We start from the raw sequence: 102,678 nt of genomic DNA, 5'->3' as shown, positions 1-102,678 counted from the left end.
AGCAATGCCAGGCCTTCATGCATTTACAGGCAGCGACTTCACCTCAGCATTTTACAGAAAGGGTAAAGTAAAGGCACTCGAGGTTATTCAGAAAGACACTACAGGGACACTGATCCAGTTCTTCAGCAAACTATCTTCCATAGAGGAACCAAATCAGTGTAAAGCAGAACAGTTCATTTGTTCCCTCTATGGGATGAAGGGAAATGTGAATGACGTCAATGAGGCCAGATACGCTAAGCTGATCCAGATGACTGATAATCTTAATCAGGTAAATACCAACTCATATTTCGTCTGAATTACTAGGATAAAAACAACAACTTTTGTGTAGTTTCTGAGTGGGCATTGACAATTAATGCCCCCCTCCCCTTCTCCCTCTCCCTCTCCCCCCCTCTCTCTCTCTCTCTCTCTCTCACTCCTTTCAGGAAAACCCAATGGTCAATGTAAAGAGGGTTGTGACTGTGCTTTATTACCTCCTTACCGCATGTTTTTGGATCCAGTTATTGTTATTAAATTATAAAGCTTGCTTTCTTCTATCAACCTGCCTACTGCATTTCAATCAGGAGAGACTTGTTTGCAGATATGCAAAAGGTTTAATGTACAAGAGCATGTACTGTACAGTGTCTCCATCGTTATATTAATACATTTAATATATTAATACATTTAATATAGGAGTAGGGAACCATGATGTAACCCCCCGATGGAATCCAGACACCGGTGGTGGCGGAGAAGGTCCGGAAGACCAGACCGAGGAGGCACTGGAGCGACAACCGGAGAACCACTATGACGGGAGGTGCAAGGGGAGGAGGAGGGACGATGACAGCTGATAGCACAGGCAGAGAAGCAGCTTCTAAAACAGTGTTGTGACGCTGTGATTGGCCTATGGAATCCTTGGCTGTTCCTGATTGGTTTATCAGAAGGTGAACGCCTCCAGCGCTGATTCGCTTTAGGAGAGACTGATTATTTGTTAGGTCTTCCTGAAAGAATTTGTGCTGAGCTACATTAGGGTCCTCCTTTTGAATGTGCAAACCGTGACAGGGCTGTACTTGAAATAATGAAAAAAATAAAACAGTGAGCTGGGATTACCTCCACACGGCTCTCACAGACCGTTCCCTAATACGTAAAATACCTGCGTTTTTTATCACGGTCACATGCACTAACATGCATGCACGGCCGGAATGGCTATCAAAACAAATACCGAAGATTCTGCTGAATCTGAAACTGAATACCGAATCCTCCTCCCATCCTCGGTCCATTAACACAGTAAACACATTAATGAAGTAAACAATGTCCACAGCCTCTAAAATAACTAAAAGTAACAACTTAATGTTGAATTCACACGCTCTTTTCACATCGTAGGAAAGCACATCGCTATCGCCAGATAAGTGACAATTTTGGTTAGCAAATCTTCGCTAACCAGTGTATGATGAAGGCATGTTGGGTGGGTGAAATTAGAAAGCTAACGTTAGCTAACGAGCAGCAGAGGGCCGTTCGGTCGCTCCGCTCCCGCTGTAGGGAGACTCATTTACCGAGAGAACGGCTGACAGCCCGGGAGAGGCTCTGTCTGGTTAACAGGCCTACAAGTTTTTGGCTGGTTAACAGGCCTACAAACGTTTTGGCTGCTGTCTGTAGATTCCTTCATGCGCGGCTTGTATTCTTTTGGATGTTTCATGCGCGGGTGTTTTGGCAGTGGCGATGTTGTATGGTGTTTAGGGTCCTTGCCGCCGTGGGACTGGTTTGCATTACGAGTTGGGCTTCTGGCTTGGCTTGGGTCGCCTTCTTTCGGGTGGGAGTGCTGCCTGGCGGCGCTTTTTCTGCTTGTGAGTTCCATTTTCAATTTCTCACAGCCTACTGCATTGAACGCTCCACCTACGTAAACACCTTCCCATAATCAACGGCAGCATCATTACATCGACCAGCGTAGCACGCCTAGTGCAAGCGTTGGGTTCGGTTTGGTGGAAAAAATTCATACGGTTTAGCAGAAACCAAACCCCATCAAAAAGCCCAATATTTGTCTGAATCCGAACCCGAATGCTGTTTGCTGCTATATTAATGTGTTGAATATCGAGAACAGCCCCTTTAACAATTAATGGAATGACAATGTATACTGTGAAGGGTGTCATATGGACATGTGAGATAGTCTTGACAAAGTCTGACCCTATTATTCTTAATCACACCTATGTTCCTACGGGTCATTTTTGGATGCCATCATCAACTTCCCAGGCAACATTAATAATTGCTATAACAGTTACAGCCCTTGTTACGTTTAGGTTTGAACTATTCTGAGAGGAAGTGCTCTGCTCAGGGAACAAAAATAGTTAATGCACAAATCCCCGAGTATATCTGAAAAAGGAAAAGAAAAATGCGAGGAACTATTTTTAAGGGGTGTTGCCTTTGTCAGCCTGTCTTAGCAACATCCTCATTATTTTTATCATCAATGTCTGAAGTGTGACAAATGAAGCTAAACAAGTATTTCAAACTCCTCGAGAGCACTTAATGCACATTAAATCAGCATGACATCAGAGTGGCCTCTGTGGCTGCACATTTAAACTGGGAGAAGCTAAAAAACTACATTTCTATGTCTTGTATGTGTCAGTGCAAGTTACCTTACACAGAGACTCAGGGAAAATCAGACAGAATTATTCATAAGGAGGAGTCTTCAGGCAGCAAGATCGTCTTTTAAAGACTTCAAGTTCCTTGCTTCACAGTGAAGTCAGAGACAAGGTGGTGTACCAGTAGTTTCTGGCACATACAGTGCTATGTCAGTCACCGTCAGACAACTGCGACTTGTAGCCAGCAGGGAAAACATCACATGAGCTCAAAGCAATTCAAACACGCAGACACCCACAGAACAAGTCACAGACAAAGACAGAAAGTCCCACAAACACAAGGCTTTGTCTACAACGCACAATATCCCATGTCCTAAGGGATGTAGACTTGATGTAATTCCTCTGTTGAGGCGGGAGGCCATTTCTTGGCTGCTTGTGGTTGAGGTCGTACATCCTAAGGCAAATTTTTGACATTCTTAACTCGACTGCTCAGTTTGTACTGTTTAAAAGCACAAATCTCACGTGCTGGTCATCTTAAGGTAATCTTTTCCACATCTCTTGCAAATTGCCATACCTTGCCACAACTGTCGCTTGAGCCTCGGGGCTTGAAATAGCACTATGATTGGGGGGGTTATTGCTTCACTGCACTAGATCGTACACAAAGAAAGAAAGAGACTATCCTTCCCCGAAAAACGCCTACATACGTTGTTTGTTCAAGCAGAAATTACGACCTTTATTTACATTTATAGGGAACTGGCCCACAAGAGGCCATAGTAATTATAACAGGAGCAAAGCAGGAAGTAAGGTGACGTAGTATAAGAGTGCCAAATTTTCACACGAAGGTAAGAAGGTAGGTTGGGGTGGGGATGGCGCAGTGGATGTAACACATACTTTTGGCGTGGGAGACCCGGGTTTGAATCCCACTGTGATACATCAACCAATGTGTCCCTGAGCAAGACACTTAACCCCTAGTTGCTCCTGAGGCGTGCGGCCTCAGACATATATATAGCAATTGTAAGTCACTTTGGATAAAAATGACATGTCAGCTAAATGACATTTAATGGGTTCAAACTAACACAGGACTTTCACCCAGCAGACCAGTGTTTGTTATTTATTTATTTAAAATTAAAAGTAAACCGTGAGAACAAACTGAGCTAGGTCACATTCTGCTTCACGTGCATAATCGGAAGTGTAGTGGCGTCTGATTTTAACCCAAACCATTTTTTGTAAACTTCATTAATAAGTGTTGGTTCCTAAACATAACCAAGTAGTTGTTGTGCCTAAACCTAATCAACCTGCCACCGTTATGTTCTCTGGTTTAGATATAAGGTCATATATCCTGCCACCGTTAAGGAATCTGATCTGTGAAATGCTCACGTGGGTTGTATTAGAGGGTAGGAATAAACAGCCTATATCGTAATATGGTTTGGAGAACTTGTTGGAAAGAAAACAAAGTAGGAGAGTTGCAGAGATTACACAAGAGAAAGGTCATGCACCAGACAGTGCGATATGCCTCTTATAGCCCGCTGTGCCCCCAGGGGAACCGAGAAACACAATTTCCCATGAATTGTCTCCGGTTGCTTCAGCATGTGCAGTGGTTGCACCATGCAGAACACGACCTTCAGTACCAAATATTTCTGGCCAGGTCTAGCCGCGTAACATTTAAATGGCATGTACTTCTCTCATTAAGTGAGATGTACTTGTGGTGTGCATCATCCAGGAAGAGGTTTAATCCCCACCTCCACAGCTGCACGACAAGAATAGACAAGGACTAGACAGACGGCCGACTGGCAGGATAAATAGCCCTATAAATCTACTGAGCTGCCTAGTGTGTGTGTGTGTGTGTGTGTGTGTGTGTGTGTGTGTGTGTGTGAATTTGACATTGTTTTGTTAGTGCATCACCCCAGGGATGCGAGTTAGTGGTCATAACGGAGGTGTTTGCTAACTTACTATCTGTCTGCATTCCTGAGCCAGATAAAATAACAAGACAACACAATACAAAACCCAATGCAAACACATTCCATACAACAGACAATAACCGGGGTGGCAGCGATTTTCTTATAGTGGCGTCTCATTTAATTTTCACCCAGCGTGCATTCTCATGTCCACTGGTGCTGACGCATCCATCTTTTTTACTTGCTGTCTCTCTGCTACATCTGATTTGAACTCTATTTTACAACCCTGAGTGGGAACACAATTGCATTATTGTTTTTTAAGGGGAGTAGGATTTCGACCAGATGATGATATTGTAATATAATAGATGGAGGTTCATAATGTTGCTGAATACATTTCAGCTAAAAGGTTTTACACTAAAGCCAAAAAAGCCAACTTTCATTACTGCAGTATATAGCAATCTCACCAAACTTCTACATGTGTTCACTTCTTGTTTCTGATACATCGCTGCTCTAAAAATCCATCTTAATCCTCTGTTATGAAGGTTTCTATGTTTCACTTTTAGTCTGGCTTATTGCGAGAGTCTTATTTACTGTAGTTGTCATTAGTGCTGTCAGTTAAACGCGTTAACGGCGTTAACGCAAACCCATTTTAACGGCGTAAATGTTTTTCAGTTAATCGCGAGATTAACATTCTTTTTGGCTTAGCAAACTTTATAGTTTTTTCACATGCTGTCGCAACAACTAGTAATGTTAGAACAACTACAACACCACACCGGATCTAGCTAGACCGGAAACAAAACAACAGGCACGCCGCACACACCAGAGAGTAGCAGGCTAACGTTACGTTTTGAGTGGATTGCAAGCGCGAGACACTGAAATGGGAGCCAATAAGATTCTGAATGGAAAGTTTACTTTTAAAAAGTTGCCAAATGGTTCCATTGACAAGACCAAAGTGATCTGTGTGTTTTGTCGTTGGGAACTGAGCTATCATCGCAGCACGTCCAGTCTGAAATACCACTTGATGGCCGAGCACACAGCTGATGGCCGAGCACACAGCTGATGACCGAGCGCACAGCTGATGACCGAGCGCACAGCTGATGGCCGAGCGCACAGCTGATGGCCGAGCGCACAGCTGATGACCGAGCGCACAGCTGATGGCCGAGCGCACAGCTGATGGCCGAGCGCACAGCTGATGGCCGAGCGCACAGCTAATGACCGAGCGCACAGCTGATGGCCGAGCGCACAGCTGATGGCCGAGCGCACAGCTGATGACCGAGCGCACAGCTGATGACCGAGCGCACAGCTGATGGCCGAGCGCACAGCTGATGACCGAGCGCACAGCTGATGGCCGAGCACACAGCTGATGCGAATCCTCCACCCCCTCATCAAAGCCAGGCCACAAAAGCACAAAGCGAGCCGATCCACTTTTCCATGTTGATAAGAGCATTCAAATGAGAAAAAATAATGGGACAAAAAGAAACCAAGGGACATTTAGAATAGATAAAAATGTGCAATTAATTGCGATTAATTGCAAGTTAACTATGACATTCATGCGATTAATCGCGATTAAATATTTGAATCGTTTGACAGCACTAGTTGTCACATTTAAATGTACATGACATAGAGATACCATTAAAAGAGTTTGGTTTAGCCACAGTTACATAGCTATCAAGGTACAGTAGGGGGATATTTTGTGAGTCAGGCTAACTGTTTCTCTCTGCTTTGAAAGTGAAATAGCCTTTTCCCCAAAATGTGGAACTTTTCCTTCAAGCATTATTTTAAATTATAGGAGCTCCCTAACCCAGGGACAGCCTCTTCATTGTATGCATAATAAACAAACTCAATCCAATAAGACGAACCAGAGTCTGGATTTAGTTCACAATCGTGCTATTCACACACTGACCATTACGCAAGCAATCATTTATTTAGGAAATACAACGTTTCGGTCCCGAAACATTGTTTTTTCTAAGCTTCTGATCTGCCACTTTGGGTCACATCCTACACACCTGGCCGAAAAAAAGAGGTGTGCAAAAAATCTTTCCTAAGTTGCTATTCAGTAAACTAAAACTAAACACAGCTCATTTCTTTTTCAAAGCTGAACTTTCTAATGATTTCAGGTTTTCAGCTGGACTGCCTCTGGCGTTTAATGTACAACTTATGGAATGGTATTCCCCTCTACTGTAACTGTCCTCCAGCTCTGCTAGCAATGTGGTTATCAATCTCAAGGATGAGATTTTGCTAGGTCACAGTGTGAGGACATTGCTGCCATTCAACCAGCCGGCAGCCAGTGGGCCAGACACACATCCAGCAGGTCAAACAGCCAGTTTATCAGCAAGGGCCTGATTGAGAATGAACAGTTTAATATATTGCATATTAAGTATGCATGCCTTCTGTGAATTTAGACGTGCAAATTTGACATATTTAAAGAGTGGTAGTTTGATGATGCCTTTGCTTGTACATTTATTAATTTAGTTATTGCATCCTAGTCTCCGAACTTTTTTTACAATAACAAATGTACCCTGATTTGTAGCAACACCAAATTGTTATTTGCAGTTGTGGCGCAAAATGTAATGCAAACTATAAATGAACAATACTGAAGCCTTCATAACAGAGAGGAATGAGATGGATTTTTAGAGCAGAGATTTATCCAAAATAATAAAATCAACATGAAATGTTAAAGTGTTTAGTAATATTGTACAGCTTAAAATATGGGATCAAATGTTGTTTATGGCCCCAGACTCTACATAATAGTTAACAGCTGTTGAAAACAATGGAAGCAAAACAAGCATACTCTTGCCCCATGACAATGATATTGCATATATTGTCATAATTTGCTGCTTGGGAACGGATGGACCGAATTGGGGCAACTTGGTAGCTCGCCTGGTTGAGCGTGTGCCCCATGTACAAAGGCTCAGTCCTGGGGTTCGATTCTGAGCTGCAGCCCCTAGCTGCATGCATAGGCGCCGATTTAATTTTTCCTTCTTGGGTGCTCACAGGTGCACACCCTTTATAAAATTGTTGTCAAAATTCTTTTGCATTTCAGAACCTTAAGAAATGGACGGCGGCTGACAGGAACACACACGCTTATTAACTTGATAAGAAAGTAGACCATCTTTCAACTCAGGACAGCGCCACATCTCACAAACATAGATAGGATTGGAGATGAAACGTTTAACTGACACGTAACCGCGATCAGCTTCGTGGGGAATCAAGAATCAATGCTACCAACATAACCAATCACACTATGACAGACGCTCCACTTAGCACCAACTGCATTGTTTAATTTTAAATGAATGTAGCCTACTGGCAGTCTGCTCAGATGCTCAGTATTTTCGGCGCCTATGGCTGCATGTCACCCCCCCTATCTCTCTCCTTTCATTCAAAATAATCTTTAATAAAAGATGGACTGCATTTGTGGCCGACGGAAGCGACGCACGTCATAGCATTGCGCCAGAAAAGGGATCGTAAATTAGCGTGACCACCCAGATGCCATGTGTCCATTACTGGCGATCGGAGCGGGAGTCGATAAATACCTGTCTACTACTACCGCAGAGTCATGTGTCCAGGGAATGAATGCCAATTGTAACCTTTCCCACTGAAGACAAAAGACAAAAGCCAAATGCAAGTGGGTGTTTATTTGGCTTCTGGGAAAGGGATCTTAAGACATATATGTACTTGTGTGGAATAATCACACGTTGCTATTGTCAGAATCTGAATATAATGACAGAAACACAGCAGGTCTTGCTTATTTCTATTGTCACCTTAGGTGCGCATCTTGCTAAAGGCCTAACTCTGGGTTGGACTACATGTAAAACTCACCAGTTGGGTAGAATTGAAATGAGGCTAGCGTCAGACACTCAGCAAGCAAAAAACCTGAACTCCAAATAACACCCACGCTTAGCTGCTTATCAACCTCGTCAGTCTGTTAGAAAGTCGTGCAGGCAGACGGCAGATAGAAAGCAGCCACCTACTCAGCCCACTCAGTCAGTCAGGAGAGCATCAAGACTGAAGCCATTGCCCTGGGCTGAGATGAGACGGAGGCTGGAATACATGAGACTGCTGTCGCTCTGCACAATAATCATTTATTCTGACATGAGAGAAGGCTCAGTGGTTGTTAGACCAATGCAGGGAGGGGGTGAGAAGAGACTGACAACCAACTGGCTCGATAAAATGAGTTGCTGACATCGAAAACAGCAAAGGACATCTCTGAAGCCAGGTTTGGCTCAAAACGGGGTTTTTTTGTTCAATTAAGAGTCAGGAAATAGGAATTTCCAAAACCAGACATTTACTTTCATTTCCAGTCTATAAAAACATTAATGAAAGAGAATAGTTTTTTCATTACGTTGTCATTTGCACTTTTAAATTTCACAATTTAAATCAAGCAAATAGAATCTGAACCGCCAACAGGGACCAATCACTTCAAGTCTCTTGTGCTCACTCTCTGTCTGGCTGACTTACAGCCTCGCCTTTCATGTGTGTCAGTGTGCAGGCATATCTTAACTTTGAGAATGCTATCACAGGAATCCTTGTGGCCCCAGGCAGGATCTGACGGAGAAGCTGAAACGAAGACAGAACAGACTCGCCTCGACAGCGCGATGAATGAGCAGGAGTGATAGAGGCAGATGAAGCGAGCCGAGAAGTGATTCTGCCATAAAAAAAAAAAAGATGAAAATGGTGCCGAAAGGGAGCTAAGATGTAGAGGCCCAAGCTGAAAAGAGTTCTTTTCACTGTCAGCCTGACGGTGAGCACCGTCTGACTACTGCGTGTAAAGACTAGAAGCTATTCTTGTAGAAAGAGGTGAGTGAAGAAAGCAGCAATATTCAATTAGCTACATGTATTATCACGCGTTCCTTTAGGAAGCTTGCTTTAATCCACATTAACAAATGATACTGTGGTCCAAAAATGTACTGTCATGGCAGCAGGCAGTATTGTTCATGCTAATATTTCTCAAAATACAACCATATTCTCTGACACCCATTGCTTCTCATAAACAGGATGTTAGTACTTGGATCTATTTATGCTGAAAGTGCAGTGCGTCTCTGTGTTGTGCTTTTAAGCCTTGTGCCATGCAGCAGTAGATATAATCCCCAATGTAAAATGACTAGAATGAAATTGGATGACACTCCTCAAGGATCTCTTTTGTATTTCCTGTATCCGTGTCTCTGGATAAATTGGATGCCAAATCCAGAGTCGGAGGAAAAATTTAGTTATTTGAAAGGTAACACATTTTTATTGCAAATCACCAACTTTTAAAGAAGACGTTTTTAGAGATAAACTTATTTGATGTCTTGCCGAGAGTTAGGTGACACGCTCAGTATCACTCTTGTGTTTGGGGGTTAAGTACGGAGCCTGAGCCAGGAGGCAATGACATGACGTTAGCATAAAGACTAGAGGCAGGATTAACAGCTAGTCTGGCTCTCTCCAAAACTAAGAAATACACCTACCTCGTCTGAAGCTCACTGACTAACACAGATGTATCTGGTTTGTTTCACACGCAAACAGAAATGTAAGAAAGGAGTGTAAAAACTTATTCAGCATCAGTAATGTAGCCTATGTTATTTTAATAAAGAGGGATTTAAATCAAATCCTTACATTTGATTGGATTATTCAAAAATGGGTGTTACAGCACGGGTTCTACAGGGTCTTAGACTTTTAGATGACACTCAGTATCTCAAAATATTGACTTAGAATCTCAAAATAATGAGCAAATTTGAAATACTGATTTGGTCTCTAAAGATATTGAGTTAGTATCTCCAAATATTGACTTAGTATCTCAAAATAATGAGAAACTTTAAAATATTGACTATCTCAAAATATTGACTTAGAATCTCAAAATAATGAGCAAATTTGAAATACTGATTTAGTATCTAAAAATATTGACTTAGTATCTCAAAATATTGACTTTGTATCTCAAGATATTGAGACATTTTAAAATATTGACTTAGAATCTCAAATATTGACTTGGTACATCAAAATATTGATTTAGTATCTCAAAATATTGACTAATTTTGAGACATTTTAAAATATTGACTTATAATCTCAAAATATTGACTTAGTCTCTCTAAATATAGACTTAGTATCTCAAAATAATGAGACATTATCTCAAAATAATAACTTAAAATCTCAAAATAGTGAGAACCTCATATTGAATTTGTATCTCCAAATATTTCCCACCTGACAGAATGAGCTTCCCTACTTTAAATGTTTTTTTTTTTTTCATTCTTGCGTGTGTACAGGACAAACTCTGTACATTGTGTGAATCCGTGTGCTCCTGGTATTGATCTTATAATAAGTGTCCAAAAGTGTTGTTCTACCCAGCTGCAGCAATGTATCCTGTTGAAGTGTCCTTGATGAAGAGTCCTTGTCCTGAATGTCATCAGTGATCATTAATGCATTATTGGCATTTATCCAGTATGAATAATTTTTTTCCCCTTAAAGCAGAATTAGAGCAACGGCACTTGGGAAACCACCTGGCGTGTAAAAGTTTCTCATTTCCTCACAAACGCACACATGCACTTGTGGGTCTTTCGATTCCATTTTCCATTTGGCATCTGTTTGTTTTCTGCTAGTTAGTAGCCCGTCTCACCACTCCTGCTCCAGCTGCCTGGAAAACATGACGGCATCTCCAGGGCCTGGACCAGGGGCTCCCTTCCTGCTGTGTGGCCCAATAATGCTGCCTCTCTTTTGACTCAGCTCCAAACATCCCTGCCCTGATGGAGGCAGATTTTCTCCAGATTAAGGTTTTGTGTGTCTGTAGGTGTGTGCCTTTCTTTGTTTGTGTGTTTGTGCAACCCTAACAGCTGTTAGGGAATGTTTAAGTAATCTTGTATCCAGATGCTCAGTGTATCTTTATCGAGTGTGTGTTTTCAGCTGAATTACCTGCAATAAACACACATATCACACCCTCACAACAACATGCATGCATGCATGCATTTACAGGCCTAAGCCCTTTTAGAAATGCTATTTGAAAGTAACCATGGAGGAACAAAGACCAATAATGGAACAAAATAAAAATAAACATATTTTAAATAGGTCGGAGCTAAAGGGTACGATCTTATCTCGTGGTCATGTTTTGTAGCGTGGCACTGTAACAAGTTCTACTTTTGAGATCTTTATTGTTTTAGTGTATATGGAGTTTTTGTTTATTAAGATCCCCATTAGCTTTTGCATTGCAACATCTTCCTGGGGTCCACACAGTTTACATGGTGACAATACAGAAATGCACACGCACACTACTCATCACAATACACTAACAGAACACATCGTAATAAAAAAAAAACATCCACATTACTACGTTTCATTTTAACTGGCATTTTAAATTGGATCAGATGTATTCTACCATGATCTAGTCTCGCTTTGCCAGACCATCCTCCACAGCGCTGCGGAGGAGGGTCTGGCTAGTCCTCACAGCATTCTGGGATGGGAGAAAAACCTGCTCTGGTTTATTGGCATTTCTTTTCTTCTCTTTCTTTGATTCATTTGAACTGAAGACAGTGGTCTCTTACACAAACAAAGAGGTCATCTTCATCCATTTCCCTCACTGCAATCACTCACATGTACACACAAACACAAACACACACACACACACACACACACACACACACACACACACACACAAAACACAGCTACAGATACACGCTCCATGTGTCCCTTGTGATGTTTTGCTCATTAACTTTATTACATCCCGTAATGTTATGAGCTTTCTTGCCGGTTGTTATGATAATTGGTTTAACATCAGCGTGAAACCAGACTCTTTGCAGGTTTTATCTGCGTGTACGTTCTTAATGCATGCCCATTAGAGTGTAAACACACACTCACACAGATACAGCTTTTATTGTGCATATGGGGGAACTACATATCATAATAAAATACACGGACACAGCAGGTTTGCATTAAATCTCACCACCTCATCTGGGTTCTCTTTGTAGTCTCAGCTTTTTAGTGCACGTCAGCGCACAGTGCTACACATCAGCCGCTGCAGAGAGTTGATGTAGAATGTGATAAAAGTTTAGAGAGGATAATATAAAGTCCGGAGAACATGATGACCAGGTAAGTCTTCCCATGACTGTTGAGCGATTTCCCTGTGGATTTTGATGCGTGCGATGAATGTAGAGCATTGGAGATCTCATATTTCTAGCCTGCAAATGTTCCTCACAGGGTAAAGGATGTTGAGAATATTTGGTTCATCTAGGATACTGTGATGTAAGGGTGTAATAATTGAAAAGACTTGTGGCAAAGGAAATAGATTTTACCCTTACAGTTTCATCAAACCATAATTTAATCGTACAATTATGTAATTATTGTGAAATGAGTCATTTAAAAAGACTGTGTTGCCAAATTGTAAACTTCTTCATTTTCCTTATATATACTTTACACCATAGCTTCACAGATACGAGAGAGGATTCATCTTGAGAATACTTGTCCTGCTTGTATGTCTCGTCTCTCCTGGGTCCGTGGATGTCAAAGGTTCATAACACAAGGGATTGTGGGAAGTCTGCTTGCCTTTCAGCTTCAGCTGCTGAGGTCAGAACTTTCCCTCAGGAAAAGGGAGGCGGGCTGACTGTGGAAGCGTTGTGGAGCAACGGGACCAATCCGCCACGCAAATCCACACTAACACATAAACACATACAGTATCAGGGTGTTCTCATCAACCATTCGTACAGAAAGATAAGTTGTATGTAATTCACTGTAATGTGTATGTATTCCACTTTCTTTTTTCTTTATGAGGACAGTGCACATTAATCGACATTTCTCTAAATGCGCCAGTGTTAGCCAGCCGGCTAATTTTTAACTGTACTCCCAGTTACCTAGCATACATGTCTCTATGGTAGGAGGAAATGGGAGCACCCGGAGGGAACCCACGAAAATACGGGGAGAACATGCAAACTCCACACAGAGAGGCCCTGCCCAGACCGGGCATCGAACTCTGCAGTGCCAACTTGCTGTGGGGCAACCGTGCCAACCACGGAATTACCGTACCACTTATTACTAGAAATGCACCGAATCCTGATTTCAACACAAAAATTTTACCCAGGAAACAGCTCTTTGTGTTCCACGAACCCCAAACTTTTTTTCTAACCATAGGGGCGTAAACATAACTCTCACGTCTGCTATCATGACCGTCACCTTACGGTGAACGGTACCGGCATCACAGACTCCTTTCTGTGGATAAACTGAACTGTCACGTGACTGGTTGCTGTAGCTGTCTTGGACCAGCTGTAATTAAGCTATCATACAAATTGTTGTGCATAACTTTTTGTACGATATCATACAAACTCGGTCATGAGAATGCGCTGACACTATCTGTAATGCTGGTTGTTTTCAGTTTTTATAGATTTTAACCAAATGTTTACAGATCTTCACGCTACCGCTTCAGAACACAAAGCCCGCAAATTACGGTATTTATTTATTAAAAACATTTTTAGTCAGATTTTGGGTCAGACTTTTGTAGTTTTATTTTTTTAATAATCAAAATAAACCGATTCGAGCCCTAAGGATCTGTTATCATCACCACACAATGTGCTCTATTGACACCCACCTGTGTGTGTGTGTGTGTGTGTGTGTGTGTGTGTGTGTGTGTGTGTGTGTTTCCAAGGTACTCGTGCATGCATCTGCACTCTGCACCTGTACATGTTAATTCATGCATTCTTTGCATGTTTGTGTGTCCAGATGGGATGAAGTGAGTACATCCTGGTGCTGTTTGTGGGTCCATGCTGGAGGCCAGCTGGGCTTCCTTAGCAGCTGAGTGGGCTGGACCTCTCTACACAGGGTCAAGCACACAGGGGTCGGATCTGTGATTTTACACAGGTGCATGCTAAGTCAAAAATCTCAAATAAATTGCAGTAATTACATAAAGCAGTGGCAGTTGGCCTACTCATTTGAAGAATGGCATAGAAATACGACTTTTAGGTAATAATACTGTCTGACTGCCCTAATACAAAGGTTATCCAACTTATTTCCATTAAGATTTAATTTTTTTTATCTGATGATGATGCTGGGTGTAATGCTGCAAAAGTGCTTCTGACCTCTCGGAGGCTTTCTATTTTTGAATAAAATAAATTCCGATTTGTATGCGGCTTTTTCCTGCCAGACATGATCACCGTGATTTGAAGATTTTTTTTACTTTAATCTTTATTTGCTTTTTTGGGCATATAGCCAAACATATTTTGTTCAGTCACAGATATAAAAATAAACAAAAAACAATAACAAACAGTTACAGATGTCCACCATCAAAGTACAAATCCATGTGCAAACATCTACATCAGTTAGGTCATATACTATTTCCACTGCCATAAATCATCCTTCCAATAATTAAATGAAAACATGTTTTCTCACTCATTTTTTCCATAATATTAATGATTTGAAGATGATTTCACGTTGTTATTACTGTTAAGTTTGGAGGTAAAATTCTAGCTGGCCGTATTGTGGGCCTAGCATTGATTTCCAGCGTTGAAAGCCCTTCAAGCTCAATTATATTACAGCTGGAAACAGGTCTGCAAGGTAGATAAGGAAAGTTTATGTCTGGGTTTATATATGGTGGTGGTGGTGGTGGTGGTGGAGGGGGGGGAGTACTACTGCACTATGTCCCTTGATAGGTTAATTAGGCTAGTGCACCTGGTGTCTTTCCCAGAAAGAAGGAGCAGGACTGGGTAAGTAGCATTCACACTGACAGCTGAACAGACAGAGTCGCCGGAAGTTCAAGGCGAAAGAAGTTGCAGGGCTGACAACAAAGTCTGGTTGACACCAAACTGCCTTGCATTATATCTATATTTAAATCTTAAATCTCAGACTATACTGATACTGCACTATTCCTTCCCTCTCTTCAATTGGTATTGTATATTTCTTGTAAATTTGTAAATTCTATTGTATTGTTATACTGTATACTTAACAGTATTTTTTTTTTATTTCTTACTGTCCTTTCTGTTTTTATTCTTTATAAGTGTTGTACTTTGAGAGATTAACTGGAGTCAAATTCCTTGTTTGTTTACGCAAACCTGGCCAATAAAGCTGATTCTGATTCTGATTCGTGCTTTATCACCAGATGAAAAATAAATAAATCCCAACAACTTTGAAGAAACAGTGACATTTTGTACATTTTTCCTTAAGATTTGAGGCGTATTCCAGATGATGAAAACCACAAAGAACTATTGCTTGACATAAACGTCTCTACAGCCGTATGTGACAGCCCTGGCCAGAATGAAAGTGATTGCCTCTGCAACCCAGTTTGGTTCGGTTTGGTTTGATTGGGTTTAGTTTGTCCTGTGTTCATGCCACATGTAGTCTTCCAGGAGGTTAGTGCTAACAGTTTCATAGCACCTGCACTTTATCTTGAGTTGTCCTTGATAAATGACGTGCTTAACCTTCCTATTTTCCTCAGGTCAAATTTGACCAATTTAAAAAAATAAAGTTTCTATATCAGAAATGTGGTTTTCTTTCAACCAAATATGTCAAGAATAATAACGTGGATGGTTCCGTATAACGCTCTTCACTAGTAAAATTCATTATCAGTTCACTACTTTCATTGAATGTGGGTGTTTTATTCAATTTTATAACATTGGAAGAAAAGAATTGATAAAAGAACGTTGAAAAAAGTGACAAAAATGTCAGAAAAAACTAAGAACCAAAACGCCAGAAGCGCAGAAAAAAATCGACAAAGAACTCCGGAAAGTGACAAAATGTCGGAAAAGGTGACAAAAATGTCGGGAAAAGCTTAAAAAATTTGTTTAAAAAAATAAGAAAAAATGACAAAAGCTTCTTATGGCTTCAATTTTAAATTTTGACCCAGAAAAACCAAAAGTTGCATGGCCAACACAAGCGTTAATTAAATTATTGCTGTGCATGCTTCCCTCCTTCACTGACCAAAAGTCTTCGATCCCTCCAGTAACACCATGCTGCCTTGCAGTAGAATGTCCACTTCCTGTGCTGGGGCAGTGTGTTCCAAAGCTAGCACCAAAACACACTGGACCAAGCTCTATATTTTAATGCTCCATATGTTACCTCAACATTACCTCACTGTGAAACAATAAAAGTAAAGGAGGGAAGGGGGGATGTGACCGAGATGAGAAAAGCAAATGGAAACTTTGTTTTTATAGTGAGGAATTTTTACATCCCACACCAGAAAACATTATGAGGCGGGTCAGCTGAACTGTGTTTGAGTGTATGGCAGAGTACTTATACACATATATACCTTCATTTAGGTTCACATTACAAATATTGTGCTCATTTTTGTCATATCTCCTATCTTTGTATGGTCACAGGATTAATTATTTACATCCTAGATGCTTTTTTTTTTCTCTGAAAGCACATTTGCTCTATTGTTGTTTTTCTTTGCTGTATCCCATTATCTGCTGCCTCAGATCACCCCCATTACTTATTAAAGTTTCATCTAATCTAATCCGCTACTCTAAATAAATTATGTTACACCTAAAGAAAAGTACAATAAAAGAACATTGGAGTCTTTTAGATTTCCTTCTGTCTACTAAAAGACATGCAATCTTTTTTACATGTCCCCGAATTGCCTTACAATGCATGCTGTATGACATTACTTTCAGACTTTTTACTTTCCAAAATATTTTCAACATTTTTCATAAATGTGGTGGGTGTTGATTGGGTTCCCAAAGACATCTGGAGGGAGCTCGGTGTAGAGGCGCTGTTCCTTTGCTTTGGAAGGAGCCAGTTGAGGTGGTTTGGTCATTTGATAAGGAAGCCTCCTGGGTGCCTCGCTTTGGGGGTTTTCGAGGCACGTCCAACTGTCATGGGACCCTGGGGTAGACACAGAACCCACTGCTGAGATTATATAGGCTATCTCATCTGGCCTGGCAATGCCTCGGGATCCCCCGGGAGGAGCTGGGGAGAGGGACGTTTGGAATACCTTAGCCTGCTGCCACCACAACCCAGCCCCTGATAAGCAGAAGAATTTTGAATGTGAAAAAAGTGGGACCATGGTCCAGGGATCAGAGATTTAAAGAGTCAAGGTTTTATTCGACTAGGTTAAGCTAAATCCAGCTGGGAAACACAGTGGAGGTAAAGGGAATTTCATTTAAGTGGCTCAAAATATTTGAACAAGACTAAGTAAGAGTAATCTGAGGAGATACATACTGTAGGTACACGTTGAGCTAAATGCTAATGTCACCATGCTAACATGCTCACAATGATAATGCTAACACGCTGATGTTTAGCAGGTAAACTCTTTATCATATTCATCGTAGTTTAGCATATTAGCATGCCAACATATGTTTATTAGTGTTAACAGAAAATTCTGATGTGGTTGACTGGAATCGTGATTTGTTTTGCAGGTATCTAGTTTAAAAACCAAAGTTGGGTTGAATATGGACGACATGACAGCTAGTGGTGGACGGATCGATCCAAATATCGATAATATCGATACCAACATCGGTATCGATCAATACCAGTATTTCATCAAAGAGGCGACCTGGCTGTCTGTGTCTGGGCCGGTCCTGTCCCAGCGCGGATCAGGTACACTTTGCTCCTCTTCCCCCCTCTTGTGATTTGATGTTGTACCGTCACGTGACTCAGCGGCGCCGGGCAAACAAGCACGCGGCCAGGCCCCGGCGGCGGCCAGCAGCTCACACACACACACGAGCAGGACAGAGACGGAGCAGAAGAATGGCAGAGAGGAAGAGGAGCGCTGTGTGGCTACATTTTCAGGCCAAAAATGAAACAACGGGGCAACCTCTAGCTCCCCCAGTAGAGTGTGCGCCCCATGTAGGCTAAGTCCTTGGCAGTGGCCCTGGTTCGAATCCCCCCTCTCTCCCCTTTCCTGTCTTCAAGCTATCCTATCAATTAAAGGCCATAAAAGCCCAAAAAAATCATCTTTAAAAAAAATAAATAAATGAAACAACGGCAAGCTGTATAATTTGTAAAATGGCTGTAAGATGGTAACACAACAAATTTCTACAAGCAAATGAAAACTAAACTTTTAATATCCAAAGGTGCAATTACATAAACACTTAAAGGTCATGGAAATTCATTCAGATTTAGCTAGTTGATAGTTAATCCACCTTAATTATTAAAAAGTATCATTATCGTTATCGTTATCGGTATCGGCGATACTGGCCCTGTATTTACTTGGTATCGGATCGATACCAAATTTTGCAGTATTGCACAAAGTAATGACAGCTCCCCAAAAGTGAAGCCAAAACATGTTGATCGCCCCCTGGTGGCTGACAGTATGACAGTAAGTCATGAACCCCGCCCCTCCATGTTACCAGATACGGGCCAAACAAAAAAAAAACAAGTACACATCAAATAGATTTTTCCCATGCATTTTCCATGCATATTTAAGTTTTCATTGTTCACGAGTTTGGTTCTAATTAGTTATTTGATGCTATTAAAAACAGAGTGTAACGCCATGATTGACAGCTGTGATTGACTCGATTGAGTCAGGCGGGTGAATGGGCGGGACCGTGATACCGCGGCTCCAACCTCAAGTCAAGTTTATTTCATCCATAGAAATGGAAATTACAGTGCTCATTCCCGCCCATAAAAAGATAGAGCATAAATATAATACAAACAGACCATAAATATAGTACAGAAATGATAAAAATGTACGTTTAAAGTGCTTGGTGTGGTATAAAAGAAAGAGCATACTGCTTAGTTGGTGTCACAGGAGGCCTTAGTCTACCACTACGTTCCATAACCCTACCAGTCAAATTACCATGAAGAGGGTGACCAGGGTCCCTCGTTATTTTCTGTGTCATTTTTGCCAGGCGACCATCATATACTTAAATCGCCAATTTATGCGATGAAAGTGTGGCGTATTTGAAAAAATGCGGCCCCCGCATAAATATGCGGACTTTGGCTGAATATGCATTGAAACGGGCTCTGAGGAGTTTACTCCCCGGAGTCCTTGTGTTTTGATTTATATTTTCTTGGAGAACGTTGGCACCAAGATCCTGGTTGCAGCTGTCGCCGTGGTCCTGCTGCACTCCCTGCTGAGCTCCGCGGTGCCCTGCAGTGTCCTGCTGCTTCCTGCTACGTCCATCCTGTAACGAGCGCCCTGATATGACATAAACTACTACGACTGTCATTTGAAGTCACTATTCCATTATCTTTAAAGTCTCTATTATTGACACTGTTCATCACATCCCCAAGAGCCTGGGTCTCTCCGAGGTTTCTTCCTGAGAGTTTTTCCTCGCCACTGTCGCTCTGCTTGCTCTTGGGGGAATTATTAGAATTGTTGGGGCTTTGTAAATTATAGAGTGTGGTCTAGACCTACTCTATCTGTAAAGTGTCTTGAGATTATTATTAACTCTTGTTATGATTTGATACTATAAATAAAATTGAATTGAATTATGCGATTGCATAATCGCGTTTTTCTGGAGGGACTGGATAGTATACAGCACTCAGGATGCCCAACAGGTGTATTACTGTCAAAATATTCTGAAACAGGTGGTACAGCTTCACCACATTTGCAGCTGAGTCATTAGCTGTAGCTGCAAGTGATTAACTGCGTGTGTGTGTGTGTGTGTGCACGCGCGTGCATGTGTGCACATTCACTTTTGTGTGTGTTGTAGGTCTAAAAGTGAGTTTATTTTCTACCCAGAGGAACAAGATGACTGGAAGTAATTATGGTACTCCACAGGGTGTACCTGGTGATAACTGTAGCAGATAGATTTAACAAGCAATGAACGTGGCCAGACCCAGGCCTGACTTACACAGCAGGAAAGCATTAAAAGCATGTAAACACGGCACAAAACAGGCCAACGTACTCGGAGATCGCATATACACACACCAACTGCTCCGTTAAAGTTGTTTGTTTACAAAGTGCACCTAGTTATGTTAATGGTTTACAGCGCATCTAAAAGTAGGTCATTAGGAGACGGAAAGTTTGTACACTGGTTGGTATCCATCCTCCAGTGTGATAACAGAGTCAGACACTTGCTTTCTCAAGCAAGTCAATATTGTGACATGTGACCAGCAACAAAACAGACACTCAATTAATCTAGATGTTAGTAGTTCATTCTAAGAAGTTCCAGTATATTTTGTCAGATACCTCTGTAGCAACCGAAGCACCCGTAATGGTCATTAATGCTGTTCTACTGTTCTGTCTGGGCTTAGCCCGGACCAATTTAAATAAACTGAATGCAATGCAAAACAGCATTTGGCTTGTTAATAGTCAGTGTATGTTCATTTTAGCTGCCCAGTTTGTAAATGTTATTTAGATGGCACCAACATTTGGCATAATCATAACTTGCCTGACAACCCAAAGGCCAGGGTTCTGTTTCCAGATCTGTGTGGTGACTGATGATGTGAACATTAAAAACTTCATTTCTTGCATTCAGGTGAATTTTTATGCACCTATTTCTACCTTTTTCTGAATCAATTTATGCTGGAAATATCTTTATGTAAAGGAAAACATAGGGGGCAATTGAAAACACAAAAACATAATGGAATATATTGCAATAAGGCTCTCAGGCATTCTGTATTGCGTTCTCCTTTGGATCGTCTTTTCTAATTACATCTGAGTCAGCACACATGTAGCCTAGCATCATTTATTCTTCCCTCCTCTTTTGCGTCTTTTGTTGGGGAAGTAACCTCCTTAAATGTGCATATGACAATTATTCACCTCAATGATACATTCATTCATTTTAATGAATTAATAAACCCCTGGACTGTAATATTTCAGATGTGTTTGATCAAGATTTCTGCTCATGTTCAAAACTTTGTGCACATTAAAAATATAACTCATCCCATCTGTGTTCTCTGTGATTTGGAGGAGTCGTGGAGGAGTACTTAAACTTATGTTGTCCTTTTCTTTCACCTTATACTCAAAACTTATAGACCTTTTTCACGGCAGACGTGTTGACATGTCAGAGTAGGAAAAGCACAGGTGTATTCAAAACCATTACTGATGGCTGCATTCCACTTAGGAGAGACCCTGGTATTAAACCATTAATGATGGCTGCATTCCACTTAGGAGAGACCCTGGTATTAAACCATTAATGATGGCTGCATTCCACTTAGGAGAGACCCTGGTATTAAACCATTACTGATGGCTGCATTCCACTTAGGAGAGACCCTGGTATTAAACCATTAATGATGGCTGCATTCCACTTAGGAGAGACCCTGGTATTAAACCATTACTGATGGCTGCATTCCACTTAGGAGAGACCCTGGTATTAAACCATTACTGATGGCTGCATTCCACTTAGGAGACCCTGGTACCCATTACTGGTATTCCAAACCATTAATGATGGCTGCATTCCACTTAGGAGAGGCCCTGGTATTAAACCATTACTGATGGCTGCATTCCACTTAGGAGAGACCCTGGTATTAAACCATTACTGATGGCTGCATTCCACTTAGGAGAGACCCTGGTATTAAACCATTACTGATGGCTGCATTCCACTTAGGAGAGACCCTGGTATTAAACCATTACTGATGGCTGCATTCCACTTAGGAGAGACCCTGGTATTAAACCATTACTGATGGCTGCATTCCACTTAGGAGAGACCCTGGTATTAAACCATTACTGATGGCTGCATTCCACTTAGGAGAGACCCTGGTATTAAACCATTACTGATGGCTGCATTCCACTTAGGAGAGGTCCTGGTATTAAACCATTAATGATGGCTGCATTCCACTTAGGAGAGGCCCTGGTATTAAACCATTAATGATGGCTACATTCCACTTAGGAGAGGTCCTGGTATTAAACCATTAATGATGGCTGCATTCCACTTAGGAGAGGTCCTGGTATTGCGCATGCTGACTCACTGGAATATCTTACAGGGACACTTGATGGAATTGAGCCAATGTTAAGGTTATCAATTTCAGCTGTGCTTTTCCTACTATGACAAGTCAACATGTCTGCTGGGAAAAAGGTCCATTCACTCCCTTATGGAGTTAGATTCCCCTTTACACCTTGTAGCATGTAGGCTAACAACTAGAAACATCAGCAAATTAGATTCATCCTTAAAACATGTAGGCTAAGCACTGTAATGCAAGGTATAGAGCTGAGTAGTTAGTAGCAATTTCTAAGTTGAACCACTTCTCAAACCACTTTAACTTGAATGTAGACTAATAGAACGCTTCTAGGCCTCAGCTTGAAAAGTTGCGCTTTAAACGCAGTCTAATCACCGTAGAGAGAGAGAGAGAGAGAGAGAGAGAGAGAGAGAGAGAGAGAGAGAGAGAGAGAGAGAGAGAGAGAGGCCTTAGCAATAAACAAGCCAATCTTTAATCTCGTTCTTTAAGTCGTTTTGTGCTCTCTTTTTTGTTAGATATATTGAGTTCTCTTTTGACTACAACTAGACTAAAATGACAAGACTTTTAGTCGACTAAAACTTGACTAACAAAAAAAATAATATGTGAATGACTAAATATGACTAAAACTAACAAGGACATTTGGCACAAGACTAAGACTAAATTCAAAATAGGTGACAAAATTAACACTAGCAGATACACAAATTATGTTTCTCTTTTGTTAACATTGTTAGGGCATTTCTGCTGCACTCACGTGGTGTCGAAATAATTGGAAAAATGAGTTCCCAAGAGGGAAAATTCTCGTTGCATTAACATTTTTAGAGAGGGCATGCCTTGGCGGAGGTCTGTGCTCTCTGAGTGCCCTTCTTGTTAATAAATTAAATAATGTATTTGTGACCTATTTGTTTTTTTAAATGTTCATGTCTTCTGTAGGAACAAATGGGCACCACAAACAGAGTAGGGAAGTCGGAAAGTATGGAGAGATGGACTAATGGATAGTTGGTTTTTCATATTTTTATGGGATCTGTTGACAATATGTATATCCTTTAACCCTCGGGTTGTCCTCAGGTCAAATATGACCAGTTTTTAAAGTTTTTTTAAATCAGAAAAATTGATTTCTTTCTACCAAATTGCCCAAAAAATAACATGGATGCATGGATGTACTTGTATGGAACCCATGCAACGTACATGGCAGGCGAAATTAATGATTACTTGAATTTTGGGTGTTTTATTCAATTTCATAGCATTTAAAAAACTTAAATGGTTTTAAAACAGTATCCTGACTAAACTTTGACGTAAGGTTTCACTTAACATCCTCTGATGTTAACTATTAGTTAAAACAAATCATAATTTCCACTTTTTTTAAACTCATAAATTAGGTATAATGCTATTTAAATTAGGTTTATTGACCATAAATTAAAAAAAAAAAAAAAAAAAAGTGACAGAAACATTTAAAAAAGGAAGCATAGAAAAAAGCCCCCAAAATGTCGGGAAAAGTGCACAAAACGACGGGAAGACAACACAAAGGTTAAGTTAGGATTTGTACTCTGGGGACCATTGTCATCTGAACTAACTCGGTACGAATGTGTCAGACACGGTTACCCCTTAAGACATGTCACTAGCAAGTCTGCTTTTCTTTATTTCATCCCAGAGATGAATGCCTTTTCATTCCAAAAGCTTGCAGCCCTCAGAGGCTCCTCCATTTACTGATCACGAGGACTCAGACGAAGACAAAATAACTCATTTGGTGTCAATTACGCCTGCAACAGGATGTGAGAAGGTGTTGCATTTATTTTCGGTCTTTGGTAACAACTTAGTCGGAGTCACAAAAACATCTCATTAAAAGCAGCTGTCTGTTCTGTAATTTTGGTGTTTAGATCAAATCCATCACCAAAAAAAGCCCTGCGGTTCTGTGAACAATGAATTTCCGCTCAGTGTGATGACACCATTGCCCTGTCAGTTTCTTATAGGCTCTACAGGCTGCTCGCTAACTTCCTCTTTGCTCATTTGGCTTCCTGGCAATCAGCCAGAGCCCTCTCTCCCCGCCTCCCATGCTTCATAAGACCGCTGTGCTGCCTGTCCCGTGTGAGACAGGAAGCATGGCCCTATGGACAGTGACCTCACTGCAGGAAGAGAACAACGGGTGTGTGTGGTGTGCTCTATGTGTGTGCAGAATTGCAATTCTCTAATTCTCTCCAGATAGTTCAGACAGCATAGCATGTCACAGTCGGCGCACAAAAAGCTTACAAAAAAGCATATTTTCAGAGCAATTTTTAATGTGTACATGCCCAGCATGGCTTTGTTAACACACTCAACTAGAGGTGAACACACAACAACACAAATGTATAAAATCTTACGTTTTCTACAGAAAAAAAACCCCACTAACAACCAATCAACAAAAAAAAAGAGAATTGGAATGTTATTAACAAAAAAAATATCCTATCAAGTTTGGAGAGACAAAAAAAAGCACAAAATACAATCAAAAAAAGACAATTATCAAAGATAAACAATAACCTCATCTGTTTTTTATTGACTGCTGCTTTTTTTTTTCTTATCCCAGTCAAGGACGATGGTTAAGTTTTTTTTCTTCTGAAAGTCACTGAACCATTACTCAGGTAGTAATGAAGAGAGGCCAAGTGTGAGATGCCAAGTTCCACTACTGACGGTCAGTGTGAGAAAGAACTGAATCCATCCGACTCTACTCTCTACTGGAGCTGCGGTTAGTGGATGAAAGCAGCGGGGGCCGCTCAAGACTTCCAATGCCTGTCTGAAGCACCGTGAGAGCTGATCCGATGCACTCGTCCCCACTCAGGTGCTGAAAGTCATTTGTCAGCTGTCTTTTCTGTCTCGTCCCCCCCGGGGCGTGCAGTCGAGTTAGCCGAGTGGTGCTAAAATGAGTGGTTTCAGAGTGGATGGTGTGGGGGGAGGGGGGGTCAATGCAAGGTGAGATGCACGCTGGGAAAAGAGAGAAGCATCTGGACAACCCACGATCCTTTTGGGTTCCAGCCATAATAAGCCACAAGGTTGACCCAAGTGGAAGTGAAACAGAACACAGTCGTACTGCATGTCACGTTGGACAGATCTTTATTTATTTATTTTTTTTTCCTCCTTTGTCCTGTTCAGTCCGTTATTTATTGATCCGGTTTTCCCCTGCCGAGCTAGACTTTGCACAGGGCTGATGCAATGACTTTTTGAAGCTTGCCGTTATTAAGTGCAGGTATACGCGGTGACCTCAGGAAGCTGAAAAACACAACACAAGTGCACAGAGTGGAGAGCGCAGGCATGGCTAGAAGCGTACGTGCCTTCTGAGTGATTGTGGAGATTTTTTAACCGAGATGTTCATTAAAATAAACAAAAAACAAAAGACAAAAAAAAGAGCAAGGTATAAAGGCAAACAGCGGGGCTGAATAAGGAACGCTTCACATGCAGTGTTTACAGAAACCCATCCTGAGAGAGATGAAACTCAGCGATGCCCTAACCTAACCTCAACTTTGCATCGAGGCAATGAACTCCAAAACAAACGGGGAGGGGGCAATATGACCATAAAATAACTTAGGTACGGTGTTTGGAAGTGAATCCTTCCACATTATTAGATGTTGCTGGATCTAAAAACAGGCTCTGCTGTGTGAGGCTGGACCTTGGCCCGGACTAGTTTCCTAAGGAGGGGGGAGGAGGAAGGTGAGGTTGGGGAAGACAATAACGTGTTTGTGTGTGTGTGTGTGTATTAGGGAGAGGGAAAATAGGCGCAGGAGAAAGAGAGTGTGTTTCTGAGAGAGGGAGAGGGAGAGAGAGAGAAGGCCATTGTTGTTATTATGATCCCCTCGGGCTTAGTGGGCAGGGCTGGGCTGAGTGTGTGTGTGTGTGTGTGGGGGGGGGGGGGTGATAGAGAGAGTGTGGGAGATTTACAGTCAGGAAACCAGCCTTCGCTTATGGAGAGTAGAGCTGATTAACTAAACACCTCGACACACACACACACACACACACACACACACACACACACACACACACACACACATGCATCAATCAGCGTGGACAGCTTTCTTTCCCAGCGTTTTCAATAGTTTTCTCTTGTGCTTGCTGTCCTAAGACAAGGATTCCCTGTCAGTGTCACCCTACAGAGAATCTCTCGAGCTGCCGGATCGCAGAAACTGTTTTTTCAAATAAAGAAAACTCTGGTACACTTCATTTTTTTTCTACTTTTGAGTGGTTATTTTAGCTTTTGAAGTGGGTAACTCCCAGTGGGATTGCTGCGTGGAAGTCACGGTGGAGAAAAGGAGGGGTTGATGAACGAGAACTCCGTACACACAATACTGTGTCGAGTACAATGAGTCGACATTTTCTAAGCCTGTCCAGACACTAGGCTGTCTAAGCACGGATGGGCCTGGAGGACCAATGGAAGAACAGGGGAGAACAGAGGAGGGGTGGAGGGGGGTGCTTTTAACGCTGATTAGCTACGTCCGTCAACCCTCCCCCCACCACCCCCCCCAAACCCTGATGGTGAGGAGGTGAGCGATGGACACAGGACACCGTTTCCTGGCAACAGCTATTGACTGGCCACAGATCAATCTCTAGACTTCTGGTGACGGCTTATTACGTTCTTCCTTTTTCTTCCTTGCAGTTAAGTGTCCTGTTAACTCTACCGCCTGTCTGCGTGGGTGTCTCACCTCAACCTGTCTGCACCTAGCTGGAGGGGAGGTAACGGAACAGCCGTGTTGTGTATCGGTACTGTCTGTCAACGGCGGACGGAAGAAGCTGCCACTGTGAGCGGTGGTGGAAGAAGTATTAAGATCCTTCACTTATCATCATCATCATCAGTTGTAGCCAACTGTAGTTTGTTATATTGTAGTTTAATTTATAATAAGACATTGTATCTTAGAAACTACATGTGTTTTGTAAAGTAACTACAGCTGTCAGGTGAATGTAGTGGAGTAAAAAGTACAATATTTCTCTCTCAAATGGAGCGGAGTAGAAGGAGAAAGTGGCACAAAAAGAAAAGACTCAGGTAAAGTACTTGAGTAAATGTACTTAGTTACATCCCACTTAGCTACATGTAACTGGGTATATTCGCAACTACAAGTGAAGCACTTGCAGCAAGTATTGCTGAAAAAACTCTGTCTTGTAAGCAAAAGTTTCCTCTTTGGCAGGAACTGTTGTTGAGATAGCAGGAGAATTTGGGTAATGAGCTACTGCCAGCGGGATAGAGCCATCAAAGTTCTTTCTCTCTCTCTCTCTCTCTCTTGCTCTGTCTCTCTCTCTATACACCCTCCTTATTCCTGAGATCCAAGCTTAGCAAGTCAGGGGTCAGCCTCCCTCCCCCTTCCCTTGTCTCAGCAACAAGAAATTCAGTCTCTCTTCACCCCCCCGCCACCCCACCCCCTTCCACATCTGTAACATGAGCCGGCTGAGCTATGCCCCCTCTGGTCAGATTGGCAGCTTACTTCCAAATGCTACCTCCGATAAGCCTTCCTTCCATTCATATGTGAAGTTGCACTCTAAAGCCGTCCACTCCTACACACTCTCTCTCTCATCTCCTCATCAGGCTGCTTTTTTAAACTCAGACTTTTTATTTAGAAACTAGCGATGATTAGATCATTTCACATTTTCCACTGCCGCTACACATTTTAAATGTCTTGAAAATGAAGGGCTGCTTATGCCGCAGAAATATGGGTTAATGTCTTTGTTTGTCATTATTGAACATGTATTCACATGGGTCAAGGGAAATTATCTTCTCTTTGTTGAATAGTTTTACTCTTAGTTAAACATTGTTTTTTCGATGTATGTCTCCATGGCAGCCATTAGTTTCCATTCATTTCTGTACAGTATAAAAAACAGTAAACTGAAGCAAACTCTAAAAGAACACTTGCTTTGTAGTTGAGTTGTATGATCCATCCAAGTGAATTATTTTTTGCATTTTAATAATTTGCGTGATTTTCATTCTCTACAAAAATAAATGGAAATCAATGGCTGCCAGGAACAGCAGAAAAAAATACATCAAACATTTTTAAGATATAATGAGTAGTTAAGATGGACATTCTTTCTGTGCCCACACTCCCCTTCGACCCATCTCTGATCTTGCGAGATGAAAGGGGAGTGGAGAGTGTTTTGGGAGTTCAAGGTTTAGTTTAGGGGTTGCGGGGGTTAACAGCATTTGCACACACCTGCTGTTTTTTAATGAAGAGGATTAGAGCCTGCGTGGCCCGAGCCCACCCTGGTGCTTACAGCTACATTATCTTTACAACAGATAGACCGCGGCTCATCTGTGACGTTCCTCAAATTGTCCTTTGAACAAAACACTAGCAGTAAAAAAAGTCCGTTAGAAACGGTACGTTAGCTGCCCCCTGCCGCTGCTGTTACATGTGTGGTGTTACATCCTGTTCCTACGTTTAAGGCCATGGCTTTGCTTTGTTCCTTTCTTGTTTTATGTCACACACACACACACACACACACACACACACACACACACACACACACACACACACACACACAGTGATGTGCAGTGAATGCCCTTTCTCTTGTGTTATTTCACAGTGAGGTGACATTTTTAAATGAACCATTAGTCTGTCTCCTCTCTTGCAGAAAGGAAAGAAAATGTCTTATTGTTGACTGAAGGGAAGCCACATAAATGAAAGTTAAGGGAAGAGATCCCCTTTAAAGTCAGTACCCTCTCAGCCAAAGAGGTTTTTAAATGGTTTCCAAATAAGGAAAAGAGAGAAGGTAGACCGATTGTCCAACTATGTGAGCAGAAGGAAAACAAGGCATCTGTAGTCAGAATTTAAAGGATAATTATTATTTATTACAACTTGGGACAATTTCTATCTATTATTATAACATTGTACTTGTCTTAAAGACTGTAAGCACTAGGAAAAAGCTACCGTGGCTCTTTCCCCCATTAAAGTTTTGTTTCCTTATCCGAATCGAGGGTCTAAGGACAGAGGGTGTAGTTTGCTGTACATATGTGTGCTGTGTGTGAACAGAACTACGGCAAGTGTGGTAGGTCAAAGTAGAACCAGGAAGGTGGTACGTAAACTTGAATGTTTACAACAGACGGTCTGTGGTAATCATTTTACCGTCTGTCTTCATTTTTTGTTCGGTCTCTGTAAATTATAGAGTTTGGCCTAGACCTTCTCTATCTGTAAAGTGAGATAACCCCTGTTATGATTTGACACTATAGCTTAAATTTATTTTAATTTAATTCCCAGATCTCAGAAATTCACTTGATGAGTCCAGTGTTATTGTTACTGTTGAAATTACCATTCAAAATAAGATTGAAGTCGTAATAAACTAGAATTATCCTTTAAAACCAAAGTGGTGCCTGTATGACGACATACTAAATTCTCCTCCAACCTTCAGAGATACACCCCCAGCCCAGTCTCTGTCAGAGGGAGTCAAAGGGAGGATAATATCCAGGCTCAATGCCTCAAAATACCTCTGAATGTAAACTGCCACGAAATATCTGTTGTAACTTAACCCTGTTTCTCTCTCGCTCACCTCCCACCGTGTGACACACTGTACTGCAGAGCAAAGGGAAGAGATGGAGCAAGACGAAGGAGAAGACAACGATGGTGAAAGGGGGAAGGAACGCTACCGAGCCCTGCTTAAAGCGTAGTAGTCTGTCTACAAATGGCTTTCTCGTTTCGAACCCTTTGCATTTCTTTCTTTTGCGGCAACTGTGATAATGTAAGCAGATGTGGAGTCGGCGGCGGCGGCGGCGAGGACAAAGACCCTACTGAGATCAGGGGAAGGAGGAAGGCGGTGCAGAGATGGGAGAGAGAATAGAACGCTCTTCCTGGTTCAGAAATAATAATAACAACAACATAAAGTCACACAAAATGAACCAAAACATGAAGAAAAAAAACAATGTGCAAACTTCTCTCATATAAATAGACTACAGTCAACGCATTGTAGAGCACCATGGGAGACAGGAGGAGATTAGGGTGGTGTGTGTGGGGGTATGTATAAGTAAGACATAATCTATGCTTGCTTCTAGTGTGTGTGTGTGTGTGTGTGTGTGTGTGTGTGTGTCAGTACGATATTGGATCTACTACCACAGTTTGCGGGAGCCACTGAGCACAGAGACTGTAGACAGACGGGTCGCTGGGAAGAGGCTTGGATTAGAGGAGGGTGGTGTCTAAGGTCCAACTTTAGGTTCATATAGTTCAGTGTCCCTTAAGGTCAGGGGTCAGACCCAGTCCTGCAGCGAGCGCTTGCAGTGCACCAGCAGCCGCGGCGCCCCTTTGCTCTGCAGCGTGTTGATGATGGCGTAGATCAGCCCCAGGATGCACAGCAGCAGGACCAGCGGGATGGTCACCATCAGGATGTTCATGGTCCGCTCCTCGCTGTCGTCCACCTTCAGCACCACGTCCACCTCGTTGGTGTCCTCCTCGCGTCCCTCGCGGTCGTCTTCGTCTTTGTCGCCGTCCGACCCTTTGCCCGTGTCTTTGTCCGTCCCGCCGCCGTCCGTCCCCTCGCGGTCTTTGCCCTTGTCGCCGTCGCGTCCGTCTGCGTCCGGGTTGAACGGCGGGCGGTTCACGTCTGGGTATTTGCGTCCGGCGTCTGTGTCCGTGTCTCTGTCTTGGTCCAGGTCCACGCTGCAGCCCATGAAGTCTCTCAGGATGGACTTGGGGTAGCCTGGCTCGCTCTTCATGCGGTGGTTGTCAAACTTCCAGTACTTGGAACCCTTGTAGAAGAAGGTGTAGGCTGGAGAAGGCATGGAGAGCAGAAGGTGTCAGCCAGCGTAACCATTTGACGACATACAATGTGAAGGAATAGTTGGACATTTTCCTAACTCTTGCCAAGAGTTTACTGCCTAAAACGCTGGTATCGGTATCGGGAAGTACTGGAGTTTATGCACCGATTGGATACCACGTAATAAAGCCCTAAAGAAAATCTACGTTAAAGTAGTTTATTTATAATAAAATATACGACACACTGGTATCGGATCGGTACCCAGTATCGTCCGATTCGCAAGTTCAGGTATCGGAATCGGGAAGAAAAAAATGGTATCGGGCCATCTCTACTTTCAATCTCGGTCTCAATCATCTCATCTAACTCTCTGCAAGAAAGCAAATCATTTGTATTTCTCAAAATGTCAGACTGATTCTATAATAGCTTCAAAAATTTACTCAAAAGTGTTTACTTATCCATACTGCTTGGAGATTGCGTGACTCCTCTCTATTTTCAATCCAACCAAGCACAGCAAAGCAAAAAGCATTTCACGTGTAGATGAAATTCTCACACACGCCATCCCCTCTCTCTCCTGATGATTGTATGACCACACCCTGATTCTTTGTTTCAGGCATGTCTCTGTCGGCCCCTAGCCCCTCCTTGCCCTTTTTTACACACACACACACACACACACACACACGCCCACAGTTAGCTCTCCTCTTTTCTCACCTCCATCATCGCTGAGGAAGGCCCCCTTGGGAGAGGAGGGCACTGACGCTCCCCAGACGCTGATTGGTTTCGGGTAGCCCCGGTCAGCCAAGCGTGACTGCTCGTTGAAGCGCCAGTACCTGCAGACAGCGACGGAGAAGATGGTTATTACCGTTTTAACAACTGTCTTAACAAGAAAGGAGCAGACTTCTTACACAGTACAGTACACGGTGGGCCTCTATGCTGTGTGTATATAACAGTACAGTTTCCACAGAACATTCAAATCTGCTGCGAGTGTAAATGCACTAGAAAGTCAGTCAGCCATACTGTGCTTAGCGAGGGCTTATTGGAATCGCAGACCTAAAGCGTAATAATTTTTCTATGAGTATTTTCATAAATATGTTACCCTTGCACACACTTGTTATTTCTGTTCTACAGCAGGGCAATCGTTCACAGAACTTTATAACTTTGTTAACAACAAAATTAAGCTTAAGAGCTTAAAACTCACAGGACAATGCATAACATACAGTATAACTGTATAAGATCTCAATCGTTTGGTCTATCATTAGATGGAAATAAAAACCCCAAAACTCCAGATGATAGACATAAACCCTTCACACTGTATAGATATCATCTTTTGAACTTATTTCCTGCCTATATTTGTTGGCAACAATAACATTAAATGTATACATTATTAAAAATACACATGAACGCTCTTTAAAGCTAAAATCAAACATCAATTATCAAAATCAATCCAATGTGTAACCGCTGTGTGAGGCTGTGTTTAGGCAGGGTGATGATTTGATCTAAAGCAATCATTTTATACGTGCTCGTGCGCGGTAAATGAGCGGTCAGGTGATGCGTTTCGATTAGCGCGAAAATGGATGCTGAGGAGGTGAAACGGAAACTGGCTTCTGGAGGACTTATTTTATTTCTTTGTTCCAACTTCCAAGTGGCCTATAGCCTACGTTAGTCATGAATAAATTATGTAAAAAAGAAAAGTATAGATGACTCATTCTTGACAAAAGGCAAAAGAGCTGTGTGCGTGCGCACAATTGAATAATGTCGGTGTTAGTACTTTTAAGGCCCAATTACAGCTCTACTCACATTTATAATGATAACATGCTGATGTTCTGCAAGTATAATGTCCATCCATCTTATTTTAGCATGTTAGCATGCTAACATAGTACAGCTGACATAATGTATAGCTGAGGTTGATGGGAATATCAGGTCATGAACCAAAGCATTGGACCAAACAATTTGAGAGCATACACAATGCATTTTAAATTTATTTGGTGGAATAATAGTAATTGAGATCGAGCTGGGGCTGTCTAACCTTTCAGAGCTAATCAAACTACTGGTATACTAATACATAATATACTAGCATACTGGGTAAACAACAGGGGTTTCATGTGCTGCTGACAGGTTGCAGGCTACGTTACCTGTCTCCTTGAAAGAAGTAAGTGAAGCCGGATGGCTCCCACCAGATGGCTGTGTCTATTCGGTCGTAGGGAATATCTTGACCATAATCAACCAGCTCCAATGGATAGCCCTGTTCCAGGTTAGCCTCCCTGAAAAGCCAGAATCTGTTACCTGAGAAGAGGAGAGGAGAAGAGTAAATGGACTGTATTTATATAGCACTTTTCTAGTCTTAACGACTACTCAAAGTGCTTTGACATAGTACAGGAACTATTCACTAGTCACACACTGTGGCTGCCATACAAGGTGCCACCTGCTCATCAGATAAACATTCACACACTGCTGGTGCAGCATTGGGAGTAAGTCTGGGTCCAGTGTTTTGCCCAAAGAAACTTTGACATGTGACTGCAGGGCCCGGGATCAAACCACCAACCTTCCGATTGGTAGGAACCGGCTCTATCACCTGAGCCACAGCCGCTGCATGTGTTTAAATCAGTTAATTCCCTATCCACCCCCCACTAATAACCCTAATGGAATCTTGAAAATGTTAGCACACACAGTCATACTGTATAGGTCACGTACACTTGGTTACACACACATCCACATACAGGAGCAGATGTACCCATACACATCCTGCTCGTGTGCACACATTTAATTTTCTGGCACAGAATATATTAATAATTGAAACTAAATGAGGAATAAAAAGAGAACAATGAGAACAATCAGAGAAACCAAATCAGCATTTACACACTTGTAAATTATAGCAATCAAAAACCACAGCAGAAACAAGTACATCATTGATTTAAGAGTGTTGGTTGAGCTTCTAATTATCCATTAGGAGCGGCTTGTCTCACGTCAGGCTGAAGCAGATTTTACTGTGTCAGACAGGGGGACTCCGTTCCTCCAGGCACCATTATATCTCTCCTTTTGGCTTCAATCCGCCTACCTCAAATGAAAGCTCTACACTCAGCATCTGGAGAGAACAAGAGGTTGACGCAATGCTTCCCAGGCTCCCTGCGGTGCTCAGCCCTGATGTAAAATCCCATGACTTATTCCATGACTTTCCATAACTGCGCCAGGGTGCATCAGTGACCTAAGGAATTGAGTCCTTCCTGCTGTGTGACGGTTGCTTTTCTAAAGGGATAAACAGTTTGGTTTCTCTTACAGTTGGGCTTGTGTGGGATAAAAACAGCTGTGAAACCCCCAGGGTAAACCAACAGCTGTGTAAAAGAAGCAAATTAATCATTTTTTGCCTGGTTTACACTTCTACAATTCAGCCAGCTGACCAGCGAGGAATCGGTTATTTTGTCAATGCAGAATATGTACAGTGTGTGCAGATATGTGGCGTCTAAACTCTGGCCTTTTCAGGGCTCGACGGTAACTTATTTACCCCAAGGAGCACGCGTAGAGAATGTCAGGGGCGCAATAAAAATGTATAAAACAATGTATTTTTCTTGAATAAAAGTGATACGAGGAGACATTTACAAGCAAAGTGATTTCATTTATTTGAACCGTAGACTCTGCTGGTTTTGGGTTTGTTAGCTGTGATACTTTGCTCCCAAAGCATCTCCAAGAACAAGAGCACTTTACTTTTATTCCATTCCATCCATCACATTTGCATTTGGACAAGTCTTGGCCCAGTCAAGGCCGCAAGTCCATGAGAATGGGTACAGAAATTAAAATGCGGATTGAGAAAGGGCTGCTGTCTTCACGCTGACAGAAAGTCAAGTTGATCTGATTGGTCCATTTAAAGCTCTGTGTGTTCTCTCCCCCCTTCTCATGTGCTCTCAAGTCTGCCACTCCTTCCTCCCTTCTATCTCCCCTTCTCTTCATTTCTCTAGTTCTCTCTTTGCTAATGGCTTGCAGCCAAGTGTCACAGTGAGAGGCTGGCCGATGACATCATCCTCCTCATCATCAACAGCTGCCCCAAAGCCTGTAGCTCCCAGAGTCGAGCCGCACTAAAGACTCAGCTTTCTTTTTTCATTCAACAAACTTTATCCACCGTTGTAAAAGCCAAGCGGCTCTCGGTGACTCAAAGTATAAATAATGAGCTGTGTTTAAAGAGATTTATACTATATGTACTTTCTCAAGGAGGTGGAGGGTGTATATCTTTAACATAATCTGAAGAAGATGAAAAAAAAAAATATATATATATATATATATATATATATGCATGAAAGCATTAAGTCAGAATGGTTTGAAATTACCCTGTAGCATTATAAATGTATTGTGGTTGTAAAGAACAAACCAGATGGTTGATGGTTTTCTATGCAGGAGAGTATATTAATGTTAAAGGGTATACTTATGCTCCATATGCTCGTGATATGAAACCTGCACAACTAAAAAATAATAATAATTAAATATCTTATCTATAAAGATGAAGAGAGGAGAATATTTTTCCTTAAAGAGCTGACATGCTGCTACATACTGTATGTAAGACAGACTGACGAATACTATATAGTATAAATATAATAATAATAATAGAGTTTTTTATGATAAAAGCTGGATCTTGTGTTCTACCGCTGCTGTTTGCATGGCAGAGGAAACTGACACTGGTGTTGTTCATTGTTGCTTCTTAAGCTTAGCAGCGCTGTGACACAACGTTTGTATTTAGTTACTTTTCTGCATGCAGTATGGCAGCTACTATCCTAATTTCAAAATTGGACATATTCTCAAAGGCTGTTGTTGCTTCTGGAAGTCTGTCATGCTCTAAAAGATACAGATAATAATACCAGAAGAAGATTATTTAGAACAGGCCAAGGCCTGTTTGTACAGCAACAATAACCAGAAACATAGAAACATATTCATATTCCCTAAAGCAGATGGACTGGAGGGGGGCATAAGGCGCGTATGGATGAATTGGTGAATGTGAGTCAGTTGGTTGACCACTTTTATGAAAATAAATGTAGTTTAGATGCAAGAATTTGGTTTATTATTTGTTTTACATCATTAAAGAAATATGATAATTAAAGGTTTCCTGCCGTATTAAACTTGATTAAATACTTAATCCGTGACCTAAATGATAAAAGGTAAACTGTCTTTAGAGTGATGATTTCATTTTCTCCCCCATTAGGCTGTATGGTAAAAGGTAGTAATTCAAATGATGGACTTATGTCCAAGTAACCATGTTTCATTTTGGTGTCACAATTGGTCCATCTAGCCAATGTGGAACCAATATAAACAATAAATATACCCCATATAATATGTGCCCCAAACATAAAACCTTGTGTTGTCTCCCATTCAACGTCGTCCTCCCTAAGGCATGGAAACCTGTGTCGGGCTCGGTTCGGGCTCGGACACAAATTTGTTAATGCCTGTTGGGCTCGGGCCGGGTTTGGTCTCGGCTGTCGGACGCGGGCCGGGCTCGGACAGAAAAATTCGGCCCGATCCGGACTCTAGACCTCCTGGGTCAACACTTTTTCGGATGTTTTTTTCAATGTTTCTGCCGCTTTTTTTGACGTTTAGCGCTTCTTTTCACTACCATGTATAAACACCACAAACACCAAGTTATTACTAGTTTTACACTTATTTTTGGAATTTATGGTCAATAAACCTCATTTATAGGAAATGATACCTAATACTTGAATTATTTAGACTAATATTAAAGAAAAGATAATCACAGAAGGGTATATGTCAGGGGTGGTGGACCTGTGGCTCTTGAGCCACATGCGGCTCTTTGCCTGCTCCTTTGAGGCTCTTACTGTGTGGCTGGGGGCTGTGTTATTGGTAGATTATTTTTTTACTTTTGAAACATTTCAGATAAGTTTAAAAAAAAAAAAAAGCATTTGAATGATGCATTTGCCAATTATTTTAAAATAAAAAATAATGCAGCAGAGTTTTTTTTATGGACAGATTCTGCAACCTGAGGAAAAAAAAGTGGCCACAGATCACCTTCCTCATCATTAACCCTTTTACTGCTGATTGTTTGAAAGCCCCTCTAGTGACAAATGAGTGAAAGAGTGGCCACAACCGAGTACAACCAGACCTAAAAAGGATTGTGGATAACAAAGACTGTCAGGTTTCCCACTGAGTCAATCTAAGTAAGAAAAAAAAAACTATGAAAACTGCTATGTATTATGACTTTCATTAGATCTGGAAGTCACTGTTGTAATATGGACGTGCATGTGTTGTGTGGCTTTTTGTTATGGTGCGTGTTTTTTTGTGGCTCTTTATGCTGAACTGGTTGGCCACCCCTGGTATATGTCAACGTTCAGTTGAGATAGTGTTTCGAAACATTTAAAAAAAAGAATTCAATGAGAGTAGAGATCCGATCATTTGTTGGACTTGCGAAGTGCGTTGCATGGAATCATCTGTGTTATTTTTGGATAATTAAAAATTAGGTAATTAACAAGAAACTCATATTTCTGATATATACATTTTGAAAATGGGTAAAATTTGACCTGAAGACAACACAAGGGTTAAACAACTTCAGGCAATGCAGCGCTTGTTTTCGGCTACAAAACCAACAATTTCTAACTTGGAGAACGTACACACAGCGAGGTGCAGACCAGTGTGAGCAGTGCAAGTGAATCAAAAAACGCACCACCCAACTCTCCTCCAGTATGCCATCCTTCATTCATCTAACATGTGCTCGTGAGTGTTTGCTGCTTACCTTTAAAGAAGACGAACCTGCCGTCGTGTCTCTCATAGGCGGCGTCTATGTCTCCAGGCAGACCCCTCCAGAAGTGACCGATGGGCATGGGGTAGTTATCCAGAACCCTGTTCCTACGCACCCGCCAGAACCAACGGCCCTGAGGGGACAACATTAACAAGTGTGTTTCAGTGTGGAAAACTCAGTAGTTTCTCTTTATTTTAGAAGGAGGCAGTGCAAATTGATAAAAGGCATGATTATACGTGGGTTAAACATTCCAGAATTAGCCAAAAGGCAATTTTTCATCAGTAGTCCCCTGGCCTTGATGCAGGGTTTTTCCTGCATAGAGGAATTTTTGGCACCCCCCAAAACGGTTTTAGTCAGCCATAAAGGAAAATCACCAGCACCAAACTAAAAAAAGAATTGAGAATTAAAATAGCAATTCAAATCCTCTCTTACTGTGTTTAAGATCAGTTTACCATACAACCGTTGAACAAGCAGAACATACACATTTTTGTTTATCAAATTGTCAGAAATCACAGGTATATGCATAGATCTCTGTCAAATAAGGTAACACAGAATTGCCTTTACTGTACGTGGACCCCCCCCAGGCCCATTCTGAGTTCTGAGTCAGGAAAAACCCTGCGATGTTGAAAGAAAGAGACAACATAAGCAGAACAGAACAAGACAGCACAGAAGCAAAAAGATTAGCAACAAAGCAGAAGAGGTTACAAGGTGAAACAACAGAGCACAGAGTACAAAGATTAGACAAGACACAGGAGCTGCTCTCTTTTTGATCCGTCAAATGGTTTGAACTAGATGACCCACTGTGGTCCGGCAGCACTGTAGTAATGCTTGATGGTCATCATGCCAAGCAAAGTGCGGTCTGCCGGATAACTAGACCAGAACGTACAATAAACTAACAATAACGGAAGACTGGCCGGCTAATAATAGTCGGTCTCTGCTCCGGTGGCTTCATCACACTCCCTCATTGCACTCTCTCTCTTGATCGCAGCCTGATACAAGATAAATTCACTGTTAGTGTTTTCATTACCAAGTCAGTGGCACAAATCAAGGGAAATCACTAGTAGCACGTTTGAACCCAAGCACCGCATATCATACCTACTTTACATGCTGTGCACACAAAGCAGCAGACAGATTTACAGCAGAAGCGCTCCGACTCATTCATAAGTGGTGAGTCAGTAGCCCTGCTTGTCCTGGATAATGTAACGGTAAAATGCTCAGTGCTGCTTCTTTCTGGCAAGCACACGTAGGTTTGTCCTTCATGCAGGACACGCTGGCAGACAAGACGGCGCGGCACGGTATGGAATGGAACAGAATGGAGATGGGTTGGCGAGAGCTAAGAGAAACAGAACAGGGCCGAACTGAACACACTGCGTGCTCTTCGATTTGTGTGGTCTGACAGCTCTTTCCCTTGACCAGATTAAGACTGAGTTGACCATATTAGTCCTCGGCAGAACAGACCAGATCTCATTGTGGGAGTTCAATATTGAAAGCAGCTCCATGTGCTCTGCTGGCTGTCTTTATGTTCAGCCCTCTGCTGGGAAGAAATACTGTACTAAAAGTGAATAAAAGAAAATGACAGCCCCTTTCTTTTTTTTTTTGATGGACAGGACTTTGTGGAGAAGAGAGAGTGGTACTGATGTGCTACAGTTTACTCCCACCCACACAGTACATTAAGTAAGTAATTTTGCCTATGCAGAGTCATAGCAGAGAAGAACATTGTCTACTATAAATAACTACAGTTTCTGAACTGTGGAGGCATCACTTTCAAATTTACATGACCACAATTTGAATATGAACACCACAGTTGGAAATGAATCCCAAGTCAAGCGCTACGTGACAATAAGGGCGTTTTCACGCCGTTCTGTCAGGTCCGAATCAGTTGATGAGTTTGTAAACTTGGAGCGTTTTCCCGTTGGTTCGGATTCGTTTCACACGGAGAAAAATACAAGCGAACCAAAATGCGTCATTACAAACCACGCTGTTCACCAAACGTTCACTCTGCTTATTGGTCAGATGTGTCGGGGGCGGGAGCAAGAATGTAAATACAGGAAGAAGGTCCTGTATTCTGGACTAGTGCTCATTTCGTGCATCTCTGACAGCAATCTTTCGGTGAGATAAACATTGCATGCTGCCAGTGTTTCCGCTAGAAAAAAAATTGGTGCCAGCCATGTGACCTGCAAGGGTTCATTTTACCAGTCAAATGGGAAAAGTTCCGGTCAAATATATTCCGCGTTTATTATTGTACTTATTACACAAAAATGTTTGATAGGCAGGCTATATAAAAAAATAATATCATCAAGGGATGTAGATTCATACTATTTTTATTGAAATGTAGGCTACTTGCTACAGGCGGAGAGGGCAAAATAATTAAACCAATGCACATAATTGTGCTGACCTGAATTCAAATAGGTCTATTTTCCATTTTCTAGGCAGAGGAAATAAAACAATACAAACTACAGTACAAACAAACTGTGCAATGGCGGAATCTACACATATCAAATCTCCAGCGGCAGCCACCTTTGTTGTAAACGAATTCCACCCAAGCGCTTTTTAGTGACGTGGTTGATTACGTTACTGTCGATCATCTGTCCATCATCGTATAAAGCCCGACCTGACAATTTGATTGGTCCAAACAGCTCTGGTTCGAGCATAGTTACTCCACAACAGATCAATTCCAGACCAAACTTCCCGACCTCAAATGTTGTGGGCAGGGCTAAGTTCGGCTGGCATCCAGGCTAAATAAGCACCACAGGCTGTTTAGAAGGTCAAGCCTCTGTAACCGGCAGAGAGCTGTCATCATACATGGCACGCAGATTGTGCGTCTGTGGCATTAACGTTAATGAGAGGGGCTGTAGCTGGTGCAGACTCGTCCTCGCTGGCAATATCTTGGCTTAATTCACGGCTGCTGCTACAAAAAAAAAAAACTACAAAATCACTGTAGCCTATTTTAACACAATTCAAATTGTGCAGAGGGAATTATTTCTACCGTTCTCTCTGTGTCCAGAGACTATAAGAATTTTCGGTCAATGACTGGAAATTACCGGTCAATGTAAAACTAAACCTGCTGGTGGCACTAGTTGGGGAAAAGTAACATTCACCACCAACATTATTTGGATTCATCCTCTGGGGACCATTCACGTCTTTTCATATTGTAAGGGCAATCCATCTGAAATCTGTTGAGATATTTTAGTCTGGATCAAAGTTCAGAACCGACTGACTGACAGACCTACATTGCATCTTTAGAGCCACATCGCTTGGTGGCTAAAATTGAAAGCAAACCACAAAGCAAACAAAAGCAGTGAATAAACTAAACATAAACTAAACTAACAAACAAAACTACAATCCATTTGAATTAGCTACGAATGATGGATTTGACTGTTGGCACTTGGTAGGTAGTTGTTCCATTATATTCACAATATTGAACTGATCACTAAAACTCTATGAATTGCCTTTGGTCTGCATTCCCTCTGATCAGGTCATAGTTTAAGAAGCACTGGTGGGCAAGGAAAAAGTTAATTTTGGACACTGATTAATGCCATCCAGACTAGCTTCATGACTGTGGATGAAACCCAAGAGCATCAACATTACTGACTGAGATGAAACCCAAGAGCACAGATATAACTGTTTGACCATGTGCAGCACTTGTCCCGGCAGCCGTACGCCAAGTCTAAAACTACTGGTCAGTGTCAAAAACACTTAAAAGTCTGAGATATGAGATATTCATAGACTGATCTCTGGGTGTCCGAGTGACAGGGCTCTGTTATATTCTACTCTTCGACACTAATAATGCAAATAGAAACACCTGCATCAGTTATTTTATCAGCTCAAAGTACTTTTATATTTCACCCTTGGTCAAAGGGTTTACTGGGATCCGGTTTAAGATGTGGCCAATAGTTTAATACAGTTAGGTAACGTCAGCTGTTTGAAATTCCTAGTGCTCCGGTTCCCTGTTTAATGTCAACATTTCAGATATCATGACAACATTTCTGGAAGTGAAGCTGAGGCTCCGGTACTGTAAAGCCTGGCCGCTCTCTGTCCAGCTCAGTCTAATATCTGCAAACCTCTTCAGTGTTCAATGTTGCCAACACTGGACACCTCCTCTGACCTCTCCAATGACACACATCATTTCTTATCTCTGTAGAGCTGCACTATGTATAGAGCATCACTGTACAAATCCTGGAGGGGAGAGAAAATATCATATGGAGCCCTATTTGGTGCTGAAATTTCAGTTAATTTAACTTTGAGAATGACCACATAAATATCTTGCAAAATCGACACTGACCAGGAACTAGGGCTGCACAATACAGTATATATATATTTCTTTTATCGTCATCGCCATTTCAACTTACGCAATAAATCATAACGAAAGGCTGCGACAAATCGCGAAAGACACAGAGATTTTTTTGAGTTAGTTTACAGAAAATATCAGTAGCAAACTGCACTTTTAAATGTAACTGACATTCTTTTTTTAGTGGTGCAATTTATGTTGTATTTGATGTTCAATTTGTCGTAATTTTGTTTCAGTTTTTTTTTATTCAACAGGCAAATTGTTGTATTTTAGCAGAATACTGTAAGCAGCTGAAAGGCCGAACTGAGTACACTTTAATATGTTCTTTATCACAAGTCATTTTCTTATTGCGATACTTCAACAATAAGGTTGGGTACCGAGACCCAGTGCTAATACGGCACCGGTGCCTTGACGACCGTTATCTACCGGACTGAATAGCAACGAAGATTTCAGTGCCTCATTTCGGTGCCACTTAAATGCCTGCGCTTAACTCTGATGCTCCGAAACGGACGTTAGAGGGAACTGAAACATCGCCGCACGGGACGCTAGTTAACTCTACGCTTGGCAGCAGGTAACGTTAGCCTACCGTTAGCTAGCAGCTGGATTAAACACGGTTAAAATGCTGACAGCTAAACGGTGTAAAAGTGTGTCTGTATTTTACTGCAGAGGATTCTAACACCAGACTGTAGCTGCTGTTGTCTGAAAACACAACACAGATGTTGCATTCACTTGAAACTAGTAGTTTTTGTCGTTTAACAGGAATTTAACTGGTGAAATAAGTTATTGTTATAACATTTTTAATAAATCATTTAATTTTGAACCTGTGGCCTTAGCAATAAACAAGCCGTTCTTTAACTTCTTTAATAATAATTTTTAAAAGTATCGGTTCAGGCACCGTTTAGGCACCGGCACCGTTATAAAAGTATCGTTTTAGCACCAGTATCGGAAAAACTCGAAACAATACCCAACCCTATTCAACAACCTTATTGCATATTTTCCTCATATCAAGCAGCCCTACCAGAAACCATCACTTCCACTTAGCAGATGTATAATAATACATGACCACAGGGCTGAGTTGCATAATATATATATATATATATACAACCCAGCTGACAGCAACTGCAGCCAACAGCGAAATGACCCGTTTCTAAACCATATCTCTTAAAGGTAAAATTCCAGCTAATAGCTCACTGCTCCTTCAGCCCTTATGAATGTTTCGTGTGGGTCCAGAGGCTCTTTAAGACAAACACATGACCACACCCCGCCCTTTTAACAGTGTTCCAGCTAATAAAAAAACACTGGCCTTGTCGGTTTACAACCCACAAGGACCTGATTGAAAACAGACCCCGTCTTGGCTGCGCACACGCCATTTGTTTCCAACTGATTCTACAGAAAGGAATAACTAATTATTGACACAGTTACCTTGTCAGGGCAGATCCACTGCTGGAATGTGACTGAATTTCCAAGCAAGGACATTTCATAAACCACTGTGAAGATAAACATATCTCCTGTAATGTTTTATGGTCAGAATGCAGATCAGGCTAGTTAAAAGAGGCTCCTATTTCCTGATCCTCAATCCATTTACCTTGAAAACAAACATCTCTCCTCGGAGCATAGCCACCGTGTCAAAGTTCCCTTCACAGATATTGGGTCCATAGTGATCTGGTCTTTCAGTGGTCTTGGGGCGGTCAGGGTGCCGAGGTGGGATTTGAGGCGGCCTGGGCTCTGGGCGACGGGGTGTCACGGTGGGCAGGGCCTGGGTGGGGCCACTGTCTGGTTGACCTGCAGGGACAGACCAACATATTTAAACATATTTTATCACATTATACATAATGACCAGATATGGGACTGGCTGAGTGAAGAGAGAATACAACAATAAAGCGTCAAGCTTTAAACTGCCTAATTCAAATTAATGGAAAGAAAATTATATTAGAACTCAATTAAAAATGGGAATAAACTTAATGTGTTGCTAGTATCAAAGTTAAGAGTCAAAACTACTTAAAACCTTAAAGTAATAGGGTAGGAAATACATTTGTTGCTTTCTTGCCAGGAGTTAGCTGAGAAGATTGATACCACTCTCACACATCCAGTACGTCTGTTAATACAGACAGCTACAGCGAGGAGACGGTCAGCTGAACCTAGCATGAAGAGTGGAAACATGGGGAAAAAACAACATACGTGGCTCTATTCAAAGGTTAAAAAAAATCTGCTTACAAGCACCTCTAAAAATCACTATTGAACATGTTTTATCTCTATGAGTCTCCTCTAGTTGCGTGGCAACCTCAGGGTGGTACACACATACAATTTCTAGTTACTGTTCCGGGACAAGAACTAGTCCGGCACATATCCGCCCATAACCATAACGTGTTGTTTTTAAAGGTCCCATGGCATGAAAATTTCACTTTATGAGGTTTTTTAACATTAATATGAGTTCCCCCAGCCTGCCTATGGTCCCCCAGTGGCTAGAAATGGCGATAGGTCTAAACCGAGCCCTGGGTATTCTGCTCTGCCGTTGAGAAAATGAAAGCTCAGATGGGCCGATCTGGAATGTTCTCCTTATGAGGTCATAAGGGGAAAGGTTACCTCCCCTTTCTCTGCTTTGCCCGCCCAGAGAATTTGGCCCACCCATGAGAGAGACATCATGGCTTTCAAACGAGCAAAGTGGCAGTTGGTCAAGGCCACAACCCCACCCTCCACCTTGCCCCCCCCTCTCTCCTCCTCAATAGCTACAGACACAGAAATGGCACATCCTAAGCAAAGCTCATTGTGGGACTGGCTCTAGTGGCTGTAATTCTGCACCAACAATTTCGGGAAAGAGACTTCAGATACAGTATTAGGGGACCATTAAGGCCTATATAAAAGAGACTTCAGATACAATATTAGGGGACCACTAAGGTCTATATAAAAGAGACTTCAGATACAGTATTAGCGGACCATTAAGGCCTATATAAAAACATCCAAAGAGCACCATGTCATGGGCCCTTTAAACTCTAATTTAATTATCGTACGCATTAAACAAATGAGAAATAAAGGTGTTAATTAATGAGCTTTAGAGGTGATGCTGGGTGGGTATTGTTACCTTTGGGCAGAGCCATGCTAGCTGTTTACCCCTGCTTCCAGTCTTTATGCTAAGCTAACTATCTCTCAGCTGTAGCTTCATATTACACTCAAATGAGTGTTATCAATTTTCTCATCTACCTCTCAGCAAAAAAGAGTTTCCCAAGATATCGCTCTATTTCTTTTATGTTTCTGAAACCTTAATTGGAAATGGATTTTCAAATAAATGAAGGCAACCTATTGGGATGGGGTTTTAGAAATAAAAATGAAAGGAAAATTGCCTTTGAAGGACCTTTTTTGTTGTTGGAAAAAATGCATACAGTATAGGTTTCAATATAGTAGAAAGTGCAAACCATCAGTTCATGTCCTCATGACTTAACACACTGCAAGGACTATACACACTTGACACCAGGAGGGGCATCCAACAAAAACATCCTACCATAGATCTGCTGTATGCCCCGCAGGTCGTCGTCAGGCAACTGGAAGTTCTCCGTCTCCATCCATTGGTAAAAGGGAGCCATGATGGCCAGGGGGTTGTTGGAGTGCTCCAAACCAAGGGCGTGGCCCAGCTCGTGGACTGCCACCAGGAAGAGGTCATTACCTGTGTGGAAAGGATCAAGCAAAGACACAAGTTAGGGGAGAAAAATAAATAAAACATTTCACTTTTTCAGACTTAATCTCTAGAAAGGGATAGTTTGAGTGGTAGGGTTAGTAACATTTTTTAAAGTTCTCATATTATGCTCATTTTCAGGTTCATAATTTTTTATTTAGAGGTTTTCATCAGAATAGGTTTACATGGTTTAATTTTCAAAAAACACGATATTTTTGTTGTACTGCACATTGCTGCAGCTCCTCTTTTCACCCTGTGTGTTGAGCTCTCTGTTTTAGCTACAGAGTGAGGTATCTCACTTCTGATCCATCTTTGTTGGGAGTCGCACATGCTCAGTAGCTAGGTAAGGACTACTAGCCAGTCAGAAGCAGAGTATGAGGGCGTGCCCGGACAGTACCTAGGTAAGGACTACTAACCAGTCAGAAGCAGAGTATGAGGGCGTGCTACGCTAGCAGCTAGGCGAGCATTATTTAACGTGTTACAAAGTGACTCACGTTCATCACGGTAGTAAAGGCTGGACTACAATAGAGCTGTTTGGAGCAGTTTGTGAACAGTGTTTTCTGGTGGAGATGGTAAGTCCCTTTGGGGTAGACTTTGGGCTTTTTCACTTTGTAAACCTACAACGTGCACAAAAAAGATATATAACACAATAAAGGAAAGGGAAAAAGCCAAAAAGCATAATATGAGCACTTCAAAACCATATGTATTGGGATTTTTTGGCAACGATTTTTATAATCGATTATTTTCACTAGAATCTACAGTGGGGGAAATAAGTATTTGACCCCTTGCTGATTTTGCAGGTTTGCCCACTTACAAAGAATGCAAAAATCTACAATTTTAATCATATGTACATTCTAACAGTGAAAGACAGAATCTCAAAGAAAATTCCAGAAAATCACATCATATGAATTTATTAAAATTGATAACCATCTGATGAGGAAAAACAAGTATTTGACCCCCTGGACAAACAGCATGTTAATTTTTGTAGAAAAGCCATTATTGGCCAGCACAGATGTCAAACGGTTTTTATAGTTGGTGACAAGGTTTGTGCACATTTTGGCAGGGATGTTGGCCCACCTCCTCCCTGCAGAAAGCCTCCAAATCATTCAGGTTCCAGGTTGTCGCCAGGCAACTCGAATTTTAAGCTCCCTCCAAAGAATTTCAATCGGTTCAGGTCTGGAGACTGGCTAGGCCACTCCAGAACCTTGATGTATCTTCAGCCACTCTTTTGTTGCTTTGGCGGTGTGCTTAGGGTTGTTGTGGTTGCTGACACCCATCCTCGACTGAGGGAAGGAGATGTTGGTCCAGAATTCCACGAAATCCTCCCCTCAATACGATGGAGTTGTCCCGTCCCCTTGGCTGAAAAGCACCCCCAAAGCATGATGTTGCCACCACCATGCTTGACGGTGGGGATGGTGTTCTTTGGGTTGTACTCGGTGTTCTTTGCCCTCCAAACACGATTCTATTTTGGTCTCATCTGACCACATCAACTTCTTCCAGGCCTCTTCTGAGTCATCCAGGTGGTGAATGGCGAACTTCATGCGGGCCTGTACATGTTTCTTCTTGAGCAGGGGGACCTTGCGTGCGCTGCAGGATTTCAATCCAATGACGGCGTAGTGTGTTACCAACCGTTTCTTTTTTGTAACTGTGGTCCCAGCTGCCTTCAGTTGATTCATCAGTTCCCCCCTTGTGGTTTTGGTATGATTGCTCACCGTTCGCATGATCAGGGACACCCCACAAGGCAAGATCTTGTGTGGAGGCCCAGACCGAGGGAGGTTGGCGGTGGTGTGGTGCTTCTTCCATTTCCTGATAACTGCACCGACAGTTGATCTTTTCTCTCCAAGTTGCTTTCCGATTCTCTTGTAGCCCATCCCAGCCTTGTGCAGATCAACAATCTTGTCCCTGATGTCCGTAGAAAGCTCTTTTGGTCTTGCCCATGGTGGTGATGTTGGATGCTGGTTGTTTGGGTGTTGACAGGTGTCTTTTATACAGGTAACGAGGTGAGGCAGGTGTATTTGATGTAGATAATTGGTTAGGTTTGGGGCTGTGTCTTAAAGAAAGACTAACTGGCTTGTAGGAGCCAGAATACTTGCTTTTTGTCCAGGGGGTCAAATACTTGTTTTTCCTCATCAGATGGTTATCAATTTTAATAAATTCATATGATGTGATTTTCTGGAATTTTCTTTGGGATTCTGTCTTTCACTGTTAGAATGTACATATGATTAAAATTGTAGATTTTTGCATTCTTTGTAAGTGGGCAAACCTGCAAAATCAGCAAGGGGTCAAATACTTATTTCCCCCACTGTATATATATATATTTTTTTTTTTTTTTACCAATGATTCACCTAAGTATTTTCTGTTTATACGGTACCGCCGACGGCAATTACATATCTGTTTCCAGCAAAACAGAAGCAGAAAATGCAGAAAATCCATGTTATGTTCTTCTTTACAAATAAAATAAATGTCAGACTGACTGACTGACATGTGATGTGCATTCTTTTAAGTAAACAATTAGTTTTCAGAAATGTCTCATGATATAATGTCTCTAGAAGTGTATTTACCTTTTGTTTTTGTTTAAGAAGAAAAAAAAGAAAATCGCAATACTCAAATATATCGAATGGCAATCCTTCTAGAATCCCAATAAATCGGCACCCATGAAATAATCGAATCAGGACAAAAGCATATAGTGAGCCCTATTGAGTGGTGTTATGAAAAACACACATGGGACTGCATAAGCTGCAGGTCACCAAGAGCAGAAAGTCCTACTAAATCCATGCAGTCAATGTATAAGAATGGCGTTTCATTGTTCTCTCCCAGTTATGATGTCAGTAAACATCTCTGTAGATCTGACAGATAAAATCACACACAGGCATGCTAATGATTGCTGATGTGAATCAACACACATTTCTAACCAATCAAAGGATGCTGGGGTCCACTGCCACCGCAGCCATTACACACTGACAAGTCAGTGACAAACCACTGAACCAACTTCCTGGAAAAAAAAAAAAACCTGGTTCAGAATTTACCAACAAATCGCTGTAAATTCATCTCTGAAGTGAAGCCAGCACAGATTTGGGTACTTCCCCTTCAGTCAATACCTCTTTGTTGCCCGGCCATGCTCTCTGTGAACTTTGAACCTGCTAGCTATTTTGTCTGGTCAGATGGCCCATTCTGATTGGTCAGATTTGTGCTAGTGACATCATGCTGTTGGGGGATTAGGACATGGTGATGTCACTGCTATGCATGGAAGGGAAGGGGAGATGCTCCGGATGCCTGTCCTTGTGCATCTCCTCAGTTACTCTTTGTATAACACACACACACGCACACACACACCCACACACACACACACACACACACACACACACACACACACACACACACACACACACACACACACACACACACACACACACACACACACACACACACATAGTTCATCTCCTCCACCATCTATAATTTCAGAGTCACATGAATGTCCTCATGGCGTACTAAGCTGCGGCTAACACTCAAGGAGAGAACAGCAGAGGGCACAACAGAGTGCTAGAGATAGCAGAGGATGAAAACAAAGAGAGAAAGAGAGAGAGAGAGAGAGAGAGAGGGCACTGAGAGCAGATAAAGAGGCCTTTGTGAGGTAACTGTGACAACCATTCAGTTCGACAGAAAAGCAAGAGTAAACTTCAAAAGCCTTGGCAAAGTTAGAAGTTCAGCCATTGCAACTATTGCTATTTCTGACTACCCTGTACACACACACACGCACGCACGCACACATGCACACACACATACACGCACACACACAAACACACACGTTTTGTCATTCAAGCACTATTTTAACTCTGGAGCTTTGTTCACTTGTTTACCACATCTCACAGCTTATTCATCAGCAGCTAAGGGGACTCCCTGTGAAGGACACGCACGCTGAAAAAGCACCTTAACAACCAAAGTGCACTCTCCAAGTTTGCGCTGCCTTTTCCCAGTGACTTACTCACATCACTCTCATCACACCACAAAGAACCACAAAAGCGTCTGACCTTTTACTGGTACTGGTCCGCGGCGTTTCATCTGAGCAAGGTCTGTTTGAGTGTGCGTGTCAGCAAGTCATTTGGACAAAGCGTAAACGCTGTTTTTTTCAGAGCATCTGTGCCAGAGAGGCTGATTAATCCCATCGTGCATCACTAGGTACACACCAATAGAATTGTTCTTCACTGACAAATCCAACTAAGGTCAAGGAAAGGGAAAGAAAACAAAATGCAATGAATGATGATGGTGGATGTGTGCTTTTACTGTCCACTGCTGTCATATCATTTGTTTACGTTTAACTGATCCCTAAGCTAAAGTCTGTTTCTGTTTGACCACACCCTAAAAGGAGGTCAGAGGTCAGAGCTGATTCTGTTTCATTCTTAAGGACACTTCAGCAGGGCAGATGTTAACTAAGGCTTGAACATGGTAGCCTGGGAAAACCCTGACGAACTTCCGGCAAATTTGAGATTTGCGCTGCAAGCTTCACCGCTTCTACCCCCAGTGAGGCGGGTGGGTCTGTGACCAGCGCCTTTGTTTGGCTGCAGGACCAGATGTCTGCTTGCCTGTGCTGGACTACCTTTTTCTAAATCGAGGCACCAATCACAACCGTTGAGGCGGGCTTTACACGTGATAGCGCAGCGACAGCAAGCAGACGTAGATGTCGCTGTCGCTGCTACGTCACCCGGATTGTTGGTCTGATTGGTTGAAGGTCTATCCAATTGCGCCCAGAGGCATTTGAGCGGCGTCCGTTGGTGACGCCCCCTTTGGAAATAGGCTGTGAATGAAGCTTGCCCAGACCCACTCTCAGTTACAACTGAGGGTGGGTCTGGTGTCGACCAGGCTTTGAACATGGCTCTTCAAGTCTCACTTCTTACTTTATAAAATTCTTCTGTTTCATGTGAGGTTAGGGTCCTACTTTTGTTTCCAAAAGATATGAACAGTGGTAGTTCTAAAGGGAAAGTCCCTATATCATCCTTGTTCTGCATCAGTACTGCAAAGACAACATTTCAACATTTAATTTGAAATGCTATTAGAGCTGCAACTAACGATTGTTTTCATTGTTGATCAATAAATTGGTTTATTTGTCCGATTTGTCAATTAGTCATTTAGTCTGGAAAAATAGTCAAATAAATGCCTGTTATAATTTGTTGGATATTTGATATTGATATTTTTAGATAGTTTGTTTCGTTCAACAACCAGTGTAAAACCTTAAGATATTTAAAATCTTTATATTTGACAAGCTAGAACCATAGAACCTTTGGCATTTTGATTGCTAATCAGAATCAGAATACTTTATTGCCTGCAACTGCCTGAAACATTGAACTGAATTAAGTCATACTGTTGTTGAAAAGATAATCTTGACTGTATTGTACACTATCACCCCATCAGTCAATTGATGGATCAATAGAAGAGTTCTGCCAGCTTAGAAAAAGAAACAATTCAAATTCCACAAAGGGTAGGGGATACATTTCAGCAACAGTGTGATTGGAAGGCAGTAACAAATGCTGGAGTTAAATAAAGACAACATCTGCGAAACGTTCGACTAATTAGATGTGTGTCTAACTAAAGTCAGAAAAGATTGTAATTTGGTCCTCCTTTGCTTATGAGCTGTGTGAGTAGCGTGGTGAAACAAAGGGAGCAGTCTAAAGATCTCCCCCAAGTGGAACCCACTCCCACTTACTGTGGCATTCCACTGTCTCTGTGATCTGTCCTGCTACACATCCTACACACAGTTGATCGCACAGATACGGACATACACACACACACACACACACACACACACACACACACACACACACACACACACACACACACACACACACACAAAGTTTAGCTGTCTGTGTCTGCTGTGTGTATGTAGATAACAGGGCAAGGAAGCCCATTGTTGCAAAGAAAATCCCTCCCTAGTCAGCAGGGTTAATGGGTGCACAGCATGAAGAGGAACTCTAAAGACTTCTTGAAGATTCTTAAAAATGAAGATATTTTCTTAATCCTCACTTTTGCATATGATTAGTTTAGTGCTAGACATTGATGTTAAGAGTTGTAATTGGGTTTAGGGTTCATCTTAAGGAAAGTGTAAAGGTTAAGCATGTAGCACTGATAGGTTTTGGCAATCATTTCAGCAAACGAAAGTTCTCAAAATCACAAAATATCTGTCATGTGCATGGGCCTAGTACAGCTTAATCTGAGCGTGCGCAAATCACATCTGCACTCGACTCACATCGGGTAGTGACAATGACAGATGGACCAGAGCTCATGGATTAGTGTATGCCATTACAAGTTCTTAGCAACATATGAGAACTATAAGGAGGTGCAGTTGGGGCCTGCCAAGTGAGAGATGATGTAGCTAGCTAAGCCATGCCAACTCTAGTTAGGCGTGGAGGAAAGCGATGGGGACAGCTGTTTGCAATCTATTATACCGATCCATTACAACCTACACAACATGAAATGACTATAGTGCTGCAAACTGCTCATCGGCTGAAATGATCAGGGACCTAATAACTCCTCAATCCTCACTTCTACCTAAAAGTGAAGTAATAACTCCCTCTGCTCTCAAGATAAAGCCTTGTAACACAGCAAGCTGTAAAACTCAGACATTTTACACACCAACTCAACTTGTGCGGCCACATCAGACCACCTGAAACCACCTAAAAACCTTTTGGTGTTTCTTGTAGACTAGTGTGTTTGGACCATCATTTATTTCCAGTTGATATTTATTCTTTCTATAATTTTCCCTTTGTAGCATTTTGGTTTTCACTAAGGAAAATGTCCATTTTCCCTAAAATGCTCAATACACTAGACATTCCGAATTATACCGACAGTAACCGCTTACCTTGTACGTTGTGGTTTCCTATGGTCCATGGTTCATCGGAGTCAAAGTGTGTGTCCCCACCCATTCCAGGTCCAGGGAAGTAGGCATGGGCTAGGAAGCCTCCCTCCCCATCAAAAGGAGAGCTGTCTCCATGGAAACCCGAAGCGAAGAAGATCATAATGTCGGGCTCCTTGCGGCGTCCATATTTGATCTCCTGGTAGGGAATTTCGTCAAAAGTCAATGGGGTCACACTCTGCCAGACTTTGAAGGCCCGACGGATGGCTTCAAATGAGTTATACTCTCCAATCTTGGGAGTGTAGTTTTGGATACTGTGGGAACAAAGAGGGGAAGAGGGAAAATAAATCTTACAAAAGCCAGTCCCACATGTTCCATAACATACCCCTTTGTGGATTCACAAGCAACCAAAGGAATGACTGAATCCTAACTTGAATATGTATTGTTTTACAGAAGCCACCTACAACTAGTAAGACTTTGTGTGCACGTACTGTGTGGCAGGATGGATTTTCTTGACAAACAGAACGTCTTTTAGTTACCTGTAAGTGAGGTGGCTCTTGTTCCATTTATGTCCCGTGAGGGCGTAGCGCTTCCGCCGCACGTTGGTTTTGATCTGGCCTCCGAACTTGTCAGGCACACCGCAGCGGGGTCTCTTCATGGCACTGACGGAGTTGAAAGAAGTCAGGAGCAGGCAAGATATATGTTGGTGTGTGTGTGTGTTTGTGTGTGTGTGTGTGTGTGTGTGTATTGAAAGGAAAAAAGCACCCAAAAGAAGAGATGAAGGGGAGCATGATGTTAAAGCTCCTACTTTCTACTCTTGATGTCTGTGTCCTGTTTTGTACTTTGTTGTGTAGCTGTGAGCTGCCTAATCCAGGCTAGGATTTGACCGGCAAATCCTGTCCTGGTTTAAAGTCAGTATTTCCAAATTCTTATCCAAATCATCCTATTAAACAGAACATGTTTTTATAATATTGATCAAATTATCAAATTAAAGGAACACACCGACTTATTGGGACTTTGTCTTATTCACCCCCAGAGTTAGACAAGTCCATACATACCCTTCTCATCTCTGTGCGTGCTGTAAGGCTGTCTGACGCCGCCAGCGGCAGCAGGCCAGCACGGAACATGCAGTTGAATGGTTCCAGAAATCCTACTGCTCCGAATTGTGACAAAAGTGACAAAATAACGCCAACATGTTCCTACGGCTGTGTCTCATGTTACGTTGTTTTTTGTACACGGTGTGACTCTACAAATCACAACATGTAAATAGGAAAATGTTGGCGTTAATTTGTCACTTATTCGGAGCGGTAGGATTACTGGAACCATTCACCTGCATGTTCTGTGCTGGCCTGCTGCCACTGGAGCTGTCAGACAGCCTTACAGCACGCACGGAGATGAGAAGGGTATGTATGGACTTGTCTAACTCTGGGGGTTACGGTGAATAAGCTAAATTCCCAATAAGTCGGCGTGTTCCTTTAAGTAAAGGTTGGGCCCCAAAATGAGTTGCAGGACAGTGTTTTGTGGGCTGACATCGTAATATCGTGACAAAACTGGTGTCTTTTCCTGGTTTTAAAGGCTGCATTACAGTAAAGTGATGTCATTTTCTGAACTTACCAGACTTACAGGCTGTTCTATTATTTGCATTTACCCACTTAGCCATTGTATCCACATTATTTGTGATCTCATTGTGTTAATATTTTGTCAAAGCACCAACACTACAATATCGCCGCAATATCGATATCGATGTATTTGTTCAAAAACGTTGATATATAAATTGAAGTGATATTTGATTTTCTCCAAATTGTTGAGCAATAAGTGGACGTAACTCCAAATCAAACAAAAACCAGCGTAGTTAATCCCTGCTAACCTGATGGTTTGAGGGTCCATCTGTCCAGTGACCTCCAGGCTGTAGAAGCGCTGCATGTCGCTGATTGCGTTGGACAGAATCTGAGCTGATCGCATGGTGGACATCTGTCTGCTGGCCTGGGGCAGGTAACCGTACATCCTCAGCCACGCCTGGAGACAGGAAGACAAACAGAAGGGAAACGGTTACAAATCTCATCTATTCATATCATGTGATGCAGACTACCTTGAATCAAAGCTCATTAGATTTTATATTAGTGGAGTCGACAGCATAAAAAAAAAGAGAGATTTACGCGAAGACAGAATGTGTCCACAATAAGCCTTTAATCCCCGACAGTTTACTCTACACAGACACGATACAATCTCAGAAACAAGACACTTTTTACATAATCAAGAAGGGAATTATGGAAAATGGAAATAGAAATGATGGAAACAGTGTTATATGAGCATAATGCATGGTTCAATTTGTGTCTTCTTTTTTTTTTTTTTTTTTTTTTATAGCTGGGAGCAATGCTCAGTCTGAAGCATCAGAAACCACATGAAGGCAGAGAGAACATCAGTTTTCAGACCTGAATTTTCTGGGAGTATGGCTGGGGGGTTGGGGGTTAATGACAGACGTGAGGGAGAAAACGTGATATCTGACCCAATCACAGATGACGCAAACGTCTATCCCACCTGTTGTGTAGAAACCTAATATCACACGCATGCACACGCAGGCAAGCACTTGCACATTGGGTCGTCTGAGATACTAGATCTGCCTACACATGGACGCGCTCCCCGCGGTGGGGCAGGGAATGTGAAAGGGTGTGTGTCTGAGTGTGCGTGTGTGCTCAGCATGCATGTAGCTCAGTGAGTGTCTGTGTGTTTTAAGTTTACGCCCAGCTTTCACAACGCAAAATGCTACTTGGTAAGCTTTATTTACTCATCCACTCCTTAAAAGCCATAAAAACAAACCCACCTCTTTCAGTCCTTCTCTACCACACACACACACACACACACACACACACACACACACACACACACACACGGACAAAGGGATTTTGCTGTATGCGTGTCTTGCACAAACAAGACGTTGCCGCTGTCCAATGAAAACAAATTACAAAGGGTCTCCCAGACCTTCCTTGATTTATTCTCCTTCCCCTCTGCACTGTCTACACAACTACAACATGACTGCATGTAATTGAAGGCAAACAAAAGGACCTGTGCTTCTCTTTTGAAATCACCCACTGAAAAGAGGAATGGATATTATCAACGCAGAGATACTCCGATTAAACACACCAGCCCAGTTGGTGTTATTAAACCTCATCACGACTTCCGACACATGTACTATCTATTGCGTGCATGTGTCCTTCCACCATTAAAGCAGATTAACTATTGTAAAATGAACACATAATGCATGATCAATCAATCCCTGTCAATAGCTGAGTTGAGTCTGACAGCTCCTGGTGGCATCTCATCCTTTGTGATCAATTAGGTAGTAGATGACTACTGTCACCCATTAAATAGATGGCCTTTGTTAAAGTAGCACCTCTTTGTTTAAGGTTTTATATCATTAAGTGTATTAAGTTCTTCTGACAGGAGTAAAAAAGAAAACTGCAGGAGATCTGTAAGTCGTAAATGCACTAAAATAAAATAGTATGTTAAATGTAAAAGATATAGTACTGGTCGTTTCTGTGTAAGATGCAACCCGTTTGTTGCTTGTTCTAGTTGCTTTCTCTTATGGTTAGAAAACATATTCATGAAAATATATCTTTAAAATGTAATGAAGTCATCTCTGCTAGCCCGGGGACTGATCTTGCTCAACTGGAGGCTCTCCCGCCCCCCCTACACACGACCGTTGGATTAAAGAAGTGCTCGAAAACTTGAAGCTTGAGAAGCTTAGATCATCTCTGAAAGGCTCGTGGCCACGTGGTGTGTATGTTTACATCCGCTGTATACATGTATATATGTTTACGCAAAGTCATGATGCCATGTTGGACCTGATGTCTTTATAGTGTCATTTCCCCTTGTGGGATTAATAAAGTAAAAATTATACATTATTATTAATTATTTATCTCTGTGTATCCTGTAATCCTATAATTATTGTTATACTTTCCCATTATACTATATACTATATGTTTATACATACTTCGCTACACATGTCGTTTTAGCTACTGCTTGTCAATTTATGTTGGGGGTCAGTCTTGCATATATGTCATTATGTAATACTGTGTATAACTTTTTATTTCAACTTTTTTTAACTAAATTTTTTCATTCATGTGTAGTTTTCCCCATTTTTATATTTTGGGATCCTATGCTCATTCCTTTTTGTCCTTTTTCACCCTGCACACTGTATGTGGCCTGTTTCTTGTGGTGGCTTCTTTCTAACAACTAATTTTTCCCAGAGGATCATTAAAGTGATGTATCTTAATTGCCTTTTATTTACACCTTTATTATTTTTCTTTTGAAGATGTAGAGCTGTAAAAAGAACTCTGAATATTATTTTTCGCCTCACTGTGTCTCATCTTCATCTTGTCATCTGTCTGGCAGTGGCTGTATCAGCTGTGTGTGAGTGAGTGTGAAGGAGCAGGAAGAGATGTAGAGAGGGCTGATCTGGATGTGGCCCTGACCCACCTCTGCCTTTAGATAAGGAAGCTTCAGACACACAATTACACACACACACACACACACACACACACACACACACACACACACACAAACATGCACTTCCTGAAACACTCTAAATACTCTCTCACCACCCACACACACACACACACTAGGCGGGGGGAAACAGGTGGCACGGTCCACAAAACACTTCATCTCAAATAAAAAGGCAAATAACTGATTGATAAGCCCCACTCCTTGCAGTTACGGTTGTTTCCCAATCTTGCACGGCACATAATGCAATGTACAGTGATGACGGTGTCAGAGTTACCGTAGCATTCTAAATTGTCAGTAATGATTGACAATGGTTCCTTGATTGAGACGGATGCAAACAAAAGCAGCCTTCTCATTTTTAGCCGATGACCATTCATTTTGCCAACTGAAATGATATAAGGAATAAGATATTATCAGCTGTAGTTAGCTAGCGTTTTTGACTAATAAACTAATAGGGCTAAACATGTGGGTTGAAAACTTCATCTTCGATGGACTTGTTTTAAAGTAAATGCTCTATAAAAGGGTCTTAAAGTGCCCATATTATGCAAAAAGTCAAAAATCATCCATGTTGTTTTGAGTGAGATACGGTTTCTGAATGTGTCCTGCCTTCAGTCTCCAGGTAAGCTGTCCAAAATCTCAGAAAATCTGTTTTCTACGTCACTAGCCGAAACGAAGGGGCTAACCGTAGCATGCTAGCGCTAGCATGCTAGCTCGTTCTCAATGGCAAAACACTGCTACAACACACACACCAGTTCACCATAATCTACAAAAGAACTATTTCCATGTCCGGATTCACAACATGGCATCAAGACTTTGTGTAAATATACACGCCACTTTCATAAAGCAAAATGGCGTGTTATTGTACGCATTTTCAGCTATCCACGTGTATGCCTACGCTGTATACAGCTGATGTAAACATATCCACCACGTGGCCTCACCACGTTGCGTGTTATTGCGAGAACGCGACGTAAAAAAAAAGAAAATAAATAAAAATGGTTGGGTTTAGGAAAAGAACACAGGGAAAGGCTTGAGTAACAAAACAGTGACAAAAACACGGAAAATAACGACAAAAACACGCTTAGGAATACAATAAATGGTTGGGTTTAGGAAAGAAACATTGGGTAAGGCTTATTAAAACAAAAAATAAAAAAAATAAAAACGGCTGAAAAATCGCCACACGCAGGACGCAAACCCGGCTCTCCCGGGTGAAAGTCCTGTGTTTTACCCATCCGCCATCCCAACCTACCTTACTCAATCCCTCGTTCCTTTATACTACTCGCTACGGCGGAAACTGACTCGCAATGTAGGTCAATGGCGACCAATTTGTGTTGATATACACGCAAAAATGCGATTATGCGTCTTGATAACATGCAAAAACGGAATAAAAATTGGCGTGTCATAGATACGCCAATTCATGAGATCAGTCTGCTGTTCAGCAGATATTCCACGTGAAGTATGAAGTGCGCCCTCGTTTAGAAGAAGTCTCCCGGCTAATCCTGCCTTGTACTGACTGAAGTTGGAGAAACAGCTAGCTAGATGTAGCTACTGCGCATGTGCAACTGCCAACAAAGATCTTACAGCAGTGAGAGGTCTCACTCTTTAGCTAAAACAGAGACCTGAACACAGGGTGAAAAGAGGAGCTGCAGCAGTACAACAAAAATATGGTGTTTTTTTAAAATTAAACCATGTAAACCTATTCTGGTACGACCTCAAAATACAATTATTAACCTGAAAATTAGCATAATATGGCCGCTTTAAATATGCACTTGAAACGTAAAGCTATCTCAGATCATAAGTTCCTGTTACGTGCATGTCTTTGCCTGTGTGTTTTTTCAAGTGATTAAAGTCACCACCCTTCAAACTCTCTAGATGCAGAGGAGCGCTCTTACACCAGCCCCATGCATACCACTCTGGCATGTGGAGAAGTCCAGAGCTTGACAGGCCAAGCGTGCCTTGTTCCAGTTGCTAAGCTATGATTGGCTGTTTGGGGGAGGGTTTTAGCAAATGGTCAAATCGATCAGTATCAAATACTCAGAGAGCGTCTTACCAAAGAGTTTGACACCGCAACGGCAGCTGCTGTGGATTCAACTGCCGAACAAACATCTGACGGAAATGCTAATTCCAGCTAGGTTAGATTCCACTAGATGGGTTGACGAAAAATAATTGAATTTACTAAGTGACACAAAACATGCCCACAAAAGAGAGAAAATCTTTAAAGAGCTGATTAGTAATGAGCAGTATTGATTGACATATCATGTCAGCTAATGGTGATCATATTTCATACCATCTGAAGATAAAAACAAAGCACTTGCTGTAATGCACTCGCTAACAGTCATCTAACCACAGCAGACACTGTGGGACGAGCAGCGGAGTAACATTGCAATTCCCATCAGAATTCCAATAAAAGTAATTAAAAAACAAACAAAGAACGAGCCAGTGTTCTGCGTCTTTTCACATTCCAGCTCCTTCCTCCCCGCTCCTCTGTGTCATTGCTGCAGTGATGGAGTGATACTTGGTGAAAAAGGGAAATGCCTTCATGTCTGTTGATGTTTGTGTCTTTGTGGTGTGTCTTTGTGCATATCTAGGAATCTGATGTTGTCTCTACCAGGGCTGCACAATATATATTTATATATATTTTTTATCGTCAACGCAAGATCAACTTCAGCGCATAAACGCATCGCAAAAGGCAGCGACATATCGCGAAAGACATGAGGTTTTTTTGTGTTAGTTGGAAGAAAACATTGGTAGAAAACTGCACTTTAAACTTGTTTTAGTGTTGCCTTTTGTATACAATTCAATTTGTTAAATAAAAGAATGCTGGAAATGATTTGTCTTTCATTTGTTTTAAATTCAACATGCAATTTGTTGTATTTTAACAGAATACTAAAAGCAGCAGAAATGCAGAATGATGCATATTTGTCTCATATCGTGCAGCCCTAGTCTCTACACAATCTTTTTCTGGCCCTTCCAAACAAGTATTTACAACAGACTGTAGTCGGGTACAAGGGAAGAGCTGCAGTGCTTTTGGGAAGATGTATGGAGGCTTATGAACCCCTGCACCCCCCGCACCCCCACACCCATCGTCTACAGCAACCGTAGAGCACTTCAGTCTGGCCGCTCACCTTCCCTCATCAGCTGGGCTGAATACAAAACGAGTCTAACAACAGGAGTAGGGGAGTGCTTGTGTGTGTGTGTGTGTGTGTGTGTGTGTGTGTGTGTGTGTGTGTACACTTAGCCTTGTCTCTTAAATGGTCTTTCAAAGAGTCCTTGAGCTTACCTGCCAAAACCAGACCCAGCAATATACAAGGAGTTGTAAAACCTGCCAGAAGTGTGTATATGAGTGTTAGTGTTAGTGATAGCGTGTGTGTGTGTGTGTGTGTGTGTGTGTTTTCTGTGCGCGTGCATGCGTGTGTGTGTGTGTGTGTGTGTGTGTGTGTGTGTGTGTGTGTGTGTGTGTGTGTGTGTGCGTGCGTGTGTGTGTGTCTCCACCACAATGTCAGCCAAGATACTAACAGAGCTTTTATTCCGAGGCTTGGTCAGCTGCCATCTCTTACCCAAGAGGAGGGATAAGTAAATGGAGTAGCGAGAAAGAAAGAGACACAGACAGATAGACAGGAGGAAGAAGATTTGATTACTTCAATTTGAAGATTTCATAAAGCACGCGTGGAGTTAGAGAGGCAAACAGACGTGCCTCTTTTTTCTGCATGCAAGACAATAATCCACACATATGTATGGACACATAAAGCATGCAGGGACACATAAACACAGCATTTTGCAAAACGCAGGAAATGCCTGAAAACATATAAATAAATGTAAAATCACATTAACACACGTTCAGAGACAGTTCCCATCCAGTCTTTGTGGGCATGTTGATAGCCAATCACAGGGGAGCAGCAGCTGGAATGTGAAGAGACAGCACGCTGCAGATTACACTGGTACAAAGAGGATACGGATTGAGAAAGTTGAAGTCGAGTTATATGCCGCAATAAATCACTGATTACCCCTCTCTTTGCTGCTATTACTCTGCTTTAGCTTCAAATTGCTGTTGCACACGTTTAGCATTCTCTCCATGCAGCCTGTCTTATCACGTCTGTGTTTCTTTCTGTGCTCTCTCATGTTCTCTCTCTCCTATTCACAAGTTTTCTCTCACAGCTCTCTCTCCTCAGACAAGAGCGTCCTTTGTATTTCCTAAGATGCCTTGGAGTCCCAGGCCCAGCATGCCTTTGCACTGTGTGTGTGTGTGTATGTGTGTGTCCCAGTAAGAGAACAGCTGTCACATTCAGCCATCACATGCTGCACAGCTGAGACTGACCACCGCCGTCCCCCGTCAACTTTCTCTCTCCATCTTTGTCTCTCTTTCACTCTTTCATAAATAACTCCACCACAGGTTTCTCTTGGCCATTGCTGTGACTTTTCAATTTGTTCTTTTTTCAATCTAAATTTCTCAGATTCTTGTCACACTCGTAATCCCTCACTTTTCCCTCATTTTTTGCGATCATCACACGTCATCCTTTTTGTCCAGACAGAGTAGGAGTAGAGGTCTCGGCCCAACTTCTAAACAAATGGCTTGAACCACATCTGAAGAGTAAGGTTAAACTTAACATGATGACGTATTTCAGTATGTGAACAAACTGTAGAGTAGGTAGGTGTATAATGTAGTTTCAACACAAGCCAACACAGTCTGGGTTTGTTTTACAGATCCAGGCAGCTTTAAGCCAAATCAAACAAGGTGTCATTTTTACATGACATGTCATTTATATGCTAATTATGTTGATCAAGACACCCTAAATCCTCCTTTACCTGTCCTATAGATTAGACAGCAGACTTTACAGCAAGTGATTTACCAACTCCTTACCACAGAAACTCCTGAACTGTCTATTTCTGTTCACACATAAACATTTCTATGACCTTCATTAGGACTGCATCTATCTATCTATTTTCTCGATTAATCAATTAATTGTTTGGTCTACAATGACATTGATAGATAATTTTGGTTCGGATCAAACTAAAAAGTCCGAAAGTCCGGATCAAACGAGGTATGTGTGAAAACGCCCTAAGACTTATTATGACTTGTGTGTGAAAACAAATGTTCCGCTCAGAATCCAGTGAAAGATTCATCAGCCACAAAGACCACCAGTGACTTCCTAAAAGCAGGGTCTCCCCTACCATAAAGATTAGTGGGCGTGTCATGGAGATTAGCCGGCCTGTCAACAAACAGACAGCATGGCTTCTTTAACTCCTCAAGTTACAACCTGTAGTTTTAGTGCGCTGTGTCCAAGAGATGCACTTTACTTCCACAGCTCTGTGCTTGTATGGAGCATTGCAAATGTTAAAGAGACAACATGGGTAATGCAATTGTTAATATTTCAGCTGACACACAAAAACACACACACACACACACACATTTAACAACAAGTACTTAGGGATTTCTCATCCGTCCACACATTGTGTAAACCCTACATCTCTTGTCTCAGTAAGACACATTAGCAAACATCTAAACACACACACACTCTTACAATAACCCATCAGAATATGTTGTAACCTGGCTATGTTGTAACCTGGCTGACCCCCCCCCCCCCGGACTGTCCCTCCCTTTCGTGTGAAGCTGAAGTGACGGCAACTTAAGTTTTTCTCCTCCAGAATCCCTTCAGTCAGGGATGATAACTAAACAATGATGATTGTGTTTATTATATTTCAAATCACACAACATATGCATTTCCGTAACTTTCACCAGCAAAAAAAAAAAAACCGGTGAATGCGGTGATGATGGTGATGATGTCATAATAACCCCAGTAGCGTCACGTCACCGCGGTATTGCGGCGAGGCGGTTATCGTCACGGCCCTAGCCACCGGATAACCTGTTGTAGAAATGAGCTGGGTCTTGTTGATTCTGCTTTGTATTGTGATGATTACTGAAAGAAACAAGTTTGGTTCCAAATAGTTCACTAAACAATGACTACAAGGTTGGTGAGCATGCATAATGCTTTGCTTGTATATGTTTTCCCATTCGCCTACATCGTAACAACAGGATAAATTCTAGCACAGTCATTATCAGAGGAGGGACCAGAAACCCTTCTTATGTAAAAGACACCTGCCAGTCAGTCTACTTAGAAACCAAATTACACACATTGGAAAATAAGAGTGTGTTCAGGGTATTATTAGTATCATAACCCAGGTGTTGTGCACTGGATGGCCCCGAATCAATTCTGATTGGCTAGGTCACATCTGAAGCTGTTACACAGGTAAATACCATGCCTTCATATTAGTTGATTTAAATGAGGCACACAATAAGTAGGCTATACAGTGTTTCCTCTATGTTGATTTTGTCTGTGGCGGCCCCCCACGGCAACATTTCTGCCCCCCACGGTAATAGAAATAGGGCTGCATTGGTAAGAGTGCATGTCGGAGAACGTTTGTATTTGAGGTGCATTATTTCCATGCTGAAGTAGTTAAACCGCATTAAGATAATGTAATTAATAGGTTTATTGTTATTTGCTACAGAATGCTTAGCCTATATGTCAAGCTCAAAGTTGGCCTATATTGTAACTGAAAAAATACAGTTCAATCACAACTGAAAATATGCCTCATTGTGTGTGAATAGAGGTGAATAAATATATTTGTTTGTGTTGCAGCAAAGTGTCAGTTCCGTTTCATGGGGGGTGGGGGTGTTGGACCTGCCCCCACTGCTAAAAAAAAATCCTAAAGGAAACACTGCTATAGTATACATAAAGAATTGTTACAGTATATTGTGTACCAAAGGCATACCATTTGAATAGCACAGTTAGGCCTGTTATGTATCTGACTTGAGCAAATAAGTTGTCAAAGTGTGCTCATTCCAAAAAAATTAAACAAATAAAATAAACACTGCTTGACTCCATGGCTTTTGGTCATTTTGGAAGGGTGCAGCGTTCAAATAGTTTATGTTAATATTGCAAAGTAGTCTAGGTTTTCATTGATTCTGTCAGTAAGTAACGAGCATTACTTAGTCGGTCTTATCAGTAGTCGAAAAACCACTGGTGTGTTTTTACCTCTGAGTTGAAGGCGCTGCCATCCTCCGCTCCACGCGCAACGAGCGCACACAGCCACAGCGCGAGGAAGGTCCGTCTCCAGAGCAACGAGAAGCAGCTGTTCCATAAGGTGGAGGCCATGGTCTGGGCGCGAGGGGGGAATCAGTCGTCGTTCTCCCGACGGTGTAACAAGATGCCTTCTGCAAGTTTTCACCCGCAGTATTGCTAGTTCAAGCGGTAGCGAACAAACAAATTCTAGTTTTTAAACTAATTCCCCTAGCAAGAATGCTACGACAGTCCTCAACAGTGCACTTGCATCATGGGAAAGAGCTCCATTCCAGATCTACAGTCAGAGCAGCGCTAGAAACTGCCCCTCCATAAATGTCGGTGAGTTGTCTCACGTGCTCATACAGCTTTCTCCTTTTAAGTTTTTTCTCTTTTTTTCTTTTCACAGTTTACACACCGTCTCACCTTTCTTTAGCCTACTGCGCTGTATCTCTAGCGGGAGTAACCCACTAGAGCGCACGTCTCATTTAATCAACATCAAAGTTGTTGCGTTATTATTAGCAGGCTAACCTTGAAAGTGCACTTTACAAAAGAGCCACAATGCCTCCAGCAAAATGCCTATCAGCAAAGTGGATCTACCACAAGAACGCTTTTTAGTAAATCATTAACTGCGAACATGTTCAAATCCAGTGGGTTAATATTAACCTCCCGTCGTGATAATGTCGAATAAAGTGCAGTTACATATACCCTGAGAAAGTTGCAAACTATCAAAGAAGAAAATGATAAGCCCAAAGTTCACCGCACTTGACCGACTCCTCCAGCAGAAGCGAACACGGCTGTTTTAGCTCGCGACCTCTCTTGTAGAAAATACAAATATTTGACGGTTTCTTCCCCCCCAACATCCAGTTTTTCCGCTTTTTCCCAGAGGAAATCTTCTCGGAAGCAGATACTTTGCTAGTCGCTATCAGTCACGTCCTGAGTCAGTGGCTCTGTGTCGTCTCCCTACCGGAGCAGGACGGACAGTGGTCCGCTGTTCGCTGTGTTTCGGTACCTAACGTGGAGATGCCAGCGTCAAGCGTGACATCACGGTAACGAGGTGTCCCGGTCACCTCTTTCAAAATAAAATGTAGTCCGACTAATAAACTGTATATGACGGCCCAGATTGTAATGAAAATGAAGACTAGGCAGAACGAAAGAGATACACTAATACAAACAGTTTAATTTATACAGACAAAAACTATGACATTTTTATACAATACAATATTGTTCTATTAACAGCAACGCTAAGTAAAAACTGTAAAATGTTTGAGGAAGCTCATGGAGCAGATCAGTGGTGTAGTCTAAACGTGATACACAGGTATACGCAGTATACCCATTAAGAAAGCTCCAGGATTTCCATATACCCACTTAAAAATGCCCAATGACACGCAACAACATACTTTCCATTATATTTTTGACATATTTAGAATTGTCATTTTTTATCTTTGCATAGGCTAAATAAAGGTAAATTGGTTGATAAAAGTGTGTCAGACTGCAGGAAATGAAGTTTTTGCCCCCCAAAGTCCCATTCTGGCCCATATATACATTTACAGTACATATACCCACTACAATACATTAGACTACACCACTGGAGAAGATAGTCTATAATGTCAGGTTATTTGATCAATACAATTACATTTGATATAGGCAGCCAGTGATAGGCAAATGTAAATGCAAACATGTCTTTGTTTTTAATTGAAAGCATTTTCAAAAAAATGTCTTCCCAGGTGTGATTAGGTTGTGCCTCTTATTTTGAAAGCAACCAATTTCCGGCATTGTCTTGTCTTTCTGTGCCTAACTTGATGGATCCGACCACTACAATGCTCTTATCAACCGGACGGATGGAGGTGGAAGTGGGGAGGGAGCAGAGAGACCCCCCCCCCCGAAGTGAAAGACCACATTACACGCACACACACACACACACACACAATCTGAATATGACAGGATGTAGACTAGGCTACCGATAAGAAGTTGACAAGTTGAGATTTAAAACCACCACTATGTGTGATAAAGTCGCTAATCATTAACCAATAGGCCTATCAGATTCAGAATCAGAAAAACAGAAAAGAATGTAGGCTATTGCCTATAGGCAAATCCCTAGGAATTTGCTTTTATTGTTGGTGCTTTCATGAACAAATAAAACATTATAATGAAATAAACAAATAATAAATACAGAAACAAATAATACATTCATATAACTATTTAACATTAAGAAAGAAGAGGCTGTATGGATTAGGAGAATGAGAATGTTGTTTCGCTACTGTGAGTTCCGTTCAGGCACACACAGAAATGCGCACATAGGCAGCAACAGCAACACACTGTGTCTGTCCATTATTTGCCATGTTTGTAAGCAATTTAAGCAGTAGCATTCACTATAAAAACCTTATTAGAAATAACATAGCCCTGTTTTGTGTAACCCTAGTGTTGTTCTCGGGTCAAATTTGACCCATTTTCAAAGTTTCTGTATCAGTTACTATGGCTTTCTTACAACCAAATTTCCCAAAAATAACATGGATGGTTCCAAACGCTTATTGATGATCACTACTTTCATGGTCTACCCGGGTCAAAATCTGTGATCATCCATGAACATATGTTCCTCTGATCCTAACTATTTGTCAAAACGACATCATTTCATGTAAATGAGGTTTATTGGCCATCAATTCCAAAAATAAGTGTAAAACTAGTGGTTTTATAATGTTGGCTAAGAAGATGTAACACAGAACCGAGTGATAATTTATAGGCTACTTTATGCTTTATAAACAGGCAAACCAAAAGGGGACAAGTGCATGGTCGTCGATGGGAAGACAATACAAGGGTTAAAAAAAATAAAATCTGGTTGTCCACATGTGTCCATGTTAGAAGGAAGCACCTGTCATCACTGCAGATGGGTTATTAGGACTGTAGAGAATGATCCTAGTTCCTCAGGCAGTCCCTGTCATTTGCTCTCTCAGCAGAGACCGTGGAGAGACATGTCTATATAATTAGATCCCTATCAATGGATCCGATCTAAGGCAGAAGGAAGTAGCTACTTACAGAATGGTTATGTTAATGGTTACTGCTTCTGGAGCAATTCTCATTTGTTGAGGAGTCACACAAACGGATTAAAGAGGGTGAGAGAGAGGGTGATAGTATGATAAAGTTCACCATTTATGAACTAACTGTTGCTTGGCATTGCAGCAAAGTATATCTAAAATGCTTACTGATCGTGAGGTCGATACAGGGTAAGAGGCACCATTATCTACTGAACACACACAAACCAAAGCCTTCCTTCCTTAAGCGCTTCTCAGTATTTTAGCCTCAGTATTTAGTACAGTATTTAAGTGTTTTAGATGTAGTCCTAAGTACAAATGAAAACAAAACATGATATTTGCTAGCATTCCCACTTGGGAAGGAGGCAAAAAACAGCACTAGATCAGCAAACATTTTTCCAAAAGAAAGAGTTTGACTCCTTGGAAATCCCCATTGTATATAACGTGTAGCCACTTTTGCTGACAACTAAAAATGCACCATTTACTTACAACTAAAGAGTGTGTTTTATAACCTAGGGTTTTCCAGTTAGTCATGAGGATCAGCACCTGCTGCTGTGTGTGAGTCATTTTGCTTCACTAGGCTCTTTGTATCCAGGTGAGCAGTTGATGATGGTCTGTCTCAGGTAGGATCAAAGCCCAGAGGCTAACATCAGCCAACCCCTGCCCTGGCCACACATCAGGGAGCTCAACTGGCTTGGCATCAACCAACCAAACGTAGGGAAATCCCTCGCTCTTGATCGATTTCTTTTTTACTCCTTAATAAACCCTGACGCTGACAACAAAACTTGTCACTCATAATACAAACCTAAAAAAAGCAGTAACATTACAATATGTATCACCATTGTCTTTGAAGTGTCTTTCATTATTTATTTTTTGCACAAAAAAAGATTCAATTATGAATGTGCGTAACGAAACATTACATTAAACTTTAGCGGCAGTTGAGTTTGTGTAATAATAACTGTTTGTGAAATTTGAAAGATGTGGTCAACGAAAAGTTATTTACTGTTGCTATGCTGCGTAAAGAGTTTTGAAAAAGTCAACTCAGTATTGAGAAATGTGTGTAACTATTTAAATAAAACTGTAATTGAAATGTATTTAGTCATTGATGGAGAACAATTACCAACAGTCTTACTGGATTACTCACTGGGTTAGGTATCATACCTGATCAATCAAAAGTCTAAAATAGCCCTCTGAGCTATCTATTCTATTTTGTTCTACCTTTTTAATTCTATTCTAATTTATTTTAGAATAGATTTATATTTATATAGATTTATTTTAGAATATTTTAGAATCTAATTTATTTATTTCATTCAGTTCTATCCTATTCTGATCAAGTCTAGTAGTTCTTGTTGGCTCTGTGCTGGCCACCTGGCAGAAAAGCCACCTGCATGCCCAGCTAGTAAACTTGCTGATGGATAATGTTCAACACACACACACACACACACACGCCACAGAAGGCATGCACAGCATCACAAGCTGCAGGTGGGTCCATAAACACAAATGGGTCTGGGTCTCTTGAACTAAACAGGTGGGTTGAATTCCGGGTCTTATGATGACAATACCAGCTCTAAACACCAAACACCACCACCATCACTTCCTCCTCAAGTCAAATGTGTCAAAGTGTTTCACATTAAATCAAATACATAAATAAATAATTATGACAGAGATAACCAGAAGAATACGCTGTGGAAAGATATAGGCTAAGTAAAATAATAATTTTTGAAATGATGTAAGAAGTTATTTAAACTTAAGTCATTATTATGAAATGTTATTTCATCCCTATTTTTTTATAACAGTTATATAGGACTTTTCATAATAGACATTTTATTTAGAAAAATGCTCTTTTTCCAAATTCATGTTTTTTCATGATGTCACTTTTCATATTGTCACTTATTTTATGTGTTTCACATGTATCATTAAAAGTAGTGTTATGGAATAAAACTTGACATGAAGTGTGTAAGAAAATTGCTGGATTAAACGAAAACAGACTTTAAAAAGATAGATTTTGGATTAAATGTTTGCAATTAAAAATAATCAATAAAAAAATAAAATGTTTGTGAGTTTTGTTCAGATATTCTTCTTTATTTGCTCCACTAAATGTCACAATGCAAGAGATATGAAAATATTGAATGACTTGCCATACAGATTCAGGTTTTGATGTGAAAGGAAATTTATTGATCAAGCCACCAGGAGACACACAGTTAAATCGTTTGCCTGTTACAGTGATACATGTTTGCAATCAGTAAATCCACCAGGCCTAGTTTCGCATTTCATTGTTAACATATCATAATTTATGCAACTCTTAACACCTTCTTTCACTTGATTTTTCTGATGTGCTACTCCCCTCTGTTGGAGGGAGAAGTGACTTGCAGCCATAAACCAGGTGATGTGCAGTGTTCACCCATGATGACGTTCAGTATCAACTAGCTATTACACCCATTTAGTTTTACTTTAGATGTAGTGCTTAACGTGTATACAGAATGTTGAGTATAATCTTTTTCAATTATTTAACGTGAGCCCATTCAGTGGCACAGAGGAGACACAAAATTAGCACAAATAGCTTTCTGTCTGATGCTGCTTCCTCTTTTTATTGCAGGATGAAATTTACATTACAGTTTCCTTTTTTTGCATTTGCTCTGTAGTCACATCAGCTGTACTCTGTATTTCCTTCAGACAAAAATACTTTCTACACAGACTCAGTAAAGGTAGGCTATGTTTTGATTCCCTTTATTTCATTAAATCACCTAATTTAGCTATCTTTATTAATGCTACTATCGTGCCTAAGAAATATATTGGTTATTTAACTGTTTATGGAGTGTAGTTTAGTGACTGTAAATGAAGTGTATGGAAATAACTGCTATCCATACTTGCTGTTGTAGTCCCAACTAAGATCAATACATGTGGTCAGGAGATTGTGTTTGTACTTCACTATGTGTCTGGGTGTAATACTGAAATATATGCCATCAGAGTGGTCCGATTCAATCTTTATTTCTTTGCCATACATTTATGACATATGTTTGTTCGTAAAGCACAGACGTGTTTCTGTTCTCAATGAATCCTCTTTGCTTCATAGGATGGAGTGGTGGCTCCTCCGTTGGCTGGTCCTGTCTTTGGTGGCAAATCCAGATTTAGGCAAGGGTGACAGTACAGAGGTACATAGGTGTGCAAATTCACATTCACATAATTGTAACATTGAGGTTATGAGCTGTAACAGAAACAAACCAGGTGAGATGCTACAATATATGTTTTTTTGGGGGGAATTATATCATTTGTGTATATCTTGAATGTCAATACATTATTCATGTACTCCACAGATGTTTCATGCACCAGATCATGTATGGAAAAAGTAAACAACATTTTCAAAAATGGAATACAAAGCGACGCTATCAGGTAAATATTTTAATTAAATTTTTATTTAAATATTTATTATATAAATATTTAAAATAAAAAATAAATATGTATATAATAATATATTATCTGTATAGATGTTTATGTTTGTGTAAGCATCTGTGTTTGTTTTAGAGTAATACAAAGTATATTATTATTTACATGGGAGTAAAAACCAGGGCAATATGAAGAATTTGCAAAGGCTTGAGGCAGAAATGAGATTTAAGGTTAAGGCATTAAGTAGGTCGAAGTTAATGAAACGGTTTAAGGAAAACAATTGTTAATCAGAATGATTCATGTTTATAATTTGTTGTCATTTTCCACTAGAGCCATGGAGACTCTAGAACAGGTTCTAGAGGAAACACAGTTGATTGAGACTACGTCCTTGTCTGTCGGCAGTTTGGTGGCCTTGCTGCACAAACCCAAAGGCCCCTTCAAAGGACTTGAAATTTTGGCCACTGATAATATGGTAAGAATGCTAGTAGCTTGGCCCTAGATATGGCAATGCCAGAATGTCCAGACTGATTGAGCTATCTTTTCAATTGCTGGATGGGTTGCCATGACATTTTGTATGGATATTCAGGGTCCCCAGATGATAAATTCTACTGAGTGCTGATCCCTTGACTTTTTCGCTAGTGCCATCATCAGGTTGACATTTGGGGATTTTAGTAAAATATCTACTGGATGGATTGCCATGACATTTGGTGCAGACATTTATGCTTCCTAGAGATGTATCCTACTTTGTTTGGTGATCCCCTGACGTTTCCTCTAGAGCCACTATGCGGTTGGCATGTATTTTGAGTGAAATGTCTCAACAACTGCTGAAAGGATTGGCATGGAATATGGTACACACGTTCATGTATTATAATCACATGATCCTCTGACTTTGCCTCTAGCACGGCCCCCAGCAAAAGTGCTTATTAGTAAATGTTAGCATGCTAACGTGCAAAACTAACATGGTGAGCATGGTAAACATGAGACCTTCTTCACATCAGCAAGTTAGCGTTGCCATTGTGAGAATATTTGCATGCTAACAATATTTAGCTCAATGCACTGCTTTACCTAAGAACAGTCTAAATGAGCCGCCAGCATAGTTATTCTTGTTTAATGTACACCTGCTCTGAAACAAAATACATGCATTTATTTGTTTGTCAATCCTGCATCCTAATGAGGAGTTTGTAAAAAAGATGGAGGTTGGCGGGCATTACTACTTACGAGACATCTTCCTCGATTATTTGTTGGTGACGGTAGTAGGTGGATTATGCCTGAAGTGTGTTCTCATTTGTAATCACTATTACCAGTTGTTCAACAATGACTAAGCATTACCATGATCTATTTAAAATACTTGCAAATGGTAAGCAAATTACCCATCCATAGATATGATGTTATATTTAGAATGTGCTCTATTTAAAATTACTAGATCCCTAGGATAAATAGGAATACTAGGAAAAATGCTCTTCTCTGCTTTAACCCATCCACAGGAAGGTCAGAGCTCAGTGTCAGTTGCAGAACACTACCACAGGTTAATAGCGATTTCCCTACAGATACTGTACTTTAGCAAGATATCTGTTTTACCCAAGACTGAGCATTCATTGTTTGCAAATTCAAATGATGTCCTATGCTGATGACATGATACAAACATAGCTGTGAGACCTGCATTATTTCTGGTACATGTATTAACATGAAATGTGTCGCTTGCTCGTGTGGCTCTGTGCGTCTGATACAGGCAACGCTAAAAAGGAATGTCACCAACAGCAGAGTGAGTGTTCGACTGCCGAGAGAGGTGGATGCTGGATCAAACACGATTGTGTTCTGCATGCTTACCTGGCCTGAAAGAAGCGTGGTCAGAGACTTCACTTTTTTATATAAAACTTTGTAGAAAAGAATCTCAAGAGCTGTTGTCCACAAAACAATAAAGGCCTACTCATTTTGCATTGTATTTACATTGCAAACTAGATATTGCATGTTAAAACCTAATTAAATTCAGTTGGTTTATAGAATACAGCAAGAACAATGGGCTGCAGATCTTTAGTGAAAACCAAGGGACCCGTAGCCCTTTGCACAGCTACTCCCTGGTTTAACTCTGACCTGCAGTGTTTGCCATAGTTGTGGATGCCTGCAGTTTGCTGTACTGTACATGTTCACCATTGTTTTCATGCTCTTATCAATAACATTTACATATTTGGGTTGAGCATGTATTTGGAGCGAACTGATCTAATGTGTTAGAACACATTGTATCCTAAATCAAGCTAATACAGTTGGTAAAATGTTACCATAACTAATAATAATAATGGCCCAAAGTATTTTAATATAAAAGTCAGGTTGCTCATTTTCAAATCATGTTTTTCGAATTATTTCCTGCATCCTGGGCTGCCTCCGCCATTCTATTATATATATAATATAAAGAGACTGCAAGTAATCACAGTGAACATGTTCTTAATTTGTCAGTAACATTTTAGTGGTGTCATGCTATTTCAGTTCTGAGCAGGAACAGTTTTGAAACCAGAGTGGGCCTTTACTGTGGTGTGTACTGTATTTGTGTTAAAAAATGGAAATAAACCAAATAGTTGCAGTTTTTCCTATTACGTTTGAACATGCTTTATTTTGTGGTTAAAGAAAATATCCACCCTAGAGATTTTTAAAAAGATTGAATGAATGAATGTGCAAATCTCTCTTTATACTGTAGCTGGCATACAGTCATTTTTCTAATTAATATGTTCTTGCTCAAGATTTTTAAATTACCACATAGTTTCATGCTCCAACTAACCCCCAGTATTTTAACCACAGGAGCATACACTGTGTCAAGTTAAGTGAGATGACTAGGGCAAAGGCTCATTCATTTGAAAATGCTAATAATATGACCAATATTGTTTTTATCAAATAGGGAGAGATATTAAAAACCACTTTACATTGAATTTTTGCAAGCATTCAACATTTGATGTTAAGCTGTGTTTTTTTTTCTTATATGTTATCTGGCCAAATTAAGATAATGTGGCATACACAAAGGACACCTAAAGCTGATTTTCAATGTAAAAGGGAAAAATACAGTAGTGATTTCATACATCCTTCACAAAAGAGGAAGAGGTGTCCATTTCTGGCAAAATACAACATCCTCAAAAAGTGCAGCAAAGCATGCATGAGTAACAATAGGTTGATTGTGCAAGCAGCTCATAACGGCCCACTTAGGTTGGCTGTCAGATGGCGGCCTCTGGTGGCCGTAGTAATTACTGTGGGAGCAAACGAGGAAGTGAGGTGACAAAATGTAAGGAGAGGAGGGAGGCAGGTTTGGGAGGGTTGTGGCTAGAAGGGTTACAGCTACAGCCAGATATTACACAAAATTACGCAGAATCTCGCAAAATCTCACAAAAATTGAATATAATATAATAATATATTGTAATACTTTCACCCAGGAAACGCGTGTTCGCTCGCGTGTTTTGTTCCAAACTACGATCTTTTTCCTAAACTTAAGTAATCATTTTGGTGCCTTAACGTATCCGTCGTCGTAGCTGTATCGCATTTAGTCTCAACCATTGGGAAGGGGTAGGTGAGTCAAATAAACACAGGACTTTAATTTAGGAGACTGGGGTTTGTGTCCCGTGTGAAACCAAAAGTCAGCGGTCCCTTTTTGGAATTAACAGACTTTTACGTACTGTACCTTAGTCTGAGATGCAGTTACCTCCTCCATAGCAGTTTTAAGTGACTCATTTTAAGCCAACCCATGATGTTTCACCAACCCTAACTGGATATTTTAGTGTGTTGCCTAAACTTAACTAGTTCTGTTTCACAAGGTTAACTTTGTGTTTAAAATAGTAGGCGTTACGTTCAATAAAACAGTCACATGATTAACAGAGCCACCACGCTCAAGTGTTATGGCCACATTGGACCTATTACTCTGTCGTTTAGGTATGAGGATGTGTTGACCAATACTGAAAGACTGATAATAAGAGGATGACAGGGAGGCATATTCCTATAAACACAATAAATGGACTTTAGGAAAGTGTTCACATTTTACATAATAATTGTCTTGCATAATCTGTCAAACTAACTGATTGACTGTATGTTGTACTGTAGACCCTATGGGGAAGCTCACATGAATTATATGAGAGCAGACTGGTTGGCCTGAGTGTGCAGGGCAAGACTATTTCAGGACTACAGGAGCGTGTCAACATCACAGTGAATCTTGCTGGAAATGGAACTACAACTTCATTCAACAAATCACTTACCGTAACTTTCACTTCTGTAACCTTGTACATTTGTATATTCTGCCCAACAAAAGTAAGTTAAAACCATTTCAAATACAAATGTAAACCTAGTATTTTGTTGTGTCACAGGAAACCCTACAGCCCAAATGTGTGTTCTTTAACTTTTCAACAAAGGGTAAGTAAGGCCATCAAATCTGTGTATAACAATGACTAAGACAATTAGTTGTTTTTAAATATAAGTTGGATTCATTGTGGTTTCACACATGACTAGTAAAGTGAGTCTGTGTCAGGATCATTAGCATAACTGATACATCTGTCTGTTTGTTTGGACTTACCAGCATTTAGCCCTGATGGCTGCATAACCCTGTGGGAATTTGGTCAGAGTCACGTCACCTGCTCCTGTGACCACCTCACATACTTCGGTGTGCTTTTGGTAGGGCTTCTTCATCACACAAAGTAGAATCGTAGAGAGAGGGTTAGATGTAAAAATATGGCTACAATAGGCCTTTTTCACAGCAGACGTTTTGACTTGTTACAGTAGGAAAAGCACAGGTGTTAATAAAAAACACTTATGATGGATCCAATCGTTTCAAGTGTCATAATAAGCCATGACATTTTGACAGTGAATCAGCATTCACACAATACCAGGACCCTGAAACTACAGCAGCTAAGTGGAATTCCGCCATAGCACGAACAATTATGTCATAAGTAATTTCAACAGGCATGGAACTTTTTTAAACTCCTCCTAAAGGATTCAACAGATCCTTCTCAAATTGGGTCAGCAGAATGACTTTCTTAATGCCAAATTAAGTTTTTTTTATGTTGTGATTTTTCTGTGGGGAGGCGGGCAATTTGCACATTTCGTCATAACACAGGAAACTTTATTTTACATTGCCAATCTGCCTGAAACTTGCAAATTCCACTAATTTACCCTGACAAGTTACACCTGTGAAGTGAAAACCATTTCAGGTGACTACCTCATGAAGCTCATTGAGAGAACACCAAGGGTTTGCAGAGTTATCAAAAAAAGCAAAGGGTGGCTACTTTGAGGAATCTAAAATATAAGACATGTTTTCAGTTATTTCACACTTTTTTGTCCATCCATCCATCTTCGTCCGCTTATCCGGTGTCGGGTCGCGGGGGGAGCAACTCCAGCAGGGGACCCCAAACTTCCCTTTCCCGAGCAACATTAACCAGCTCCGACTGGGGATCCCGAGTTCCCCCAGGCCAGGTTGGAGATATAATCCCTCCACCTAGTCCTGGGTCTTCCCCGAGGCCTCCTCTCAGCTGGACGTGCCTGGAACACCTCCCTAGGGAGGCGCCCAGGGGGCATCCTTACCAGATGCCCGAACCACCTCAACTGGCTCCTTTCGACGCAAAGGAGCAGCGGCTCTACTCCGAGCTCCTCACGGATGACTGAGCTTCTCACCCTATCTCTAAAGGAGACGCCAGCCACCCTCCTGAGGAAACCCATTTCGGCCGCTTGTACCCTGGATCTCGTTCTTTCGGTCATGACCCAGCCTTCATGACCATAGGTGAGGGTAGGAACGAAAACTGACCGGTAGATCGAGAGCTTTGCCTTCTGGCTCAGCTCTCTTTTCGTCTGGCAGGTGCGATAGATTGAATGTAATACCGCACCCGCTGCGCCGATTCTCTGACCAATCTCCCGCTCCATTGTCCCCTCACTCGCGAACAAAACCCCAAGGTACTTGAACTCCTTCACTTGGGGTAAGGACTCATTTCCTACCTGGAGAAGGCACTCCATCGGTTTCCTGCTGAGAACCATGGCCTCCGATTTAGAGGTGCTGATCCTCATCCCAACCGCTTCACACTCGGTTGCGAACCGATCCAGTGAGTGCTGAAGGTCACAGGCCGATGATGCCATCAGGACCACATCATCTGCAAAGAGCAGCGATGAGATCCCCAGCCCACCGAACCGCAACCCCTCCACACCCCGACTACGCCTTGATATCCTGTCTATAAATGTTACAAACAGGATTGGTGACAAAGCGCAGCCCTGGCGGAGGCCAACCCTCACCTGAAACGAGTCCGACTTACTGCCGAGAACCCGGACACAACTCTCACTTTGGTCGTACAGAGATTGGATGGCCCTGAGAAGAGACCCCCTCACCCCATACTCCCGCAGCACCTCCTACAGTATCTCCCGGGGGACCTGGTCATACACCTTCTCCAAATCCACAAAACACATGTAGACCGGTTGGGCATTCTCCCAGGCTCCCTCCAGGATCCTTGCGAGAGTGAAGAGCTGGTCCGTTGTTCCATGACCAGGACGGAATCCGCATTGTTCCTCCTCAACCCAAGGTTCGACTATCGGCCGAACCCTCCTTTCCAGCACCTTGGAGTAGACTTTACCAGGGAGGCTGAGAAGTGTGATAACCCTGTAATTGGCACACACCCTCTGGTCCCCCTTTTTAAAAAGGGGAACCACCACCCCAGTCTGCCACTCCTTTGGCACTGTCCCAGACTTCCACGCAATGTTGAAGAGGCGTGTCAACCAGGACAGCCCCTCCACACCCAGAGCCTTGAGCATTTCTGGACGGATCTCATCAATTACCGGGGCTTTGCCACTGTGGAGTTGTTTGACTACATCATTGACTTCCGCCTGGGAAATCGACGACAATCCCCCGTTATCCTCCAGCTCTGCCTCTAACATAGAGGGCGTATTAGTCAGATTCAGGAGTTCCTCAAAGTGCTCCTTCTACCTCCTCAGTTGAGGTCAACAGTGTCCCATCCTTACTGTACACAGCTTGGATGGTTCCCCGCTTCCCCCTCCTGAGGTGGCGAACAGTTTTCCAGAAGCACTTTGGTGCCGACCGAAAGTCCTTCTCCATGTCTTCTCCAAACTTCTCCCACACCTGCTGCTTTGCCTCTTTCACGGCAGAGGCTGCAGCCCTTCGGGCCCTTCGGTACCCTGCAACTGCCTCCGGAGTCCTCCGGGATAACATATCCCGGAAAGACTCCTTCTTCAGTCGGACAGCTTCCCTGACCACCGGTGTCCACCACGGTGTTCGTGGGTTACCGCCCCTTGAGGCACCTAAAACCCTAAGACCACAGCTCCTCGCCGCAGCTTCAGCAATGGAAACTTTGAACATTGTCCACTCGGGTTCAATGCCCCCAGCCTCCACAGGGATGCACGAAAAGCTCCGCCGGAGGTGTGAGTTGAAAGTCTGTCGGACAGGGGCCTCCTCCAGACGTTCCCAATTTACCCGCACTACACGTTTGGGCTTACCAGGTCTGTCCAGAGTCTTCCCCCACCCCCTGACCCAACTCACCACCAGATGGTGATCGGTTGACAGCTCTGCCCCTCTCTTCACCCGAGTGTCCAAAACATACGGCCTCAGATCAGATGAAACGATTATGAAATCGATCATTGACCTTCGGCCTAGGGTGCTCTGGTACCAAATACACTTATGAGCATCCCTATGTTCGAATATGGTGTTCGTTATAGACAATCCATGACTAGCACAGAAGTCCAACAACAAACAACCACTCTGGTTTAGATCAGGGAGGCCGCTCCTCCCAATCACGCCTCTCCAGGTGTCTCCATCATTGCCTACGTGTGCGTTGAAGTCCCCCAGCAGAACAATGGAGTCCCCCACTGGCGCCCCATGCAGGACTCCACTCAAGGTCTCCAAGAAGGCCGAATACTCCAAACTCCTGTTTGGTGCATATGCACAAACAACAGTCAGAGTTTTCCCCCCCACAACCCGCAGGCGTAGGGAGGCGACCCTCTCGTCCACCGGGGTAAACTCCAACGTAGCGGCGCTCAGACCTTCACTGCCGCCCATGTGGCAGCGCACCCAACGCCAGAGGTTCCTCCCACAGGTGGTGGGCCCATGGACACTTTTTTGTTAAGTACATAATTCCATATGTGTTCATTCATAGTTTTGATGCCTTCAGTGAGAATCTACAATGTAAATAGTCATGAAAATAAAGAAACACATTGAATGAGAAGGTGTGTCCAAACTTTTGGCCTGTACTGTATACACCTCTGCTTTTACTACTGACATGACAAAACGTCTTGTATGAAAAAGGCAAATGAAAGTGCTACAAACTACTAGTGTGAGTAGGTGAAATAACTTTATGAACAGAAAACACATACAGCACAACAGCGACAACTTGTTCTTCCAAAAGGAAATCTTAAATAAAATAGGCTTAAATATAACAAACCATATTTTATAAATGGATAACTTTTTTTTGACCTACCCACCATCAGCCCTTTAATTTCTCCTTAAACATATCCTAATAACTAGACTATATATCCTATGACTGCCATGACTTGTCGAATATTTCCACCAGAGGGACATTGGGCCTCATTCACCAATATCTTCCTAAGTTTTCTCTTAAATATGTTCTTAAGAAGGTTTCTAAGAAAGGTTTACGCCGGATTCATGACGTGTTCTTAAACAGCAGATTTGTTCGCACCTGTGTTCTTAGAATTGATGAATCCCACGTCTTCGTAACTGAAAGCGCGTGCCAGTTGTTCCCAATTAGCATAAGAAAACGCCCCAAAAACTCCCATCTAAGGACATGACACTTCCTGTGCACCTCCTGGGAGACAGGTTGTCGGAGCTTGTCGGAGCCGCGGTGGAGGAAGTACTGAATCTCAGTACTTTAAATAAAAGTACAAATAACCAGAGACATATTTACTTTAGTAAAAGTAGGTGTCCACTACCACAAACAAGCTCTGGCTTTTAAGAAAAGTTCCTATCCTAACCATGAAACGGAAATATGTTGTTAGAATCGGAATGCGGTTGGTTTTATTCATGGATGCATTTCATTTTCTTTAACCGTGCAAGTAAGCAAATAAAGTGTGTGAAGCAGCGGACATGGCGACATGTGAACAGGTCCAGCCAAATAAATAAGATATGACCGTCTTACGCAGCCTGGCGGAGGAGTAAACAACGCTGTGGAGAGAAATAGATAGCAACTGTGATTTAAAAACGGGAATAATAAAAAAACAAACGTTTTCATTTTCACTTTTACCGGAGGCTGTATTACCGAGGGCGCTGCGGCCGGGCTCTGGAGCACCGGAGCCGGCTTGGATCAGCGGTGCCCCATATATACAGTATCTACGGCAACCCATATATACAGTATCTACGGCAACCAAACTAAACTGGTGAGACAAACGTGTGACGGTCAGGAAGACGTTTTGGCAGTGGGGAAACTGATCAGAAAATGTAACGGAACATTGTAGAAATGTAGTGGAGTAGAAAGTATAGATAATTGCTGCAAAATGTAACAAAGTAAAAGTCAAAAGTAGGCTATGCACTATTGAGTCTACTTAAGTAAAGTACAGATACGTGAAAAATGTACTTAAGTACAGTTACGAAGAATTTGTACTTTGTTACATTTTACCACTGCATTTCGGCCCTATAAATAGCGATCAATCACCAAATAACGCAGGATTTAATTGTGAAGTGTTACTATCTTCGTATATATTTATGAGGAGACGGTAAATTGTCTTTAACTCGACTTTATTCCCACACGTAACCTGCATGTAACACACGTGTGTAAACTGTTACTTTTTGACTTCCTGTATATCCGTACGTACGTATGCTCAATCACAGATCGTAACAGGTTTACATGACATCTCCCCCTTTTAGTTTGGGGTTTCATACATTATTAAACAAAACAACTGTATATAAGAAACATACTCTGAAATTGCCTTTGGTATGAAATACAATATTTTCTGTATTCTTCCTTTTAAGAAACCCATGTATCAAATAAGCATAATTTCTCTTATTCTACTTATCAAGACTATTATTTTCAAACTTACTGTTCAAGTAGACATTAACAGTAACACAAATGAACAAGCAAATATAAACAAACATTCTGCTCAGACCTTTCTTTTCCTTTAACATAACTGGTCTGTAATCATTTGTAAACCTTAATAGTTAAGTTTTTTTTTTCTTTAACTAGTAAGTCAGCTTGACAGCAGGTTTCACAGCACGTCCAGAGCATGTCCTCAAAACTCTGGGTGATGGTGTTATGCTACCAGTCTCAGAGTCAGTTTGGGTTGGACGGGTGGCGGATGCCATGCTACCCGGTGGGGTGGAGACTTCTGGTGACTGTGCTGGAGTCTCGTCCCTTTCTTGGTTGACGATCTCCAGATGCCTCCGGTTTCATCTAGTGGTGTCTCCTTGTGGCGTTTTCACCACAAATGAACGTGGAGTGGAACACGAAGCCTGGATCACCCCGGTCCCTCTCCATGTCTTCTCTGAGCCTGTTTTCAGTCGCACTCGGTTGCCGACACCTAAGGCAGGAAGCGGCTTTGCTGTGTATCTCCTGTTGTAGGTGTATTCGTAGGCCTGCTTAGCTTTGGCATCTGTCTGCCTGACTGTAGACAGATTGGGCCATGCTGGTCTCAGCTGATGGTGGAGCTTGGGGACTGTGGTGCGCAGTCTCCTTCCCATGAGGAGTCTGGCTGGGCTTTCTTTTGTCGGCTCTGTGGCTGTGTCCCTGTAGATCAGGAGAGCTAGCTGGGGGTCTTGTTGCCTAAGGATGCTCTTAGCTGTCCTGACAGCTCGCTCCGCCATCCCATTAGCTTGGGGATAATATGGGCTCGATGTAGTATGCTGGATATCATACTTGGATGTAAAGACCTGGAACTTCCGTGAGGTGAACTGCGGGCCGTTATCTGTAATCAGCTCTTCAGGTATCCCGAACCGTGTGAATATGCTCATCAGCTTATTTACAACTGCTTCACTTGTGGTCTGGGTGAGACTCAATACTTCAAGCCACCTTGAATAGTAGTCAATAACAACCAGTAAGTGCTTTCCTTTAAACTCACAAAGATCTGCAGCCAGTTTTTGCCAAGGGAGCTCTGGCAAAGGCGTTGTGATGAGTGGTTCCCGGCTTTGGCTTGGTTTGTGCTCATTACAGTGTGGGCATGAGGAGACTTTCTCCTTTACCGCATGGCTAATCTTTGGCCACCAGACGGCATCACTGTATCTCTCTCTGGATTTGTTTAGGCCTTGATGCCCATGGTGGATCCTCTCCAGCATCTCAGACCTCCTTGTTTGTGGGATCACTATTTGGTTTCCCTTCTTCACCAGTCCATTATGCTCGCTAAGACTACTTCTCTCCATAAAATAGTCTAAAGCTGGTCTGACAACATCTGTTTTATATCGCGGCCAGCCAGACTTAATGTATTGTCTGACCTTCTGCAGGGTTTCATCCTTCTCTGTCTCTGACTTTATACGCTCCAGCATTGTTTTAGGCCTTTCCAGCTCTTCGATGGCGTCCACGTATGCCTGGATGTCCTCGCTCAGTTTTGTGTCGTCCACTTTTGACTCTGGGTGCCTCGACAGCACGTCAGGTACTATCAGGTTCTTACCTGGGATGTACTCAGCGACAGGGTTGAACTTCATCAGGCGGATTAGAAGTTGCTGACACCTCAGTGGAGTTTTGTCTAGGTCTCTGTGGTTGATGAGTGTCACCAGTGGTTTATGGTCGGTAAGTATCTGTGCATACTTCTTTTCCGCTTCATTTAGTGTACGAGAGCAGTAGGCTACTGGTTTGAGTGTGCCTCCGTGATTTTGCAGCAGTACTCCTCCTAATCCATAACTGGATGCGTCAGCACCTACTACAGTGGGCAGTTTTGGATCAAAGTACTGAATAACAGGTGCAGAGGATATCAGTGTTTTTACCTTCTTGAAGGCTGCTTCTTGCTGCGAGTCCCACACCCATGCTACTGTATTCTTCAACAGCTCGTTAAGGGGATGAAGGATTTGTGACAAGTTGGGTATGTATCTGCCAACATAATTCACCATACCAAGTACTCTTTTTAACTCACTCACGTTTGTCGGTGTCTCCAGGGCAGTGATGGCGGACACTCTTTCTGGGCTTGGAGTTACGCCCTCCTGACTAATAACCTGGCCCAGGAAGTGAAGGGAAGGCTGCCTGAACTTACACTTCTGGCAGTTGAGTTTTAGGCCAGATGCGCGGATTGTCTCCATCACCCTTTTCAGGCGGCGGTCGTGCTCTTCCAGAGTGGTGCCGAACACAAGTATGTCGTCCATGTAAACTACCGTCCCCTCGTGATCCTGCAGCAGTTCTTGCATCCTTCTTTGGAATATCTCTGGTGCGGATGTTATTCCGAATGGGAGCCGTTTAAAGCAGTAGCGACCATTTGGTGTTATGAAGGTAGTTAACTTTGAACTTTCTTCGTCCAGGGCCATCTGCCAAAATCCACTGGCAGCATCCAGAGTTGTGTACACCTTACTTCCGGCCAGTTTGTGCAAGATGCTGTCTGTGGTTGGCAAGATGAACTTTTCCCTTTTCGCATTCTCATTCAGTTTAGTAATACCTACACAGATTCTTACTTTTCCTGTCGGCTTAATCACAGGCACCATTGGTGCTACCCATTCTGTGGGCTCCGTCACTCGCTCTATTATGCCATTTTCTTCCATTCGCTTCAGCTCCTCTTCTACTTTCGGTAGCAGTGGAATGGGTATGCGGCGAGGGGCTGCGACGCTGTATGGCTTTGCGTTTTCTTTTAGGACTATTTTTATGGGGTCTCCTTTAAGCAGTCCTAACTCCCCAAACACACTGACTTCTTCGATGTGTTGTATCAGACCCAGGCGAACACCGACAGATCTACTCAGTAGGTTATCACATGTAGACTTTGCCACTATTACCCTAAAGTAACAGTCTGTTATTTTTCTCCCTTTTGCCTCTTGTATCTTTGCTAGGAATTGCCCCAAATGGACCACTTTTCCTCCTGGACTTTCCAATTTAGAGGTAACTGGAGTAAGTTTTGGCTTGACACTGAGGCGGTAATATGTAGCCTCATTTATTATCGTTGTGTCACCACCAGAATCTATCTTGAAGCTAACTGGAGTATGGCATATCACTAGAGTTGTGCGCCATGGTGGCTCTGTATCGGTGATGACTTCATCTACTGTAGCCTCATTCTTGGTTGTAGTCTCATCTACTGAGCCTAAGAATAAACTGTCAACTTCTTCAATTACTTGTTGTATCATTCTGGTTTTGCATTTGTTGGCAAAGTGACCAATTTTGTGGCATTTATTACATTCTCGGCCTTTAGCAGGGCATTTGTCTTTTGCATGCCTGTGCCCACATCTTCCACAGTTTTGCCTTTCATTTTCTTTCCGTCCTCCTGTTGCCTTGTACTGTGTGTTTTTCCACTTACTGATTTCACTTCATCAACGTGCCCAGATGCGCCAGCCTCGCTGTTCTGTTGCTTCACTAGCTCAGAGTGCCTGGCCATGTCAACTGCCTTTTTCAGAGTGAGGTCACTTGTCATTTGTAGCTTCAGTGAAAGATCTTTGTCTTTAATCCCTATGACAAGTCTATCTCTTTTTTCCTCATCCTTCTCATGAAAGTCACAGTGAGCTGCGAGCTCATACAGGTGCCTTATGTACTGTTCAACGGACTCACCCGCCTCTTGCGTCCGCGAGTGGAAACGTGCTCTCTCGAAAATCACGTTCCTTTTTGGCACAAAGTGCTCGTCAAACAGCCTCAGCACATAGTCAAAATCCTCTTCCTCGTCATCCTCCAAGACAAACGATTTGTACACTTGTTCGGCCTCCGGGCCCATAGAATAAATCAATGCGCTGACCTGGACATCAGCTGGCTCTTTACTAAGCTTAGTTGCTACTCGGTACCTGGAGAAGCGTTGTTTCTAATCGGGCCAGTCCTCCGGTTTAGCAAAGTTAAGCTGCTCCGGCGCCGAAAACTTTGCCATCCTGGGCGGTTACCTCCAGTGAAACTACGTTCCCGAATCAGCGTGCCGTGTCGGTTCACTTCTGACACCATGTGAAGTGTTACTATCTTCGTATATATTTATGAGGAGACGGTAAATTGTCTTTAACTCGACTTTATTCCCACACTTAACCTGCATGTAACACACGTGTGTAAACTGTTACTTTTTGACTTCCTGTATATCCGTACGTATGCGTATGCACTGACGTATGCTCAATCACAGATCGTAACAGGTTTACGTGACATTAATCAGTTTAATTGCTGATGTAAATTGCAGTGTTAGTGTCTTTTTTGAATAATATGGTTTTTTATCAACAAATGATCAGAAATACATTACAGTATATACTATCATTGTAAACAACTGTAGAATTGAATAAAATGCAGTAAGCAATCATTTGGAGCAAATTGTCATCGCTCAAATGTGCGTAAGAGTGCTTTTCAGTGTTCGTCGATTTTGTTCTTAGCTAAGAACAAATCCAAGTTAAGAAAAACATTAGTGATTGCCAGAATCTTCGTAAAAAAGTGGGTAAGAAGCGTTTAAGAACACATGAATGAGGCCCATTGTTCTGTGTCTCTTGATGCTACAGTACCACCAAGTGGCACAAAAGTTTACAACATCAAATTCTACACATTGTGACTTTAAGTAAAGATACAAGTGAAATAAAGTATTAATAAAGTATTATCAGCAAGATATCCTGGTATCAAAGGTATCAAAAATAGAAGTAAGCATTAACTTACTGACAAATTAACCTGAGGCATGCTAAATCTGGTGACAATGAGCTCATTTAAAAATGATGTGCATTGCACATGTGCATAGTTGAATTTGTAACCATGCATCATAATGTTTTGTATGTAAATTGTATCAGCTCTATCAAATAAATGTCATGAAGTAAAAATTCCCATGTAAAACGTAATTCTGTGCTTGGTTGTCAGGTTTCTGCTAACGTCTCACCTAAAGACCGGGAGATTATGTCATACATCACTCTGATTGGCTGTAGTCTTTCTCTGTTAACCCTGATCATCACTGTTCTGCTCTTCATCACAAATAGGTAATTTATTTTAGATAGATGGCTGTCACTTCAATCTATCCTTTCACCTATTTCCAGATACAGCAGCATCCTTCTGACCTTCTCCTATCACTTCTTCAGCTCTTCAGCTCTCTTCTTCCCCCATTTGTTTGACTTTTTCAGAACACCTTAGTCCATTTGATGCCTGATGTGTTACTTTACTTCTTTCCAATACTTTAAAATGCAAAGTGCTAAATTTTTTCTGATCATATTTTTTTCTCTCCTGACAGTAAATGCCATCCTTCCTTAATTCTGCCACTTTACAAGACTTGAATTTCAGTGACACTATGGCATGACGATGAAATCTGCACAAAATGGAACACTTACCACAAATCAATTCTCCTCTGTCTGACAGAAAAGCCAGAGCAGATCTCTCTATGAAGGTCCACATCCACCTCGTCATTGCCCTGATCCTGCTCAACCTGCATTTCCTCCCCAGCCAGGCGGCAGCACAGTCCTCCACTGGCTTTTGCCTTTACATGGCCCTTTCTCTTCACTACTCCCTGCTGGCCACACTCATCTGGATGGCTCTGGAGGGGTTCCACCTCTACCTTCTCTTAGTCCGAGTCTTCAACATCTATATCAGGAAATACTTGCTCAAACTCAGCGTGGTGGGTTGGGGTGAGTAGAGTAGCCATGGCCAGGGATCTACACGTTGTCAGCATCAGTCAACAAATGTTTGAATGAATGAACTCTTAAGCAGTGGTGGAAGAATTACTCAGATATTTTACTCAACCCTCCCAGGTCTAAGCCATTTTTTCCCACCTTTGGTTCGCCTGGTCTCCTAGTGTAATGCTTGTGTAACCTCAACCCTGTTATGCACATTCAAGGTATATACATCCTGTTTATCAGGAGAACGTGGGCTATCAGGATATGTATGGTGCAGGGATCTCACATGAATGTAGTTATATGACTATAAAGAAAAGAACAAAAGAAAATGGAAATTAAATTTCACAGAAATGTATTAAAATCACACAGAGAACATACAAAACTAAACCTTTCGGCTTTTGAAAATTGTTTTCCCAAGTCTTGCCAGTCAGGGGAAACTAAAATAAACTTTGTAACTAACAAAAATATAAAACTATTTAGTTTTTTTTTCCCAAAAAAGTCCATTGGATTCTATCCAAAAAGGTTAGGTGTGTCATCTCTGATACACTTTCTGTCTGCTATTATACATTAGTAGGCCTAATCACACTCATTTCAGCCTGCAGGCCTCCAGGGGGCCTCCTCGCCTCTCTATGTCTCTTTCACACACACACACACACACACACACACGCACAAACACACACACACACACACACACACACACACACACACACACACACACACACACGCCCCTCCCACTAGGGGTTTCTATTGATTGACTAAACGCCACATACAGCTGACAAACTGCATGTGACTGGTCCATAGACCCATCAGTCCAGCACCATCCTGGCTCCTGCCCAAAATGAGGCTCTCTAAATACATCCATGAAAACGAGTGGAGGATAATTTTATTATCACACAGAAAGATGACTAAATAGCCATAGTCGTTGATTTTTGGATTCATAATTATTTATTAATGTTACAAAAACACTGTAATTCCACGATGGATTAAAAAAACTTCTGGATGGCCTACGATTTTTAGAGGACCTCATTGAAACAGTGCATTTCTCTGCCACCAAATTTTTTTTAAGTCTCTTCACTATTGATCTGGAGATATTAAATATGACATAAAGTAGCCTATGTATTGTCGTGTCGCATGCAACAGCGTCGACTTTAGTAGAAGCAATACCACATTGATACAAGAAAAAGTCAAATTGTACTTAAAGTACCAAAAGTAAAAATACTGATTGTGCAGAATGGCCCACTTCAGAATACTGTATTATTCTATTATAATTATTGATGCATTAATGTGTCGTCTACATTAATGTTTTTTTTTTTTTTAAATATACTGCTGGCTTGTGAATTTGACTACAGATTCAAAAAAGTCACAGCTTTATCAATAGTAGTACATCATAATGTATGTGTTCATTATATTTTGTATTATAAATTAGAATCTGCGAAGTAACTGAAGTTATCAAAGTGTATGTAAGAGTATAAAGTACAATACTTTATGCTACTACTAGTAGTAGCATAAAAAGGAAATACTCACCTAAAGTACAAGTACCCACGATTGTACTCACGTCCAGTACTTGCCTAATCCTTGTGTTTCAGGTATCCCAGCAGTCATTGTGTCCCTGGTGGTCATCATCGACAGAAGCTCGTATGGACGTGTACCTCTGGACTCGACTAACCCCAACAGCACCGCAATGTAAGGGAGAAGAGTGAAAAAAATGAGCAAGCATCTACAATCTAGACTAATAATTAACTGACATTTAAGTGTTTTGCATGTGAAGTAGAGCACAAACCCCATTCACAGTAACAGGATACATTTTACTGCATATAGCTGAATTTCTAGTCACCTGAACTGACATTTTTACAACTCAAAACCCAATTACATTTTTCAGTGTATGAGATGAAATCTACTGTCTCTCTCTCTCTCGCACTCTTTCTCTCTCTCTCTCACTTTCTCTCTTTTCAGATGCTATATAGTCAATGACACAGTGAAGATGGTGACTACAGTTGGAGTGCTTTGCTTGGTGTTCATCTTTAACGTGGTCATGTTAGTGGTGACAGTCAGACGCGTTGTGACTCTCCACCAGAGCAAAGAGGTTTGAGTCAACCTGCACTTTTTTTCATTTTTCTCTTGTCTCGGAAAATGATCTTAAAAAAATTAGGTCTGATGATATATGTTTTTATATTTCTTGCTGTCAACATATCCAATGAAACCAAAACTAACAATCAATTGATACTTACAAGTTTCCATTGTCAGTTTATACAAAGCCTAATATAATGTTTTTCTAAGTGAAATAGAGCTCCATTATTGCCCTAAACAAATACTTGAGCCACACCATTGCACTGGGTTACATGGTCCATTAGATCCTTACACTCAGGTCCTGCTACTGTAAAAAAAAAAATCTCACTAGAGCAACAAATATGTTTTAATATTTACCGAAAAGGTGCAGGGGCCAGCTGTTCTCAGACTCCCTCTGAGTCGTACTTTAAAAATTAAACCATATATTTGTGACTGTTGTGTCATTTTCAGTAAAAACCGATGCACTTGGGTCCGAGTTCCACAGACACATTAGGGATGTTGAAAAGAATTGACAGACAGGTCTTTTCATGAGATTTGTTGACAATAAGATTAGTAGAATATCATTGGTCTTGTTCTTTATCTTTGTCTGATATCGAAAGGATAGCTTTCCCTTTAAAAAAAGAAATCAACATACATTGGGTTGTCCAATCTGTGTTTTGCTGCTTTTATGATAACTTCTCATTCATGTCTGGTAAATTTGATTAATAGTCATTCTTATCATAGTTGTGTCCCTTATACATACAGTCTGTATAAGCGAGAGGGCATAATATGACTCCTGAGAGCACCATTTTAAACAACTTGAAGAAGACAATGTTTTCTAGACTCGGGGTATTGTCCTCAAAAAGCTCAAACGTTTTGATGTTCATTCTTCCAGACAGCAGACATGTCTCTAACATGGTCACTAACTGGTCGTTTCTGATTATCTATGACCTGCTAATGTGTATACTAATTACACTAATACACTATATTTTGCACATCAGTTTGGGCCGAGAGACCATAACAGAGCCAAGCGAGACATCTTTACCCTGCTGGGGGTCACCACTCTACTCGGCATTACCTGGGGCCTGGTCTTCTTCTCATTTGGCTACCTGACCACTGCTGGCCTCTACCTCTTCTGCATCCTGAACTCACTGCAAGGTCTGCACAACCTGCTTCCACATGGTTTCCTATGATGTTACTGTAAATTTGACAGAAAGGGCTATTGGTTGCACTTGTTGTATATGTAACGTTAATCCTCTTGGTTTGACTACAGAACTTTTTTGCCCAATCTCACTTTGAGCAGGATCTGTAATGTTTTGTCAGTGCCAGACCATACACGACACGCCAACTCTCCCACTCTCAATGTGTAATGGAAACACAAATTTGTACAGCCGCATGGATAGCTTCACAATTACTGGTCGAAGTCTCTCTTTTTAACCATGACACAGGCTGGGTATTTTTATTCCTATTGCAAACAGACAAGATTACCTCAAAAGTCAGGGACATTGTCAAGAGTAAAAGATGTATACAGTAATACATAATAATATTTTATGTGTAATGGATTTTGGCTTATTTGTATATGGACAAACAGGGACACGACACAGTTGTTTATTAGTGGTATTGGCATGATTTGCATGATCCTCTCCTCCTGTACGATGTCTAACCCTTTTCATCTTTGACTCAGGTTTCTTCATCTTCCTGTGGTTTGTGATGTCTCTGAGAAAAATTGGAAAACCAGCTGATAACAGGAGTAGTGAAACACGCAGCACCAACGGCTAGGCCTAAACCCAACACACCAAGACAGTTTTCCTTCTGTGTGTGTGTGTGTGTGTGTGTGTGTGTGTGTGGTTTGCCTGTATTATTTCTGCTTTAGATCATGATGTGTTAATATACAACCATGTAACAAAGAAGCAAGCATGGGTAGTTAGAGCTAGCTCATGCAGGTGACTGTAATATTAGATTACAAAATTCCTCTTAGTTTTAGTGCTATTTTTAAACGTTTTGCCGTTAATGTCTTACCCTGGTGTGCTGAATCCACTTGCACTAAATGGTGCTGATTGTTTTTTCTTTCTCAAGGCACACATCTACTATTTTACATTGTGTCCAGATGAGATGTGGGTCTGATCTGACATTGACTGATTGCTGTGAGAGAGCTCAGATTCTCTGAGAGTGAAGATAATTAGTCCTGCGCCTATAGACAATACATCTGATGCATATTGTATTTGGAATACTGATTTGTAATGATTTTCATCATGCATACATATTAAACTTTATTCATGTTTTTCTAAAGGCCAGTGTGTGTGAGTATTTATCTGCATCTGTTGTTTTAATGCAGTTTCAAGTATTTTAAAAGTGTTTTACCTTTACTAATTCACTAAAGGCTGACATATCAGGAACTTTACAGTCTCCAGTAGTTTTCCAAACTATCAGGTTATTGTACATGATATCACATTTCTGTTGACAGACCCGGCTTACTGTAGCAGTGGAATTTAGACTGTGACGTCAGTTCTCAACATATTAAACAAGAAACAAACCCACATGCAGTAATTTTATTGCGCTGAAATAAAAAAAACTATTTGCATAAAACAAATACATCCAGCAGACCGAACACAAGCACTATTCTATATTACTCCTAACCATGAGATAACCCCACCAGAACAGTTCGCCAGTGTTCATCCTGTCCACTTCAGAGGTAAGAAGACATCTACTCTCTGTCCACTGAGTAATAAAGTGAGTATTAGTTCAAATATTTCTCCTTCATTGGTGTGTACTTTGGCTATCTTGTGAAATTGCTTGTCTTGAAGTCTAAAGATGACATGCAGTCTTTTGGGGGAATGTATTCTACCTGAAAAGTTTAACATTTTGACTTAAAATGTCACTTTAGGTGGAACTGTCTGTAAAATGTACCTCTGTTTGGCCAACCAAGCCATAGCAATATCTTTTAGGCAGAAGGTGTTATAAATGCAGCTTTGTTCTGTTTTGTTTCTTTTGTCTGACTTTAAAAAGAGATTTTCATTTGAATGTAAATACACTTCCAGCTGAGATACTATCTGCACTAACATGTCGCTTTATTTCTGCTTTTCTGCAGTCACTTATTCAAAGGAAGGACAATGTTTCCCCTACTTCTGTTGATGCTGCTGCCCACATTGCTGGCTGACCAAGGTACGGATGTCAGTTATTCATAGGTTTAGTTCACAAAAGAAATCATGCATCAATTCCAAATATAGGCAGAAATAGATACTATTTTTTTTATTTATGTCTAGCTATTTTTTTATATTTATTTTTACTTCTCACAAACTTAAAGGAAAAGTTTACCTGAAAATGAAAACGTAATAATCATATACCCTTTTTTCAGTCATCAAGAGCAGGAGAACACAAAGAGAACTGACAAAGAGATGGTTCTTTGGAGTTCAAAAAGAGAAGAAAATAAGGGCTAGTAGTATTAAAATTCAAATGATTGTAGTAGGGGTCTAAAATTCCAATTTACATCAGCCTCTCCTAGATTTCCCCTGATCGATGTACATACTCTAGTGTTAAAAACTGGGTTGCCCTCTCGTGCTACATAAACTCCTCTGAAGCTGGGAGACATCTGTAAAACTCGGAAATTCAGTTCCTTTTAATTCACATAACTTTTTTAGTGATCACATTAAAAGCTTGCGCTCCAGAGTATGTCCATTGTAATCTATTTGTTGAAATAAACACGCATAAATAGGATTAAGGGCTCTGAAACCTTTGTAATGACAGCCACGTGAGACAGATTCATTACATTCAAGTATAGTGAATAACAAAAAGTACTCGCCAAACAACTATTTAAACCATCCATCTATGTTTAAATTAGTTTTGGTATAACAGTCTGATAAACCAAAAGGTATCAGTAAATTAGGTGCTCTTTTGAATAATGTTTTACCTTTAGGGTTAGGGTCATGTATTCTGCTGTTGTTTGTAATCATGTCTCGAGTCAATACAAATCTAAAATTGAAGTGTTTAAATATAGTTTTTTTTTTGTACAATAAAATAACTACTAAACCATTAAAAGGAAGGCACAAAGTAATTTTCGTCATGTCATTGTTACCAAAGATTTGTAAAATACAGCGAGTTGTTTCTCATCTTCTGTTTCTGTGTTCAGTTTGTCTCAACATTTCAGATAGTAACATAACTATTACCATGAACAATACCAACATCCTTGATAAGGCGTCTGGTTATGTGAGATGCCTGAAGAATACAGTCCCCTGCCTCTTTCAATGCACGTTCAACGAGACTGTCGACACACAGCGTTGCTTTGACGCTAATGTGACAATACATGACACCAGTGTTGAGTACAGCATGACACAAAGTAAGTATACTGTCTATCAAGCAGACTGCTGACTCTTTGCATAAAGACACTGTATCTCTGATGGGGGTCAGAAAGGTATTGTGGCCAACTGCCCTGTTCCAAAACCATGCATCTGCATCTTAAGTCTGATTGCTCTCTCACTTTTCAGATAGCAATTGCAGTGTATACTTTTGCAAGAACATTACCATCTTGCCAATGATTCATTCTCTGGCTAGTCAAGACTCTGAGGCAGGCATGGTGCAACTCTTCTACATAAGGGAGTCATGTCTGGAGCTCTTCAGTAGCGACCATGAAGTCAAGACAGCCTTTATTAGGTAAGTGTCAGACCTGCTGCTCCAATTCAGTATGCTTGTTTCAAACCTTTGTTGAACAGATGAGCGGCATCTAGTGCAGGATTTTCCCTACCACTAAAAGGTTTAGGCGCAGCACCCAAGTTATTTTGGTAACCACCGACACCGAATTTAAAGAAAATCAGCGTGAGCATCAAAATGACTTAAGACAATAAACTGCAACAAATGATGTGTAACCATGTATCCAGCTAATTGAAATAGCTCACATTACTGTATTGTGTGAAGAGTTAACTTCATTTAATATTGTGTGTGGAGGGGTTTCTTGCGGTGCAAATGTTTCATCAAAACAAGTTCCTTCCAGAGACCATTTTGCTGTCATTGCGTCTGGTGCTTAGCACCGCCCAAAACGATTGGGATTAGTTTAAACAAATTCAAACCATCCACAGCGTTTCTTTTCTCTTATCCTGGAATGTATGTGTGGTGTAGCCAGACTCTACAGCGCTGTGGACAAAGGTCTAGCAATGCAAGACTAGAAATAATGCAACAAGCAATGACAGTGATGCGTGTGCAAATGCATCCACTTGCACTGGAGTAGTAAATGGTCCTGATTATTTTTCAGACTCAAGGAAGACATTCACTTTTTTGCATTGTGTCCAGATGTGATGTGGGTCCGATCTGACCTTGATTGGGTGCTGTGAGAGAGCTCAGAAGCTAAGTTCAGCAGCTTGGTAGACTTTGGGATAAACGATAAAACAAACAGACTACAGTTATTGTTTATCCCAAACTCCAATAGTTAATAGTAAATCTTAGCACAGCAGAGCAGGGGTGCAAAAAAATACACCAGCACGTTTTACAATTTGCACTTTGCACAATTACTAGTTACTTCTTATAATGTTGTGTTGTCTGTGCTGTCATGTGTGTCCTTCTGTTGTGTCCTAGGACACTTCGTTGATCTTATGTTTATGTTGGTTTTATTTTATGTTGATTTTAGAATGTTTTTTTTCTGTTACAAGTTTGTAGCACTATGCCCAAGACAAATTTCCTCTCAGGGACAATAAAGTGAATTCTATCTAAACCCAATATAAGTTAATCAGCGTTAGCATCAAAATAACTCTTCTCAGATCTAATGATTGTATTAGGACTTCTTTGGCACGTTTTATTAATTATTATTTAAGCTTTTTGAGTGTTTTTTATTTTATCTGTTTTATCTTTTCCAACATTTTAGACAGATATGGTAATAATAATGGTCTAAATTAATGTGAAATTGCATTTTGTTTTATTCATTTAAAAAAAGCAACATTTTCTTGAGGGAGGACCCCTAAACCTCCCGCCAAACACGTGCACCTAAGTTCTTATCAAACCTAGGGAAAACACTGTTGGCTAAGAAAATAAAGGAAATGGTTCACAAAGCTTCATTTGGCCATTAGAAATGCCTCAACAGCTATTGGTTAGTTTGGCACATATTTCAGACATTCATGGTTCCCAGATGATGAATCCAGTATGAAAAGAAGGAAGTCACACTTGGAATCCTGCTGTCAGAAATCAGCACAAATTTAGCCTTTCATTATTCTTAACTTTGTCGTTCAGAAGAGTGTGTCTAAATGTCTAGACAATTATAAAATAGTAATAGTACACTAACGTGTGTCATCATGACAGGGCTATACTGGGTGCTTTCCATTTGGATAAAATAGCTCCTCACTCAAGTCTGAGCTCCTCTCAGCCAGGATACAAAAGAGAGAAATGTGAGGATGGAGGTGTTTTTTTCACCAAACGGGGCATCCTTGCTCACTCTAGGGCCATTTTGAGGAGATGGCAGTTACTCATGATGCACAGCATCTCACCTGTCAAATGTGTAAAAATAAGTAACGCTTTCAAAGATAAACACCTCATGTCAGATGATTATAGATATATGAAGGTATCAGGGTCTCCCAGAATGTGACTGATAAATCATAACCGACATGAGGGAGCAATACAAAACTGAGATTAATGCTCTAACTCTCCATGAAGCTCCCAGCTAAACTCCTATAACTCACGACGCAGTTAGGGAACCAGAACGAGCTAACTATTGATAACATAAGCACTTTGGCTCGGTGGATGTCGATTATAAAGTCATGTTAAAACTATTTCCCATCCTTCTGATTTCCATGAGAATACCGAGATTAGCTAACGTTAGCCAACCTATTTATAAAAAATTAAAAAAATCACATTTGAATAGTAATTTCAGCATTTGAATAGTATTTGTTTTACTATTGGAATTATATTAGTATGTCGGAATTCGTTCCGTATGTATAGCCTAATGAGTCTGTGAAAAACCAAGACTACAGTAAATCTGAGGTCCCTTTCAGCCTCAGGATGGTATTATAGGACTAAAAATAATACTGTGACTTTATAGCTGTATTTTTTGGAAAAGAAAAATAAAACAGGTGAAAATAAGGAATGCCTTTTGGCTTATGAAGGAAAACTAAATTAGCAAGTTTTTCTTTCTACACACATGAAATATTTTTTTCATTTAAAAACACATATAAGTAACTAAATAGCTGCAGATGGTGATGTCATTCCTGTTTCCACGGGTAGTTTGCCTGATCTACAGTATACCAATGTTGAAAGATTAATATTACAGTGATGCTGTTTCCACAACAGCCCAGCAGCTCTTTTTATGCCTATCAGATCAGATGACCAATCAGTTTAACAGATTTTGATCAACGGGCTGTTGCTTCCTCTCTCCTCATCTCCTCTGAGATGCAATTAAGAGATTGTAACATCCTCAATGATGAGAACTTGATGAATTTCCAGGTTTAGATGAAGCTATTCTAATTCTTAAATCAAATGTGTTTCCCGTGTGTACAAAACGCATACGACAAGTCAATTCTGGCTCACTCTTGAATATTGTTTGTACCTACGAGAAAGTACAAGAAAACTGGTGAATGCCACAAATTCTCTGCAATCGCTTGTACATGTCACATCCGAAGAAATGTGTTTGAGGTCCATTTCTTTCTTTTTTTTTGCAGTGTGGAAAGAAAGATGATTCATAACATCATGGGAACATCCCAGCTTGAGACTGGAGGCTCCATTAAGTATGAACTGCAGGACTTGTCTCTGAATGTGCTCAACTTCAGTGGGGCTGCGCTCACCGACTCTGAAATCAAGATAGAAGCTCCACAGGTACACACGCTGTGATGAAGATGGTGCTGATGAATTTAGAAGGAACGGTGATGTTTGTGATAACATGATGGTGAACATGTCTTTGCTAAGATTAACATTGGTGGTTTTTTTGTGTGTTTTGAGTGCAAACCAAACCACAAACTGTCCTGTAGTACTTAACGGCATCTTCTTCCATTCCAATGTTAGCTGCTGCCTCAGAACTGGTCATTTATCCCTGACATTTGGCTGCCAGCAGATGCCCTGGACACCGTCCCAAAGGAGAAGAGGATTATTGGTTTGGTCAGCTACATGCAGCACAGCCAGTTCAAAGTATTTCCTTCATCCTTTCTACTCTTGTATTCGTCCGTCCAATCCACAATCCCGACACCCTCATGTTATAGCTTAACATTCAGAATGAATGAAGCAGATTATTGTTTATTACGGGTGTGTGTGCTGGCTGGGTTGGGGTTCCTGTAGGGGCTGGCTGGAGGCTAAGTGTCGTGTTGACTGTCTTTTAGTTTAAACAGGAAGAAATCTCATCAATGGTTCTCAGAATCGAGGTACTGGGCGAACACCGCCTTCAGAATCTGAAGACGCCAATCAAGATGACTTTCAGAATTGCTCTTCACACAGCTATGGCTGTAAGTCTGTCTGTGCATGCATGCTTTCATGATTTTAACATTGATCTGTTTAATTGTCAAACGCGGGTTTTAGGATAGACATGGCTGCTGTATGCTGAACAGATTGTACAGATATAATAGATGTAACACATGTAAATTTGACAAATGTTGGGCTGACTTAATTTGACTCTATCAGAGCTGCAACATTTAATCAATTAATGGATTAGTAATTAATGGAAAACTTCTCTGATTCCAGCTTTTTAAATGTGAATATGTTCTAGTTTTTCTTCTCTTCTGTGACAGTAAACTGAATATCTTTGAGTTGTGGACAAAACAAAAAACATTTGAGGGCGTCATCTTGGGCTTTAGGGAACACTGATTGAAATTTTTCACCATATTCGTACATTTTATAGACCAAACAAGTAATCGAGAAAACAATCGACAGATTAACCGACAATGACAGTAATCATTAGTTGCAGCCCTAGACTCTATTGTGGTGATTGCACTGTTCAGTAACACTTTACTTGAAGGTATCTACATAACAGTGACATGACTCTGTCATGACTCTGGCATGACTCTGTCATGACAGAGTCATGACACATGAACCATAACTCTAACCATAACCCTAACTTGTCATCACAAAAACCGAATGACACTTATTGACAGAAGCGTTATGTCATAAATGTTTATGACTTGTTTATAATGTTTGACAGTTTCATGACAGTGTCATGTCACTCTTATGTAGATACCTTCAAGTAATATGTAACCCACTGTTCTAAGTCATTACTAGCGTGTCAGACCACTGCCACACTGAACACTTTGGCTAAGAGAATTAAAAAAAATTGATTTTGCTGGATTTGATCACAGTGTTTTGCTAAACCTACTTTGAATCTATTGGGTACATTTCTTTGACTGGCTGGCACGTACCCTTGTTAACTTTAATGTAGCTCTTTTTTTGTATCTTTACAGAATGACTCGTGGTTACAGTGTCACTATTTAGATGAACGTGGTAGGTTATATATTTGGCTTCCAAATTCGAGAAAATACTTTTCTAACAAAACTCAGCAAAAGGTTTCTGCAATATAAGTCAGTAAATTACATGATTGACTTTGTGATAGCCCATATTGTGTTATTATGTGTTTTTGTTTTACAATTTAAAATTGTAAAACAAAAAATAAGATATTTTTTGTTTACCGTACTGTTTAGACAACCAGTAGAATTAACAAAGTTAAAATGTTCACATTCCCAGATTGGCACTGGAAAACAGATGGATGTGAGACCAGTGATAACCAGACTCACGTTACTTGCAACTGTAACCATGCAACACCCTTTGCAGTCTTACTGGTAAGAATACACACTAGATTTGGCTGACTTGTTTCTGATGATATTAGTTAGTCAAGCCTTTATTCATTCAGAACCTTTATAAAGGAAATAAAAAAGTATCACGGGAGCAAACAAGAAAGTGAGGTGACAAAGTGGCACAGGAACGGGCGTTGTGTTCTTTGTGAATGCAAAAGTCAATGGTCATTTTCTAAAATAGACTGACTTTTCCAGACCTTAGTCCATGACACAGTGAGACAATCCCTTATGATTTGCTAACCCTAACTAAGTGGTTGCAACAGATGCTCACTCCTATCTCGTAAAGTATGGATACTTGGTCAGGTTCCTTTGTCGTTGTTGACGCTAAAAGTCTCCTTTAACGTGACTACTGGCGTCCCTTTTGACGCAGTTCTGATAAGGAAAAGCTCGTGGGTGGGTTTATGTTTCCGTGACACGCGGGAACGGATGGTTAAAGAAGAAAGCGACTTTAGGAAACTGGGTGAAAGTCCTGTGTTTGACACATCCACCCCCCCAACCAACCTCCCTATGCGGAATTTCGGCCTTACATACTACTTGCTAAAGCCTGTGTAGCTGCTGCTCTCCCCGGTACGTTCTACAAACACACTGAAGGGCACTTTTTTTCGTCGCTTCAGACGCTGACAGCCACTGTCCAAACGTCCGTATTTTACGAGTTCGGAGTGAGAACGGGTTGGTATTTGTGTTGCTTAAACTTAACTACCGGTAGTTCCGTTTTACTAGTGTTAACTACGGGCACATTCAGCCCTGACAAAACAGCAAAAGTGTATTTAAACTGAAACAGGTTGCGTTTAACCCCCTGTTGTTTGTGCAAGCATGCAACATTTTTAATACCACGGCTTTTCATACACGTCGCTGCTGATTGTATTTGTAGTTATTATAAGAATCCCCATTAGCTGACGCCTAGACGACCAGCTAGTCTTCCTGGGGTCCAAATCAACCTCCAGTCAGACAACACTAAAACACCTCATGACATATAGAGAAAAGAAAAGAAATCAAAGAAAAGAAAAGAAAGAACAACAATATCTGCTTACAGAACTAAATAACAAAACATTTGAAACGTGCCCTACAGTCACATGTTTAAAACTGCCCCTGCGTTCACGTGTTGCCTTTTTGGGAGTCATTGGCAATTGAACTATTCTGGTATGAGGACGTGTAGAAATGTTCATACCGATTTATCGTCTATGTTTGAAACAGCTAAAACTGTCTTTGATCCCAAAGAACACTAATGCTTACAAAATGTGTACAGGTCAATGAATACATAACATCATGTTCATTTTATGTTCGCCTAGTTTTCCCCATTAAATTAAAACAGCAAAACAGTAATTATTTTTAGAAATGTTAAATATTGAATGGAGTCAAATTTGACCCCAAGGATGACAGGATGAGAAATCACTCTCTGATTTGTTCCCAGATGTTGGGAAAAGTTCATCTGTAAATTGCAAATAAATTCCCTATTTTCTGCAGATGAGAGGCCCAATTTCAGAAATCCACTGGAAAATCCTGTCGAACATCAGTTACATAGGCTGCGGCCTGTCTGCGTTCTTCACTGCTTTGTCCCTTGTGATATATGTCTTCGGTCGGTAGGTATACATGTATTTTATGCATTCCATGCAGCTCAGTGTTGTCTATACATGCAGTGGAAGAGACACAAGGAAAAATAGGAATAAAAGAATAAGGAAAAGGAGCAGCCAAATCCTGTCTGATTATCAAAGATCACCTATATTGCCTGTGCCTGTGGCCTTGTCATTATATGTCCCTATCTTTCCCTCAGAAACCAAAAAATGGATTACTCCATCTCTATTCATGTATCTCTGAGCGGGGCCTTACTTCTGCTCAATACAACCTTCCTGCTGACCGAGTGGGGGGCCACGGTAGAGCCAGCCTGGGTGTGTGTGTTTGTCGCCGCTCTCATGCATTACTCCTTGCTCTGCTGTTTCACCTGGATGGCCATAGAGGCACTTCACCTCTATCTACTGCTGATAAAGGTGTTTAACACCTACTTCAAACACTACATGGTCAAACTGTCTCTGGCTGGATGGGGTGAGTGCTGCGATAACACCTATTTTCTACGTGTGGTGTGGGGGTGTCTGATGACTAACATGGTAACAACATTTTAACACAGACAGGAGACATTTTCAGTTTCAGTTTATCAGAAACTGTTTATTCCTAAAAAAGGAAACATTTGAAGAGAAAATGACTGAGCATCTGTTCCACAGAAGCCACCAAACCAGAGTGAGCCACCAAATGAGAATTTACCTCGTCTGTGGTGCTTTTCTTCATATATCATTTTTTATTGTATTAGTTTCTTAACCAGACATTGTTGTTTTATTTTAGTTTTAGGATCCAGTTTAGTGTTAGTTTTTTGTAAATAGTTTTAGTTTACAAAGAATTATTTTTGACTGCTTATTTTCATTTCAGTTTTAGTTGACTATAATAACCGTGTTCTGTGTTGTGTGATTGTCAGGAATCCCTGGTGTAATCGTGGCAGTCTCGGTGGGAATGAAGGACTTCAAACAGTTCTATGGACATACAGAAATGACCATGGCTGATACTAACCAAACCAACGCCATGTAGGTGAATCCTAACTGCTTTTGACAGGACACCAGAAATAATCAATTTTAACAATATGACTACATTCTGCATGTGACAAACATCTCATACAGGAGACATTATGTACACAATAATTATCTGCTTGAAAGCATTTATTTAGGTATCATTTTGTACCATATTTGTATGACAAAAAGCCTTAAAATTATAGTCTTGGTTGATTTGGCCCCCTTTGGTTATGGTGGTAACATCAAGTGCGGTTAACAGTAATGAAAATCAGTAATGTGTGTGTGAAGACCATTTGAATACTGCAAGGGATTGGCGGACTCCGCCAATAACAATGGAAAGGTAATTACAGAATGTAAGAAGCCTACATTAAATTGTTACTGTTGGAATAATACCAACCATTAATTGTATCAAATATTTACTCAAAAAAAATCTTAAGGATTGCATATTCAAACATTAAAGATCAAATTATTGTATTTATGATTGTATGTCCCCTGTAACTGCATCATCTCTTGTGAAACTGTATTCTGACAGCCCATTGGGTCATCTGCCTGTCCCACAGCTGCTGGATTACAGATGACTCCTACTTCTACTCCTTGAACCTGGTGTATTTCACCCTTATATTCATTTTTAACTCTGGCATATTGTTGGTAGTGGCCTCTAACATCTGCAAAATGAAACAAGTCTTCAGGAGCACTTCGAAGCTTGGAACAGGGACTCAGGGAAAGACTTTGAGAGGCTCCGAGAAGTTCAACGATTCGTGCAGGAGTAGCCTCACCGTGATGGGTCTTACCTGTCTGATGGGGACCACCTGGGGCCTGGCCTTCCTGGGCTCAGGATATATCAACTACCCCATCCTCTACCTATTCTGCATCCTCAACTCTGCACAAGGTCTGCTCTCAGTTCTGAGTAGTTTCTCTCCGTTAAAAGGTTTTCAACCTGTTTATATGTTTGTACGTTGTTCTTTATCAACAGTTCTCTTTCACCAGCTTGTAACTCCACTCATGGTTTTATAATTTATTTATCTCTTTGTCAAGGTTTCTTTATTTTCCTGTGGATCTGTCTGTCAGCCAAGAAGCAGAGGAGGAGACACATGGAGGACAGACTGAGTTCAACTCCTGTGAAGACTTCAGCAGTCAAATTTGATTAGACCCCCTTTCCTGCCACCAGTCCAGGTGATCAAGCCCTGATGTAATTGTTGATAGCATAGCACAGCTGATTGTGGTGGCACCTGGATCGTGGCTGCGGCTGCTGCAGTGGTCCTGCTCGAACGCACACTGCTACTACTACTACTGCTACTACTACTACTACTACTGTTATTATTAGTCATTGTTCAATGACCTTTACTATTACTACAATGCATATTGCATAATGCTCATTATGCCATTCCATTATACCTAATGCTATAATGATTATGAGTCATATTTCTAGACTTCTTATACAGTAGGTATTATTAGTTAGTTGGATAGTTGCTGTGCATCTCTCTCTCTCTCTCTCTCCCCCCAACCGTTTGAGGCAGATGGCCACCCACCTATATATATATATATATATATATATATATATATATATATATGTATATATAGAGCCATGTTCTGTTCAAGGTTTCTGCCTGTTCAAAGGAAGTTTTTCGTCACCGGTGTCATACCAAATGCATGCTCTTGGGGGAATTGTTGAGTCTCTGTAAATTATAGACCTACTCTATCTGTAAAGTGTCCTGAGATAACTCATGTTATGATTTGACACTGTACATAAAAATGATTTGAATTGAATAGCTGGTATTACCCTGTCATGTAACCATAGCAACATAAACTCCTATATGTACCCCTCCTGACATGTTAGGTTGGGAATTCCCTAAACTGTAAACTTGTGATGTAAACAATGTGTTCTGTAACTTAGAAATTTCCTTAACACATAAACATAAATGTTTTGCTTTGATTGTTGCTTAACTTTGAGTGTGATTTAAGGAAAGCTGTTTCTGTCACTAACCTACTGTAGAATAATGTACATTTTTATAATTAAGTCTAAATATATCAGTATAGTGCAATGGTCACGTGTTTGCAAATAGTTTCCAATCCTTTTTTCCATTTTTTAATACTATATTAAAAAATGTATAAATAATCCAAGTATGAATAGCATTGTCATTTTCCTAGCCCGGTCTCATGGAAGTTTGTGTAAATGTGACGTTATTTGAATCTATTGATTCGTGTTAACGGAGACGTTTTTGTCGGTTTTTACGTGGTGGACAACACGAAAATGTAAAGTAATGTATTTCAATGGGAAGCATATTTTGTGGCCACAGCACGAAATTGTATGGAGTAATATGAAAAGCCGAAAATCCGCGTAGTGATTTTGGTCGGGATGGTGGATGGG

At 41.2% G+C, this 102,678-nt stretch overlaps 2 protein-coding genes across 2 annotated transcripts; one reads left to right on the top strand and one right to left on the bottom strand.

The window, feature by feature from the left end:
- Positions 1 to 24,416: 24,416 nt before the first annotated feature.
- Positions 24,417 to 64,957, bottom strand: mmp15b (matrix metallopeptidase 15b). Its single transcript, XM_028573924.1, has 10 exons — positions 63,899 to 64,957; positions 54,238 to 54,386; positions 52,910 to 53,032; positions 52,377 to 52,684; positions 45,356 to 45,517; positions 43,445 to 43,641; positions 37,566 to 37,704; positions 32,977 to 33,127; positions 31,556 to 31,674; positions 24,417 to 30,859 (listed from the first exon to the last, which is right to left on the bottom strand). The coding sequence occupies exons 1-10, from the start codon at positions 64,016 to 64,018 to the stop codon at positions 30,342 to 30,344; spliced, it is 1,986 nt and encodes a 661-aa protein (XP_028429725.1). The 5' UTR covers positions 64,019 to 64,957; the 3' UTR covers positions 24,417 to 30,341.
- Positions 64,958 to 74,516: 9,559 nt separating this feature from the next.
- Positions 74,517 to 89,858, top strand: LOC114560247 (adhesion G-protein coupled receptor G5). Its single transcript, XM_028585507.1, has 9 exons — positions 74,517 to 74,562; positions 74,670 to 74,715; positions 74,879 to 74,973; positions 85,224 to 85,339; positions 85,713 to 85,978; positions 87,553 to 87,649; positions 87,920 to 88,049; positions 89,014 to 89,170; positions 89,697 to 89,858. Exons 4-9 carry the CDS (start codon positions 85,260 to 85,262, stop codon positions 89,789 to 89,791), a joined length of 825 nt encoding a protein of 274 aa, XP_028441308.1. The 5' UTR covers positions 74,517 to 74,562; positions 74,670 to 74,715; positions 74,879 to 74,973; positions 85,224 to 85,259; the 3' UTR covers positions 89,792 to 89,858.
- The last annotated feature ends 12,820 nt before the right edge of the window (positions 89,859 to 102,678 follow it).

This window comes from Perca flavescens, chromosome 1 (genome assembly GCF_004354835.1).
Source record: "Perca flavescens isolate YP-PL-M2 chromosome 1, PFLA_1.0, whole genome shotgun sequence".
Classification (NCBI taxonomy): domain Eukaryota; kingdom Metazoa; phylum Chordata; class Actinopteri; order Perciformes; family Percidae; genus Perca; species Perca flavescens.
The sequence above is the reverse complement of the archived record's forward strand: the minus strand, read 5'-3'. Positions and strand labels throughout refer to the sequence as shown.

What these genes read in the sequence shown, in the direction of transcription:
- LOC114560247 (XM_028585507.1), top strand. Translation starts at nt 85,260, where the DNA reads ATGTCATACATCACTCTGATTGGCTGTAGTCTTTCTCTGTTAACCCTG. An exon ending in CTGCTCTTCATCACAAATAG is followed by an intron (nt 85,340 to 85,712) that starts GTAATTTATTTT and finishes TCTGTCTGACAG; the next exon opens with AAAAGCCAGAGCAGATCTCT. An exon ending in CATCCTGAACTCACTGCAAG is followed by an intron (nt 89,171 to 89,696) that starts GTCTGCACAACC and finishes TCTTTGACTCAG; the next exon opens with GTTTCTTCATCTTCCTGTGG.
- mmp15b (XM_028573924.1), bottom strand. Translation starts at nt 64,018, where the DNA reads ATGGCCTCCACCTTATGGAACAGCTGCTTCTCGTTGCTCTGGAGACGG. An exon ending in AAGAGCCACCTCACTTACAG is followed by an intron (nt 52,685 to 52,909) that starts GTAACTAAAAGA and finishes TTGTTCCCACAG; the next exon opens with TATCCAAAACTACACTCCCA. An exon ending in GAGAGATGTTTGTTTTCAAG is followed by an intron (nt 37,705 to 43,444) that starts GTAAATGGATTG and finishes TTGTCCCCTCAG; the next exon opens with GGCCGTTGGTTCTGGCGGGT.